General features: G+C 42.3%; 7 protein-coding genes across 12 annotated transcripts; 4 read left to right on the top strand and 3 right to left on the bottom strand.

Moving 5' to 3' along the window:
* Positions 1-32394: 32394 nt before the first annotated feature.
* prdm13 (PR domain containing 13) lies at positions 32395-39702 on the bottom strand. The gene is made up of 4 exons (XM_030392447.1): positions 39441-39702; positions 37749-37880; positions 37457-37577; positions 32395-35152 (listed from the first exon to the last, which is right to left on the bottom strand). Exons 1-4 carry the CDS (start codon positions 39606-39608, stop codon positions 33663-33665), a joined length of 1911 nt encoding a protein of 636 aa, XP_030248307.1. The 5' UTR covers positions 39609-39702; the 3' UTR covers positions 32395-33662.
* A 5727-nt stretch (positions 39703-45429) lies between these two features.
* Positions 45430-49955, bottom strand: LOC115566591 (desmin). 3 transcript variants are annotated; one of them, XM_030392446.1, is made up of 11 exons: positions 49459-49955; positions 49058-49217; positions 48737-48886; positions 48122-48241; positions 47950-48045; positions 47738-47872; positions 47545-47655; positions 47340-47450; positions 47066-47190; positions 46083-46974; positions 45430-45790 (listed from the first exon to the last, which is right to left on the bottom strand). In XM_030392446.1, exons 1-10 carry the CDS (start codon positions 49872-49874, stop codon positions 46095-46097), a joined length of 2304 nt encoding a protein of 767 aa, XP_030248306.1. In that variant the 5' UTR covers positions 49875-49955; the 3' UTR covers positions 45430-45790; positions 46083-46094. The 3 variants fall into 3 exon arrangements, with proteins under 3 accessions (XP_030248306.1, XP_030248305.1, XP_030248303.1); XM_030392445.1 differs by having other exon boundaries at positions 46093-46974; XM_030392443.1 differs by having other exon boundaries at positions 46099-46974; positions 49459-49823.
* Positions 49956-52333: 2378 nt separating this feature from the next.
* Positions 52334-54673, bottom strand: tstd3 (thiosulfate sulfurtransferase like domain containing 3). Its single transcript, XM_030392612.1, has 4 exons — positions 54414-54673; positions 54117-54284; positions 53455-53614; positions 52334-52991 (listed from the first exon to the last, which is right to left on the bottom strand). Exons 1-4 carry the CDS (start codon positions 54541-54543, stop codon positions 52934-52936), a joined length of 516 nt encoding a protein of 171 aa, XP_030248472.1. The 5' UTR covers positions 54544-54673; the 3' UTR covers positions 52334-52933.
* Positions 54674-55075: 402 nt separating this feature from the next.
* Positions 55076-95294, top strand: usp45 (ubiquitin specific peptidase 45). Its single transcript, XM_030394318.1, has 18 exons — positions 55076-55401; positions 55955-56065; positions 57233-57402; positions 58050-58150; positions 58585-58685; positions 68144-68295; positions 70064-70159; positions 70554-70684; positions 81003-81090; positions 83490-83571; positions 84464-84555; positions 86110-86166; positions 86339-86470; positions 87259-87913; positions 89432-89529; positions 89653-89739; positions 90009-90153; positions 93163-95294. Exons 2-18 carry the CDS (start codon positions 55963-55965, stop codon positions 93291-93293), a joined length of 2421 nt encoding a protein of 806 aa, XP_030250178.1. The 5' UTR covers positions 55076-55401; positions 55955-55962; the 3' UTR covers positions 93294-95294.
* Positions 95295-101833: 6539 nt separating this feature from the next.
* On the top strand, positions 101834-110215 carry pnisr (PNN-interacting serine/arginine-rich protein). Of its 3 annotated transcripts, none has more exons than XM_030394971.1 (12): positions 101834-101952; positions 102480-102588; positions 102772-102948; positions 103267-103505; positions 103889-104051; positions 105815-106005; positions 106192-106332; positions 106434-106533; positions 107138-107191; positions 107605-107799; positions 108206-109316; positions 109857-110215. In XM_030394971.1, the coding sequence occupies exons 2-12, from the start codon at positions 102501-102503 to the stop codon at positions 109888-109890; spliced, it is 2493 nt and encodes an 830-aa protein (XP_030250831.1). In that variant the 5' UTR covers positions 101834-101952; positions 102480-102500; the 3' UTR covers positions 109891-110215. The 3 variants fall into 3 exon arrangements, with proteins under 3 accessions (XP_030250831.1, XP_030250833.1, XP_030250834.1); XM_030394973.1 differs by having other exon boundaries at positions 103270-103505; positions 109857-109890; XM_030394974.1 differs by lacking the exons at positions 106192-106332; positions 106434-106533; positions 107138-107191; ... (1 more) ...; positions 108206-109316; positions 109857-110215 and having other exon boundaries at positions 103267-103441; positions 105815-105953.
* Positions 110216-110778: 563 nt separating this feature from the next.
* coq3 (coenzyme Q3 methyltransferase) lies at positions 110779-120190 on the top strand. Its single transcript, XM_030394977.1, has 6 exons — positions 110779-111070; positions 112773-112910; positions 115462-115561; positions 117723-117995; positions 118809-118968; positions 119658-120190. Exons 1-6 carry the CDS (start codon positions 110892-110894, stop codon positions 119831-119833), a joined length of 1026 nt encoding a protein of 341 aa, XP_030250837.1. The 5' UTR covers positions 110779-110891; the 3' UTR covers positions 119834-120190.
* A 725-nt stretch (positions 120191-120915) lies between these two features.
* Positions 120916-140524, top strand: faxcb (failed axon connections homolog, metaxin like GST domain containing b). 2 transcript variants are annotated; one of them, XM_030394976.1, is made up of 7 exons: positions 120916-121257; positions 123480-123601; positions 128449-128584; positions 128994-129190; positions 134102-134319; positions 136173-136289; positions 136847-140524. In XM_030394976.1, the coding sequence occupies exons 1-7, from the start codon at positions 121222-121224 to the stop codon at positions 137170-137172; spliced, it is 1152 nt and encodes a 383-aa protein (XP_030250836.1). In that variant the 5' UTR covers positions 120916-121221; the 3' UTR covers positions 137173-140524. The 2 variants fall into 2 exon arrangements, with proteins under 2 accessions (XP_030250836.1, XP_030250835.1); XM_030394975.1 differs by lacking the exon at positions 120916-121257 and having other exon boundaries at positions 123094-123601.
* Positions 140525-143088: the final 2564 nt, after the last annotated feature.

Below are 143088 nucleotides of genomic sequence, written 5' to 3'. Positions count from 1 at the left end.
ACATTTTGATGAGGGATCATTGCGGACTGCTGTTTGTGGACTAAAACTGATACAACAAAGAGAACAGAACTGACAGAATTCCACAGTTTTCAGCCCCTGTCGAGGTTGCTCACGTCCTGACTTTATGTACTATTTCAAGCTCAAGGACCGTATAACACACTGCAAACACGCATGGAAACCTTTGTGCTGCCATCTTGGATTCACGTGAAGGGCATGTGTGTGAAGTTCTGCAGTTGCATTCTACTGCCTGTTTCAAAGCTAATTGTTCATATTAAGCTTGAAAGTAATAAATCACCTAAACTAGCGATATTGTTGAGTTTAAGAGTACCAGTCTAATGAAGTCTCTGTATTGTCTGTTTGGGCTGAAGAGTCAGAGTAAAACAACCTGCCGTGACAGAGCTTAGTGGCACTCGTGCTGTGCTCTGTTCCATACGTAACGGCTTTCGTATGGCTCAGAGGTTACTGAAGGGATGAACGTTTAATGCTTCACTTCCCCACAGTAATAAGCAACGTTAACTAGTCGCAGACAAGCCGATGATCCGGAGGAAAGTCTGTGTCAAAAAAGGCAGCGTATTAATTCCTGCTGGTGATTTTGGTCTTCGGTACGTCTGAACGTTCGTTTTAGCCTGCACGCTCATGTTTCCCTCACATGTCAATTAAACAAGCAGACGGACAAACTGTTTACCTCATCACCACAGTGGAAAACGGAGTCTTCTTCTTCTTCCGCCTTGGTGAGAAGACCTGAGAGGAATGAAGTCAACCATAGCTGTACATCTTGTTAGGGCACAGCCAGCGTTATCTCTTCAGCAGCGATCTGAGGGAGCGGGGACATTCAGTACGACACCAGCAACACAGAGGAGAAGATAAATCCTTCTCTCTGTGCTGCAGTCCTTTGTTCTCCTATTTACACCAGTTTATCAGTTTCCTTTTTCCTCTGAATTGAAAGGTTTGGGGATGCTCAGTATATCAATTAAAGAGCTTGTTCTGTCCCCCGAAGGGACTTTGGGAGTTCAGGTCTAAATATTTTTGGAGAGAAGTGTGATTCGGCGTGGCAGAAAGGCTATTAGCGGAGCTAAAATGGCCAGGAAAAATCCTGGTGGCTACAATATCAACCCCCAAACCCTCCTCACAACCGCCACATAAATTGACTCGGTCCATTTCTGGCACCTCTCACCTATTTTACAAACAACATTTATTGGAAATGCTGCCCTGTTAACTGCTAAAATCTTTGCCTGTGGCCAAAAGTATCTGAATGGGCCATTGTTGTAGTTTTCTCCTCTGGAAATGTTGTTGTGGAACAAACCTTGAAGTAGCAGAGAGCTTTTATTTGCTGTTAGATAAAGGAAGAGTTGCATCCCAAGACCACGGTGTGACCTCCTTCATAGCTCATGGATTTATTTTAATCAGAAGTGGAGAATTAGCAAGGCCAGTGTCAATTGTTAGGAAAGTTCTTTGAGAGAGCAGAAAAATAATCAAAATAGCCCATCTGCTTAGCAATTCCTTAATTGCAATTTGTCCATACCGCTATACACTGTATGGCACGCTTCAATAGGGATGAATGCGTTTAAATGAATCTGACTGCTCTGGAGGTCATTTGCATTTCTTGGTGCCAATCCTTTCAGTTTCCAGTTCAGTTAGATTTGAGATTCCTTTTGACAAGTCGTTTGATATCCTGCTGTCAAATGATTTCTAATGGTGAGCCGTCAGGTTCTTCCCTCTGTGAGGTGTGAATGAGAAAGGGGGACGCGGTGACGGACACTCCACTCAGTGTCCTGCTCTTTGGTACTCCCGGCTGCACCGATGCACTCATCAGCCCCAGAGGCGACGCACAAACTTCACTAACACTGAGTGTAGACCACTTCACAGAGGGAAGGTATTCATGCAAAAGGGTCATTTAAAAAAAATGGTTCGATGTGGTGCTCATGTGCAAAAGCTGGCAAATATTTGTAAAAATGATGTGAGTATATTATGGCAGAAAAAAAAAATGTGCGATTTGTCAGCCAATTATTCCTCTTTAGGTTTTTAGAGTTTGTATATTGACTCTACGTTTAAAGGAGAATTTTCTTGCAGTGATGTAAATCAGAGTCAAAGTTTTGCTAACTTCCCTGTCTGTTTTGCAGTTAGCAGTCCCCTCCTTCCTCTCTACATCCCCACATGAAGGAAGAGCGATGCTCGTCAGACATAGCTGCAAACAGCAACATGTGCACATCAATAAGCAGAAAGGACCGCCTCTTTATGGAGTTCTCTTTCCTGATTGGATAAAGTGTACAGGGATACCAGAAAAAGTATTTTCTCTTTTACTGCATGAGCAGGAAGAGGAGAGGCATGAGTGACTGACAAAACACAATAACAGTGATAACTGTTGACACAGAGCTAATTTACACTTATTTTAATGAAGTAATGACTTACAGCAGCTTAATATAAATAGTATAATAACTTTGATATTAAAACTTCACTAAAACTAATCACTGTCTCTGCAGAAAGAAAGTGATAAAGGAATTTGGTCACAGCCAAAACCTTGGTACACACAAAGGTCTTTTTTTGAATAACAGAATAACGTATTTCTTTATTTCTTTGGTTTATAGTTTCTTAGGGACAAAATCTCTTTACCAGCAATTTTTTGAAGTTGAAAAAAATAATTGTATTTGAGGCAGGTGATCCACCTTCAACTTACCTTGAGTCACAGGTGTCTGCAATCTAATAATCACTCATTTAGCCAGTTTAAATGGAGCAAAGTATTCACTCTGCTGTTGTGCCTCACTGTACGTACCACAATGAACATGGACAAAAGAAAAAAGAGCAGAGAACAGCCTGAGGATGTCAGACAGAGGATCATAGACAAGCACGAAAAAAATCTCAAGGCTACAAGTCCATCTCCAGAGACCTTGATGTTTCCTGTGTCCACCATGCGCAATGTCATCAGGAAGTCGAAGGCCTGGTTACCGTAGCCAAACTCTCTGGAAGAGGACGCCAAAGCAAAGTTGGACAAAGATTGCAGCGAAAGATTGTTCCAATGCTGGAGAGAGGAGAGAGGACAGCTGCAAAACAGTATCAAGCCGACCTTCAGACACAACTGTTCCAGGTTGTTCTGAATGTAATGGCTGGCCAAATTACTTTCACACACAATGTTTCTTTGACTGAATAAAATCTACCGCCCTCATGATGCAAGGAGGTGGATGGGGTGGCATACAAAGTGCAGGACAGTCCAGGCTAGTCAGAGAGAGTTGAATAACGCTGTAGTCTGTAGTCTCTACGAGTGCATAGTGTCCCTCCAGACTGTCTATTCTGACTAGCAAGAAAAAAACCTCGTCAATGGACTCTCACTGATACGTTCAGTATCGCCTGAAGTCCACGGGAAACACTTCTCCAGAGGCTGTGCTGCCAAATATAAAATCTAGGGTGGATTTCAATTCATTCCAGAGACAATTGTGAGGTTTCCTTTAATTGTACAAGGGTGTCCATGTTTTGACCACAACTGTGAATATTGTCAATCGGGAAAGACTGCCTTTTATCTCCACGGCTGGAGGCAATTATTCAATTCTGTAATAAAAAGGAATTAGTTCAATCAATCTGTGTGCTCGAAGTATGGACACGGTTTATCGTCATCCAGTCAAATCAACTGAAGAGCCAATTAGAGTGACGAGACGCAGGTTGCGAAGCTGGTTAAAGTTAGTTCAAACCGTGAGGCATTGCCATTTTTTTACATTCCTGCGAGGAGAAAAAGACTCAGGCAACCAATTTAGGATAACAAGAATACCTCCTTAGGAAGGCAATGGGAATAATGAAAGAGAGGCTTTCCATAGCTTTATTCTGCTTCATTTGGTTGGTTTGCAGAGGCCAAGATATTCAGAAACAGCACTTATAGCCTTAAGCAGCATTATTAATTCACAACAAAAAAGAGAGAGAGCGCGAGAACACGGGGCGCAAAGCAATAGGAATATGTTTCCTTGAACATGCACTTGAATCCAGTCCGATGCGCTTCTGCACTGTGCTGTATGCATATCTGAGTTTACAAGCCAATCCTCCCTCCAGGTTGGAAAACTGCACTGGCTTCCCACAGACCCCAGGGCGAGGCATTCAGAAGGCGGGCGAGCCGCATATTAGACACATATGGTGCCGCAACAGATTTAAGAAATAAGCTGTCATCAAATAATCAAATCATTCATGTTTCAGAGAGCAATAATGGAGCTACGTGAGCAGATACGTCCGGGACCTTTTCTAGTGGGACGCCTTTTGTGTGTGCTTGGTGTGCCTGTGGACAAAAGGCTTGTTACTGTCTCCTCTCCTCTCTTCTTCGCTGTCACACGGCAAAACACGCAAAGCAGAGGAAAATTACAGCAAACAAGCCTGATTCTGATGAGGATTCTGAAGAAATTAGACGAAATTTTACGTCCACATTTGATCCAGTTCTGAGGGAAGTTGATTGGAGGACGATCGGATATTAAGAGGAGAATTTCAAAAAGTCCAAACTGACTGAGAGATCAGTCCTATTTTGTGTCAGAAAATGTTTAGCTCCTGTTATTTATCCTCACTTTTATTTCTTATTAATCATTTGCATATATATATATATATATATATATATATATATATATATATATATATATATATATCTTTATGTAATGTTTCCCTGTTGTCTTATATTGTCTGCTAGAAAGGTGCTTCCATAGGTAAACTTTGATTTTGCTTTCCTACAACTGACCCTTGAAAATACTCAGCAAGTGTTCAACAAGCCTCAAATTCTAGCCAATGTTTCCAGATGTTTCGCTAAAATTGAACTGCATCTAATTTCACTCAACAAAATCCACAATTCCTCATAAATACTGCTTAAATATGTGTTCAACCTAAAAAAAAAGGCTGCACCGGATGGGTGTCAAAGCTGGAATGTAACAGCTGACACCACGCTACACTGCAAGTGCTGGATGAATAAATGTTGTTCTTCCAGTCAGAAGTAGAACACTTTTCTCCCTGATAAGATGACTGCTGATCAATTCCCACTGGTCCAAATAGGCACTGAAATTAATCAATTAGAGCCTTAGCCATGCAGTGGCTGGATATGATGCACACTATGCAAGCACTAGAAAAGACAAGCCAGTGCTTCCTGTACCCTGTCTGCACTCATCGCATCAACGTCAGCAGATCGCAGTGTCCTCGCTGAGAAAACAAGCCAGCGCAGAGGGAAAGGGGGGAAAGAACATGCACCACTCCGCCCACCAAACCCCAGGCTCTGCTTTTTTAAACCCGCGCCTCCGCTTCTGCCCGTGTCCTGTCTGCTCCCCTGCTACCCCCCACACAGCTCATCCACCCTCCACTTGCAACCCTAGGCCATGAGTCCAGGCTGTGCATGACAGCTCACAACATGCCCTGCCACAAATGTTTTCCCAAAGCATCCACTTCCGTGACCCTATCAGCAGATAAAACCTCCCCACAACCGCTGATAGAGTGTGCCTCTCACTTTTCTGAATGTGTCAACAATTTCTGGCTGGCTGGCCAGACACGGCGTCCTGGCAATGTCTGCTGTGCGCGCGTGTGTGTACCACTGTGTGTATATGTGTAACCGCATATATATGCGTGCATTCGTAGTTATGTATGTTTGAATATATTTATGTCTTTCTGTTTTTTGTTTTTTTTTTGGTCTTTTTCTCCATGAAGCAGGAAAAAAAAAGGGCCATGTCATTCTTCCACAACTTAATCAGGGGCTACACACAGGAGAGGGCTGCTGCAGCATGGACCTCCCTGATCATGTTAATGAGGTCCCCTGGCTATGCAGTCATTGAAGTATAATTGACTTGTTCGTCTCTTATCTTCCTAATAGACACTCTGACCCAGAGCACGTTTATTTCGCTATGAGAAATGTCAAGAAGGATTGGAAGTTTCCTCAGCGTGCCCATTAAAACTGAAGGCATGCCACCCTGTCTCCAGCCAGCCAGGGCTGCCATTGGCTCCCTGCCTCATTATGCAGATGCCAAACGTAAATAAATGATTTGCAGATCACCGCTGCCCCCACCGTTCTCCCCCCGCCCCCTCGCCTTCTTCCCAAACTGTGGCCCTTCTCTCCTCTCCCAGGACTGGAAAGGAGGACAGGAAGGAGGGAGGAAGGGAGGGAGGAGAGGAAAACACACAACTGTCGAGGGAGCACCATGACGATTTGTCTCTCTGGAGCGCAATAAACAATACATAGGTAGTAATTATAATAAGACATGTCCCTGACTTGAAAACCTGGCGAAGCGCATTGATGTTGTTACAGCCACGTATGTCTCCTGGCCTTCAGGACCCATCAGAATCAAACAGGGCCGCGTGTAATCTGGAGGGACCAAGACGCAAGCTGCGTAAGCGTACGCCAGGCGAGGGCGAACCAGTGACTGTGGTCACACGCTTGTGGATATGAGGGGGAACATCTGTGCATATCAGCAGCCTGTACCCTCCCTGCATGTCCACCATGTCTTCTCAGGCCAGTTGCAGAGTCACAGAGAAATTGCCTCTGCTCACAGAATTTTTTTTTTTTTCTGAAAAATGTCTTCCATGGAGAAGCCTTGCTTCTGTATGTTGCAGCTCCTCTCACCTGGAAGTCCTTGTCCTGCATTCTTAAAAAATGTGCTTTATCAAGGTGCTTTGGAAATGCTTAAGAAGAACTGAGAGGGGCATCTGAAGGCCCTTTTTATATTAGAAAGTTTTCCTTAGATGTAATTAAGGACTACAAGAGGGTGCAGAGGAGGAGGAGGAAGAATACTTGCAAAACATGTATTCAAGTCCTCCGAATAATACTAAAAGATCAACAGAGCATTGCTGAATAACAACAGGAACAGAGACAAGCGCATACAGACTCAGGTAAATAGACTGATGACAACCAATTATTAGATGCAAATAAACTAACTTTGTATTAATATTAATAATAGAATAACACTTTCTCAAGTTTGCGTTTGCTGTTTTTTCACAGCTTCTCCGCATGCTGTCAGAGGTGATTAAAAGGTCAAGCGTGGTGGCAATTGTTCCGTTTCACTCGAATTCTTTACCTTATTAGGAGTTTTATAGTAGAAGGGCAGCATTCATTTATCGATGTAAGAGACAAATACACTGAAACTACAACTACAGTTTTACCTTGATCACAGTTCCGTCAGTCTCTGACTAATAGATGTACAGCCCTGTCTTTGATTACACGTCATTCATAGACTCTGCTCTTCGTTGTATATTTCTACATTCAAGTGTTAGATGAATACATCTGATTTTATTAGTAAATGTAATCATTTGAGCGATGTTACTCATGTGACAATAGAAAGATGACGGATGAACCACTGTAGCATCCAGCTCCAAGTACAGCTCATGATAGCCAGTGTTAACATTAGCCAAGCTACATTCTCGAAATAAAAACTGTTACTGTTATAAGAAATCGAGACGAGGCACACTCATGAAGCCGCTACTGCTGCTGTTGTGACGCCACCTTTCATAATCCAAATAAATGAACACTGTGGGATACTTTAAATTTTCAGCTGTTAACTAACATTAGATTGAAACTGGCTAACATCTTGGTCATGCTAGAGAAATAGAGAGGGTTAAAGCAACGTTCAAAAACAAAATAACAAAACAGTGACACAAACCTTATTTGGCACAAACTGGATTCTCTGTGTATGAGTAAAATGAAGTACACTTTTTTTTTAAAATCTATTTTGTAGTTTTGTTTTGTTGGTTTTGAAAGTATTCAAATTCAATTTATAAACTCCCGCCTGTAAAAACTCACTAATACGGAATAAATACAGAAAACATGGTCTCAATACACCATGTAGACAATAGAGGCCATGACCCATAAAACCCACCAAAATGCCACCTATTTCAGGTGTTCTTCTTTATTCATTTAACTTTTCCAATTAGATTTTCCGTTCATTCTTTTCCCAAGATGAAGGTCTCAAAAGCTGTATCTAACCCTCTCGGCTCTGCCTGGTTTGTGGTGCTGGTAGAGAGTACACACAATACTTTATTTGAATTAATTCATATTTTCTCTTTTGCCAAAAAAGTCTCTCTGGCTTTGAGTAAACAAATGTTAAAAATCTGATTCCAAGCAAAAAAAACTGGTGTCCTCGATATAACTGCTGCCGTGTGGATATACAATAATCGTGTTATCAAAGAAGTGATTCTATTTGTCGACGGCATAGAAATTTTATCTCCAGCGAGTAACCACCTACCAACCTCAGTTATCATTTATACGGATACAATAAGAACATAGCTGTCTGGCTCACTTCATATTTGTGTGAGGCCACTACGCATCCTTCTGTCATTTCCCCTTATTTAGCGTGCATTAATGAGATGACTGTGGCTGCCTTGTGTGCCCCCTGAAATATGTATTTTCTGATCAGCTTCTGTGTGATCGCGGCACTGGCTGCGCCTTGACTTGGAGACATCATTATAGTAATTACCACAAGCTCTAGTAGTTGCAGGCAAATAATTCTGCCGGGTTCATTTTTTTCTTCCCCTTTGCTGCAGCTCCACAGAGGAGGGGAAATTACATTTTTCACCAAGCCTCTCTGTTGTCTGTATTGTGACAGCGGTCATACTCCATCACATAGCCCCTCTCTCAGCTATGAGTATCCCACAATCGGAGTAATGGTGAAAAAAAAAAAAGATGAAAAAAAAAAATCAGAGCAGAGGAAACAGCCTATTTACTGCGCAGTTCCCATACCACCTTTAGCTTGTGAATAGAAGAATAGGTTCAGTTCACTGACTACCTTTCATTTGCATTCATCTCAGCACTGGTTCAAAGATCATTTTTAAATAAATGAATTGCGATTAATTCATAATTAATCTTTTGCAGTGGTGTTGCCACAAGAGTCTCTTTCTTGATTTATCCAATCAGGACACATTCTGAATCTTTTATCGGCTGGTTTGTGTGTGTGTGTGTGTGTGTGTGTGTGTGTGTGTGTGCGTGTGGTTTATTAACTCCACGAAGCCAGACGTGGGCCTTGGATGGCTGCTATCCATTTGTTTTGTGAGCTGCGAACCCCTTTTTAACCCAGAGAACACTCCAGTAATAATATGTACGATTCTTTTAATTTTTTAAAATTATGTTTGTGGAAACAAAGCAGAAAAAAACTCCCGTTCACGTGGACGCACACCCAGAAAACGACGGCAAAGCACCCCTGCAGCTGGGACCCTTTGACCTTCAGAGATGTCGTGACGGAGGGACTCATGAACGGTTTGAGGTGCTGCAGGTTGGGGGAAACATTTTCCCTTTTTTCTTCTTCTTGATCATACAACACAGTGGCTCACCCACCTCACAGCCCCAAAGATCCATCGAGTTTTGGTAAAATGGAAAAAAAAAAACCAGTCCAGCATCTACAGAGAATTTACATTTTTTTGTGGTTTGCTGCTGCCCTTACTCCGTCTTCCCTTTCAGTGACCAGCGTGTCTAAACCAATTGTTTAGTGTATAATAACAAACATAATTAGAATATCTTTTATATTTAAAATGATTTTTGATTAAGCACTAAAAACTGCACTTTGTGACAGTGCTGAAGTGTGCTCGAGCGTTAGCTTGTGTGCAACATTTCTAAAGTGCCATTGTCGTTTCCTCACTTGTTGTGCGCAACACTGACGCTCCATTTAACAGAGGAACAATTAAGAGGGATGCAATTAATGCAAAATAGATAAAGGAGAACTGGTGAAAAGAATGGCATAAAGAAAACGCAAACAATAGTGGGATAATATTGGCGGAAAAAACACATTGTATGGACCTGAGCAACCACTTCACGCGCACAGATACAGACAGAGATGCATGATCTCAGGAGGGACTGAAGTGTGGGCGTTATATCAGCAGCATAAAATATACAAATTGAGAGTGTGTCCCCTGTGATGGTCAGGGTGAGGGTCTGTTTGTTAAACCTGACTGTAATTTTAGAGAGCAAGCCGGATAATTTTTCCACTCTGTAATTAGGTATTCAAGCCAAGGCCGAGCTGGTCACTGTCTACATCTTCTGTTCTAATTATCCCAAATTGATCAATTTGTTTCTCCCTTCATACCCCGAATCATCCCATGATCTAAGAGCCATTTACATTCAGAGGGGTGACAGCAAGTGACACTGACAGACCTCCTACCACAGCTCTTCATAACACAAGCACATCAGAAGTGTGCTGCTGATAATCACCGCTGGTAATTAAGAGTATGAGGCGCTTTGTGCAGCAGTCTGTTTTTTTCCCATCAAAAACTTGTATTACATGTGACAATTGTCTCCTCTCCAACATTTTGGTTTCACCGTAGCTTTGCGGCAAGTCAACACTCCATACTAATGCTGTAAAGCATGCACCATGCACTGATCAGATTCAGAATCCTTTTCACGTTCAAGGAATTTGCTGTGGCCTGTCGGTGCAAAACAACAGACAATACTGAAAATGATTGAAATGTATAATAGAGATGAAAAATATAAATATATACAGATAGACGACAACACACTAAATAACACAATGAAAATATAGAAATAAACAGTATAACACACGAATGGACAGAAATATAAACACGGCGTGGAAAATTAATCGTCATTTTATTGCACTAACAAGAAACTAAGTGTGCGCCAACAGATGCCCAACTCTGAAATGCTACTTCCAAATTTTTCATTCGGAAATCACTGTCATAGTGTGTATATATATAACACATTTTTGAGCACGTCGGTGTGCAACCCAATGGGATAATTAACGCTGGAAATACCATTGATAACAAAAATGACAATGAAATAAGGTTTTATTTTTATTCTAAGCCAAAATACTTTTCAAGCCACATCCAGAAATTTGAGATGCCAGTTGTGCAAGGTTTAGTAGTGCTTGTAACGGTTATATTTACATTCACAACTTTGCTTGGAAAGTAATCCAGTGATAGTTGTTTCTGTACTTCCAGCAACCAGGAACCACTAACATCAAATGTGGCGTACTTTTAATGGTACCAATTTGACGAAATGTAAATAAATGTGGTCCCAGAAGAGGCTTGTTGAGGCATAGCTTATGCAACCAAATGGTAAACATAAATAGCCACTGCATTGCATGGGATTTGTCTCAGACAAAAATAGCCCACTGACATGTGTGTGAGACAGTGACCTTCAGCCTTTCATTGATAACTACAGAGGATTACATTGGTGTTGGTAATCACTGCTCCAACCCTCTGCAAGTGCCTCTGTGTAAGGAGTGTGTTTGTTTCTTTTTGTGCATCTGTGTCACTGTGTTTTCATTTGTGTATCAATGGATTATGACTGTGGGGGTGCACGTGTCCTTAAGTGTGTGTGTTTTTGTGCGTGCCCGTGTGTGAGCGGCAGCGTGTGTTGAACATGTGCTGGCGTTCTCAGAGGAACAGCAGGGCTCTAATAAGGACTAGTCCTGGATGGCAGCTGGTAAACTCTGTCCTCAGAATAGGTGTCCTTTATTCACACACAAAGGAATGCAAATTAGTCCCAGTGCCGAGTGGACACTGAGAACGGATCCACATGGCACACACACTCACTCTCGAATGCGCATTGAGAGTTGCACTGCAATGCAACTTCCCTCAATCAAAAGAAAAACAAGCAGGACTAATGACAAGGCCCACCCGCACAGCTGTTTTGTTTGTTTGTGTGTGAGTGTGTGCATCTGTGTCATGCGAGCATGTGTCCGTACGTGCGCACGCACACACACACACACACACACACACACACACACACACACACAGACATACAATCATAGCGCCCAATTCTAAAGCCCCACCAGACAGCTTAGTATGGAGTATCTACAGGTGACCCCATCATTGCTCTTGTTTTCTTTTTCAAATGCCACTCGTGCTTTTTTCCCGGCAGCAGAGCTAAGATGGCAGAAAAATATCTTTTACTGATCCAGACAATACAGCCTCAGCCCTTCAGCTCCATATTCAAGTTCATATAAATAGCAAGTGTGCGACTTTCAGAGCAGCACCGATTTTGAGATTCTTCATGCGGCATTCATAATGTTCCAATTTATCTCATTAAACTCTTGCATGGGTTTGGTTTGATAATGGTGTCTGTGGTTCGTGGTACTGTATGTTAAGAACTGGAGGCCTTGAAACAAGTTGATCCGTTCTGGTAGACAGAGTCGATGGGTGTTCAGGTGAGAGGAATTGAGAGCTCTGTGTGTGTGTGTGAGTGTGTGTGTGTGTGTGTGTGTGTGTGTGTGCGTGTGTGTGTGTGCGTGTGTGTGTGTGTGTGTGCGTGCGTGCGTGTGTGTGTGTGTAAAAATGTGTGCGCTTTGAAGCTCATTATGAAAATATGACATCTTTGCATCCTGATGTCTATTCAACGAATATTGAATTGGCAATCTCCACATCCAGTCATGACTGTGTGTAATTAAGATGTTGTTCATGTCACAATTTAATTTGTTTTTGTTAATACTGAATTAAGACTTCTGGTGGGCAATTTGAAAAGGGTCGCTTGCAGTGAGAAGCATTTTTAGGGTCATCATCAAAATGAGTTGATAAGCTGGTGAACATAGTGGAGCATTTCACAGCTAAAGAGCTAAATGTTTCCCTCAGGAGTTGTGCAGACCAAATCAGAGCTACAAGAGGACTGTAAGGCTTAAATGCATCAGGTGGTCGGTATCATGACATCAAATGAATGTTGATAAATGTCATAATAACTTTGTCAGTTGAAAATGATGAATTTACAGCCTGTTACAAGAAGCCCTCAAGAAGCAAATAAAGTTTCTGCTTTGAATTATATTTTTGATTTAGTCCAACTTGGGTTTTATTTTCATCAGTCGATAGTTAGAGAGAAGTGGAACGATAGGCCCCTTTTTACACAACCTGTTTAATGCAGAACTGTAGTACAGTTATCTCTAAAATGCGCCTTTTGACCCGGCAGCAGATGTAGTCACAGTGCCAAATTGGCGCTCCTGTAAAGGGAGTAACCCGGCAAGCTGGCAGTATGGGACGCGGGTGTTACTATCTGACGATTATGTCATGTGTACGAGATATTTATGCTGCTAGTCACAGGTTCTATTTTATGTTCTGTTCCAAGTGCACGACCTTAATCTTTCTCTGGTAAGCATACACACAACTGAACCCACTGCAGTGGAGCCTGAACAAAGCATTTAAAAGAAGCTAGCATCAGATAACCGCTACAACATTACGTTACCCATACCATAACAGTCAAAACTGCCATGCCTCTTTTGCTTGTGGAACGTTTCTAAAATTAAAATCAAACGCTTGTGTTCAGTGTGAAAAAAAACTAAGCTAGCATAAAGAAAGGTCTCTGGTGCAGCAGTGTTGCATGATCTCTCTGTAGAAAGTGTTGTATAGAGATTGCAGGAATCTCTGATCAGATGTTACCCTACTTCCATGTTACGTTTAGAAGTTATGAGAGGACTTTCTTGACCCCTGCCTCTCCAAGAAACTCTACAGCAACATGTTTTTATTTTTTTATTTTGCTGTATTGTTAGCTAAATAGTTGCAACAGTAACCATTGGGCCATGAAGTAGAAGCTCAGCAGCCGATTGGGACAGGTGCAGCTAAGATAGATGCTTAAGGGTCAAATTGATTACCACACAAACTATAATTTCAAGTCATATATTGTATTTTTTTATTTCCATCTTAAATCTTACTGCTTACTATTTGCTGTTAAGGGTTAGCCAGAATGGCTTAGTCAGTCTGACTGAAATGGTGGCTCGCCTACAACCTGCTATATTGTGGAGCAGCGCCTAACGCTTGTTGCCACAGGTGACTATTATAAAAAGTGATGTATATAATTAGAGCAGCTAGAAAATCATAACTCAAACTCAAACAATAAATAGAGAACAAACAAAGGTTTCACCTGGCGACACGGACATGGTTTCGGTGGATTTTCTTTTTTTCTCCCTTGAAATAACCTGTGGATCCTTTTAGCAGATATAGAAAAAGGCATCCAGTGGAGTCAACAGTCAAAGAATCTCTGTCATTTTGGTCTCTAGGTGAGAGCTATCAATTTTTAGGTGTCAGGAAGCAGTAAAGGAAGCCCGTGATAGGTATTTGCAGCATGGTGCCATATAGAAAACAATTTCGGCGTCCTGAGAATAGCATGAATAGATACCCTGTCAGATGCAGCAGTGAAGGTGACCCAGTGCGAGGCCAGTCAGACATCAAAGGGTGCCAGCTGTTTTCCCAAACTGAGGGGGGCTGGAGGAGAGGAAAGAGAGGGAGCTGAAAAGGAAGATTGAGACGACACGTCGGATCTCCAGGAGTGTCACTTTGTGTAATAGGTGAGTGGCGGGTATTCATCTGCCTCAAGAGAGAGAGAGAGAGAGGGAGAATACTCTACATGGACTTCAATGAGACTTCAGTAATTACTTATTACTGCACATATGGATGAGATGGCCGATGAGAGGACTTGAAGCGTGCGCGGCTCTTCCTCCATCTGAAAACCACCTCCGGGTGACTTCAAGAACATCCCTGTAATGCTCCAAGACAAAAGTCTCATTACAGGTAATTATGGACAGCCCCCCTCCCCTCCTTTTTTTTTTTTCCAAAAGCTCTCTGCCTCACCCTCAATACTTTTATCCTGGGGGAGGGTTGGGGCTATTACCTGGGAGTAGACGGTGATCATGGCCGCTGACGCTTTACTGCACTTCCATTCATGTGGAGTGGCTCACTTGTGGGCAGCAATTACCGACCAAATGATCCAAACTGGGCCTTGCGATGAAGTAGCTGGACTGACTGAGGGACTATAGCTGTGCCGTTCCTCTCTGCTTGTGTGCACAGTATTGTCCTATATACCTCTAAACAGCTCAGAGTAGAGCTGCTGGGTGGGTGGGTGGGTGTGTGTGTCCACACTGTGAGCACGTGAGAAAGCCACAGTAGAACTAAAACGAAGAGGAGCAGAACCTAAAAGGACTACACGATGTAAACAGCACACATTATGAAACGTAATCTTCCACTAATCTTTCACTTAATTGATCAAAATTAAGACGATACTGTATATTTATTAAGACAGGGGTCACATATTGAGGAGCCGCTTCTGAAAAGGAACAAATTAAGGACGAAGAGTGTCGAGGTCGATGTTAACCCTCTCACCAGACAGGAACGTCAATATTTGACAACTCTGTAAAAATACAAGTTATGTTCAAGTGTTAACATTGATAGATGTTAGACGAGAACCCTTGGAAAAGTTTGAGAAGTGTTGAACACACACACATACACACACACACACACGACCTCCTGTTCTGACACAAAATGTTGGAGCTGGAAGTAAATTGTGAGCTGCAGATTTTTTTTGAAAACTGGATGTAGTGACAGAAGCTGGGCCAACTATTCATGAGGTAGAATGAGATGAGAAATTGATGTATCTTCTAAAAATGGAGATTAAACCTCTTGTCAAATTCCCACTTCAAGGACTTTTTGACCACGTCGGTTTTAAAAGATGGGTGATGGAGGTGATGTGATGTTTACCAGTCGACGGGTGAAGAGAATAGAATTCAATCGTCGGGTTTTTAATCTTTCTATTTTTTCTGTCTGTGTAATGTTAATATTTTTCCTATAAAGCTTTTTTTTAAATTTGCTATTATTGAATGATTTATTCTGTAAAAAAAATATCACATTGTGCTGCTTATGAAAGAGACAACCTCAGATTCCACCCTGGTGACAGTTTTGTTGAATAAAGAATGGTGCGTTCGAGAGGAGTTGTGTGATGTTGTGAATTGTTTTGAGAGAAATTTCTTTGTCAAAAGGCAAAAATATGTCGAGTTCTCCTTCCACTTGACAGGTATGGTAAGTGGTAAGGGCTACGCAAACTACTGTGTCCCTGTTAGCAGAGCAGAGAGAGGCCCTGAGACGAGGCGCTTCGAGAGGAGCTGCTTAAACATCGCCGCCGCAGGTTTGTATAGGCAACCAGGAGAGATGCATCTAATTTACTACAAAGTGTTTACGGCGAAACTCTTCAAAAGCTACTCAGTCTAAAATAATTGAATTACCCTGGCTTTCAGTCGGGGGTTGTAGTGTATCTCGATGCTTGATGGTTTTATATTGGCACAAAAGCACTGATCATCAGCGGGCTCACACCAAATGTCCCGGTACCGGTATTTTGCTTCAAAAGCCCATATCGGTCACACCATGGCATGTCCTCGACACGTCCCTGCGCGCACGCCGTGCTCCCCTCTCACCATGAGCTCGCCAGTGTGGAGCTGGTGCAACAGGCAGGGCTGTCATCCACAGATCAGAGGCAACAATGGTGCCTTCCTCGGGCCGCCTTTGAATATGTCACTGTGGGAACAGCATAATCAACCCCGTGTCACCACCAGCTGCTCCATCCGGACCACATTAGAATAAGCAACGGGCTACGGCGAAGCAGAGGTATAAAGAGAGGGGACAAGTGGGCAGGAAAGAAAGCAATACACTTGTCTTCTCTGCCAAAAATGGAAAGATGATATTGTTCTTGGTTATTTGGCCCGGCGTCAGTACTTTGCCCCATCTGTGGCCGCTGGTGAATGAGGGGGCATGAAGCACAACTTGAGCCAGTAACTGAAGGGAGGAGAGGCATGAAGAACCTCCTCTGCTCATCTGTGTAGCACACCACAGACTGATCCTGCTATGTTCAGGGACAACCCTCATTTTGTATTTCAGACTCTCCTTGAGGGGCTCAATCCTATGTTACCTTCTGTTAGAGCAGGTTTTCCCCGACACAGCTGGCCTCACTTTTTGGATTTTTTTTTTTTTTTTTTCATGCCCATAAATGTGTGCAAACAGTTTGGTTAATACAGTGGCAAAGATTAACCAGCATCTCCTTGGACTGAAGATAATGGAGAAACCAAGAAAAAGAGGGATAAAAACAGTCTGAGCACCATGACCACAAGAGCCGCCATTGTTCTTTATCATGAAAGATTTCAGGCTTGGATATATTTGACGACAATGGGCTGTCCTTGGAAAACTCAGACAGAATATGAATGGAGGTTTTGTCATCATCTTTGACAAAGGACCGGTTCTACCTGTATAGAGGAGGCTATGCTTACAATTTCTCCAAGGTCAAACTCAGGTCACCCTCAAACAGGCCAAAACGTAACATTTTGAGGCTCCCAAAAGCCCCCCCGATAAGTCAAAATGTGTTCAGGTCTCCTTGAATAAACACTGAGGGATTAAAATTTCCCACCATCATCTCCCATATGCGGTAAATTACGTTAAATATAGGTTGTGTGACCCATATACCGCTCTCTATTCATCCTGTTTAAAGTGCCCTCTCACTAGCCCGGATCTCTTCTCATCTCCAGTACCTGTGAATTATACAAAATGATGCGTTCGCCATTGATTTTATCAGTCCACTGTAGTCGCTAGTAATTCCATTATAACATGTCTGTTAGTACAATAGCCAGATATGGCCTGAATAAAGGAAGCCTTTCTTTGCCTTGTCAAAGCCTTGCCTGTCTTCCAAATTACTTCTTCAGAAGTTAAAAGGCCCACTGCCTAATCAGTCTATTACACAAGACTAATAGATGACCAGTAATTGCAACTAATAACTTATTACTCATCTACACAAATATTCTAATAGCTTGTATTTAGAAGCCAATTTTTTTCAATGGACATAGTAAGGAGGAGGGGGTCCTATTCACAAGCCAGACAGACAGCAACACAAAGAAATACTCCGACAAAGGATGCTGAGAAAGCAACCTGTAGCATGTTTTTTCTTCTCTTAGCTGGATTAATATCTAACCTTATTCATGGGGATGTGAAACCTCAGCTTCGTCTTCATCTCCAGAGCTGTCTAGCAGCAGGGCTTTGTTTGGTACCCGGGCCCCTTTTGAGAGAGAGACGGCGCGGGGAATTATAGATAATGTCCTCCATCCTCTCCCCCTGCTAGCCCGCTAGGCCTCAGACACAGAGCTCAGTGGGGACCGGAGAGGTGGACACACTGTACATGATTTGAGCTACAGCAGCCATTGTAGTCCCGACAGGGCTCACAGGTGGAAATGCATTCAGTCACAGCCAGGCGGCGAGGAATTACCTACGTGACAAAATAATAAAGCCTAGTGTGCAGTACGTGGTGTTCACATTTGTTTTGTTGTGATCGGACAATCTTCAATTTTGTATTATCTATGTAATAGAATAGAATATGAGAATATTTAGATTATGATAAATTCAATTCAAGTGTGGCAGTGTGAAAGAAAGTGAACATTTTAACCGCATTGCATCACACATAATTCAGTGAATTACTAACTACATGGCAAATTGCTAACAGTCAAATGAATAGGGACATCAGGGTTCTCATTTCTTCGCTTTAATTACTTTGCCAAGCTAGAAGGTACCTTAAAACAGCTCCAGATCTTTCCCCCACACATCACATTACCCACGTCTGACACATGAAGAAATAGAAAATATGACACTGTGGTTGAACGAGCAGTCAGCCGACATTTTAGAGGTATTTACTGACCATCAACAGCTAACGCGACGTTAGCCCATTGAAGTGACTCCCACCTCCAGAAATTCGTGTCGAGCCCTCGTGGTAAAGTCCGAGGCTTCACATAACCTCAGACTCCAAACTGGTTAAGCACAACGTCTTAGTGGCTAATGTTACCAGCGCAACGAACACTATGAACTGCAAGGTGAGAGTCACGCGACCAGCGCCATACAAGCAACCAGCAGTGGGCAAATCTGCTAGCATGTTTACTGCTAGCTTACCACTATTGGCTGTGCCAGTTTCTCTATTACATTTTAGTGCTATGTGCCTTCTCCTAGCACAAAAGTAAACAGGCTAACATGTACCACACCAATCTGCCATCCGAACACAGAGAGACCAAACTGATCCTTGATAAATTCTAGATGAGACAGCAAACAGGCTGACCCCCAAACTGTAAGAGGTCATCATTGAGGTTAGTAATGTAAACTACCAAGGTTAAAAAGTAATCCTTCACATTTTCAGCCGATGAAGAGATAATGTTACTTTTTCACAATTTCACATGTGAAATTGAATTCTCTTTCATGCAAACGTTGTTTTATTTGTGAAAAAAGCCAAATGAGACATTAATTTAATTTCACATTTGAAAACAGCTTCTGTCACAGGGGGAAGTAGTAATTACATAGGATTTTGTGGCCAATGTTTTGTTTCCACATGTTGAAATTACAGGCCTAATGTGATAGAAGCATGTACATTTATTTATAAATATGTGACATTTCCACTTCAAATGTGAAATAATTTTGTTTTCACATGTTAAAATTCAATGTGAACATATCCAATTACGTGTGAAATTTTGATTTTCATATGTGAAAAAAATGCACATATCACATGTAAGTGCAACACTCAAACAAACAAGTGTATATGTTGTACAACACGCTGCTAATGAGACACTGAGAAATCAGCAGAGATTTGGATCCGTTCAAGTTTGTAACCGTGTGATATGTAACGGAGATAGCGGCATAAGTTGTTAATAAACCAGGCTGAGATGTACTCTCGGATCACCTGCTGTGACACTGGAATTTATATGGAAGTTAAGCACATTTAAGTTTTCCTGCTTCTTTGAGTTGAGAGTGCATTGGATTTTCACAATGAGTCTGAGATAGATTCAGTGGAACACAATTACACAAGTTAAAACAATTTTCAAACAGAAAATGGACCTGTTACAGTGCTTCACTGAGTCAGTCATCAGTTCCTTATCTATTCAAAGTTGCAGGTTTAAAAAAAAAAAGTATATCATGGTCCATAGTATGCAGCCATACTTTGGACTGAACCTACACTTGGGAGGAAGCATCATTAACAAATATGTTTATTGACCGCAGTGCATTGAGGATTGAATGGGCAGAGTACAAAAGCGGTAGTTAAAGGGGCAGGACACACAAAAACCCACTGGGAGTATACAGCCCCTGCTGATCAATGACCTCATCCAGAGTCAGTTTCTCTTTCAAAGGCGGCGAGACCAAAGAGCTGTGAGGCCTTTTCAGCCCTGCAGATAACAAACCAACACCAGACACCCAATAAAGAGACTTCCACTTCATTTAAAAGCAATTAATATTCTTGGCCGTCCGGCGTGATCTCTTTGGTGTGGCAGGTCGGTACACGCCCCCTGCACTGTAATGGAGTTGACTGGTTAACTTTGAGTCTGTGGCCACGGTGTTGGCTGCCTGGGTGAGAGCACTGATGCACAGTGGGACACAGTGTTTAGATCAGAGTGAATGGACCTGTCTCACACCCCACTGCACCCCAAAAGAGCCTCCTCTTCTCCGTCTCTTTCTCTAAACGTGTCTTGCTCTTTCGGTCTCTCCCTCTCTCTGTCTTTCCCGTCCTCTTTCTCTCCTCCACGTTCTCTCGGAGTCTATCTCAGCTTTTGTCTCCTTTTTTGCCCCCTTTCTTTCTTTTTTAAGTTCTCTTCTTCAGTCAGTATGAATTGGCTTTCAATAGGAGCAAGGGTTTAAATAGTTAGCCTTTGTGATGTTTGGTAATGATTGTCTCCTGGGGATGTGAAAGACAGGCTATAGGGAAAAAATATTTTATTCCTTTAGGCACACACACACACACCCACCCACCCACCGACACACACACACACACAAACACACAAACACACACAAGGTTATAGACTATAGCTGGGGAATAGAGTTCACATGAATTATATTAAATGTACTCTGGCTATACAATAACATTTGAATACAGGTCATACATGCAGGATCACAGTTCTTTACAGCCTTGTAGAAACCTTTGATTGTTTTCATCAAAATCATATACTACTCAAATGTCTTTATTTTGACTTTTTGCTCCCTGCTGCTGCTGCATGATTGTAAAAGCCTGGACATTTCCCAGTTGAGCAGCCGAGAAAAACACAATTTAGACCGACATGGCAATGACCCCTCCAGTGACAGACATAAAATAGCGAAAAACATATACTTGAAAGGAAATAAAAATAAGCTCCAGTCACTTCACTGTAATTGAAAAGATAGAATCCTTGGCAGTTTAAATGTCCTCTGTGAAAGCAGGCCACAAATCATAGTCCATCCATTTCCTGTTATGCTTAACCTTTAATAATTGTAAGTCCCTGGAGTCTATCCGAGCATGCATTTGCCTAACAAATAGAGACACACACATCCATTTACACTTGTAGGCGCATTTAGAGTTTTCAAATCAATTAACCTGCTTGTCTTTGGACTTTGAGAAAGCTCAGCGCAGTGGCGCTAGAGAAAAGTCAGAAAAGACTGTGAGATTTATCCTCTTTATGCTATGAATCCATTCAGTAGATGTTGCCATATTTCACAATGGCAACTTTGACCTGCTCGAGGCGCTAGAATAACCTGATGTGCCAGATGGTTAGTTACACGGAACCATCTGGAAAGGTGCCGTTAGAAAAAAGTACTTGGCAGATGAAAAGACAAACCATCTGTCTAGCTGGCTAAATTTGACCAATAAGATAAACAATAGGAGAGCACTACCACCAGCACAGCCAGTTGGTAATTCAAACTCTTACTGTACTGAGACTGGTGAGTGAGAGTGAAAGCATATTTTCCTTTGAGAAAAGCCATGCCAGTTTTTATGCCATAGCAGTATCTACACCAACCTCCTGATGAGCAGTCACAGTCTGCCTGGTCAACAAATCTAAACCACGGCTGTAGCTCCACGTAGTTCCTCAAAGGATGCTGATTGGTTGAACCACTGTGGTTTGGCCACAAGTATGTAGCTTGAAGCCTGGCATTGTACATTTCAGATAACATCCTGTAATCTCAGAAATCCAGCTGCTTTGCAAGGCAAAGGATTGAGGAGGAGTCAGGGGATCACTAAAATCATGGGGATTCATCGACACAATTTCATAGCAATACTTCCAATAGTTGTCTAGATCTTTGAAAAATGTCAACCTCATGGTGAAACTTTATTTTCATTCATCTGAATTGCAAGTGAAGTGGACAGTGTGTGGGAGTCTTTTTTCGTGATTTTGTCAGCCTTTGGTCTTTTCCTACGCACCCGTCGATATTAAGGTGTGCAAAAGCTGTACACTGTGAAACCTCTTTGTGATTGCAGGTAAAAAAGGCAGGTAGCCATTAAAATTGCATACTTCTAAACAAAGCAGAAATTATTTCCTTTCTTTGAATAAAAGTGAAATTTCTACTGAGATTTCCATCCTTTAGTTTAAGCCTGCGTACACATACAGAACTCAATGACACGGCACTGAATGTCCTTGAGAATTGTACCTTTTCCAGTAAGTTGAATGGTAATGACTAGTGCATTAGCAGTCGCCTGGTTGTTTAGTAGGCTGAGGGTAATGAGAAAATCAATGGCCACATTCAACACATCTTTATTCACACATTCACGCCAATAAAAGATAATGAGTCTCACCTTAAACACAATCAACACCGATAACATCTTTCTAAGAGTCGTGTACCAGTAAGTCAAGTCGGAACGCCGGCTTAGTCACACGTCAGCGATGTCAACAAGGATGATAAGTTGACCAGTTAACCGTTGCTCCCTTATAGACTGGCCTAAGCAGCCTGTCAATAGCAGCTTGTAGCAGCCTGTGGGCTTCAATTAAATCCAACTTTTAACCCGCCAGTTAGTCAATGAGGGCTCGACATGCTACTATTACCGCCTCACACTTGTTTCTCTCACTCTGCTCCACACCTATACAGTACTCCATCCTCACACTGAAGAATTTCTATCTATTTGACACATTTTAGTGCCCCGGATTGGCCCGAAAATGCCTGGACGCTTTTAATTAATATCAATACAAGGACGCAACATTATGTGTGATTATATTTCCTTTTACAACAGGTAAATAAGGTGATGGATATCTATTCGTAGACTATAGTGTTTACATTTGGCTAGTGAGTGGAGTATTACAATATGTCTCGAAGTATAAAAGTAAAGCATAATGGCGTCTGCCGTCTCATTTGTCGTTTTTTCCTTCTCTGTTTCGTTTATGCAAGCATTTCTTAGCTGAGATAAGCTGATTTTACTGTGGCTTATCTTAGTTTAGTTTAGCTTAGCTTAGTTTAGCTTGGTTTAGTGTAGCGTATAGACTGGGGGGGAAACATCTAACTGGCTCAGGCAGAAGGTAAAAAAAAACAAAATCAGCTTTGCGGTGCCTGTAAAATTCACTAGTTAGCAAACTGTGAAGACGACTGCATTCGGCCATGAAATAGACTGGTTTTATAAGCAAACTAGACATGATGTGTTAATAAATTAGCTTTGGTTTGCAGGAGCCAGGCTGGCCGTTTCCACTCTTTACAATAAGCTAAGCGTTCCTTGCTTCATCGTGATATTTAACGTATGCTCTTTGCAACAAAGTGAAGTGTATTTTCTAAAATGTGAAAACATTAGGTAAAACCTTTGTCATATACATGCACTCTTCTTAAAACTCAGTTACAATATATAGAGAGAATCTTGTTGGGGAAATGATGTTTGTTCAATACTCGTTCATCAAAACCAGGTTTGTTGTTTAGATGGAGAACCACAGCCACATCAATCTAATCACTTACAGTAAGTGCATTTAGAAGTGCCATACTGCATAACCAGAAACTATTTGCTCCCCTTGCACCTGAAATGATGGGATTTGTGCTGGTTGTCCTGTGGGTGTGTGCTTGTTGTCTGCTCATACATGATTCATGTTTGGATTTTTTTTTGCCTTTATGTCATATGGTCAGGGTTGGGTGGACTGACTAATTTGAGGCATACTCAGGCCATTATATTTGTCATCCATCATTCAGTTCCACTTCTTCTGAATCACCAGGAACCTGGATGTGGTTTATTCTTTGTGTGCCTGTGTGTGTGTGTGTGTGTGTGTGTGTGTGTGTGTGTGTGTGTGTGTGTGTATGACTGCCGGCAGGCGAGGCACCACTTCACGTCCACTTTGTCATATGTCAGTCATCGCCAGGAGGTCCACCTCAAATATGTGCTTCACATGCTAAGACACTGAATGCACCAATCCACCGAAAGGCATTGTTTATTGGACTCAGTGGCAGTGTGCTATCTAACGTTGCTGAATCAATTTGATAAAAATGTGTCTGTTAACATGTGGATTTCAATTGTGCCGGTCGGTATGTAACTTGAACGCGCAGAGCTCGCAGGCCTGACTGCTTCATGTGAGGGGCCTTAACAAAAGGCGTTACAGTTTTCAGAAACCTGCGCAAATGAAAATTCATCCCCATTATTCACAACATCAAACGGGGCTGGGGCCCAAAGCGGGCTCATTTGCAGCTGAATGTGGGAGGCAGTGGAGACAGTGGCCTGTTTAGCATGTGTTTGTGTTGCAGAGGTGGTGGAGGGACGGAGGAGGAGAGGGTACCAGTGGGCCACAGCTGGTGTGCCACAGTCTCAACCTTCTACCTGCTGCTATCACAACCGACAGGCTGGGCCATGACCAGGGACTAATAGTCTGTCTGTGACTGAAGTTCAGGCGGTGGACTTTACCCACACACAGACCTTGTTAGCTTCATGTCCGCTTCTTTATCCATCTGAACCAAAATTGTCAGCTTGTTTCCCACCGCTGCTGTCTTTTATGTCAGCCGGTCTGCTCACATGTCGGCCTCGATTAGTGACAGAGACCGAAAATTCCACTACATCATGCAACCAGGCACAATGAAGGGCAGTTTCCTCCTTAATTTTCTCCATAAATAAAACCAGTTCTACTTACCTTTATGCTACAGGCAGTAATGGATGAATGTCCAGATCGTGTCCTTCCCTGCAGCTGCCTACATTTGTATGTACGCATGTCAACACGTATTACAGTGTCTTTTCACGTCCCTCCATGCCCTCATTTTCCGTGTATGTGTATGTCTCGTCCTTCTGTGAAACCAGCTGTGTGTGTTTACTCTACCTGGTTAACCTGCTCCAGGAGAGCAGGCAGCCAGCAGCAGCCCCGTCATTTCACATCCACTCTGTCAGACCCCCATCATTGCCAGGAGGACTGCAAGTCTGCCTCAGAATTTCCAGACGCTGGGTGTACAGCCAGGTCACTTTCAGTTGAAGTTGGTGTGTATGGCTTTGTGCGCATGTGGAGCAATTTGTTCCATCTCTCTCAAGCTCTATCTGACCAGTTGCGCGTGTTGACTCTACCTGCGTTCGTCTCCTGATCTACCTGCTCCAGGAGAGCAGGCTGCCAGCAGCAGAGCAGTCACACCACATCAGCTCTGTCAAACCTAGAGCAGGCAGAGAAACTAAGACAAGCAGTCGCTGCCTTTCTGTCAGACAAGTTTTTTGTTTTGTTTAGCCGATCACACTCCATCGGGGGAAAAAAGACACAGTTTTTGTTTTTTTTCCTGTACGGGTTTGTTAGCACAAAACTTGGACTGTGGCCTTGAAATAGCAGCGGTGTAACATCACATTGTGTTTGGTAGTTCTTCCTTCTGTTTCTGTGAGCTGCAGGAGACTGGAGACGCATTAATGGCAGCGAACTAGGACTATTCAGACTATTTCTCAATAACCAGGAGCGGCAGATATTGTATACTCTAACCAGAGACGCCGAACATCGAGTTACTACGATTCACCGGGTGTCGCAGCTCAGATAACTGATCAAGGCTAGAGGCAGCTCTCTTGGTGCAGCTCTTGAATTCATAATAGTGCTAATGAACAGCTGTTTTGCTTCAACTTGCGAAGTAAGTAAAATTGATAGCAGAATGTAATGCCTTCTCAAATCATTACACCATCAGCGCTTTGATTGATTTCCCAACAGCCTCGATTTCACTTTGCTATTTTGTCTGCAACAGACAAAAATCTCCTGGGAAAACAAAAGCTGACAGCCTGGCACCATTTCTATCTGCTCTGAAGTCCCCATGATGGACTGATGGATGTTTTCTCTTACGTTGTTGCTAGTAGCTACTCTCAGGGAAACGGAAATGATCTTGGTTGTCGGTGTGACAGCAGCGCCAACAGTGATACGACTCTACCATTTCAGCTCGAAGGTTTCCATCATGTCAGGCCTATTGTTTTATACTATTTATGGTCAGCATGTAGACTCATTATGTAGGAAAGCCTGAATAGTTGGGAAGGGGGTGCATGCACTTGAACAGCTGGTCCTGGGCATTTTGAAAAATATACAGATTTTCACGTCAGTTCTAGTATAGTTACAGGTGTGCGGATCACCCAGAGTCAGTCTGTAAAGTCATGCTGCTGCCAAATTAATTTAAGAGAAATGTGCCAATTCTGTAAGGGCCGACGACAAATTTCATGTTACTCGCAGACAACTCAGGATACAATATCAAACTCTGGACCATCTGCATGGCTGGATGCTGCTACATGTAAGCGAGAAACTATGTATGATGGGCGTTGGTGGCGGGTAGGAGGTGTACTAATATGGAGAGGAGCTGCTGTACTGAATAGATTGTAACTTTTGAACAAACCCATTTGATTTATGAAACAGAGACTTGGTGAAACCTTGTGGAATGGTGAGTTGAAGTTTGGAATGTATTTTTGCACAGACCCAGGTCTGCGTACCCCATTACTCGGACTGAAAATTGCTTTTATATTTGTAATATGTAACCTTCCTGCATTAACATGTCTTCCAGGAGGGAGTCAGAGAGTGGAAGAGGAACTTGGAGAGCGACACATTGTTAACATCGAAAACATGACATCGTCCGTGAAGATTTCTGCCCTCCTGAGAGTAAAAACACACACATGGAAGAGTTACATGTAACCTTGTCCATCATGCCTGTACTGTGTAACTTTTGTATCTCTATTCTGGTAACCTGTCATGCCGCAGTTTGAAAGTGTGGGCAATTGACACCAAAGTAGGGGGCAATTTCTTTTTGCGGGCATTGCAGAGAATCACTTTCATGACTGCATCTTACATCCATCCCTACAGAGACATAACAACACTGAACTGCCTCTGTGGTAGTTCTCACCACAGTGGGTGTTTTCAGAAACACGTATGTGCGGCAGTGTGCGTGTGGCAAAGGGGGAACACACCACCCACGTCCGCCTCTTTTGCTCGGACTATGCCTTTCGTTGGATAGGTGCTCAGATTCCCAATTCTCAAGTTTGCTGGTAGGGGAGGGGACAACTGCGGCTTTGGAAACACGTCCACACAAAGCTTGGTCACCGTTGCTGATATGTGTATCATACAAGAGTGGGCTATTGGCCTTGAGGCCTGCACTCTCCAAGTGCCCTTCTAGTTTTTTATTTTCTTTGGCGTCAACTTCAGTTCCATCGCATCTGCTGAATAAAGAATACATTTATTTCACACCACAACACGCTCAGTGAGAGGGAAAGAGAAAAGATGGAGGTGCGAGACTCTCTTCTGATCTCCTCAGCTCATTTCATTTGTCATCACTTTGTTTCCAATGTCATTCAACCATTCAAATGTGGTATTAATTTTAAGAATACTAACACTATGTGAGATACAGGCTGACAGTCATCACTTTTAAAGATCAGTAACAACAATTCATCTGTTTCAGAATAAATCTTCAATATATACAGTCATACTGATTTTGAAAAGGAATCCTCCAATATCAGAACAAAATATCTTGCATAGTTCCCCTGTTTTGAATGGTACTTGTTGAATAATTGGGAATGAGACTTTATTCAGAACATCACCTCCACAAGACTCCTCCAAAACTCTTTCAGTGAAACAAACTCTTTTGAAACCTTCCCCTTTACTTTTTCCTTTCAGGCGTGTCAACACTTTACGATGAATGCTAAAGAAGGTATATTTGTTAGTTCAAAACCCCAACACGGGTCTGACACGTGCGCTTTCTTTATCACGTTTGCTTGGCCCGTAGAGACAAGCAACTGAAAAATGCTCCTGCGATCAAGGATGCCTACATCAGGCTTTAGCAGAGACCAAAATCGTAGCCTGGAAACAGGTCGGTGTGGTGGCTGGCCTGCCGGTGGAGTCTGGTTTTGGATCAAATTCTAGGCTGGGAGTCAAACTCTCTCAATCAAACTCCTTTTTTCCAGTGTGCCCACTAATGAACGGCACTAATTGATTGAAAACGCTGGTGGGAGGGGATGAGCGAGCAGGGTGTTATAGTGTGAGAGAGTGAACACAAACAGCGACTGGATCGGGTCCAGACTGATGCGGGGGCCCACAGCGGAGAGCCCTGGCTATTGTACACAGAGGAGAGGATATAATACGGGGTACAGTGAACACAGTGGAGCAGACACATAAAGGGACAGACAGCACAGGCCCTCTGAAGCCGCTCGCCTGCTGAGACTGAAAACATTTTGTAGTTAATTGCAATCATTCCTGTAGGTTAAGTCGTGGCGTGAATTTGTGGTTAATTATAATGACAATACGTGTTTGGTATACATTGTGGGGGAAACACTGACGTAAATCACACTGGCATTTTTTTTTTTTCTTTTTGTCCTAGGCTGACTTAATGCAACAGAGTAAACCTCAGCCACTAAGAAAGTAAATGCATGACATTACATTCCACAAAGGTGTCTGTTTTTTCTCACGGATCGCGAACCAAACTAGCTTGTGGATGCATTTACTGAGCTCCTCTGATGGGAAGAGAGGGCTCAGCATCCCTGTGAGGAAAAAAAAAACCTGATTTGATCACTTGTATCTGCGATTTCCCCTCTCCATCCGAAACGATCCGAAGCTTGTGATGAGGATCAAATGGTGAATCAAAAGCTCTGCTTTGTTGTTCAGTTTTACCTTTCCTCGCTCGCACTCAACCCCACCATCCATTTCACCCTTGCTAATGGAAAAACCTCTAGGTATCTGCGCGGCTCCACTTTGGGCAGTTGTTATCTAGAAGGAAAAGGCCACATTTTTCAGAGGCAGAGTCAAAGCTTTCACTCAAATCCATTGAGAGCAGACAGACGGTGATTGAATTGGCGTAGTAGTTGTTCATAGGGAGTATGGGCACATTATATTTCTGTCATTCTTGTTTTTCAGTAGTGCCACTTTCTAATGAATGAAGGTATTATTTCTATTGTAAGCGTCAGGCAAAATACTTAAAATTAAATTAGATACATTTTAAACTTCAAATTAAAAAACGGAAGCAAAAAGGTGCAGCATTGTGAGGCACAAAATGTAGCTCGCCTCGAAACCAGCGCTGACCATTTTTGGTTACTTGTACATGTGGTGTCCCGGCAGTGCTGAGCAGTAAGAGATCACTGCTACTTAATAACAGTAATAAAAAGTAGGGCTATATTTAAAGAGTTAGTAATAACAGCACATTACAGTTAGTAATCTCAGTATTGCTCCGTTACCTTGACATCTTGCGGGGTCGGTTCGTCAACCGTCTTATCGAGACTTTCAAGATTCAAGGTTTTTGTTTTTTAACACCTGGGTTACCAAACTGATTTTGAGTCCCTTTATGCTACATCACAGAAACACAGAAACAAAAAACCATTTCATAGAGTGGAGTGATGAGGATGAATTGAGGAGTCTCGCGGCCTGCTCCGTAGTGTGGCGGTGCAGCAGCGGACACTTCTGTATCTTTTGTCAGAAGGCAGCAGGGTGAACAGGCTGTGGCTGGGGTGGGTGTTGTCCCCACAAGAACTGACGGGGGGGTGCAGTTCACCTCTACCAAAAAACACAAAGGAGAACTGTGACTCCTGCAGCCTGAAACGTTGTTGTCTTTACGTTTCGTGGGTCTTTTTAGCGGGCCTGCTTACGTTAGCGGCGGCTTACATTCAGAAAACTTTTTTTATTTCAGCGCTGGAGGGAGCGTTAACCCACGGGCTTCACCGTAACGACGGAACTTTAGGAGTGCTGCGTGCTAACGTTGGCCTAGCTGTTGGTGCTCAGTAAATCTGCAGACTGCTGCTCGTTCAACCACAATGTCTCGTTTTGTCATCCGTAAATATTATACACAATTTTTGACATGTGAGTGCTGAGGTTCTGTAGTGGCTGAAAGGCATGTTTGACAGAGCTGTTCCCAGTTATATTAGTAATGTAAAGAGAAATATGACGGGTATCTTCGGCTGCTTAGTAATTTTAGATGTCATGAAAGTCCTTTTTCAAAAAAGTGATAGGTAATGAGTATTGAGCGATGTTATATTCCCAGAAAAGGAAAATTAACACTCATTTTTTGCAAGGTTTCCTCAAATGTGTTGATCAAATACTTGACAAGGGTATGCAATTAATGGAGACGGGATATATTTTACAGTTAAACGATAAACTGCATTGGGAATTGTAAATTACCATTCCCTACGCATGTTAGTCTGCATTATGTTGTGTAAAAAAAATACAAATAAAACATGCTGATACCGATATATATATTTCACCAGGAGCACTCAAATTTGAGTAAATGAGTATTCAAGACTTCAAGACTGAAGAACTTGTACACTGGAATTCCTAAGTGATGTAGCTGACTGCGAGTTTTTCTTCCATTTATCCCTGATTTTCTGAAAGATTAGAGTATAATTTGGACATGGCTCCTCATTTATTATTTGCCATTTTTAGGGCATCTAGCAGACGCTTTTGTCCAGTGCGACTTACAGTAATTCAGCCATACATTCATACACTGATGGCGTCGGCTGCTGTGCAAGGTGCCGACCAGCACATCAGGAGCAGTTTGGGTTTCGGTATCTTCGACATGCGGACCAGGGGAATCGAACCAGCGACCTTCCGGTAAAAAGACGCTGGCTCCGCCCCTGAGCCACATCCGCCCAATTTTAGTATACCAGTAGGGCTAATTCATTAGGGGAATATATTATACCTTAACCAAAGATTCACCAGCAGTGTCAGTTGACAGAATGCATAGATTGTATTCCATGGAGAGGAATGGGAGACGTAACTCAAACAACCTGAAGACCATGAAAGGAAGAAGATGAAGAGATATGCATGTGTGTGTGTGTGTGTGTGTGTGTATGGCCCCCTGCTAAATGCATCCACGAGTTGAAGTATGTTTTTTAGTGTCACCACCATGATGCTATGATAAACAGAAGTGGCAGAGACTGATGAGATTGAATGTAGTGGCACTCTATAGGCGGATTTCACTCACACACTCCACAGATAGGTGCAGCCCGCCATGTCAAGGTCACACCTATGTGTTCTGCCTTTGCATCTTATGAAAAATGTGGGATGTCGGCACTCTATTTGCCCGTTGCATTTATCCTCCATTGTCACACCAATGCATATCAAGGAGGGTGAAATGCAAGCGGTTAAAACGACACAAAGTCTCTGGAGCGCCGTAGGAATTTCAATCTTGACTTTTCTGATTGACTTTGAATACCTTCTCAAGAATGTTCCGATACAACTGACTTCTTGTATGATTATTCGCATGCTAAATCTTCTTTTCTGACCTCTTTGGTTTCTATTTGGGCACGTTCACAATCTGCACTTACTTTGTTAACAAAAGATTTTGGCTGTCTTGTTCTCAAGACCGACAACAGTAAGATGCCTCTGCAGGTTTAGATAGACTAATAAAGTACATTTACACGAGTGCTGGATTTATGTAAAAAAAAAAAAAACTTAAAGGGGCATTATGTAATTTTTAAAGAAGAAATTTAAACTCAGAATGTTTCTATTTACTATATTAATTAGATAATAATACAAACTTAGAAATATTTATTTTTTCGTTGACTGAATAAACAAGCTGGTCTCAAAGGAATACTGTTTGAGCCTGGAAAGGTGGCGGGTCCGCCAAGTATAAACGAAGTGAACCTTTAAGGTCAGCTTGTTTATTCACTTTGTTCAGCACTTTATTTACTCAAAAATTTAGTCGATGAAGATCCTTCTTTTCTGATTAAGAAATCTTTCTTCAAAACTACACCGTGCACCTTAGTTACCGTATTCGTGGTTGATTCCACTTTATACTTCCTATCCACTACATCAATTTGACTTTACAAATCAAATATTTAAACGCAAAACAGAGGATGGGCTTATAAAATATGACAAACTTTGATAAAAAACGGTTTCAAAACGGCTTCAAAAATAAAATCAGCTCCATCAGGACATCAGAAATGTCTCTGGCACATTGTGCATGATCTTGTTAAAGCAACACTCACAGGGGCCAACATCTTCTATGTTGTGAGTGGAATTTGCATTTCTTCTATTGCTATTTTTTTCAGTCAGTTGAAGGGTCTTAATACTTACTACCTGTCCAACTTAGCATGATGGCTTGAGGGTGAATGGTATAGGAAACTGGAGATAGTCAATTTAAAGAAAAGCAAAATCAACCGCTTTGGCTTGTTATTATCATCATTATTATTATTATTATTATTATTATTATTATTATTATTATTATTATTATTATTATTATTATTATTGTTATTATTACTCTTATTATTAAAAGAAGAAGAATATGATGATGATGATGATGACGCCTTCAGGCCCGACTGACTGAGGGCCGATGCGGGTTTATTACTGCGCCACAACCGCAATTTAACACCTGTGAAGGCGACAGAATGTCCTCCCCCTGCCTGCACAGCGTCTGTCTGTTTCACCGCGCTCTCAAAGCTCAGCGTCTCACTACATTTAAAACATCAGGCAGAGGAGGCTCTCCAGCTGGAATCGGATTTGACATGACACACATACAGAACGTTGTTGTAAAGCCGAGAAACGTGAAGATTTAAAAAAAACAAAAAAAACCAAACGACATTTCTGATATTTTAAATTAAATTTATTCCAAAAAACAAAACAAAACAAAAAAACAACGACTTAATGGACAGAAGAAAAATATTGTGCTCATAGACAGTATCATTTATAAACAAACGTATACAACACTTCTCCACTGAAATGTGAAATATCATACTTTACACGTCTTTACATAGGCTAGAACTGCAGTCAATACAATTTTCTTTCTCTAGAAATAGTTCCTTAAATAAAGTGGATGCTGCCCGTGTGTGTGTGAGCAGCGCGCCTCGGCAAGAAAGTGCAAATTTTAAGTACAGCGTGTTGTTGGGTGAGGCGCAGGGAACCCGAGGTCCTTTTTTTTTTCTTTTTTTTTTTTTAATGGAGTCATGGGAACAAGTTGGATTCTAATCATCGTGACGCGGCCGTGTTGTGGTGAAGTGAGATGCCCATTGCTGTCTTTAAAGTGCAACTGACAGTTTAGGAGGGAGTGTGGGGTTGTTGCGAATCGGTTGCCCCTTTTATACATAATAAAATAAAATAAAATAAAGAATCGTATTCTCTTTGCAGCTCATAATCACACACAATGCGCCCCCATCCAGTCTGAAGGAATGTAGTGCTCCTTTTTTTGTTTTTTGTTTGTTTGATTTTTTGGGGGGATTGGGCCTTTAGTTTGTTAGCTTTTGCAGACCCATAGATGCTTTTTTTTCAGGGGGAGACGTTTACAAAACAAAGTTCTGTTACCTTTTTACACCGCAAAAAAAAAAAAAAAATGGACGAAAAAAAAAAAGAAACGTATTCGTAACTTCACCTTCGTAAACCATTTAGTCTCATATTCAGCTTTGAAGGCTTTTTCCTCTTAAAGCAGGAGTGTCAGTGATGTTGGATGAATGTTCCTGTTTGCTGTGCAGTTGCTTCGATTGCTTTGTTGAAGTGTAATTACTCTGAAATGCAGCACGTAAAGACACGTCTCCACTTGTGTCGGAAACAAAGATTTCAAATAGTGAATTTGTAATTCATAAAAAAAAATGAACATGTCGGCGACAGCCCTGACAGACTCCGTCTTAACCATATACCCATAGAATCTTCCTTTGACCTGCCGGGGCAGCTGGATTCATGGATGATCCTCTTTTCAATTGAATGTGCTACAACGGAACAGCAGAGGGGGGAGAAAAAAGTCCCACATTTCGTCTGCGAATTATCTGTCTGGAAACATCTGTAAATGTAAAAAGTAAGGACTGTGTACGGATCAAGAGTCAACGAGCAGTGTGTGTCTCTCTGTGTGTACGTGAGAACGCGTCAGTCATTGTTTTTGCTCGACTCTTGGTCGCTCTGGTCGTCGGTGAAGCACACGTCCACGTCGCTGTCGTTGTCGCTCTTGTGCTCCGCGTCGTCGAACAGGCCGCCCGGCTTGTCGTCCAGCTTCTTGACGCTCTGCCCGGGGTGCCTGGACTTGACGTGCCGCTCCAGGTCCCGCCTCCGCACCAGCACCTTGCCGCAGAAGTCGCACCTGTAGGGCGTGTTCCCCTCCGCGTGCAGCCGGATGTGTTTGTTCAGGTTGCTGGGGTCTCCGAACGGCCTGAAGCACACTTTGCACTTGAGCGGCTTGTAGCCTGTGTGAGTCCTCATGTGGATTTTCAGGCCGTATTTCCTCGAGTACAGCTTGCCGCAGTACAGACACAGGTGCCCCTTTTTGGGTTTGCCGGAGCCGGGCGTGCTGGCGCTCCCGGCGGGCATCGAGTCCAGCCTCGTCCGGTTCTTCTCCGCGGCGATTTCGGACAGCTGTTGAGTGTGCATGGCGATCTCCCGGTCGATGTTGGTGATGGAGCCCAGGTCTTGGCTTATAGGGGGCGCGCCAAAGTAGGACATGGACTCTGGGTACTTGAGGAGGTTGCTGAAGTGGAATTTCAGAGGATAGTAAGGTGAGCTGTACAGGAGCTCCCCGTTATAGACGGTGAAGGGCATGAGTGGGATGTTACAGTCTCCACCATAAGTCTTGACACCGTCGAAGTGAGGGAGAGAGAACCTCTCAAAATGGAGTCCAGGGGGCATCTGGGGGTACCGGGACGGAGACAGGCCGGAGTGCATCCGACTCTCCACGTGCTTAAAAGCTGACGTCTCCTCCACGTGAGGCAGCAGCGGGAAGCCTCTGATAGCGTTTGTGCACGGCACCATTTGAGATGAGGAGTCCACGATTGCAGGTGCGCACTTAGGAGGGTGGCTCCCTCCCCCGTTTAGATTCTCACCCACATTGCGGATTGGCTTCATGTTTCCGATCAGTTTGCCGAACCCCAGGCCGCTCAGCTTCGCGCTGGCGTCCTCTCTGGAGGCGTCCGCGCCCGGCACTTTGGAGATGCCGGTCGGTTTGAAGGCGGAGCGCACGCCAGGGTGGAAGCCCATGCTGCTCAGCACTGAGGTTGTGGCGCCCAGGCTGAGGATGTGTCCTTGGTTTCTGGCCGAGGTTACGCTCATGTCGAGGGCCCTGTCCTGCTCCTCTGAGCTGCTTTTCTTCGACAGTCCCGCTTTGTTTAGAAACGGCGAGGAGGACACGGCCCGCCTGCCAGAGTCTGAGATGGAGGAGGTACTGTGGCCGCTCCTCGGAGAGGTGGAGGTGTTGGGGATGTCTCCAGACTTTGGTGACCTGTTAAAGGTCTCCGTGCCTCTGGCCTGCTCGCTGCTCACAAACCCCCGCCCGTTGCTCAGGGCGCAGTGGAAGTGAACGTGGGCCTTGAGTGTGTTCGGGTATTTGAATATTCTCCAGCAGTACCAGCAGATGTACCTCTCCTCACCTGTAGAGACAGCAACAGGCATGACATTAATGATCAGATGGATGTGGGTCATTAAGTCGCACAGCACAGCGTGAAGCCAAATCATTCTAATGACAATAAACATTTGATTCCTCGTGCGTAAAAGGCCAGGTCCGCGCGTAAAATGTAAATAACAGGTTTGGCAACCTGTAGATAAAAGACGTGCGAGTGCCAACACAGACAGGTGACCCCCTCTTCACCTTTTAGCAGCATAACCACATACATAAATTCATAAATTGAAAAGAGAGTGCGATGTAATAGGAAATCCGTACATTTTTCCACTGCATTAAAAACGAGGGATTTTTACATTGAACCAGAGCGATCTCACGTTGAAAATGTCCCTTTAAAGAGCATCATGTTCGCCAGTCACTGCTGCGGCTCACCTGGGAGTTACATTTAGACATAATGGATATGATCCGCTTTCTAAGATCTGGTGCCAAACGGTAATAGACACAGAAAGCCATTTCAATGACCCCCCAGACGAGCACTCAGAGGTTAATATAGATGTAATGATTTTGTAATCCTCATACGGGCCATTGTTTATGATCGCCATCAAAAGAGCAAACGCCCTGCCCAATCTGGCGCCCACAAACCGATGCATTGAATGCGGGACTTTCGCTTTCCCGTGGAAGTGACAGCAGCTGTGGCTTGAAATCGCAAGTCCCCAGAAACAATGGCCGCGGCCCATCTGTTGACGCCTCATAATGGGAGCGAGCGTATGTCCAGGAGCGCACACGGTGTGTAGGGCCGGAGAATCAGGGCAATATACACCCCACATAAAAGTTAGCATTCATTAGGCCACAATACCTTGACGCACCCACCCAATTTACCGTGAAGCACTTGTTTTTGAATTTATTTGCTTTTGAATACATGAATATTAATGACGCGGTGACATTTGTTAACCTCCGTCTCGCGACTGAATCGGCAGCCTCCTCTTCTTCCATGGCCGCCGAGACACGTCAGTTACTGCTCTTAATTGCTTTTTTTTCTTTCTTTTTTTTTTTTTTTTTTTTTTGTTTTTTGTTGTTTTGGGGTTTTTTCTTTTTCCTTTTTTTGCTTTTGTTTAACCGTGCTTCAAGCACACTAATTAAATTATCACAATTATTTCCAATCTCTCTCTCGACGCAAGTTTGATATCATTTCAAGCGTCCACATTTTACACTTATTATGGTTAAGAGGCTCCTCCAGCCCCAGGTAAAAATGTACAACCCCCCCCCCCCACACACACACACACACACACACACACACACACACACACACACACACACACACACACATAAAAAGCGTCGTCATTTGCTGGAATTCCCCGCGAAGTATCTGTTGATATTAATCTTTTTTTTTCTCCCTTTATTTAAACGGATTAGTTCACGAGGAGCTGGTGTTCTGCTAAGATTAGCGGATAATCCCCGAGCGCTGACGCCAAATTATTATCACGAGCCCAAACAAACAGATTAGAGGGTCCCGAACACAGACTCTGTAGGCATGAGTCGTCTCTAATATTCCCGCAATCGAAATTAAAATGTGATTACGAGCAGCATCAAAGAGTAATGAATACTAAGCCTTTATCTTAATTTAAAACAGACCCAATCGTCGCGGGCCTGCAGCAGGATTTCCTTTATTGAACGAAACGAACGAAAGTTATTATTCTTTTCTTGTCTCTCCATTTTTATGCAGTGACAAAATGCCAACGTTTCTCTCGAACCTTCGTTGAATGAACCAACGAATGACCAAACGTGAATAAATAGCTATAGGCTGCCCGAGGAAAAAGCGACTTCTAATCAATTTCCATCTCCGAGCGCTAAAGGAGACGCATCACGGCTATTGGTAGTCATTTAACTGCGCGCTGATGGAGCCCTCAACACGTCGATGTCTCGTCAGTGTCAGTCCTCACTGTTTGTTGACGGACTCCAGGATTGATAATGATGATATTGAACATTGTTTCACGCAAAGGAAATATTGAAAAACGGCTTAAATCCCATTTATCTCTCAACGTTTCTATTATTATTATTATTATTTTTATTATTATTATTATTATAATTATTAATAATAATAATAATAATAATAATAATAATAATAATAATGATAATAATAATAATGATAATGATAATATTCATGTTGCAACTAAAATCCGTATCGCTACACATCTGCTGACATCATAATTTCACTTTAATTTTCTTCATTTCATTTTCCAGACAAAAGGCCCCTTTCTTTATACCACCATCCTCCTCCTCCTCCTCCTCCTCCACCTCCTCTCCTTGATCATTATTAGCAGTCTCGTTTGGTTACCTTTCTCGTCGTGCGTGGGAGTGGCCGTGGTCGGGATGTCGTACCACTGGGCCAGAGCGTTGGAGTACCAAACACTGAGCTCCTCTCCTGCAGGGATTTCTCTCAACACGCGGTAGAAAATCTTCAAATAGAAAAAAGGAAAAAAAAAAAAAAAAAAAAAAAGGTGGGGGAGAGAGAGAGAGAGGCTGGAGTTAATTCAAGTGTCCAAGGAGGTGGTGCGAAAATAGATCCGACACCGGCCTGAAAGGTTGATATGTTCGGGGGGGAAAAAGAGAAGGGAAAGAAAATTCACCTGTCCGCCAGGTAAGTCCGACACAGCCTCCAGGTTCTGCTCCTGGCTGTTCCTGGCAGCGCGGATGAATCCGATCCAGTCTGGCACGGGACAGCCCGACTCGTCCACGAACTCCCCTCTCACCAAGCGGATCTGAGCCGACAAGTACACGATTAGGATGAGCAAGAGTGTGACGATTGACAGCGTGATGAGAGACATCAGCACCAAGGCCACAATAAAGCGGTCTTAACCAAAAGGCTATTTAAAGAAACAGAAACACGCCGGTCTTGTTTTTTCTTCTTTCTTTCTTTCTTTCTTTTTTTTTTTTTTTCAAAACTCTATTTATCAGTATCAAGAATTGTACGCATGCCTCCTTTTATTCATATTTTATCGAACGAATGTCCCCACAAACATCCTCACCCCGCGGACTCGTCCCGCTTTATTACCTGGAGGTGCAGCAGCCACGCATGACCGCGGCGCGCTTAATGCGTCTTTATCCGCTCTGCTGATAATTTACTAAAGAGAACGACACACGGGCCTAATTGAGTTGATATGGGAAACGAATTTGAAGGAGTGTCAGAGCGTTTCTAAACTGTTCAAGGACATTAAAGATCGAAGCGCGACAATTGACACAGAGATTGCACCTGATGATCGCCGGCGGCTCCGGGGGCCACGCATTTAGACGCATCAATCACAACCCGCTGACAGCTCCAACAATAACAGGGTGCGGTTAGAAGATGCGTTTATGGCCGCAAAATTGTTTACTCCTCCGTGTGTGGAAAATAACGACCTGCTGCAAGTTTGATTTCATTTCTTTTTTTTTAAGTTCTTATATTTTAATATTTAATGCGTGAAGACTTTTAATTCCTCTCTTTCCTCTGATTCTTTCAGCGCGCTTCCACCACGCTGCTGTTAATCTAAATAATCACAGTCTAATGACATGAATACAGTTTTGTTTCATTTTATTTATTATTATCAATATCATTATTTTCATTTCCCCTGGCCTGAGGCTGCGGGCCCGGCCTCAGTGGCATCTTTCTGTGGCCGGATTACATTAACATTAAACGGCTCATCGGGATAACAGGCCCGCCAGGCAGTGAAATGTGAGGCGGCTGAGGGCATGAAATCCCACACAGCAGACCCGGGTCGCCCATTAGGCCGGTTAAGTAGAAGCACAGACTGACAAGTCGGCCACTAATGGAGCTCAATTATTTCCAACTTGACAGGCCAAACCAATTAATAACCGAAGGCCCGATGGAGTTTGACAGTGCAGCTTTAAAAATCCAAATCCGGTGCGCTCGTCTTTAATACTGGACACGCTTTAGTTTACGGGGAAATACAAAAATGTGTTTTTGGATGTGCAATATTAAAAAATGTTTGTTTTTTCTTTTTGTTTTTTTCTTTTTTGCAAACTGTGGTTCAATTTGAACGCAAATCTAAAGGCAGAATAGTTTATTTCTTTAAAAAGAACTTTTTTTTGATGTAATCCTGGAATGAATTATTTGCTGATGAATAAATACAAACGTTTTAAAAAATATATATAAAGCAACGGAACTTTGGATTAAAGCGTCTGATTAACCCGCAAATGTTTCAAAATAAGATGCATTTTTGTGCTGCACACCAAAAGCATTTTTCTTTTCTTTTTTTTTTTTTAATTAAAAAATTCAAACATTTTACTTAGAGATAAAGTTTTTTAAAGTGCTCTAAACTCACCTTCTTTTTGGGTCCAACTTCCTTACGGTCCGACACGTACTTCCCGAGCTTGAAGATGCCCGGTACCGGTCCTATCCGGAGCCCGGCCGGCACGCTGCAGTCTGCGAACACACTGACTGTGGTGGACGCCCGAGTGGCTTGCATGGCGTGGGGTGAGATCAGAACCATGAAGACTGATGGAGACCGAGTGGGAGATTGCAGGGAAGAAGAAGAAGAAGAAGGAGGAGGAGGTGGAGGAGGAGGAGGAGGAAGAAGAAGAAGAGAGGATGAGGACCGGCCGATATCCGCCCTCAAAGTGACGCGGTGGCGTTATGCACTCCGGCTTTTCTAGTGATGGTGCAGAGGCAAGGTAAACCCCCCACCTCACCACCACTACCACCACCCAGCCCGCCCCTCCAGCCCTCCACATCCACCCTCCACCCATCCCGGCCTCTCCAGCTCAGGATGCAAGTGTGTGTATGTGTGTATGTGTGTGTGCGTGCGCAGAGAGGTGATGCTGTGCTGTAAGGTAGTGTTGTGTGTGTGTGGGGGGGGGGGGGGGGGGTCCCTGAGTTTGCTGCAGCAGAGCAAGTGTGTGTGTGTGTGTGTGTGTGTGTGTGAGTGAGTGTGAGAGAGTTGGGCTCTCCCAGCAGCTGTGAGGAGAGGGAAAACGGGCCGGCCTGGTCACATGGAGACTTTCCCTCACCCCGCCGCATAATGAATTGCTCCAAAACGGTCAAGAGACACAAAGGGCCAGGCGACCTTCCCATCCCCAAAATCCAATTTGTCAAGGGCAGAGAAAAGAGGGTGCAGAATCAAAGGTCCAGAGCGACCATTAATCCTCAGCATGTGGCTTTGTCCTCCAGACAGTTCCGATATTTTAACTGACAAATCCACTGTATAATTTCTCCATAAATCCTCACCCTTTCCCATTCTCCCCTTTCAAGCCGGGTTTTGGAAATCAGTGGCTACTTTAAATCTACTTGGCTGGCATTCTTCGGGGTTTTATCCACTTCAAAGCGCTTTATTCTGCCTGCTCCTTTGTGTCCTTAGTGTAACAAAGGGAGCAGGAAAGTTTAGAGGACTTGTTAACTTCTATTGACTCTCGGCGTGTGCCGGGTTGAGATCAGGCAGGTACTCAAAAGGCAGAACCACCAGCAGGAAGAGAGGGAGGGAGACAGAAAGAGAGAGAGAGAGAGAAGTAGAAAGTAACCGTGTGGACACTTGTGGTTTTCTTGTCTTCAGTTCAGGTGTGTTCTGCCGCATTCACGCGCAAGGACAAGAAAAATGAATACAGCTATGCAAATTGTTTTGGGTTTTTTTTTTTTTTTAAATGTATAGTGACATCTTTTTATCTTTTTCACCTTTTTCTTTTCATTTCTTTTTTTTTTAATATAATTGCTGCCCTACGAGACATGACAATACACAACATTACATGTACAAAGGGTCTTTTACAGGAGAAAATAAATTGCAACGGATTCTAAAGGAGATCGGATATAGTAGTCCAGTGAAATGTTTCAAAAAAATGTATCAAAGTCTAAATTAAAATCTTTCTGTTCTGAGAAAAACTGTGTATTTTCCAGATGATCCAGTCGGCATTTGTATGATTTATATAATTTAACTGCACTGATTCTGTACAGAAATTGGGGCAGCAACATTATGATATACACATGTATTAAAATGCAAAAATCCAAAAGATTCGACTAAAAACCTCAGAACTTCTTCGTGGATTGATCAACACCTCACGTCACATAATATGATAACTCCAGAAGAAGATCCAAATCAATGATTGGAAGACAGATGACTTCTCTCACTGGCGGCCTTCGGTCGTGATGAATACTGAGCTCGGAGGAGAGGCAGCCTCCAACATGTGGCTCTGCGCTGCAGCCCTTTGACACTGCGCTCATGAGCGGGGGAGCAGAACAAGAACCTGCAGGCGATCAATTGAGACCGTGAACATGCTGACCTCTGACCTGTCCGCGGTGGACTCTCTCAGCATCTCTCTGGATGAGGAGCAGCAGCCCGGATACACGTGATGTCATAACTATAGAACAAATGATATGAAATGTCCATGTGGTAAAATACAAATAAACTAATGGACATTAATCTCTCTCTCTCTCTCTCTCTCTCTCTCTCTCTCTCTCTCTCTCTCTCTCTCTCTCTCCCTGCGCTCCTCCACAGCCGCTCAAAGAGCCTGGACGACACGCGAACAATCTCATCAATAGGCGCAATGTTTGCGCCTGGCTGTGCGGGGAGGTTATTTATTAACGCCTCGCCATTTGCGGCTGGTTCCCATCCACCCCTGCGCCGCTTTAAAGCCCCGCACTTCTCCACAGTGAAATTAATTATTCTCCGAGGAGGGAGCGGGGGGGAGGAGGAGGAGGAGGAGGGGGGGAAGAAGGGGGCGAAGACGTTTCCTTCGCTGCGGTGAATCCCCCGCTCCGCTGTGCGCTCTGGAGCAGTCAAAAGGCTCGGTGTCAGAGTGGAAACAGTGTTGGGAGCAAATGGGATGGAAAATTAAATGAAATTAAATGGCTTGACCGGCAGTATTGTTCCTCCTCCCTTTTGAAAAGAAAAAAAGACACATTAATTACACGCTCGGATCTTTCTCCCGGGACAGTGCTGCGGAGTCCATCAACAGCATTCCGCAAGTGTTTAATAATCTTAAATAACGACCTGAGAAGAATCGGAGCTGGGAGAGGAGGGAGACATTTTTATGGGCGGCCCTGCCTGGCTCTTGCCAGCCTTTTTCGGATTTTAACTGTCTAAACGGTGGGGCTCTGATTTAACTGGTTGGCCATTAATGAGCCATGAATATAGAGGAACAACCTGCCTGCAAAGCAACGCGGTAAATACAGAGAGCAATGCCCCACCAGGGATCTCCATTCATGCGCCCTGGCTATACTTCAGGGGTGCCAAGGGTTCACCACCACCTCTCCTGGACTGGTTTCAATGGCCTACCATTTAAGACCCCTCCGAGCTCAGAAGAAAAACACATTTTTTATGTCGACCCATAAACTTTGTTTGGGTCTATTCAGCAGAGCCCAATCATTGTCCCACTTAGCAATGTGGCCTATTTCTCACAGGTTCCCACGTCTTAGAAATGACGCCGTGTTTGTCTAAATCCATTTATTTCTCCACATGTAAGGCCGCACCTTCGGCACCTGTCACATTTATTTGGTCACGCGTCTTTTAATTAAAAAACAAAGACAAAGGGAAAAAGTTAAGTCCTCATGCTTTTGCTCTTGCGGACAGACTGAACTCTGTGCAGCCAAAGACCCACAAACTTCTTTTTATTCCTTTCAGACGTGGGCCCGCTCTCAGACAAAGAGGGACGCTTTGGACAGGCCTGTTTATCTTATTCCTCGCCCTTCTTTGCTTTTATTTAAAGGCACTCCGCTCATATTTAAGGTGTTTACTCTCTGAGAAACCTGGGGAAAGACGCAGGCTGCGGCGAGGGGCAGACCAGCTGCCTTGATGCGGGTGGGACATTACCGACGCGTTTGAATAGTAATTATGCTTGTATGGGACTCCCACCAGATGACATGATTGGGTTTTAACCCAGACTAATATTCAAGATCGCATTAGAGAGGAGCCGAATAAACGGCACCTGATTGAACGCAGTTCATGCGTGATTCCATTCAGGATGCCTTCTCTCTTTTTCCTCCCTGAAGTGGGCTGCACCGTTTCGGTATTCAAAGTCTCTACAAAGTTTCTGCGCCGGCCCTTTTTTTTTTTTTCTTCAAGCCACATTTCCCTGACTTAAACTCACTTTGTCTCGCATGAGGGGACACGGATAAAGGCGTGTGAAGTCGCGGGAATTGATATGTTTCGGTGTACCTTATAAATTCATACCTTTTCTCACTCGAGCGCCTCAGAAAGAGCGTGTCACTCAGGCCGATTCTCTCTGCTGTCCAACGCATTTAGCAGGAGATCTATTTGAGGAGTTCATTCCTAGGCAAATGTATGCAGGCCGGGCTGTGCATGAATAGAGCAGCGTGTCAGCCGACCCTAATTGGGATTTAGCCACCAAAAGCATACGCACAAAGTGACAGAAAATCGCAGGTTTCAAAGAAAGTCACAACTTTTGCCCTTCTTGGTGAATATAAGGAGCTCTTTCCCTCGGCTCGGAGTTAAACTGCATTTTTCTTATAGGATGGAGGTTAGTGACCCATTTGGCTGCGCGGTGTATATCGGCAAAACAACTAAAATGGCAAAGAGCATGTTTAAGGACATGTAACCTTGACTGGCCTATATGTTTGAGGCTAGATAATCCAAGTCACGGTTATTAAATGAACACATTTCCCCCACTTCATTTCTGAGACAGCAAAAGTGTTTTATTTCTACAGAGATTTGTAGATTTGTAGAGATTTTGCTGTGATCTATAATAATGATAATAATAACAATATTAACAATAATAATAATAATAATAATAATAATAATAATAATAATAATAACAATGATAATAATAGTACTGATAATAGTAGTAGTAAAAATAGTTTTAAAAAAAACCAAACTATATGATAATAACAATAATGTTTTTTTTTTCTAAATTCTGCATCACAATTGCTCATCGAAAAAGGAATTTTTAGAGATTGATTTTGGACGAATTATAGCAAATTAACGTTTCATTTATTTATTTGTTTGTGAATTTACTGTAAGGTCAAAACCAGACTGTCGTTGGTTGTCTTTTCTGAAGACGAAGCACCATGGAGAGCTCCGCACACACTCTCTCACATGTCTGTTATTGATTTAAAAAATCCGTCCCTATATATATATATATATATATATATATATATATATATATATATATATATATATATATATATATATATATATATATATATATATATATATATATATATATATATATATATATTTATTCGTTGTGAGAAAATGTAATGTAATGATGTGAGCGTCTCGCGGCTCCTCATTATGTCCCCGATTGACAGTTCTGTGTTCAAACTAATTGCCCCCCCGTTTGTTCGGGTGGGATGAGCTTGTGGAAATGATGTCCGAGAGAAATATTGATTATTAGGCCGCAACATGAAGTCTGTGCATAATCGTCATAAATGAGTTGCAAAGAGATGATAGGATTTTAAAGGGGTCCATTATTTTACATTATGTTTTTAGTTTAGGTCGGTTAATATTGATTACTGATCCCATTTTTTTATTGCAAATTTAAATAACTCACTTATTCAAATATTTAGCATTTTTCTTTTGTTGTGAATATCTTTTCTTTTTTTGTACTGTTGCAGGAAACGTGTTTATTCCACACATCCTAAAATGTTGTCTGACCACATTTGAGGCAAAAACATTTACATTTGTGCTTTTTTGAAATGTCTTTGTCATGACAATTTTCACCTTCAAATGAAGAAACCTATATTACCTTTACACTGTTTTAATGTAACTCAACAGTGAAATTATGAAGAAAAAATAAATAGATGTAATTTTTATCTTTGTTGACGTGAGTCAGATTTGTCCCATTATGATAATAACAGTAAGGTAATGTTATTGCTGCTGTGCCTGTCTTTTGTTGCACTTTCTGTCAGAGGATTGGTCTGTTGCATGTCTCTGCTCTCAGCCCCTGAGCAGGATACTGAGCGTGTTTGGCATCTGCTGGCCGGATCCAATCGCTCCCAATCAGCTGCAGGAGGGAAAGGTGTGGATGTGGATGGAATGAGGACAGGAAACGGCTGCGTGCCATCACTCTGCTGCAAGAAAAATCGTGACTGACGGATTCCTCAGCCCTCCAGAAAGTGTCAGGGCGACTGCCTTGACCCTCAGGTGACTCTATCTTCCTCTCTGCTTTGCTTTTCCCTCACTACTTTCTCTCCCCTTTTCACTCTTTATCCCTCAAGACAGTGCTATGAAAATCAGCAACATCTCTCTCACTTGAACAAAAATGTACTTTCACCAGCATTTCATGAAAATGGTATTGGAAAGCCTCCTGTGTCCTTATAAGGCACCCCAAACACTGAAAAAGACATCAAATAAAAAAGGACAAGGCAATTGAATGCTGATAGCTTTATTTGTAGCAAGTAGAAAAAAGGGGAGGGGGTGTTGTAAGGCACACAAACGTTTAGAGACCATGTTGAGGCATATTTAAACCCTATGAAAGTGAGGGTTTCATTCAGTAGCAAAGGGTCAGTCATGGTCTTCTTGTCCAGGGCAAAGGGCAAAGGTCAGTGTCCAGACATGGGGTTTGGTAAGTGCAAAGCTTAAAGGGGCGTGGAGGTTTAAGGGCGAGAGGAGGTCACTTGGGAATTCATGCTGGTCACTCGTCTTCAGAGTCATCGGCCGCACCGGTGATGGTGTAGGTTTGTTCCTGGTGATCCATCTCCAGCACATCATCCTCATTCTTGACCGTTCTGTAGAGTAGGGATGAAAATGACGAGGGATGAGGTGACTAAATAAGTTCGTAACAACCGTTAAATATGATGGAGATATGGAGTGAGCGATTCTTGAGAAAAGAAAAGACTCATTCCCAAGTCCTCATTTATCAACATTATAGGGTTGTTACTGATGTGGCTCAGACTGAACTACCAACCCAAAATGTCAGTATTTGTGAACGTGGGAATGAGACTCATCAATCACCTATTTTCTCCAGTATCACTCAGCCCGCTTTTCATCAACTATTCTTAAAAGAAACGGAAAAGATACCTGATGGTACCTTTACCTGATGAGCACCGTCCTTCTTTCCGTCAGCTCAACAGCCTGCTCTGTGTAGGGATCGGTGTTGGTGCCCTGTCCTGACCCTGACAGTGCACCTACATCACCTCCACCCACATCCTCAGTACCTCCACTGCCTCCGATTCCGCTACCCATTCCGGTAGGACCCATTCCACGATCTTTACCTCCAACCCTATCCAAGCCTCCACCAATTCCATTACCTGTGCCTCCACCAACCCCACCATTTCCTCCACTGACACCCATGCCAACTGAACCTGCATCCATTCCAGCACCACCCACACTGCTGTCACCCTTGCCTCCGGCGCCAAGTCCCAAATTTCCACCAACACTGGCACCCACACCTCCAGGACCAGTGCCAGAACCTTCAGCACCAGCGCCCACGACACCAGCCCCTTTTCCCAACCCCCCAACACCAGCCCCAGCACCAAAGCTTCCAGCACCGGGTCCACCAGCACCTCCACCTGTACCTACACCCCCTGCACCAGCTCCAAGACCTCTACCTGCACCCCCAGCTCCCAATCCATGACCATCAACCATATCTGCCCCACCTGCCTTACCAGCAGGACCTTTCTTGTCATCTGGACCTCCAGCACCCATTCTTCCACCCATTCCTCCAGAACCACTACTTAGACCAGTGCCCATGCCTCCTGTACCCATTCCCCCACCCATTCCGACTCCAGTACCCATGCCTGCAACGCCTCCACCACTACCGCCAATCATTCCGCCACCCATTCCACCAACACCTCCCATGCCGCCCCCACCGAAGCTCATTCCAGCACCAATGGCGGTGGTGCTACAGCCGGTCAGAGAAAGGGTTTGCATCATGCCAGATAGTCGCAGATCCTCTCCTTCGATAAGTTTTCTATAAGAAAAAAAAAGATCAAAAGCAATGTAAAATCAAAACCTTTGTTTACATTTCATGGCACTAAATCCATTTTTAAATTCTCCTTCACCTGTAGGTTGTAATCTCAATCTCCAGAGACATCTTGATATTCAGGAGATCCTGGTACTCCCGCAGGTGCAGTGCAATTTTCTCCTTGGTGGTTTTCAGCTCAAGCTGCAGGGCCTCAATCCGAGCCTGTTACGTTAAAAGAGCCATGAAATCAGTGTATGAATGTATTATTGTGGTGGCTTTAGGTCTGCATGCACAAAAACAAGTGTATGTGTTAACAATTGACTCTGGTGCAACCAGGTGTGCCCCCTGGGGCTTCATGAAGGTAGCTTCACCTGCAGGGCTTCCAGTTCCTTCCTGTACTTTTCTTGCATCTCTCGGATCTGGGCCTCAAGAGCTTCATTCTTGGTCCTCATGCTATCCAAGTCACGTTCTTTGCTTTGGATCTGGAAACATTTTTATATGATTAAAGTCATTACAGTCATTTTTATATTACTGTCGATTAATTCTCACGTAGTCATTTTCACTTTCGATACTCACATCCTTTTTGGCACCCGCTATTTCTTCTCTAATGCTTCGAACCTTATCCAAATGCCTTGAAGTTTTACTGGTGAGATCTTCAAACTTGTTTTTATACCATGAATCCATCTCCTGAAAATACAGGACAGACATTTTTACACAAATTTAGTTTGAGAAATTAACTGCAGACAGTGCTGACGTGTGATTAGTCTACCTGGAGATTTTTGGCCGCAATGTCGTCATACTGGTTTTGGATTTGTTTCATTGCAGCTGCCAGGTCAGGGAGGGTGAATGCACTCTCAGCTGAGACGTGAGCTGCATAGATCTGTTTCATGAGCTCATCAATTTCCTGGCAAAAAGAAATGTTTAGTACTCATTTTATTGATAGGGAACCTATGTAATTCTTACAAGAAGATGTTATCCAACCTGTTGATGGACGCGCTTAAGGAACTCAATTTCAACTTCCAGCTGCTCCAGCTTCTTCTCCAAGATGATACGAGAGGAGGTGGCCTTGTCCACATCCTGAAGAAAATGTACTGTTATTATCATGTCAGTTTGGGATAATTAATTTGATGGTGGCTTATTAAATGTAACCTACTGGACGGAAGGCTTCAATGTCCAACTCGGCTTTCCTCCTCAGCTCCACTGCCTCCTCATATTTGATTTTGATTGCCTCTAGATGAGCAGCTGAGGACTCCTTAGCAGCCAAGGAGATGTCCTGAAAATCAAGAAGCCAGAAGTAATATGGTCCTCTATCAGATTTGGAGGTGTGTGCACGGGTGTGTGCAAAATGTAGATCAGCCTTTTTTACATTTTATATTCTAACTTCATTCTTGTGTGTGTGTGTGTGTGTGTGTGTGTGTGTGTGTGTGTGTGTGTGTGTGTGTGTGTGTGTGTGTGTGTGTGCATCTGCCAAAGCATAATCAAGTCCTCTCATCTGTGCATAAAACATAGCTGAAGACAGCTGTACTCCATGACACCTTAATGCGGTAAGGCACCTCTCCATTTGCCTGCCAGAAATAAGCCTGTTACCAGGTAAGGAACCTTGAAAACACCAAGTTGACGTCTTGTATCATTGCTTGGCTGGATCCTCTACAGCTCAGTGAGGTGTAAACCTCGCCTGAAACAAAGAATTCAGTCTTCACGCTCTATTGAGCGCCTGCAATGTAAGAAAAGAAACAGGCGATGTGTTGCTTAGTAGATTCTGCCTCACCCGCTGAACTCTCATCTGGTCAGCAATCTTTTGCAGCTCCCTCAGCTGCTCCTCATATAGGAGGCGTAGACCTGTTGGCTTTTCAAAGCGGTTCTGGTAGGCCTCAATCTCTGCTTCAAGTAGCTTGTTCTGCTGCTCAAGTGACCGAACCTGTAAGGACAAGAAAACATCCTCTGTGATTTCAAGTGTGCTTGATTCACCACGATATGTTTCCTGTCTGAGTGCTAATAGAGGAGAGAATAACATGCTGCCATTTTTCAACAAAAAGCATTCTTCAAATCTGGATGAAGTACAATGTGGTGAGTTTGAGGGCTGTTTTACCTTGTTGATATAGACAGCCAGCCTGTCATTGAGGACAACCATCTCCTGTCTTTCACTTGTGCGGGTGCTGAGGAATTCTTTGTTCTCAGCTGCAGCCACATTCAGATCCATGGCAGGTTCTCCACTGGGCCCAACACATACCATGGCTCCTGCACTCACACTGACAATTCACCCATGAGCCAAAAATATCAAATTTGAATTTGATCATCATATCGTGAGAAAAAAGGGATGTTTCATGTGTTGGAAAGTAGTTTTAAATTGCTTGAAAGAGACCTTGAGGAAGAGGCACTTACTTTGATGACATAAGGTCAAATATGTTACATAAGGACAAATCTATCTGCATGGCCTTTCTCGATAACACTACATTTCCATATGGAAGTACAGTAGCTGACAGTGCTTACCCTGCTCCAATCATGCGAGTCCTTCGTGCAGCTGACACGGTCCTTCGTCCCACTGACTCCACACGCATGCTGCTGGCCCCGGCTCTGCAGGGGTAGCTGGCGGAGGCATGACGGACGTCTCTCCTGGTGGGGGATGGGCTGGACACCCTGACCTGGTAGGACGAGCTGCTGCTGTCCTCAAAGTGACGGCGGTAGGAAGAGATCCTCTCCGGGCTGCGGCTCATGGTGGCGGCAGCGACTGTTTCTTCTGGTTCTCTGAGGAAAACAAGAGAAATACTCAAGCAGGATCCGTCTGTAGTTAACTGCACTTCACGGCTGTTCCACCTTGTCTGCACTCCCTGATTATCAACCCGGCCCCAGGTTTTATACTTCCCATTGCAAGCCACGTCCCAGCTGCCAAAGACAGCCCAGTTCATGAAGCAACACTTGTGGAATCTTGAACCTCTGCATTAACTGAGGCTTGACCTGCTGCTCAGATATCTGTCAGCAGTGTGTGAAGGCAGAGCTGAGCTGGAATAGTGTCTGACGACATTCCTGGAGGGTTCACCCATTAGTCTCTGTTCAAAACAGTGTGTGATCATGTATCAGTCTCTCTTTTATCCAAAGCATAATGGGTTTTGCCAGGCTTATTGTACATCCACCACCTCGGTGTCCACTACAGCACTGGGCAGCAGACAGACATGCAGGCGAGCATGCAGGGTCCGGTCAGTCAGAGCAGCCAGTAGGTGCAGCACTGATGTGATGAGCTCTGATGGGACGAGGGACTTTAATTGAATGCTGAGCAGAAGCTAGAGGGTGAGCCTATGAGGCTCAAGAGGAACAAAGAGCCCTGGCAAGATTTGACACAAATTAGTACTTATTAGTCTGGTCGGTTTTCAACATATTAAAAGCACAATGTGCAGAAAAAAAAGAAATTAACTGCTTCTGAGGGGAAAATAAGGAGGCAGAAGACAAGGAGGAGGGGGGTTGTAGTCTGGAGTTTACGGTTGACATGGCACAGTGATATGAGGGGAGAAAACAGTGGTCAGGTCTTTTCAGAGCAGTTCACCATCGACACCTACAAGGTCACATGGTCAGGGGTCAGTAAACGCTACACTGCCCTTAACATGTACTGTGAACACGAACTGCCAGCAAGATTAACCCTCATAGAAAACCTAAGACTTGTACACGCAGAGAAAAATGCATAGATCATAACCTGTCCAAAAGCCAGGTAATTTTTGGAGCACATTAGTGCTAATATAACTTGTAGAGCGCTTCTTTATTTTTTTGCTCCTGTGACAGCCTGTCACGATGTATTAAGTGAGCTTCTATTCTCTCCCATTGACCTCAGTTCTTGCAGCTGTGTGGGACTTTTGGGAAGAGGTGGAATCAGTTATGTGAACAATCCATCTCCACTAACAAGCTCTCTTCAGGTTGCAACCAAATAACTCATCACTGTGGTATTTTCTATTACCATATTCATGACGCCTAATTTCAAATGCCAACGCAACCCCACCACGCACCCTCATTTAACCCCAAGCGGGGACACTAATGGTGCTTAGGGTCAGATATTTAACCAAGAGATTTCACCATGAAACATCGTAAGTTGATTATTTAGAAGGGCAATTTGTCAGAATTTGGAGTTGAAAACATTAAAAAATGAACTCAAATTATCAACAGAATGTGAATAAATAGCAGTTCTGACGTTATGATGTCTATATTGTCCATATTGTGTTAGAGAAATCTACCTAAGTTAGCATGCTAACCAGCTAGCTCTGACCCATCCAGGTTCAAGCACAAGCACTCCCCTAGACCCCTCGGTCCCAGTCTACACTAGCTGCCCTAGCTCAGGGCAGCTAAAGTTAGCAGCAGTTAGAGGTTGTGATATGGTGCCCCATGTTTGTTTTGAGTATGAACTTGACCAGTGACCAATTCTTAGATATTGCACCTTCATATTGAGACAATTGCAATTTTATATCGTAAATTTTATGATACTCTCCGTCATAATAATGCAGCATCCTCTCACACCCACAACACTATCTGTACTTCGTGTCCATTACATTTATTTGATACATTTGGTTAGACATTATTTTGCAGATTCTGATTGTTTAGTGTTTATAGGCTATAAAATGTGACCTGTTACCAGTCAAAGTGGCAGAAAATCAAAGTACTCAATGTAGTACCTGATCATTTTACATAAGGACAGTATTTGAGTAAATTGTACTTAGGTTTATTTCATCACTGGTTGTTTGAGATTTTCACATCAACAACAGCAAACGAACATCAGTCCCAAATACGGGTTTTTGGTCTCTTTGATTTCTATTTATCAGTATCTGTATTGGCCTTGAAAGTGCCATATCTGTCGACCCTAGTAGTAACACTTCTGAATGAGATTATTTACAGATGCATCTGGTAAGTCACTCAGAGGTCAGTGTCCTGTACAGTGATAATGATTCAGTGTCACCTGAATTAAGGCCCTTGGATTACTTATAAATCCTGACTAAACTGATCTTGAGAATACATGTGGTCACTTTGGACTCTTTGGACAACCTCAGTCGTAAAAGGGGGAGTTAACAGAGAACAAAGGTCCATGGCTGTGGTCGGCATACTGTAGTAGATACATTCTTCTCAGTTGAAAACAAACACATTCATTATCATGGATGATGAAGGGACATGTTAATGTTTCCTGGAGGGTTGGTGGCAAATTCATACTGAGACACTTTGGATATTAGACAGTGCCCTTCAATATCATAGATCATCTTTGCCTCAGTGGCTGTCACCTCAGCACTCAGTGCCTATTTTTATAACAAATTAACCATTATCTCATGCTCTTTTGATAGACCTGTTTGACACTGTCCACAAGTTATAAAACAAATACAATAAAACACAAACTCACTTTTACTATTGATCAAAACTATACTTTTATTTATTGAACGATATTGGCAACAACTGCACTGACGGTTCCATCTAGGAGTTACTTAATATTCACAATACGTCAACTTGAAAGGCTGAACGCTTCATATTATGCAATCAGAGACTTACAATCTAACAAAACTCACAATCATACACAGTTTAGTAGTCATTTGCATAGATAATTTAAAAACAAAAACTTTAGCACTTCAATTGTTGTTAATATTTGCAGAAATATTTAGAATAAACACTGATATTTATTATTCTGGTTTATTGTTAAAAAGCTGAAAGGGTAGATAAATTGTTCTAAAGTAATTTCAAGCAATATTGCATAAGGTTTGAGAACTTTTAGCAGCAGACATGTGATTGCTGATGTGCGCTGAGCCCTCTGATTTCAGTCTTTGGATTCGAAATTGAGGTTAACAACTTCAATCACTGGTTCTTAAAACAAGAGAAAAGAGAATAAACTTAAAAAAAAAAAAAAAAAAAAAACTTTACAAGACAAGTGTTATACACTTCCCCTTTCCAGTCTGATCTCAGATCAATCTTTTTTTTTAGAGAGCTTTCAATAGTGTTTATCCCTGTGTCAGTTATGTTGTTCATTTTTCACCCAGTCTTGCCATCCACCTGGATAATGCTGAACACTGAAAGACAGAGAAAAAGGAAGCAAATGAAGGAACTGTTGCATCAACAGAGTTGTGTCAAAACCGAAACTGCATTTATGTTTTAAAGGTATTAACACATAGTAATATGCTGCATTTGCTAGTTTCACTGCTAGCCTCTTAGGCTAACTGTGTTTTTCTTATCATTTAGATAGTGGAGATGTGGGATATCAGTCCACTCAGGAGAGCAATGCAAGAGAAATTTAGTACTATCTCGTGGTGAAATATAACAGATATAAAACTCTGTCAACCAAATTCAGCCATAAAATGAACTTGTACTTTGACCTCTGTCCAGACTAGAAAATTGGTAAACGTTTAACAACCTCAAGAAATCTTATTCAACATTTGGTTTATGGCTACAAGAGTTCAACAATTTGCGGACCTGATGAGGTGAAAACATTTTTTAAACAGATGCTGTGTAAGCCATGACAAAAAAATGTCTCACTCTTTGAATCCCAGCGAGACAGCTGTGTCAAGTGCTTTCTTGCTCCTGACCCCTGCCAGACAGCTGAACACAATGTTATCTGTCTGCTGGGGCATATCACCACCGTACTTTTCTTTGTACTCTTCAGGATCTAGCTGGAGGGCAGTGTTCACCTGTCCCACTGCAAAGGCAAAGAAGCACAGACATTATATAAAACATCACTCAACCTACATAAAACTGCCAAATGTGAGACGCATAGTTTAAGTTCGTCCTACTAACTGTTTGTGGGAACTGATGTAAGTGGTGTCAAAGCATTATGCATGGATACACTTACCAGATCATGAAGAAAATTAGGAGACATGTCCTCCCTCAAACAAACTAATCCATGTTGAATTCAGTATATTCAGTATTTGCAATTGAATAAACTTTGCACAATAAAGGCCTGTAATTATAAGCGCAAAGAAACAGAGCAAGGTAACTGCAGTTTCAACGGAGCTCCTGATTTGATGTATGTATGCTTGGTGTAATTTAGTGATTTCAGTCATTCTCAAATTAACTCGTGACCTGCTGCAAACAGAAACGACTGAGTACTACATTAATTGGTATAACATCAGTGGAAGTGACCTTATATTCCTGAAACCCATCTGTAATGTTAAGTGTACTTTAGGCAGAGCAACACTCACGGGGAACGTTAATCGCCCCGGGGATGAAGCCGTACTCCCTGAGCTCCCAGGGCTCTCTGACATCTATAACTACGGATTTCCGGGCAGCCAGGAGCAGCTTCAGCTGGTCATAACTCACATCTGTGCTCGCTGGCCCTGAGCTGAACCTGCGGAGCAGCAGCTCTGTACCTGAAGCAAAACAAACATGTCATATACATAAACGACTTGAAAACATTATAGTGAGTCACGAGCTGACGAGTTGACACACACACATGGACAGGAGATAAGCTAGCACATCAATACAACGGTAAAACTCACTTTTACAGCAGAGGTGAGTGTTGGACACAAGGCTTTGTCCTCCAGGGACGGAAGCCCCAGGAAGGACGGTACTGTTCCATAACACCCGCTGGACAACCCGTGTAAACCTCCAACACCTTCTGAGAGCCATGTGTGATTATTGTTGCACTCCGTATTAACACTTTGTCAACATAAACTCGTAATTGCTCATACAGCGTGAAGAGGCGACCATAAAACACACACCACTTCCGATGCCAACAAGGACTTGCGCGTGCGCAGAAGTACGGAACAGTTGATGGACAAAAAGCAATCTCTGCTTTTGACCTGTTGTCAAACTCAAACGCAAGTCATGAGCCTTAAATTTCAATAGTAAGACAATAATGAACACAAATCAGCGGCATGTAGGGACATCTAGTGCACTTAAGAATTATCGAGGTCATACACAAGAGAAACATTGACTTATCAGGAGTTCTCAAAACACAGCCGTACCATGTCGCTTTCAGTTGCACTTTTATCAACATTATAGATTTCTCTTAGTCGACTCTGTAACTAAAATATGATAACAAACATATCAACCTGTGCGTGTTCTTGTATTATAAAACGTAGAAAACGCTCTTGAATGCCTCGGAACCGGTGAAAATATGCCCCTGAGGTGGAATTTCCCATTGTACCTGAATGCAGCATCCGACCAAACTGAGCTGCCGTAGTGCGTCACATGTTGACGAAGGCTTTGCTAGTTGATGCTACCGAAAGCTTGACAAATTTTACAGTGTCAAAGGCAAACAACGAAGAATTATTAAGATAACTGTTCTGTTGTTGTCGGAACGCTGTACTTTGCCTCGAAATGCCGTAATATCGCTCTGTATCGTCGGATAAAGCACACGTGTTAATGTTTTATTTATTCTGACAAGCTAATGTAGCTAGCTTGTTTGCTAGCCAGGAAGACTTGACATCTCCCCGTTGGCTCCAGGTTAGGTAACATTGTCAACATAGGAGCCAAAATAAAGAGGTGAGTTTATGTCACTTTTTCGCCAAATGTCACTTTGAAAAAGTTCCTCATTCATTGTTTACATTCCTTGATTGACACGAAGGCCTTTGATGCCCTTCCAAAAAGGAGGGACGGAGCTAATTGAGGCTTCTTAACAGTGTCATAAACTTATCCGTTTTTACTCATTCATGATATAATGTCACCTTTTAACTGACTGGCATTTTTTCTTTCTAAGTGACATAATGTGCAATCCCATAGTACAGTTTGACAGTTGCACATTTTCTGATGTTTTGGCTCAGTCCTGTGTAATTGTTTAGAAATTGTAATCTGATAAGGGTTAAGGGACTTTTCTGTCTAATTCCTTAACAGTTTATCTGCTGCAAATACAAATACTCTCAAAATAAAGCACTGCAAACTCACAATCATTGATTCATTGACACCTGAAATCCACTGTTCTCCAGTGCAAAGGCAATACATTCAGGTGTCTGCTTCGCTCAGGTATCTTTGTTAAAGGTTGAGGTAGCTTTATTTTGTTTTTTTAACATCTATTTTGGTCCTCAATTCTCCCATCCAGAGCTCCAGATGCGGCTAAAGGACCCCTTCTCTTTGAAAGCCGCCGATATGACTAAGCGGACTAATAAACCGCGGAAACCTCGAGATGAGGAGTCATCAGATGAAGTTAGTGGTAAGTGTCTGAAGCGGTACAGGGCACCAAACAACCTGAAGTTCTAGATAGTGAATGGGATTAGCTCTAAAGTTTTGCCTAAACAACAGGGTATGTATTTAGGACAAGAGGAGACAACACCAGGTGCTCTGAGGTCTGAATTAGTCATTTCTAGGTGAAAGCAAGATGCTCTTGAAGTTGAAATAATCTGCTTAGAAAAAGATAACACATAGGCTTACTTCAGGCACACTTGCACAGAGCCAAGTATGGTGTTTAAAAGTGGTTTTCCATCCAAAAATCCTTTAGGATAGACTTACTCAAAGTCATCCTCTAGATAGCAAGGGAGCCCACTGGCACACGAGAACTGTTGGGACATTTTAGTGCATGCAAACTACTTATAGTCATTGTTAACAGTTTAAAAGACAAGGAAGGTATATCAAAATCAATGGACAATAAGCATTTGAACTCCACAAATGGTGTATACCTCCTCACTTTGTTTGTTTGATATACTGGTGAGTTTGGTTTTATATAAAGGACATAACTAACCTCTTCGCACATTTCACCTGTGCTCTAGTGCCTTTATAATATGAGTGTGCAGTTCTGCTCCCTGATCACTATGTAAGGAAAATACATGGCAGTTCACTCTGTTTGACTACCTTCCCAGTCAGGTCCTGAGGAAGACCCAGTATAGGTCGGAAGCAGTCAGCACCTTTCTCCTTTATGATTTTCACACCCATATACCCTAAAACAACATCGGCTTGGTGCGAGTGTGCCTGAAGGAAACCTGTGCGCTACCTTATTCTACATTAATTTACAACCCTTGAATATTTCCAGCATTACTAACACAACATTAGCTTCAACAGAAATATTATTAACTTGTACTCTCTGTCAATTTAGTAAAATTACATGATTTTATAAATGTGTCCTATCAGACCATTGCAAAAAAACTGTATGTTATTGAATCTCCATGACAGTAGTGGAATATGTATTGTTGGGAATTCATCTTAAAATGGATATATATCCTGCTTCTGTCTTTCATGAGAAGAGGGTCCCATCTTGTATAGTCTTCAACAGCTGTTGCATATTGTCTCACCATAGCTCAGAATTTCAAATTGGTGCCTGAAATTGATTGAAAGGTTAATGAATATTTATATATATATGTTTCTTTTCTTTTTTTTCCTTAACTAGGGTTGACTTGCCAGCATGTGAGTAAGGCTGTGGACCTGAACTCAGTGAAGAAATCGGTGCTCTCCAGTGTGTGGTTGATGTGCTCTGAGTGCCTAAAGGAGAGGACAATGATCGATGGAGAGCCGGCAGCATCCCATGACATTGTGGTGTGTTTAAAGTGTGGTTTCCAGGTAATGACTGTTTTTTCAAAATTCAAAACTGAAAACACAATTCATCACAACACACTGTACTTCAGCAGTACACCGCATTAACCAAATATATGGTTTATTTTTAATGATCCAAAATGCCAGTAGACAAGAGGGCATTATGTAATTGAATCATGTGTATTTACTTGGCAATTAAATTGCAGGAAGCATTTATGGTTTGATAGTGTGTCCGCCACCAAAACATTTAGCGGGAATAAAACAGACACCCACATCACAATAAACAAACTAGTGATTTATTACCCTAGAAATTACAAAGACAAAAAGTTTTGTCTTCCCTTGTCTTTACTTTAAAGAAATAAAGAGACATTTTGTAGAATGAAATGATATATATGGTGTATACATAAATTGAAGAAAGGGCTTGAAAATATGAATATATTAATATGTTCTGCTGCACAATTAATCAGAATATGAAACAAAATGTAATATGACCAAGTGCAATATAAAAATCACGAGGAGTGCACATCTTTAATAAAGGAATTCAATATCATGGAGTCTTTGCATACATTATTTTTTTTTAATCCATATAGCTTTAGCACTACCACATGCAAATGTGGCTTTATTTACGTGGGAGTTTGACCTGTTTTTTAAAATGTAATTTAACTTTCTTGCAGGGTTGTAACCAGTCAGGGATCCAGCACGCTGTCAAGCACCACCAAGCTTTTCATCCAGAGTCTCACTGCATCACCATCAGCTTAAGCACTTGGAAGGCCTGGTGAGAAACCCCAGAACAACATTCCTTATGCACTAATGAAGAAGCCACCACACGCTACCAATGTGCATCAACTTGATATGACACGTATCAAGATGGCGCCAGTGTTTGTGTTTTATATAGGAAACAACATAGATCTGATGTTGGTGTTTTTGATGTGCATTATATACCATAGATGTATGCTGTCTGAAAGTCAGGTATACATCGTTTTACATGATTTTAGATGTTTGAATGTCTTCATTAATTACCAATTCTACTAATACAAAAAAAAAATAGTATTTCATACAAATACTTTGATTGTGTTTAAGAGTGGTTTCCATTTCAGCCAAGTATTTCTGTTCTCAAATATCAAATCATTTCAACATTTATGAGCGTTTTTAAATTCCACAGTAACTTGAAGCCTGTCTGTGTTTGTCTATGACTCGTTATTGTAACAGGTGTTTTGAATGCAATGAGGAGCTTTCCACTCACTGCAACAAGAAGGCTTTGGCTCAGACCTTGGACTTTTTACAAAAGCACTCTGTCAAGGCAACGTCAGGTAAGGTGTTTTCCCTCTTGGAGGTCTGGCCTGCTGCTGTTGTTGAAAAAAAGCTTTTATTGGGCACATGCCGTACGTACATCCTCATTACTATTTCAGCAAGGCTAAATTCAGTTCAGTTAGAGTTTTTCACAAATATTTCTTCAATTTAGTAGCCATGTCTTCAGTTAAAGTAGGCCATGATTGGCCTTGAACACATACATCTTATAATAACAACCAGATATTAATGGCACATCAGTCTGTGGAATAATCTGCACTGGTGTACCTCAAACAAGGTTTCCTGTGCTCTAGTGTCCTTATGAACCACAGTACAATAACACAATGACTGTAACCCAGACTATTATTGGCTGTCTTGTTACTAATTCCATGACCGTTGAACAAAGTACATTTAGACAGATGAACTGGATTACCTGATCACAAAAGTTAAAATTGTTATTGTCAGTGGTCCAGCTACTTACCAGGAACTGTCTGTAGTACACCTGCTCCCCCTGGTGGCTGTGATCGTCGGAATCCCTTGACTTAATCCTCAGGGTGGAGAGAGCCTATGTGTCTATGATGAGCAAGACCACTCTGTGTCATAGGCATTACTCCATATGGGTGCAACCAAGTCTCCCTTGATTTTCTATAGCTGCATTGGGCTTACAGAGCCATTTATCATGTATTCTAAGGGTTATTAAAAGTAGACTTCTATGTCTTTGACACTGACAAGCAGTGTAACTATCACTGAAAAGAAAAAAAAACACATCATACACACGTGTTGCATATCACTAACTAGAATTTGAAGTTGAGTTTGAAGACAATTTGAGTTGTATTGTAGCAGGCTGTGTTCATACTGATACAGCCAGACTTAGCCCTACTTTCAGTCTTATGTCCTCTCACCTCACCAAGGCCACCTGAGCTCTCCTCGCCCAGTCAGTCAACCATATAGATATTAACCACCCCAACCCCTTTCTGTGCTTACCCATTTATACACCTTCTGTTCTGTAACTCTCCTACTGTGTTCTGGCATATTGCGAGGACTCTTACCAAGCTGAAGCTGATCAGGGTGGTGGGCATCACCACTTTCGGTCTTACTGGCTGCCTCCACTAAGCCCAGTTGCCAGAGGCCAGAGGCCAGCCGCCGTGGCCCGGTCCGGCTGGTTCATCATCGGTCTCTCAGCCACAGTTTTAGAGTTGCGGGATGATGATGCTGCAGCAATTCCCCCAACCCTCACCCCCACCCTGCACATCGCATGACTGCACACATTAGAGGAATTAGGCGCTTGAGTGATGCTTCCCGGCTGGGTTCCCTAAAGAACAAGAGCAGCTGCGTGGGGTTCAGCCACTGCTCTGTCGTTCTTTGTCTTTCCATCGCTATCTGTTTCTGTCCCTTGCTTCCTCTGTCAAGCCGCTGTATGTCTCACCACCTCTGGGCCTGTGTGCTGCACTAGTGGGAGCCAGGGTCCTCAACAAGTCAGAGTGACTGGATCCTCACAGCTGGAGTGCACTTACTCTCAGCGGACTCACAAATACCCTATTTTCTTTTTATTTGTCTGTTGCATTTTTTGGCCATTACAAAGGAGGTTATATTTAAGTAATACACTTTATTGAGTTCTCATGGTACAGTGTATTCTTTTGTAATAGAAGCACAAGCTCTCCCTGGGTTTTGGGCTCAAACTGGACAAGTCAACAAGTACAAGAAATATCTTATGTAAGAATTTACAAAGTAGACATTAGGGCTGAGCGAGATTGGAAAAAACTGACATTGCGATTTTTTTAACCATGCAATATATATTGCGATATGAAAAAATACAGGAATTTTCATCAGATGACCTGGATAGCACTTTATGTTATGCTGCACTGCTGCTATCTTGGGGACAGTTAACCTGCACTGATCTTACCGTTTTTTTGTCGTACTGAGCTGTGTGGTACCGACGTAAATGGTCAAACAAATGAGTTGTGTTACCTCTCGTTGTGGCAACAGATGCAAGGCACTGTCGACAAAGAACATGTTTGGTCAATAATTCCAGATAACTGATGTCGCTTTTCTTTTTGGCACCAAGTCTTCGTTTTCGGTGATTTTCTCTTAATTTCTCAAAGTTGTTACCAGCAACTCACTCCATGTGCATGGGTGTGGTCTGCTTCAGCACACTGATTAAGAACTAACTTGACTGGTTGCACAGTGTGTGTCAGGTACCCTTGAAATTAGATGAGTTCATTTTCCTCCTTCCTCGCAGGTCCTGCGTTGGGACTATTGCTCACACGTACATCACGATGACGATGCTCAAACGATATATCGTGCAGCTCTAGTAGACATGCTGTACAGTTGTTTGACAAATGCAGACATGCGGTTTCCATTTTCTTATGACGAACAAATTCACTTTCCCGGTTACAATTCAATGTTCATGTTTCTTCACACACTATGGGGCTTTCGAAGATAAACTCATGCATACAGTACCATTTTTTTATGTGTTAGAAATTGATTTTAATACCGCTTTTCAACCAATCTTAGTGGGTCTACACAGGTTTTTTAAATGCAGGTAGAACTGCTAAAATGTGCATATTGATCCCATTCCCACTTCCCACGCAAGGCAGCCGGTCTGTGATTTTTATCCCAAGTGTAACACACATCAGTGATGCCATGTTTTACTTCACTAATGCCCCAGAAACAGTTGTAACAGAAAAGAAAACAACTGTAGAGCCATTGTTAAAGAAGCGGTGGATGAATTATGTGTCACAGCCCTCGCAAAGTGAAGAATTTTCACTATAATAATTCTGTCCTATTTTTAATTTTTTGTATTTTATCAGGAAAACAGGAAGCTAGCCAGGATGTTGAGCTTTTTTGGCTTCAAAACACCACTGAGCAGCTTTGTAAGAATGAACGGGGCTCCACCTCCACTGCTGTGTTCAGTAATAAAACGTCCTTGAATAGACCGCATCACAAATTCCTTTCTTACTGATGTGCCACCACCAAATGTTGATAATGCGCCATCACTTCTCATGTTGAAAACTAGTGTTTACCCGAATCTTACATTTAGACCAAAGCCAAGCTGAGCCAAGGTGATCAAAACCCCACGTCTACTGCAGAGTCAATTAACCCGGGTATAAATACAGTTTACACATTCCCATTGCACACAAAAGCTCGATTTTAGTGGGTTAAGTGGCATTTTTGACAAGTGGAAAAGGGGTATGAAATGCATTGTGATTCTCTCTTGAAAGATCGTGTCTCGATGAAGAAAAAAGAAAGAATTCAGAATTTAAACCAAATTCTCAACTATGTGATTACCTGTAAGAAACTTATAAGACCAGGCTGTATGTTTTGTTTTGTTTTGTTTTTTAACCAAGTGAAGGTTAAAATGTAAGGAACATAAATATGCACATCATGGTCTAAGCGAGACTACTTCTGGAAATTTGGTAAGGAAATGAATGTGTTAATTTTATTTATGGATCATTGAAAAATAATGTACAGAAGTAAATAAATCTCAATGCATAAATCATAATTTAATATTGCATTGTAGCCCTCTGAATCATGATCATATCAAATAGTGAGCTGAACAGAGATCCCTGTTGCTGTGAGTGTGTATTTTATATGTCTGTATACCTGTGGAATTGCCCTTTAGTGGACACGGTGCCTACCAGGGGTCAACGTTGGTGGGAAACGATTTGCTAAGCTGGGCAGTCGATATCTGCAGCTTTTCCCTTTGCCTCTTTAAATTACCTGTCACCTTCCCTGCCACCCAATTGTTCCACACCGGTCGGCCAAATTGGTATAGAGGCGGGCAGCCATTGTTGCAGCAAAATAAGTGGTTGTTGTCTGCTGAGGAGCTTGTGAAATTGCATTTCAGTACGAAGGCCATGTTTTCAGAAGAAGCTGCTGTTGTACTGTTTTTCCTATAGACCCTACCACAAAAGATCCCAAGCAAGGATTTTTTTTCAGAATCTATAATAATTTTGTACAACAACAGCTCAGGGTAGAAAGAAAGTCGATTAACTGTGCTCTCTCACCATCAAGGCCTTCAGCTCAAGTACCAGAGTCCCAGTAAAAAGGGAATTGACCTCAGGGAGCTACACTCACTAGTCTTTGTGTAGCAAATTGAAATGTTGGTTCTGAATAGGCATCAGAGCTTGTTTCTCATTGGAATCTGACAATTCTGTCTTGTTTAATGGTAATGATTATTATCAACCGCTTTATTACCACATCATTGTGTTCTTTCATTGTTAATTTTGCAACTTATAAATTCAGTAATAAACTATTCAGTTTGATGCCATAAGTATATTTTAAAATTGGTTTCTGTGTCTTCAGTCCATTTAGACATCGTAGATAGAAACATTATATTGCTAACATTGTCTTGGTTTGGCAAAACATTTTGATACAAGGTTATATATTTTAAACAAATAGTTCGTCCTACCTTTTAAATAACTTTGACGAATATAGATGCACCAGTAATGAAGCAATGAAACTCGTTTTATGTGTGGTAATGATAATAACGCTCTATCACCTTTGAAAACGCTATTTTTTGTCTACATGAGCGCAAGGCAGAATAATATCAAATTAAGCTGGGTTAAATGGGTTGTATGGCACTGCAAAGTGCTGCTGTAGTTGTAGTTTTTTTTTTTTTTTTATTGAAATGGCTGTCAAAGTTTCAGATTTTAAACCAATCATGTGCCCAGTGTGTTGGATTGAGTGCTGCCATGGTGTGCTTACATGCTGTTTGTCTGCATTGACTGTTTGATTTTGAGGACACACACTACTTCTGCATGTCAGTACTTGCATCTAACAGTAATTGTCATGTGTTTCTTTTCTTCATTGATATCTTTGACTTTCTCTCCTCTTAAGACCTTGACTGTCTGCACTATATTCACCTGGTTTTCTGCCTCTAGTTGTTGATTTTGGAAACCATAGTCTTTAGTTTCCTGTCAGTTTAGCTCAGCCAAGTGAGTCAGTAGCCAGTAAGATGCTTGTCCCCTGGTGGTGCTTTCATGGAGGTAATCAAGGGTGATTCTGTCTTTATTCCCACCACCGCACATGAAAGTAGGCCAGATAGTGTGGGTAGCAAAAAGCTGTGTGTATAAATATATGTGTGTGTGTGTGTGTGTGTGCATGTTTGTGTGTCTGTAAGTAACATGGCACTGGGTTCTCTTGGCCTCAGATGGCAAGGAAACAGGCTTTTCATGCCCTGCAGTCACAACAAATTAGCGAATTAATAAGACATTTGGTGTTGCCTGGCCTTCCTCTTGACTGCCTGCTCTGCATGAAGGGAGCTGGCCTTGGCCCTCCCCACTGCTGCACTGCAAGTGAACATGGAGGCACAAAGCCCACTGGCCAAACAATTTTATGGCCTCTCAGCCCATATAAGGCAGGATATGAAAAGGTCATTAAAAAAACATAACTATGGGAAATGTACTTTTTGGCTATATTAAATCATCATCAATCAATCCATAATCATTACACTTTTTGAAAGGTTTCAGTAAAGCTTATCTGTAAAAGTAAACAAGTCTCATGTTACTTTGTGTATCTCTTATATGAAAAAGAGCAGGGAGTGCAGGAGGTGTTGGTGTACATGCGTGCATGTGGGCGATCCTGAGCACCGTGATGCTTTCCTCTACCCTGGGGAAAGGCTCCACAGTGTCACTGCTGCCTATACTCGGTGGCTGAGCAAGGAGGGCCAGGTGGTGGTGCCGAGTGCGGCACAGTCAAGCGTGGACACAGCGCATGCTGACATTTGCCTTTGCTAACTGCTGCAGGGAGAGGAAAAATCTGCTTTTCCATATGCTTGTGCTCGTTGCAACCCTTCCCTCCACCCACTGCCCCTCCTGCCCTCCTCTGCCCCCCTCTCCCCAGTCTCAACCAGATGGCTCTCTGAACATTGTTTACCTTGGGTGGCGGTCCCAGATGCAGTGTGTGTCCATCGGCATCCCCATTCCGCCCAGTTAGTTTCCTCATTCCTCTGCTCCCCCTCAGCTGAAGTGCCAGTCACAGCTCTTACACTCAAGATGCATTAAGTCTGTTGATTTTATGTCCTGATCACAAACACCATAGCAAGTAGACGCACTCATGGTCACACTCTTTCTCAAGTACTCTCTCTTTTGCTCAGTTGTTCACACTCACATAAACACATCTCTTCACACCTTCTCAGTCTCACACCAAATCCAGAAATACACAGTTTGTTTTCCTGATTTGGGCTGCAGTCATCCCTTAACTCCACTTGTTTTTATGTGCATTGTGCATTGACATATGGGAGCTCCCTTATGGCTGCATATTGAAGATGAAAATAGGCTTCCAGATGTTGCCAGCACAGAGGGCCAGATGTATTTAGCACCACTGGGTGGAGCACCATAAAACCAGGTCGTCCCAGCAAGCTGAACCTCACCCCTTCTTAGTCCCAAATCTACAAGACGAGCCTAAAAATGCTCCTGTCATTTATCATCAGTGTTGTTTTTCACTTAAAGCAGTGTACATTTTAAAGCTAAGGCCAAGAAAAATACAATAATGCAGCAGACCTGAATCAGACTATGGGCTATATTTTTGTGTGTTCAAGTGATTTTTGATTTTATTTTTTCTCATCAAATGTGTTTCACAGAAAAGTTGCCCTTTTACCCCCATTACTTTGAGTGGAGTCCAGTTGAGAGTATAACACTCAAATTGCTTATCCAAGAATAAAAAGCCCACAGCTCACATTCCAGCAAGTGTGACCAGGGCCTGCCTGCTAATGACCTTGGCCTTGAAAAGGAAAAGCTTGCTGGGCAGTGGCCAGCAGTGGGTTTACAGTCGCTGTAGGTTGAATAGCTTTTACAATTAATGTGTTGTGCACAAGGAGTGGTTCTGTAAATTTAATATGTGGTAAGGCAAGGCCATTTGTGCGTTAAGGAGAACGGTGAGAGTAAAGGGGCAGGTTTTTATGATGACGGGTTACAGTTCAATTGAATTTCCTTTGTTTGGATATCAGTGGGTTCAGGCCAGTGACCTTGCTGCTAGCCTGCTCTCTTGACTGGCTTACATGGGTGAAGTGCTCGTGTTTACCAGTGTTTAGTAGATTTCTCCACAGCCTATAGGCCTTAAGGTACTGCCATCTGTCCCTGTACAAATGTGACATTTCGCACAGGTATGTCTTGTAATCTAACAAAGGGATCTTGTAGTTTGATTTAGTAGTAAACTCTTTCCGTTCTTTTAGAAAAGGATTGCACTTTTATCAATCATTGTCAGTACTGTACAGTATAGTACAGCAATAATAGCCCAACCAACTTGAAAATACTTTTTCTTCTTATGACAATTTTAATATTTCTTTCACATATGGCTATGCGATGGAGCAAGACATTTTTAAATCCTGGCGAGTGATGTCCATTTTTCCAGAAAAGTTGAGGAAATCTTTCTAAAAAATGTGAATGGACTTGATGGTAAATAGACATGCATTTCTATAGCGCTTTTCCAGTCTACTTGTCAGATTCACCTATTCACAAACACATTCATACACTGATGGTGGAGGCTGCCATGCAAGGTGCCAACTGCTCATCAGGATTAATTTGGAGTTCATTTTCTTGCTCAAGGACACTTCGACATGCAGCTAGGGGGGACCGGGATTCGAACCAGTGACTTTCCTATTACTAGATGACCCGCTGTTCCTCCTGAGCTACAGCCAGCCGATTTCTATTTCTCCGGAAAAGTTGAGGAAATCCTAAAAAGTGAAGTGACTCACTTTGGATAATGGTCAGCACTATTGGATAAAGGAGGGAATAAGCATTGACATTGATAAAAGGGTGAAATGACATTGTTGTGCGAAAAAGAGACCATGTGTCTCTATACCAAACTTGTTATTCATCATGGAGCTACATTATCTGGCATGAAGCTAAATGCCTGGGATTTTTTCCATCGGACAGTGTAACTAATCTTCCATTCACTGTTTCGATAATTGCCCTCCGTCAACTTTAAACTTGCACATCATCTCCTTTTTTTTCTATTCTGTCTGAATGCAGTGTTATAGCCTAATCACACAGATATTTTTCTGAGTTTTACATAGAAAGCAGTGAAAAGTTTAGTTATTATTTGTTGATAATGGGGCGGCTGTAGCTCAGTGGGTAGACCTGGAGGACCAGTGATTGGAAGGTCGCTGGTTCGAGTCCCGGCTCCCCAGGGTGGAACTGAGCTACATGTCGAAGTATCCTTGAGCAAGATACTGAAAATTGCTCCTGATGTGCAGTTGGCACCCTCTGCCATCAGTGAGCTGGTGACTCATCCAGGGTGTACCCTGGCCTTCGCCCATCCAGTAACTGGATTTGGCCCCAGTAACCCCGCAACCCCCTTGAAAAAGGGGCGATAAAGCGGTAACATCCCTGCGACCCTGACGGAAAAGCAGAAAGAAAACGGAACGGAATGGAATGGGAGACACAGTAGTTCATAGTAGTAAAGTCTAAATCTACTTCAAGGAATTTTTTTGTTACTGCCGTAAAATACCACCAGACCAAAGAGAACCTCACCCCCACCCCCACCTTAATAAAAAGTCATGCCATAAAAGTTCTCATTTCCTTATATGTTATCGGTAATATCAGTATTGAAACACAACCAATTATAAATTCCCTGGATTGAAATCACATACCTCTGTGAATTCTTTAAACCATATTTTCTCAAGCTCATGTGAGGTTCTACTCTGTCACTTTGGTGTCTGAAGGAGTTGCTTGTTGCTTGTTTGACCCAAAGCTTAAACATGCAATAGATTATGATTTTGAGTGAATACACTTTATTCTTTTTAGAGAACTGCTCATTAAGGCTTGACCATCCTCTACTGTAATGTCCTTTTTCTGGATTCCTTACTAGTTGGCAAGTCAGGAGCTTCTTAGTCGAATCACTAACATGGATTTGATATTGAGTCGTCATGGGTGTTGGCTTTGTTAGCTGTCATCAGCTCACTGCTACTCTACCTACTGTAGTCTGTCCCCAGCAGACTATCTGTATGTCACTGTTAGATTCTGACCATCTGTGTTGGAGTTTCTGTTTAAGGTTAGTTTTCATTGATGATCAGGAGGAACAGCTGGCCCCGGAGAGCCATCTCTCCAACCCCAGCCCCCTCCCCTCCCTCACTAACCAGCGGAAACTTCTACAGCTGTCATCTGCTTTCCCAAATGACCCAGCTTTCCTTCCAGCTGCCATCCCAGCACCCTGCTCCCAGCCCCAGTCTTGCTTCAAGGCTAAGCCCATTTTTTTCTGGAGCCTACCACAATCCAAATTTTAATGGAGGCCAAAATTTCCGAGCTGCAAGGACAACATCCACCCTCACTCACAACCCAGTCGCAACACAGCCACCATGTCAGCTGTGTCTTTAAGCTTGACTGCCAAGTCTTGGTGCCGAACATAACCACAATGTAAAAAATCAGGGTTTGGTTATGGAATCTTCATCATGTGTCTGTAATTTCCAATTGCTGAAATACATTGTTCCTGAGTTTTTACCACTTTGCATCACTGACCTGTTTTGCTTGCTGTGTTTCAGGAGCAGCACCCAAAATCATCAAGTTGCAAGAGGAACCATCAGATTACACTGACCTGCCCAAAGGCAAGAGTCCAGCCATCAACAGCACCCTGGTCCCTGTCAAAGGCATTAATAACCTCGGTAACACCTGCTTCTTCAATGCTGTTATGCAGGTTGGTATAATTGTTGCTCAGTTTAAACCTAAATCTTAACTGTGCCTTATCTGTGTGCCTCTTTACTGTTCGTGAAGAAACCAAGCACTTTATAATGGTGACTGGAAAAAAGAGCCCAGCATGTTGCTAATCTCTCATTTTTACCATGCAATTTGAATTTGGTACAGTTATAGCACACTATATACACGGAATAGATAGACCAAATAAACAATAGACTTGGCACAAACAAAAAACGTCACATTTGGGTTGAAAATTGGTTTGATTTCCATGGCTGGGAAATATGAAATCTGCAAACTTTTTTTCTGTTGTCATTTTCAGCTGTAGATGTCATGTTTAACAATATATAGTGAAACTTGGTGATCTGACCTATCTGCCGCTTCTGCTGACTTGTTTTGCTTTGCATCTCACATCTGACAACTGGTTGGACTAACTGCTTTCGCTAGTATTAGGTAAACCCAAGCTGTCTTTTTCTTTAGTCCTTGACCCAAGATCCAATTATGTCTTGGGTGAAATTTGATGGAAGTGTTGGTATTACATTATTTTAGTTAGATGTTTTTGTACCACTAAGTTATTGGTAACAGAAAACATGTGATTGGTTCCAATCCTCAGAAAATAATGGAAGTAGGTCTGATGAAAGGTGTTGTCATTATAAATCTGAAGCACAATAAAGTGCATTTCTTACTACAGATGACCTTCTTGCAACTCATTGCTTCTTCTCAGGAGACCCTGTGATAGAATGGAAATCAATGGGCATGACAGTATGAATATTTATGCTTTTACAATTTTTTAATACTTCACAAGTGCCTCTTCTGACCTATAGGAAATCAGATTGCAGTCTTACAATGACTAAGTATAAACCCGATAGTCCTTGAGGTCATTTTTGAAGTATATTCAATGCAGCAGGAAATGCAGTGCCGGGTTGGACACATTCACCTACCCACACACGAGTGGCACTCAGTTGGTGCAGAGCATGCTCACTATACAAAAAAGCTATAGAGCCTTCCCAGTCTTTCTCTGGTCGTGTCATGGTGACTGCAAACTGACATGCCTCTCCAACAATGAAGCTGTTTTTTCCACCATTTTGTTAATCACCCTCAGGGCCTTCCTCATTGATTGAAATTTGAGTGAGCACGCTTTACATGCTTTTCCTTCCCTCTCTCTGTCTGTTTGTATTGTCTCCTTGAAAATTGCAATCTTTCTGGTGAAAACACATAATTGTCAGAGGATGAGCTGTGTCTGCGTTCACAATGCCAGTTCCATTGTGTGTTTTCCATAGCAACTGTCTTCATTGCCAGGATGTGACAAAACAAATATCTCTTGAGATGGAAGAAAAAGATGTTTTTCTAACATAAAGGGACAATGACTGCTTCAGGCTACCTCCTCACCAAGGATTTTCTCCATATTTCAACCTCACAGATCATAGATAGATTTGAAAGGCCCTGTCAGAATAATCAACTTGCCACAAGTTTCTTAAATTCTAGTAAAATGGAGATAACTTTTCACAAGGGTATTTTAATTGACCACATTGAATTGTCACAAGCTTAGTGTGGATACCGTTTCATATCTGTGAATGATTCATCTAGTGAATAAAAAAATCAGTGTACACGACCAGTTTAATGATCTATTACTTTTCTGCATAGTATTTAGCTGCTTAACATTTGTTGATGTTGTGTCTTTTCTAAACAATACCTTTACACAATGTTATTCAGTGAATGGATTTATTAATTAGTTATTGAAGCAGTCTTCAATCATTGTGTTTCCCCCCCAGAACCTGTCTCAGACACACATGCTCATCGACCTCATCCAGGAAGTGAAGGAGAAAGGGTACAAACTGCGGATCTGCCCCCCTGTCGAGACCAATCTGGTACAGTTTTCTATCCATCTCTTCCACTTTCCTAAAGTTGTATTCATCTCTCAGTTCAAAAATAGTAGGAACAAATACAAACTACATCGCTTTGGAAATAATCATCATATTGCTGTCTGACTCACTGTTCCCTGTTGTATCTGTAGCATTAATTAGATGAATGTCAGACCACTTAGAAAATATACAAAAAATCAGTAGTTGTAATGAGTGACCACAGTAAAAAACTGAAAATGGCAACATCATTTTTTGATATATTTTGGCAATTTTCAAGAAGCAAATAAACAAAACATTTGCTTTGGTGAAAGTTAGGTGGACAGGTGTAGCCTGTTTGGTTTATGTGTTTTAAAAAATTGGGGAATTGTCTAATTTTTATTTTGGTCTCTTCCCATTCCAGAGTCCACTGACTGTAATGCTGCCCAGTCCAGAGCCCCTGACTGCAGCCATGTTTCTCTTCCTTCAGAGCATGAAAGAGCCAGGCAAAGGCCCGATCAATCCCAAAGTCCTGTTCAACCAGCTCTGCCAGAAGTAAGGCACTTCTTTATATCGACTGTCATACATTCACCCATGATGATAAACCAGCATCTGACTCTGTATAGACAGATATTTCATCCTGGGAGCATTGAAGTTTTCAGATAGTGCCTTAATTGTAGGTATTGTTGATCTTCCTCATCACAGCTGCATTTCATAACACAGGAGCCCCAGATTTCACCTGCTTTTATTCCCTCAATACTGTAGTGACCACTTTAACCAGCCAGACCCAGGTAGCACCTGGTCCCAGCTGAATGCCTTTCTAAGCTCAACATACACAAAACACACCAAAGGCACTGTACCTTTTTAGATGTGCAGCAGTAGCTAGCTATTTTTCTTTCTGATACTTGCCACAGTGCTGTGCCACCTGCGTCATATTTGCTCCAGAGCCAAGGTCTAACAGGCTGTGTGACAGGCAGAAACAGCCTCGCATTTATGAAATGAGCAGTTATTTTGTTCTCTTTTATGAATAGTGTGAATGTTTGGTCGGCTGGGTTCTTGTTTGGCATGGTGCACTGCTGGTTGGCTCCACCCCGTGTGTGTGTGTGTGTGTGTGAGTGTGAGAGAGAGAGTGTGTGAGTGGGGGGGTCCTGCACTGTTTAGTAGTGCAGGTGGGTGACCAGGGAATTTGACGTTGGATGACTGAGTACTTCTCTGGTGCGGCTTTGACAGTTATTCTGGTACCTACCTTCATATCAGAAAGTGTGTGTGTGTGTGTGTGTGTGTATACGTGTTTGTGTGTGTGTGTTGCCACCTCACCTGGTACCACCTCAGCCTGCAACATGCATGCAGACAATTGTGCATTCAGACAGCAATCATTGCATACACCTTTATGCATTCATACGTGTCTAATATCAAGTATGGCTAATCTATTCCACTGACATGCATTTGAAATGCGATTTGCGAGCCTTGGCACCCATTACCCATACGGAATTTTTATTAAGGTCTGTTTGCATTGGTTTTTCGCAAAAAGTTGGGCTGCAACCAACGATTATATTCATTATGAAATATTTTGCAAGTTATTTTCGCAATTAATTGATCGTTTCGTCTATACAATGTAAAGTGAAATATTTTGAACACAGTTTCTCAAGGGCTAAAATTATGTCATCAAATATTCATCTGTCCAACCAAAAGTCTAAAGCCAAAACACTCTTCATTTACTATTAGAGATGACAAATACAGCAGCAAATCCTGACATTTAAGAAGCGGGAACCAACTGATGTTTAACAAATCAATGGATCACATGATTATTGCGCCTCAATCAAACAATGTTCATCCAACAAAGAGTTGAAAACAATGTCACAGCCCTCTTAAAAGCGCAGAGCCTTTTCTTATTAAAAACATAGTTAGCTATAAAGCTGAGTCAGTTTGTCAAGTAAAAAAAATATAAATCAGAAAATATTTTGATAAGAAAACATTACAGTTAAAAAACCATAAAAAAACACATGTTGATCAATTATATCAGTTTTATTTACTTGAATTTTCACAGAAGCAGGACCGTTTGGAGGTATAAATGTGGGTTATAAAGTTCTTTTAGCATTTTTTTTACAATAATTCATAACTGGTGGCTTTGTTCTGTGTGACCTTGTTAAATCATTGAAAAGAGCACCTGATTCCAAAAGTAAGTATTAATACCGAAAAGATACCAGCAAATTAAAAAAATTCCACAAACTTGTTGCACTAAAAAGGCTTCATCAGATCAAAATCTTTGACTGTGAAAGTACCAAGGAATCAATATTAAATATTGAGTTAGAAGCCCATAAATCATTCATGCAGTTATAAGGTGTGAAGAGACTCAGGAGAAGTCATACTGGAGCGAAGCCAATCAGTTGAATTTGTGCCAAAACCTTTTACAGTGCTTACATTTTGTTTGTGTCTTTTACTGCATATGATAATTAATACTAAAAAAGTAGAACTGAAGTGACACTGATACAAGATGATTAGTAGTTAAAACATTTCAAAAGGGACCTGTATTATTTTGCAATTTGTGACTTTCGTTCGAATGGAATTTTTAAGATGTTTTATTTACACTAGTCAACAGGTCTGCGCTGCCATTTAAAAGTCAGGAGAAATACTCTTTAGGAACATCCAAGGGTGTAAGTTTGCATAGGGACAGTAGGGACAAGTTACAACCAAAGTTTGGGAAAGACAGAGTTGTCCCTACCAATATTTTGATATATTTTAATATGTATATATATATATATATATATATATATATATATATATATATATATATATATATACATACATATATATATACATATATATATATATATTTTTTTTTTTTTACATAATGCATTGAATATAATATTTTTCACAAACTCATTCATAGTATTAAGCATATGAAGAGAACTGTTTTTCTGATGTGCTCTCTCATGGCAATCTTAAGTGTACCCTGCAAGGCAACACGTTTATATATGCTGCCATTTGATTGGCTGAAGGGTAATCCCGTTCTCAGCACATGAAGATATCAAAGCCAGTGTTGCCAACTTGGTGACTTTCTCGCTAGATTTTGCACATAGTTCATTTGATCTTCTCCCTCTCTTTACTGTTTTACTTCAAATATATTTGTCCCTGTAGTGAGTTTGTGATTATTTGGTAAAGATTTCTCCATCAACCTTTTGTATATATGGCTTAAAATAATCCCCCCTCACTGCAACAGACACAACAAGGAAGCTCATAGCCTAACATTAGTTAGGAAAAGAACAGTGTTATTAAGGTGTTCGTGTAATGAACGTAGGCTAGTAGCTAACTGACTGTGGGTTCTGTAATGCTAACTGTGTCCCCTCTAGTCTTTCGACCAGTGTTAGCAATTACAAGGGTTAAACTAGTGAGTAACTAGCTAGTAACTATGAATCACTGCACACAGGAAAAATGGCAGCATGAAGCTACACATGTAGAGCAAGCTGATGGTGAATCAGGACAATCAGGTTTCAGGTGAGGTGTTGTAGATGTCAATTAGCAATTTTGTTTGGAGTAAAAATGGCATGAGCATTACAGTTCTTTGTTTTAGGATGCCTTGCAGTTGTAACCTATGAATCTCATCATCATGCTGGTTATTTTGAAAATAAAGGTATCAAGATGTTATTCTTCAAATGTTACCCAAATGTTCTTTCTTATAAGTTTGATATGTGTAATGGATATAAAGACGACATTTTATTCATTGACGCATTATTTTGAAATGCATTCAGGAAACTCAGAATTCCAGTACATATGTAGTGCAGGTCGCTAGTTTCACTACCAAAGCTGAGACCAAACTTACGCCCTTAGGAACATCCCTATAGAGAACTGAAGATTTATTGCATTTTCAAGGTCTTTTTTACTTATATCTTCCCTCTAACATTCAATACATACGCGTTATTGTAGTAGCACTTCTCTACACAGTGATTCATCTACAGTCAGGTCTAAGGCTTTGAGCTGAAAGGGCACAAGGGTCAAGAACTGCTCCCGTTTACTGGGACATTTTTCTCCAGGTTAGTGGCCTTTATGAGGGATACACTCTGTGTATCTGGCCTATCATCCTCACCTGTCACTGCAAGCTCTTGCCATTCAAAGAGGTTTGGGTCTGCCCTTGGCCTGTGGGGACTGAAAGTGTTTTCAATTTCTCTGTCACTGTCTTCACTTGTATGTTTGTGTTGGCAGGCAGGTTAATAAGGCTTTTTGACTCAGATTGGGGCCAGTTAGAGTGTTTTTATGCCACACTGTAGGCCTACTTAGCCCTGTTTTGTGTGAGCGTTTGTGTGTTTTCATGTGTGTGTACAAACATGCATTTGACCTCAACCAGCTGAGTACCCCACTGCCTGACTCTTACTCTTGCCACTGCAAAGGGCCTGGTCTGGTTTTGGACTAGTGCCAAGCTATGTGGGTTGGATGGTCAGCACACCACACTCTGTATCTGGTGCCAGAGAGGGTCCCAGCTTGTACCTAGACCTTGTTTTACTACACAGTTAATCAGTGGTGGCGAGACAAGGAAATTGTCTTTTAATTAATGACTTAATGAACTAGAAAAATTTGCATTTCCTACGAAAATACAGTGTGAATGCTGAAGACTGAAGCGAAATCTGCTGAACGTACTGCCTGAAATGCATAAAACTATAGGCTGAATGGTTGGGATTTTGTAGAAAAAGCAGAATTTTCCAATAGCTGGTAAGGCAGAAAGGCTTAAAAGCAATAGGTTCAATGGGCTAACAAAGTTGAACATTTTGATAGCTGAACATTTACTCTAACTGAACATGAAGTTGTATGTTTGAAGGAGTTGAAAAGGCAGAAACATAAATATCTAAAAAGGTTAAAAAGCTATAGAGTAACAGGGCTGAAAGAGCTTAAAAGGTGAAAGAAGGCAAAAAAGGTGAAAAGTTAAAGGCTGACGAGGACCAAAAAAGTTTAAAAAGGTGAAAAAGGATGAAAAGTTGTAGAGTAAGAGGGCTGGAAGAGGTTAAAAAGGTGAATAAAGGATGAAAAGCTGTAGAGTAAGAGGGCTGGAAGACGTTAAAAAGGTGAAAAAATATGAATAGTTGTAGAGTAAGAGGGCTGGCAGAGGTTAAAAAGGTGAAAAAAGGATGAAAAGGTAAAAAAGTTTAAGGGTAAAAGAGCTCAAATAGGTGAGAACAGGATGAAAAGGTAAAAAGATGTAGAGTAAGATGGTTGAAAGAGGTTAGAAAGGTGAAAACATATGAAAAGCTGTAGAATAAGAGGGCTGGAAGAGGTTAAAAAGGTGAATTAAGGATGATAAGCAGTAGAGTAAGAGGCATGGAAGAGGTTAAAAGGTGAAAACATATGAACAGCTGTAGAGTAAGAGGGCGGAATGAGCTTAAAAAGGTGAAAAAAAGACAGAAAAGGCCAAAAAGTTGTAGAGTAAGAGGGCAGAAAGAGGTTAAAAAGGTGAAAAAAGGCTGACAGGTGAGAAGTTAAAGGCAGAAAGAGGTTAAAATGGCTGCAGACATGCTGCAGCAGGAGCAGAAACACAGACGAAAATGTCCCCATAAGGAATGAATGGGAGAATGCCTCCCAAACTCCTGCGATTTTTGGGAAACTGTTAAAGTTATCGCCAAAACATGTTACACGGTGAGTAACAGGAGACATTGCTGAACGCACCCATGTTATTTTTATTTCTGTAGAGTGCATAATGAGGGCACAGGAGCGAGAGACAAAACATGTACCGTCTGCGATCCTCCAGAAATTTGGGCTCAAAATTAACATTGCCGCTTATGGGGAACATTCAGGTGTGCTTGTCGCTCTCGGGCTTCTAAATCCAGAACCGTAAGTCCTACAGCTGAAATGAGAACATCAGCTGAAACCCAACAAGATTTCCTACATTTATATGCCTATATTGTCTATGTCAAGTACAAGATGTGGGATCCAAATCAAGCTGAAGCAAAAAAAAATCCCGTTTTCGGAGCTGCTCCTCACTCTGGGGTGCGGCAGTTGATGATGTCACGCACTCTAGCTCACGCAATACACACCCATTATAAACTCAGAAGACGGGCTTAAAATCCTTAAAACTAAAACTGCGACCATTTCAAAACCGTACAAGATTTTTAAAAACTGAATACAAGGTCAATAGTTCAAGGCTTTTTGATTAATTTAAAGTTTGAATGGTGTCTCTCGCTCAACGTATGAGGAACAAGAAGAGGCTGAAAGTCGATGAGTTTTGAAGAGGATTTGAAGCTTTTCCCATCTGCTGCAATGTTAAATTTTTTTTGGAAAAAGCTGAATAGCTGAAAAAGTTGAAAATTAATGCCAATATTTATTCACTTCCCCCTGGGCACCTTGAGTCTTTAGGGACATTGTTTTTATACAGCTTTTCATCTTCCTTTGTCAATACAAAGTATTATAAAGAAATATTTATTGAGAGTTTTAAGACTTATTATCACTATCGGTCTACTAGGATACTCTCTCTGCATGTCTGATAAATAAGCTGGACAAAAATGTCACACAGAGACATTCGTATGCACCTGCTTCTTTCAAGAACTGAATCAATTTTTACACAGCCACTGGACACTTTCTTGTACTGCAAAAAAGGGAATGATACAGGCTGCCTTCTCCATCCATGTGCTGTGGATAAATACCACAGCTTTCAAATGTTGTTCAGAAGCCTTTATGAGAAGCCTATATCCCTGATAGAAATAGCAGAGGACAACAATGAATTCCATCTAGTGCTCTGGCATGCAGGACCCAAACACACATCTACAGTGACACACACTGCACACACAGAGAGGCTGGGCTGACATACAGGTCTGCTCAGGAGGGAGACCTCTCAGGTTAAGGAAAAGAAGCAGATGTTCATTGTTTGATTAAAAAAATAATACAAATTTTGCCCTGTGCACATATGAGGAGCCAGGAACTTCAGTCCGAGGATTCAAACTTTATAGACTTATGATTTGATAATAATAATGATAATAATAACAATCCTGAAAATAAGGATGTTGATGGTGGCTTTATGTCCAACACAGGAAAATAAAACCTGTGCAAATGAGCGCAAGTTGTTAACCAATACACCGTGGCAAAGGTTTTATTATTGTTTTATTTTTATTTCCATGTATTCTCTCCTCAAAATGTGTAAAATGCTGCATGAGACACAAATTTCCACAGGAAAATATGTCAGGAGAACCAAAACAATTATTACATCATCTCCTGAAAAATTAGAATTCAATAACACCGGATAATCATATTTTTGTACAGTGTGGTCAAATATCATCTGCAGTATGATAGATAATATTTTATGGTGATGTGATGTGGTTTACCTACTATCCTTTACTGAAGCCCGACCAGTACTTGGATGTTAGGAGTGAATGCCAATACGGATATTAGGGAGACATTTTCTGATCCCTCAAAATTGGTTATCATAATCAAATTGGTTATGAGACAAAAAAGATACATTAAAACATTCTTAAAATATTATAAATTTGCATTTGTTTTGTCTAATGTTATTTAAAAAGTTTCATATTTGCGCATATTTGACAAACATACACATCAATATATCTGAGATTGGCCAATACAACCAAATGATGTTGGCTGACTGATGTGTCGGTTGGTGCTGTTGTCTATATCTTTGTGCTTCACTTCTCTAAATAGTGAGGCAACATGCAACAAACCAAATGTAACTCAGGTTTCAATAGCAAAATACTGTCCTACATGTTATGTCTGTGCATTTATTAAGAAAGTAAATGAACATGTAGAAAATAAAAATCTCCATAAGGTGTTTTCACAGACCAGAGGGTCTGAATGACATCATTCTGATTAAAAATATCTTCATTTGTCGTTCACTTAAGGGGGGTACACACTACGATTTCCCCCTTACGATCAAAGCCAGCAAAGGCCCGATTATCTGATGTGTGCAAAGGACATTGTGTCTGATTTTCCTGTAGTGTGGGGTGTGTTAAGAGTGATTTTGTCCGGTCAGATCTGCTCGGAAGGCGTCGGAAGGTCAGATCGTAAATAATGAACATGTTTAATATTTGCGACTAGAAATCCTGTAGTGTGTGGGGTCTTACGAGCGGAGCCGAGCACCCACAGTGTGTGATGTCACGTATACCGGACCAACAGCCAATCAAGACGCGAGCTGAGTCAGCTGTGTTTTTCCGTCAGCCTTTTATTTACCGGTAACCATGGTTACCTGCAGTACCGGGGTCCAGAACCACAGCGCTGCTCTCGAAGCTATCTGTAATACTTTTGACAATTTTTTACTCGCCTCCAACTCGCGCTGTAACGCATACAGCCCACACTCTCGCCGTCTCCATGACTTTTTCAGCCAGTAATAGGCCTAAAACAACCACCACTGCATCTTCCGGTTCGTCCGCCATGTTTGTTTCCACTAAAGTCACGTTTGACCACGCGAGATTTAGAATATTGTGCGTGAAGAACCTGATACTCTGCTGAAGAAACTGTTAGTGTGTGGTGTGCACTACGGAGAACACTACACACTATAAGATCAGCAGAGAGAGATCTTGTGCGATCTGTCTTTTGTTATCATCAAGTGTGTGGTCTCCTAATCTGTGAAGATTTGAAAAATCCTGTAGTGTGTACCCACCATTACAGGCATTGGAATATACCAACACCTCATGTTACAACATGCATACATATGATTTCACCAGTATTTTCTTAAAGGTGAAATTTGACTATGATGTTATTATCATTGTTAGTTACTGATTGGAGGTTCATGCAGAATCCCCCAAACAGTGGTAATGTAATGTAACCTTTATAGTCACTCTCCTGTATTCCAAAAACACTTGGTAGCCAGAGTGAAAGATAGTTTATATTATTTTTGTTACTATCAGCCAAGCAATGCAAGAAACAAAATCAGATATGAATAATTTTTATATTTTTTAAAACAATTGGTGAATGAATGCTGGATTAATGTCATTATGTTAACTGTGTGCGGGGGCATTGTGTTGCTCATACATGTGTGTGTTTGTGGGGGAAGCTTGTGTGGCCTTGCGTCTGGTACTAACTCATCCGGCTATTAATTGTGTTAGCACCGCAGCTGTTTGCAATGGCCAGATTGAGAGCAGCGCTACAGGGCCCTTCTGCTTCTCTCCACTGGGATGAGCTTCCAGACCTTGTCATTCCCACTGATCCCAACCAAGCTTTTAATTTTTTATTCTCTACCCTGCCCAGCGTCTGTCTCTCACTCTTTTACTGTTTCACTCATTTCCTTCTCTGTTTCGCTTTATATTTCTCTCTCTCTGCCTCTCTCAGGGGATCACAGACTAGTTAGTGGAACAACAGGCGGACATTCCTTCACATGCTGTTCACTTTTAGGGCTGGCGAGTAAATGACATATGTGCTATCTGCCATCTTCAGCCCTCCACCCACCCTTCCCCATGTGTCTGCACGAAAAGGGCATAAGAGACAGGGATCAAGCATGTAAGGGTGGGGGTGGGGGTGGGGGGACTTTAGGCTCCTCCAAACCTCCTGGTTATGACCTGTGTTGAAGGCAGGTGGTTGGCCATCTCTTCCCTAACCACGGACATCAATCATGGGCCACATGGCAGCTTGTCTCAGAGGGAGGGTCATTTTAAGCGTATTCTTCCAATAAGTGGAAATATGAATGGCCTTAAAGATTAGCTGCAAAGCCTTGTAGCCAGATTCTTCCTCCACTCCAAAAACCCCACAAATGGCTGTGTGTTTATTATAATTATAATAAGTAATTATAAGTCATTATCAGGTTGATACCAGCTATAAGCTGTTTCAAAGAATTTGAATTTAAAACAACTCAACAAACAAGTGAAGATTCCACTGGTATAAACCTTGGAAGTACCAGTGAAGGATTCCAACAGTACTACTAAAGGAGTTAATCACCTTAATTACTAGAATCAATCACCTTAGTTAATCCTCATCAGTCATCACCTCAAACACCTTCAGTGTTTGACTTTTGTAAAACCAGTGGCCTCACTGTGTGTGGAGCCTGTCGGACCAACCTGTCCTGTGGTTATGTGGCAGGCTCGGCCCAACAGGTTGCAGTGGCTATAGCCTTGGCTGCCCATCTGCCCATGGCATCTGTCCTCACATCTGCTTCACCATGGACAGCCAAGGGACGGACCCAAGGAGAGCCTCCCCTCCAACCACTCTGGCATGAGTGTCCAAGATATATATCCTCCAACAAAATGCCAAAACAAAGTTTCACAAAATCTCAAGCCAATGAATTGACTGCCACAATGGGAGAGCTGTTGTTTGACCGCTGTTATAAGGGGGTTTTCTGGAACAAGGATTGTGCAAATTTGCTATTCAATTTTTTGGAATGTCCTACCAGTTCCTACCAGCATAAATTCTCATTAAAAATCCTTGCAGTCATTTCAAATAATTTAAGTTAAGGGGGAAAAAAGCGCGGGGATTGGATCTTATATTTCCATCAATCAAATAATTAATTAGAATACATTTTTACACTTTACAATCTAAAAGCTAAGTTTTAATGTTTTGCTTTGACCTCATATATTGGCAGGTAGGATTTGAAAACTACAATAATGAAAAGGCCTTGAAAAGAGCCAAATTTAATGTTCCTCAATAGATTTCTATTACTTCTTGTGGTGGTTTTCTTCCCTTTGACTTGGTAATGTGTCGATTTGTTTTTTGTGTATGCACAGTTGAGCTGCTTTTGTTTTTTTCTTGAACTTAAATATTCAGTCCTACCCTAATGCAGCAGGTCTGTTATCACATATATGGTTCAAATGTAACCTTGTTAGACGATTGTAGGCAATGACTTCTGTGTATACTGAGATGGTCATCCTTTCTCAACTGTATTGTGCTTCCTTTCACCTTTGCATAAGACATTGTCCTTCTACTCTTCTTGACTTTTATCAGTGTTTCTTTATCCTAGGGCCCCGCGCTTTAAGGGCTATCAACAACAAGACAGCCAGGAGCTTCTGCACTATCTAATGGACTCCATACGAGTAGAGGAGACTAAGGTGAGCTTATTCCTTAGAAATACAAAAAAAACATCTGTATTTGACAATCTGTAATAGCTTTAAACCCACATACTTTGTCCAAATTATTTGTTGAGGATCTTTTGTTATATTCTTGCAATTTTGCAAAAGTTTAACTTTTTTGTTGCAGAAAGGTCCTTCAAATCTGCACAAAGTAGCCTCTTTACTTCAGTTTTTTGGCATTTCTTTACAAATGCATTTTAATATTTGCAAAAAGAAAATGTGCAAAAAATAAGGACACAATATGCATGTGTTTAAAAACTCACTACCTGGCCTTCATTCTTAACCACACTAATGCTAACAAGCCCCTCATACTCTACTGGAAGTGCATGCTTACTTAGCATTTATCTCAAAGCACATGGCTTCAGATTCTTAATTTGATTTCTTCGGTTTGATTTAGCAAATTGTATTTTGTTTTGATTAAAAAAAAAAATCTGGGTTCTTTAATTTGATGTAAACAACAGAATTATCTAACACCCATGTAATTTTTTGGTCAGTGTAATTTTATATTGTAGCCAAGTACATCTTACTAAATTAAAATCCATCCTCGACAAGTGTAGTCACAATGTAAGACATGCAGCTCTTGGTTTGTGGTTGCCTGTGTGCTCTCAAATAACCTGATATCTTCTTTTTGTTTGGCTAGCCAGTTTTTGTGTTTTAACCTTATGGTGCCATGTTTTTGGCAAGTACAGAGACCCCCCCTCCCTCCCCCCCCCCAAAAAAACCTTTGCAGGGCAATTAGAAGACCCCACAGCAGCCCTTTGCAGGGCTGGGCTGCCCCCCATGGCCCCACCAGTGGCTGCGTGGTCCAAGGAGGAGAAGTTAGCGGGTGTGTTTAGTGGTCAGCCCCAGACCAAAGAGGGGGCCACGGGCTGGGCTCCCCTGCTCTCATTCAAACTTGTGAACGCTGACAGTTGTGCCACTTAGGGGACTTGCAAGTGGCACGACCGGCATCATTGTGTGATCTTGGGAAACCCACAGCTGCTGAATGAGCTCCAGGGCCGTCCCATTGTGCTTGAGGGTCACCCACAGCCCCCTCCTATACACACAAACACATACACATACACATACACACACACACACACACACACACACTCATCAGCCCGTCTCCCAATCCAATCAAGGAGGTAAAGAGGGAGGGGGTACACCCTCTTCTATTCATTCACTCAGAAACTCATTTATCCTGCCAAGCACATTCAGAGATACAGTGTTGTATTAGCCTACATTATTGAATGCATTTTTAAATGAATGCAAATATTAATTCTGTTTCTAACTTTCCCATCAAGATGTAATTGGATTTGGAAGTTTGATTAGTATAGCTTCTTCAAGCACCGAACACATTTTATTCCTGAATATTTAAACCAAGTAAGCCTGAAAAAACCCTTCCACCTAGAATAGGTACATTTAAGTTACTCATAAATATTGTAGAAATAATATAAACACATACATATATAAATAATATAAACACACACACACACATACACATACATATACATATATATATATGTATGTGTATGTGTGTGTGTGTTTCTGAAAAGGACACTGGTACAACCAACCTTTTAGAGGCCCTAAGTGTTTGTGTTGATTGGCCATTAGTATCAGAGATCTGAATATGCTAATTTGGCCCCAGTCAATTATCACCAATTAGCTGAGACGGTAGGTATTACTCTCTCAGGGCATGGACTGTCCTTCTTCGCCCTGTCTTCATTTTAGTTTCCACCCTGTACCCTTGTACCAGCAACCCTCTCCACCCCCCTTGCCCCCCACGTCCCCAAGCCCACCCCCTCTCTCAGCCCATCCTGTGTGGGACAGGGCACGCTGTTACATTTGGAAGGGGGAGAGGGATTGGGGTTACTGGTGATTAATTAGTAGCCTCAGCCTGGTTTGACTGTGCTGACTGAGTGGGATAGAGGCTGGCCAGACTGGGATTAACAGGACTTTTTGACCTAAATAGCCAGTCCAGTGCGTGGGTCCTGGGACAATGGGGTGACTGGTCTCGACCACAGACATAGACCATGGCCAATTATCTATTGATTGGTGCTTTACTGTGGTTGTGCCTCTTCACAGCTCTCACCAACACACTCACTGACCATGTCACCTTCAATAAGAGCTCCCTGTCAAGAACTTCTACACACGCACCCCAACATGCACAGTTAATTAAGAGATTTTAATGTTTTTAGACAAGCACAATAATTATTTTACACTAATGATGCTTATAATAGGTTTACCTGTCAAACTGGGCTATAGGCTAGAATTCAATATTTTACTAATGGATGTAATGGAGAGAATTCAAGAAAACACATCTGAATTTATTTTGCATTTTATTTTGCATCTACGAATATCAATGTAGATTTGAATTGTTGTATGTTTTATGTTTCCAGAGGGTGAAAGCAGGAATTCTGAAGGCTTTCAACAATCCTACAGAGAAGACAGCAGATGAGGACACAAAACGCCAAGTCAAAGGTTTGTATGCTGGCTGCAGTAGATAGATGGCCAAGATCAATAGTCCCATCTTGTGGCAGTTAATGGCAGTACAGCTCATTTACTAATCAGGGAAAGGGTAGTGTGATGGAAGACAGAGAACAATGTATAGTCCGTTCGATAAACCGTCAGTGTCACCTGCATATATTGATTCATATTGTTATCACTGATGGCTCTCTCTCTTGATTTAATAGACTGCGTTTCACTGTTAACATTTAGACAGTGGAGTGGAAAGAAGGGGTTGCTGGGTAAAAGTTAAAACAGAATCAACTTTTGGACAAACACAACCCGACACAATGCTGCACTGTGACCTTGCAGTTGTGGCTTAGCATACCACTTCAGTTCTTTTATAAGAAGAGCTGCTTCAACAAAACAGAAGAAATTTACACATTCAAACGAAAATGGCTCTGAGTTTTTTAATATGTTGCTTGGTGCCCAAACCAACATCATGCTGCCGTAAGACTGCAACAGCAAGGGAGAAGAAATGCTCTGCAAACTTGTTACAGATGAAGAAAGCCTCGCTGGAAAGCATGCAGAAGCAGAGGCAGACCAAACAATGATCCTATTCTAGTTGTGTCCTCCCACACCGCTGCACAACCCTGCTCATGGCAACGTCTGATTTGGTCTGAATACAGTTTAGACTGGCTTGACAAAAAATGTCATCTTAATGTCAGAAAAGTCATTCTGCATCTACATTTTTCTATCTAATACTCTTGGTTAATGCATTAGAACACAATACAATATGATACAATAAGATAAGATTTGTGCATTTTTAGGCATAATAGCGACCAGAATTGTTTAATGGAATGAGTTCTTTTGATGACATAATTCACCTATGCAATCACTTGAAATTGATGTCTTTCTTTCCAAATAGCATACGGGAAGGAAGGTGTGAGGATGAACTTTGTTGACCGCATCTTTGTGGGCGAGCTGACCAACACAATCATGTGTGAGGAGTGTGAGCATGTAAGTGGCATATCTCAATGAGTTGTCCTTAGTGGAGTACATATGAAGCACAATGGAGTGGACGTGTGCAAAATGTCTTTACCCAAACTTATTATGAGACAGCAGTTACTTCTGAATACTTGTGTAGCCCAAGTAAACTTGTGAAACCTTCACCACCTTTCTCAATCCTTTATTTCTTTTTCCTGCTGAAGGAAATACAATAAATTGTCAGAAGCTTTCCAGCTACACTATTATTCTCCATCAGGTATACTTGTCACAGGCCTGAAGTGAAGCTAGCAAATATTTAGTTACAATTTCTCTTCTAGCTGTCACATCTAAGGAACATTTTTTTTACCTAAAAACCCACAACCAAAGGATGACGATTTACTGTAGTTAGATAAAACAGAAGTCAGCTAAAAAAAATAAATAAAAAAAAACACTTCAAGGACCAGCTCAAACACCAACAGCTTGCAGCAGGCATTTACAATAAAAAGTGGGAGCTCAGAGTTGTTAACAAAGCAGCTGGCACTGTGAAAACTAAAGAATATCCTTGAAAGAAGAGAGCACCAGGTGTGGAGCTGGAGAGGAAAAATCAAAGAATCAACCATTTCCCACATCTTTTCTTAGACTTGTTGAAAGTAGACATTCATTCTCAACAAATGGCTTTGATTATGACTATTAAAGCTAAACTCTCGCCAAAAAGCAACCGAGGCTTTATTTGGGATTGAATATGAGTCAAACCTTCTTGTAAAAGCATAATTATGACGAAACAGGCACTTTTAAGATTTACCGTAGTTTCAGTTTTGGGCTCGTTAATTTTGAACGGGAGTGCTAGGGGCAGGATACGCTAGCATCAAAAACGCTATTTTTAGAACACTAAGAAGGCTCGACACAACATGAAACTTTGCTCGTAGCATCACCAGGGTCTCTACACATGAACAAGAGCATTGAGAACATTGTTTGTGTACACAGAGTTTATGAAAAGAAGGTTTTTGAACTACTCACGTTAGCTGCTGCACCTCCTGCACGTCGCCGTCATGGCAGGCAAAAAGTGTCGATTCCCGGGTGCGACCTGACAGGCAGGAGAGTAATGGTGAACCGCTCCTCAAGGGTGCTTGTCAGGTCGCACTCAGGGATCGACACTTTTTGCCTGCCATGACAGGGACGCGCAGGAGATGCAGCAGCTAACGTGAGTAGTTCAAAAACCTTCTTTTTCATAAACTCTGTCTACACAAACAATGTTTTCAATGCGCTTGGTCATGAGTAGAGACCCTGGTGATGCTACGAGCAAAGTTTCATGTTGTGTCGAGCCTTCTTAGTGTTCTAAAAATAGCGATTTTGATGCTAGCATATCCTGCCCCATGCACTCCCGTTCAAAATTAACGTGCCCAAAACCGAAACTACGGTAAATCTTAAAAGCGCCTCTTTCGTCATTATTATGCTTTTACACGAAGGTTTGACTCATATTCAATCCCAAATAAAGCCTCGGTTGCTTTTTGGCGAGAGTTTCGCTTTAGGAAGCTGATGAATATACTGTACATGCTGAAACAGACTTTCATGTGATTTCTCTTTCAGATCTCCACAGTGAAGGAGGCTTTCATAGACATTTCTTTACCAATCATAGAGGAGAGGGTGAGATACTACAGATGTTGATTAAAGAATCGGTACAAATAATATTAGAATATGATGATTTATCACTTTCCTGCAGTGCATGTACATGATTTTTCTTTTTTTAGAAGAAAGTTAATAATTACCACACCATAGTATTTATGGAATTTATGGATGATTTATTTGTTGTGCTCAGATATCAAAACCATCCAACCCCAGTAGGCTAGGGAAGGGCAGCCGGGAGCAGGACACCCACGTGACTCATAGTGACCAGGTCCTCTCTGCTGTTCACTCCGTCAACAGAAACACCAGGAAGCTGAGTGGACAGGTGGGGATATACTGTATATGAAATATGTGATGGTGAATCCATATTTTAGACATTTTAGACATTTCATAAATTTCATGCCCGTTTAAATATTTTCTTCTCCTGTGTGTGATTTTGATAAAATGCTAAGCCTAGCCCTTTAGATCCCACAAAATTAGATTATCTTTGTAACCCTGCCACTAAGGGTAAGTAAGTCAAATATGGTGTATTGGTAGGTAACCTAACAGTAGATCTATTTTCAGATGTGCAAATATCATAACATATTTGTCAGATTTGATTCATAAAGGTTTTTAACATAGATAGATGTGTCCCCCAATGAATAGCAAGGACTCTCAATTAATACAATGAAAACGAAGGACATAGTTTGATGATGCTGTGAAGCAGTGTGGGATCATGGGAGTTGCTGTCTTCATTGTTCAACGAGCGACACATAATACCATCTAGTGTGAATCAAGCAGGGATGTTTATGGACGAGGTCATATATTTCAATCAAGTTATGTTCAGTGTTTCTCGGTCTCACTCTCGCCATGACTACAAATGTATTGTTGGTTTTGTGGCTTAGAAAAGTCTCTCCTGAGAACCACATGTGCTGATTTAAATTGATGAATGCACAGAAATTATAGAATCCTTTTCTAGTCTCTAGAAAATGTCATACAAAAAGGTTGGAATCTTTTGCAAACTATTAATTGCAGTGTGAATGCTTTTATTCATATTTGAGTTCCAGCCCTTATGTAGGCAGTTTGGAAAATCTCCCTGTAAAGTTCCAATGTATTTGTTCTTTATTCCCTCAGAAGCAGCAGAGCAGGAGGTCTTCAAGTTCTGTAGAGGAGAAGGGGGCAGGCTGCAGTGTGGAGCGGGCAGAGGATGAGGGGGTAGCTGGTGGATCAGCCCGTGGTGTCTCAGTTTGCAAGATGGCCGCTGCAGGCAGCCTGTCAGATGGCAGTGAAAGAGACTCGGGCGCTCAAGACAGCAGTAATGACGCTGACAGTGAGGCCTCAGAGAGCGAGTGGGCTCCACGCACACACTCCAGCCATAGCCACGGGCACACATCCACGCCATCATCCTCCTCCACCCTCACTCCATCTCCTACGCCCATTTCTGCCCCCTCCCCTTTGTCATCATCCTCAGCGAGGCAAGGTGGCGCTGTAGAGCAGCTAGTTACTGCAGTGTCTAAAGTTAACCTTGGCTTCACATCTGGGGACTTCTCGCATTGTTCTCAAGAGGAGCAGGGAGAAACGCAGTCACGAGATAACCTCCACCATCAACACCACCAGGGAGCCTTCCAGGCACTGTCGCACAGCTACACACCCAGCTCCAAGGAGTGCTCCATCCAGTCCTGCCTCCACCAGTTCACCTCTGTGGAACTGCTCATGGGCAACAACAAGCTGCTGTGTGAGTGCTGCACAGAGCGCAGACAGAAGCAGCTGCGCAAGAGCAGCTCATCCGGTAAGAACCTTAAAGATGGGCAAGCAGTATGCAGTTTACCTATATGCAAATAACTGATGTGAAGCAGTTTCACATACACCTGATCATTACAACAGAGGATGTATGTAGGAAACCCTTAAAGTTAGGGATGCAACGATTAAAAACCAAGACCTAAACCATGATACAAACATCCACGGTCTCAATCCCAGCTTCTGGAACTACCCCCACCAACCTGACGCCGCTATGTCACAACTTCATCTCTTAACTTTTGCTTTTAACCTGAGTCACATTGGCATGTCATAAAACTCTTAGCACTGTAAAAAAATATATTTTTTTGTCTTTTAAACTTTGTTGGACTGTTGAACCATGTCCTGCAGTAAACAGCTGTCTGCTCTGTGCTCTACATGGTGCATTCAGGGGTTACTTGTAAAGTGTTGTGTCGCATATCATTTATATTATCTTTGTTAACTAGCTAATATTCGGACTGCTTACTGAAATTGTTTTTTAATTTCCTTCCCTCCTAGCTTTTCCCTGTTGTATTACTGTTGCCGCCGTTGTCGCAAACACAGTGTTAGCAACATGCACTAGCAGTCTGGCTAATGTCCAAAGCCAAAAGTAAAACATCTAGCTGTATCAATATGTAGGCAGGTTTCCCATCATCTTATCAGTACATATCAACAGGGGAACAGATTTTGACACACCGGAGAGCTCTGCATCAAGTGAATGCCTGTCCGTTCACTCTAAATTAGTTAGTATCACTTTCCCTCTTGACATTCTCTGCCTCCCCTACTAAAAATTATTCACACTTATCTTTTTAATTTATCACTCTCATTCCCTGTATGGTTGATTGATTGATTGTTGTTTATAAAAACTTTTGTAATTTCCTCCTTAACAGAGACTGGTGCCAGCTCAAATGTTTTTCAGCTCTTTCCAATTCTTTTCATCAATGACCAGTTTTTGATCCAGAAAAAAGTATGAAAATATTCACTGAAATGTTTCAATCACCAGCATAATTCACCTCTTTGTGTGTCTTTGTGCTATGTGCTGAAAGTGTTTTAAACCGTTATATTTATGCATCGCAATCATTGAATGAGAACCCTGCCCTGTTGAGATCCTTGATAGTATCGTGTGTTACTTCACAAAATGAAGGTTAACAATCTGCATCTATGTCTTATGCTTCCATGCCAGCAATAGGCCTGGCTGGAGGCCTTGTGTTTTTGGTTGTCCTTAATGAACGTATACTTGATGTCAATGTACAACTTCATGTCCATGGACGCGAACACATACAGGAATTTGGCAGCTTTTTGGTTTCCTCAATGAACATTATACACCCTATTAGACATGCAGCAGTAGACACGAGTAAATTAGTTTTGCTGATATTGAGCTTCAAGTGATTGATGTTGCACCGTGTTCTATGTTTGCTTTAATCGCTGATGCCAGTTTTTTCAGGTCATGACTTTGCTCCTTTGAAAAGAACAGAGTTAATGTTTTAACAGTTAAATCTGATGCTGATATTGGTGTTTTTTGTTGTTGGCATAGATAAGAAGTTGGAGAAGATTTACACCAGTGCTAGGAAGCAAATGCTGATATCCTCGCTGCCTCCTGTCATCACGTTGCATCTTAAACGCTTCCATCAGGTGAGCACACGTGGCCTGTTCTTGCCCTTCATATTATCATGCAGATAGTCAAAGCAGTGTTTGTTTTTTACATATCCTCAACAGTTACATAAATGTATAACAGTTTTGTTTTTGTATTTTAAGGCAGGGATGAACTTACGAAAAGTGAACAGACATGTTGACTTCCCCCTGATCTTGGATCTGGCTCCATTTTGTTCGGCATCCTGCAAGGTATTAAACTACTAATGCAAGGTCGAAAAATATTCATTGTACTTAATCTACTTAAACTTATCTCATCTATGTCAAACTTCTGATCAAGGAGTTTTTAAAACACTTTATTTCTGTGACAACACTTGAGGTTTCTGTTATTCCTTCATCAGTAGTTGAGTTTGTATTGAATGTCCTTGGTTGGTACTGTTCTAGGAGACCTTTACCCCTGTAACCATCCCCTTATGCATGCGTTTCCCTTTTTGTTAATCCACTTTTTCATTATTTGCTAGAACTTGGCAGCCGGTGAGCGTGTCCTCTACAGCCTGTACGGGATTGTTGAGCATAGTGGCTCAATGCGGGGCGGCCACTACACTGCGTATGTAAAAGTGCGCGCTCCACAGAAGAAGGCAGAACAGCACCACAAGAACCTGTCAGGTCAGGGTTTGGCTCTTTTGAGCTTCTTCAAGACCTTCTATCTTTTCTTTCTCTGTGTGTTTACTCATGAAAGCAGCCAGTGTTTTGCAGTAAAGGCCTCACTTGTGTTACATTGAATATGTCCTCTACAGAGCACAGCATGAACACAGGTCTTCTGTGTTTAATAGACCCGTGTTGTTTTTGCCTTTTCTTTTTCTGTTCTGCTCAAGAAGATTGTCCAGATTTCACAGTACACAGTAAAGCTGAAAGGAAGTTGAAACTCGTCCTTGCTGCTAACAAGCTTATGTACGACTTGACACATTGTCACTGGATTGATTTTGTTGGTAATGACATAAGGATCAAACATGTTGTTATAACGTCTACTGGCAGAGTTTGGTATACAGCATCTATCTGTTTGAACACATCATCACAGCACTGAACTTTACACCGATGTTTCCCACTAGTGTAGCATTATTTTATCCTCGCCATTGTGCTCGTTCACAAAATGGTTGATTTGACAGCGTTATTTAAAATTCCTCCAAAACTGCCTGAAATGGTGAAATTGGTATCAGTCTGTACTAGAGGTGCAAATCTCCCCTGGCCTCACGATTCGATTATGATTCAGCTGTCAGCAATTCAAATGCAAGTCAATTCTCGATGCATTTCCAGTGTATGGCATCCTCAGTGATCTGCATTACTACGCATGGCTGATTTTTCATCATTTTAATTCCCCTTTCATTCAGAAAGTCCTTCCAATAATCAGACTACAGCAGTCTACAAACTTAAAGCTGCATCCCTGTAATACATAATCATTACAAAAACAAAACATTTATCCATCTGCAGTACTTTTCACATTAGACTAAGGCAGAGTGCCGGTTTGAAATGTTCTTCTCATCTCGTGTGCCTTTATCCACAATAACGTAAGTTAGATTATGACACAAAGTACAAAAACATTTCCGATATACCTGGAATTTTATTCCATCCATAGAGCACATCTCAAAACACATAAACATTTCATAAACATAGTGCTCTGGGAAGAGAGGCCAAACCAAAACTGAGACTATAGTGCCTTGTCTTAAGGCAGGAACACACCGGCCCAACTGTTGGACATCTGAAGCATTTGGGGAGACTCGGACGAGGTCGGGAACAAATCTGTTCGGTGTGTTTAGCTGTGTTGGAAGCTTTCGAAGACGCGCGGACGTTGTCTGCTCCGATTCAACATGCGAAGTCTGAGGAGGTTGGCTGTCGGCCATCTGAGCCATTGGATTCTCTGATTGGTCGTGTGTTAGCTGTATGACCATTCTGATTGGCGGTGTGCTAGCAAATCAGCGCGGTATGTGTTCGCTATGCACTCCGTTCCGTCATTTCCTGTTTTCATGTAGCGCCACCCACTTATTGCATCTCGTGCAAGCGCAGAATGACACGCTACTGAGGAGTAGGCAGCACGTCGAAGCACCGTGTTCAATGCAACTTTTTTGCCGAACGGGTCAGACGAGATGCAACAGAGTGGTCGGATAAAGGCAGTTGGCTGTTGGTTTGAGTCTGGGCGGTGTGTGGGGGACTTTAAAGCCTGCATCTGCTCAAGCTTAATAATAATAATAATAATAATAATAATAATAATAATAATAATAATAATGATTATTAAAAAAACAGCCTCTTTAATAAATTCGCCATCCGTAAACAGCTTTCCATGCTTTGCAATGCTGCAATGTGCATTGCAATAGCTTGTTTCTGTCGCTTGATTTTTAGCAGTAGTAAAAACTTTGAGGGAACTAGCTTGTTTATCATACCTGGACATACCTCAGAGTTGGACAGCAAAGTTGACAGTGCCTCCTCAGATCTTGGCTGATTAGCTGGGCTTGCTGGAACAGTTATTAATTATGGCTGCCGACTTTAGCTTGGGCTGAAAATGGCTGAAAAAAGGAATTAGTAATTGTTGTGAGGCAGAAGTCAGCCCACCGGGGTCTTGTCCAGTTTATGCTTCCCAGTAAGTTAATAAATTGTGCCCTGAGATGTCCATTTAAAAAGATACTCAGCAAGGTTTTTTTGTAACCACTCACAGACGATCTCTGCCTCCCTCCGACATGCCTCCTACATTAGTAACGTTAGTCTAATCTCCATCCATATTACAAAGCATGGGAGCAACATCTGCATATGCGGCAGTCCCTCAATTATGCTCTGTCTCTGCATTGATGCACAGTCTTCCACTTCCATCGCAATCCATCACCAAGTACATGACTCTATGTGATGAATCTGAAAACATGTCATTTATTTATTAGAAACAAGACCGTGCTGCTTTCTTAGCATCGTCCCGGACACCTGTATGCAACATAACAGATTTTGGTAACACTTTATAATAACCAAGTGAACAAGTGATACATTTGTAGTTAATAGCTTACTCACTTTTAACAAAAAATGAAATGCTTTATAAACCATTTATTAAGCAGTTGTTTATTATCAAGTTGTAATTGATGTTTATGATACATTGTAAAAGGTTAAATACTGTGTAGTTCATCTGTAAACAGTAGTTGAATGGCCTTTATAAACCTTAACACATTGCTTGATAAATGGTTTATTATATTTAAGGCATTTCATTTTCTGTTGATAGGAAAATTACTATTAACCAAAATTTGATTAACTCCTAATGTGCCATTTATTACTGATGATTATTATAAAGTGTTACCCAGAGGTTTTACTGAAGAAGTAGCCAAACAAGTGACTTGTTTACCCTCAAACACATACATAACATAGCATCTGTACTGGGTTGGATGGTGCTGGTATCAGATGAGAATGTGGGATCAGCAAATACACAGAGTTGAGGTGTCAGAAAAGGTATCAGGGAGGAAAATGGTGTTGGTGTGTCTCTCGTTTATGTACTACATCTGTACAATGAACACAACTGTTAACCTACACCGCCAAGGGATGAATGCTTTCCTTTTCTTTTAAATGACAAATGCAATATCAGGTAGTAACTTATTTCACAAATGAATCTCTATGCCCCATGATATTAACACCTTGTGCACGTTTCAGGTGCGAGAGATGCAAGCAGCAGCTCCCAGGGCCAGTGGGTGTACATCAGTGATACCACCGTTCAGACGGTTCCAGAGTCAAGGGTACTCAACTCTCAGGCATACCTGCTCTTCTACGAGGAAATGCTGTAAAGTGACTAGCATACTAGAAGTATTTTCTCCTTAGATATCTGTTTTGCTTTGTATTGTTTTTGGTACATGCCTGTAAGACTCCTCTTACTGCATCTGTGAGTAGGCAGAGGGAAGAAAAGGTAAATACTTTACTATACATTCACCTGTTTCACATGAGAGGAAAGATTGATGTGTCTTTTGCATACAAATTCTCAGTTAAAATAGGGACTTCTGAATATCTTAGATATATAAAAAAAACATTAGATATTTAAGTTATTTTCTGCTTTGACATAGCCCAGTTTTTCATTCACGTCTCCTGTTTTAAAATCCCTACCCTTTAAAAAGAGGTCAGGAGAAACAAGGTATTGGACCTGAGCTCAGTTTATCATATATCTCTGTCACGATCACGTGCCTCAGATAACTGCATGAAAGAGTTTCGCTACAGCAACTAACAGGAAATAAGCAGAATTATCGCATGCTAAACTGTGCTCAGCACTGAAAAGCTGATGTCAACTGTGTGTGCGCACACATGTATGAGTGAATGAGTGAGTGACAGACGGGAGAATGTAGATTTAAGGTGCTATGTGTATCATTGGCACATCAGTAAACCATTGCCACATTAAATTTGTAAAAGTATTAAAGTTAATTATATTAAAGTGTAATTAACGTAAACAAGCATGGACATTATGAAGAAGACTTGCTGCTATCTGCATCGTACACCAAGTTTTTTATGTGTGGCACTGGCTCATGTTTGATAAGAGATGTGCTTGATTGTTTCTGGCAAAGGCAGACGATAGATGGTAAAAAATGCAGAGAGAAAAATGACTTCAGACACGTTTGTCCTTTTCAGCAAAGAGAATAACGCATGGTGACACGAAGCAATATCACTGGTGACAGAGTTTATGGGAAATACGGTTGTATATCAGAAAATCAAGCACTAATAATACAGCACCAATGGTGGTAAACCATGGCTAGTAATGTTCAAAGTCCTTGAGCTATTTATGATGATGCTATCAACTTATAGCAGTTTTACATGACAAACTGGTTTAAATTGCTACACATAGCACCTTCAAGGAGTAGCACAACAGTTCTTTTACAGCCTACTTTATATGGATTGTTCTTTTTGTACATCAGAATGTATAAATGTAAGACTATCAGTGAATTACATTTGCCAAAGACGAGTTTTGCAGCCGCAAGTCAAACACACAAGGAGTTTTCTTCATACAGACTTTCTTTAACATTGGCTCTCTAAAGGTCATCAGTGCGATACTCGAGTGTTGTTGCACAAACGTACTCGGGTGTTTATCAGACCAACAAAGCACCTTGTCTGCCTTCATTGTATTTCCGCTCTACTGTAACTGCAGGCACACACGCAAACTCATTATGATGTTCAACAAAGAGTCAGCGCTGTGACTGTGTTGATTCCCTCATACTGTCAGTAAGGTTGAGCAAGAACTAAATAAAAAAAGGAACCCAGAAGGCTTTAAGCTCAACTAGAAAAAAAAAAAGTCTTTGCTATAACGTGCATGGGTTAATGTTCTAATGAATGTATTGCCTATTCTTGAAATGTTTATGTCAAATGAGCTGTTCATCTTTTTGTATGAAAGTATTTTAGATGAGAACATTTTTCTTGCTTGTTGGACATTTGCCAAAACAGTAGAAGGGAAAGGGTCAGACACATGCATCAGATGTTTATTATTTTCTTTTGAAACACGGACAAATTCAGTGCCTATGCTTCAGGTTTAGGAAACCTGTGCATGGGGAGAAGAGCAACATATGCAGAGTCAAATGCAAAGAGGGGGATGTGTGGCATATTTATGTACAGTATAACGTACTGTAAGCAAAAATAACAAGGAGTATATGTTATTGTAAATACGAGAAACAATACAAAATCATGGTGCTTATGGCGTGCAGGGACAGAATGGTTTCCAGTAAATCATTTAATTTCAGTTATGAAATGATAAAATTTGGAATGAGTATAACTCCATACTGTATCAAAATAAATCTAATTTATGAACTGAATATTCTACAAGACTCCTGTTTCTTTTCAGCCTCTCTTGTACGACCGCACTAGCAGAAGAGGGATCACAAGAGAGAAGGTTTTTGTTGTTTCTGCTTGGGACTCAATGTCATACCGTTTTTTACTCTAAGCGAGATGTTGTCCACCATTGCTCTCGGCTGTCGCTGCGGATCCAGCAGTGCCACACTCAGCCCATCTTCACCGGTGATCGGCCCTGACGGGTGCAAAGCAGCACTGCTTCAGAACATGTCGCGAGCTGGTGAAGAGGAGGTGGGTGTGGAATCTGGAAAAGGGCAACGTCCAAAACCATCGCCTTACACGTCTTCTCTCTCCCACACACTGTGACATCCCAGTCATACTGCTGGAACGCTAAAACAGGTTGTCAAGCCGCCACCAACAAAAAGAGCAAATCTTCTCTGAAATGTATTTGTCTATTTTTATAGCAGGAGGAGGGGAGAGGGTGGCTTTTGGCTCGGGGACATGCTGCTGAAGCATTAGATGTGATTTAATCTCACTTAATGAAAGGCACCCCTCCCCCTGTGTGAGACAGTTGGAAGAAACTAATGCTGGAATGCTCATTACTGTCCCCGTCCCCCTTAAGTTACCAGCAGCAGAGGTTAAATTTCTCTGCTCTCACCATGCACGCTATTGTCACTGTCACTCTCACCTTGGTTGACACCACACTGCACACACCCTGCGTTAATGCACAACACGCTACACACATTTTCTCATGCAAACGTCCACATTAACAGACTTGCACATGCCTTAGGCTGAGCCCCTCACACTGCATGTACATCACCACTACCAAATAACACCAATACAACACATGACCGGGCACTGAACAACACCTGCAAGTAACCCCTTTCCTAAAACGGAGCATGTGTTAAACCTATTTCAGATATGGTAACACCCAGTAGGAGTTACAGAGAAAATGGACATGAGGCACTGTAGATGTAGGTAGATTGTTTCTGTTTTTACCATACTCAGTCAACAGCAAATTTGGTATACAGCCTGGTGGGAGAACGATACACATATCTGCAACAAATGAGCAAGACTGGTTGAAATACATGACAGCTATTAATAACGTCCTAAATGTGAGTAGACATCTTCAGGCTGAGGTTTGGAATAGGTGTAATAAAGCATTTTGAGCCCTGAGCATGGAGGGGCACAAATACCAACAATTTCTACTTCAAAACCTGAGATGAGCTGCAAAAGTGATGAACACACCAGTTTGTCAAAAATAAACAAGATACTGATGGAAAGTAAATCAATAGTTTTATAGAATTGTCTGTGGTGGTCCCTTGCAGACGAAACGCCTTGTTCTCTCTTACAATCTAGGCAGATGTAGCCAGTCAAACTGTGTCACACTAGCCAGTGTGAACATTGTTGACAGCTGTGATGTTTTGTTTTTTTTTATTTCTTTTTTCATTGAGGCTCACCTTCTGTTGATGTGTGTCCTCCACTCAGCAACGTCTATATGCACACATCTCTCTCCCTGTAGAAAAGAAAACACTAGCCCCATTCACACTGGCTTTTGGGTGCGGCCTTAGTACGCCAATTCCCCGCCTCCGTCTTCTCTCGGAGGCGGCGAGGGGTGAAATTTCGCTCCGGCCCTGATACGCCTCTGGAGGTAGTATCAGGGCCGTATTATTGTGATCACACAGGATTGAGATGAAGAGCAAGAAATAAACCAAGTTGGAAAAAAACAAAACATTAAAAGAGTATTTTCAGGTGATTGTTTCCAGTAACTCTTCTCACTTCCTGTCCTGTGAAAGATGCCAGTGGACATGCTGGGATACCTGATAGCAACAGGGAGATTTCATGTTCTAATACCCTCCTCCTCCTATGGGATCAGAGGACAGGCTCAAAGAGAACTGCACACTGGGGTCTGTATTAACATAAGGGGATTATCAAGGGAGTACCCTGCTCCTCAGAGGAAATGCTGCCTTCGAGCATTTTGTTCTGTTCTGTCTATCTTCTGGAGGACTATGATTATAACTCCATCTGGTACAAAGCACCTCATATTAACTTTTAGAGATCGCGTTCGATTTTTTATTTATTTTGTCCTGACCAAAGATTTATTCAATTGTTAATAAAGCGCAAGAGCAACACTGCAAGATGAACGTATGTGAGTGTTTTGGATCATTCATTGATTCAAGGCGACACCTGCAATGTGCTTCCCACCTGTCTGATGCTGCGTAGCTAATGCTTGTAAAATAATATTTTCAGAACGGAGCATCAGTGGTGTTTCCAGCAACGATTTGGTGTTGTTTTACGTAACAAACTGTCTGGTTTGGAAATTTTTGAGCAGAGGACGAGAGACGACTGGGTATGACCTACCAGCTCGAGCAGAAATCTACAATGCCAGATTACCAAGAAAGGTTCAAGTTAAGGTTTCACAGGACTCCTCTCAACCACCTACAGCCTTTTTAATTTTCTCCCTCTTGCACAAGGCTGGAAAGCATTTAGAGATGGATGACCAGATTTCAGAAAAGCACATATCGTGAAGCTGTCCACTTCCTGTACCACCTTAACCTTCCCCTGGACGCTACACAGTATCTTTTAATCATTGGGCAGGTAGCAAATGTTTTTGCTTTACTATGCACTTAATGCACTTAATGCACTTGATGCACCTCAAAGACTTTTATTGTCCAAGTTGATCGACTCAAACAACGAGTCCAGACCCTAACGTCTAGTCCACAAAACCCAACTTCAACGGTGAGTTTACCTTCATGTACATATATTCAAACTCTTACCTCAAGTCTCTGAAGGTTGGGGTGGGGGGGGGTTCAGTCTAGTGCTCCAACAGCACTGGACAGGTAAAGACGATGCTCAGGAAATAAATTTTTTTTTGGCAGCCACACACATCGAAAATGAGTCCCGAGGTCAAGGAATCAACTGCTTCTTCAGAGGTACCGCTAACTAATAAATAATGTCTTTTCCTCTCAAGTAATTACAAATGTGACGCTGCATACCGACAGCAGGAGTCAGGGGCTGACATAATAGATTGTTGGCTCACGTACAATGATAACATAGTCAAAGAGTCAACCACAAGAGCGATTTGGCAACTGTGGCAGAAAACAACATACTTAATTTGACCAAAAACAACAGTAGCTGCACAGGAACTGGCTGCAAGAAGAAGTAACCAGAGAACCAGAGGACCAGTGAAGGCAGAGGGCCGCCGGCCATGAGTCTGCTCCGAGGTTTCTGCTCATTAAATGGCAGTTTTTCCTCGCCACTGTCGCCAAGTGCTCGATCATGAGGGAATGTTGGGTCTCTGTATAGTTTTACTTCTGTTGTGCCTATGTAAATAAAATTGATACATTGTTTTGGTTTTTTTTGGTTTTTTTGGTTTGGTATTGAATGAACAGAACTCTGAACAAAGTGGTCCATTTCATTTCATGTACAGTACGATGTGGTTCTGTTCTAAGAAGCAGGATCTGTGGCTACGAGGTAATGCTGAAGATAGCAGATCGACACATATAAAAACACAGCCCTCTGACCTTTTTTCAATTGCTCCCCAGTCCGTTTGAAAGAATAAGGCTAAAACTGTTACACACATCATAAGAATGCGTCAAAGCAATGCTTTAGTTTAATGGAATACACAAATCTTGATGGGATAATGACATTTTAAGCTTATTTACGCATTCTTTTGCAGTTTCAGCTGTGATTGAACTGGAGATCATGTCCTTCAGGTCAGCGTTTCCCTCCTATTGCCTCAGTCACATGCAATACTGCCCTCTATCTGACACATCGTGCTCCTTTTAAAAGGATCTGTATTGCTCATACTAGGACTACTTGTCACCTGCAGATTTTGGTATGCAGAGAGTTAAGCAATGCAAATTGTGCAGTCTTCTCTCTATTCCATGTCATCTTCACTTCTAAACATTCCCATACATTTACACTAGGTTACTTGTAAGCATGACAGCAATGTGTCCAAATGTGTACCTGAACTTAAGAACCCTGCCTAATATTTTACTTTAAGTAGTAAAGTTAAAAGTGTAAACAACACAGTGCAGTCAATCTGTCTGACACAAGAAGTTGACACAAGCAGCTGCATGTGGCAGGAGCCAAACACTCACACCAGACTACTGGCCAAGTGGCTGTGTGCAGCTCGATCACTGACATGCTGTAAGTTCACTTTAATAACCGACCGGTCATTTTCAAAGCAGCTACAGTTAATCAGCATCATCAGATGTTCTGCTGTTATTTATTTGTTTCACACTGCATGTTCATATATATATATAAAACATGAATTATCAAAAGTTTCATATTGTATATTACATTAATTTTATATTAATTGGACAAAATACTGCAACTCTGTATAGCTGCACAAAAAACAAGGGGCTGAGTCTCAAGGCTCCACCGCTGTTTCCACAAAACAAGCTCAGATGAGCCAAATGCAAACAGCACCGGCCTATTGCAGTGAAAGCCCAAGTGAACCTCTGACTGGTGAAGAAAATGGGACACCAACAGAAGTGTGCAGAACATTTTGAAGTGTTAGCACTGTGAAGGACCAGGTACTGATAGAGTGTATAACCTAGTTGAACTCAGTTTCATTCTACTGCGAATTAGTTTAGTGCACACAGCAAATGTAGTAAATCTGTTGTTGTAATTATGACAGTGATATTTTGTAGGAAATGTATTTTATTTTATGTTAAATGTATTCTGACATAATAAATCTAAATCAGCTTTGAGTTGGCTATAACCAGCTATAGACATATATATAGAGCCACACCCTCTGAAGAATGAACACCTGGAGTGAATAAACGCCAAATAGGCAAGATTGGTCGTTGTGTGGTTTAGAATACACTGGCCAGAACTCAATAACCATTGCTCCAGTCACCAAAAAACTTAGATATCTTCAGGCCAAGGTTGGGAATAGGTTTAACAAAGCATTTTGAGCACGACTATTGGGGGCGCCACAAATCCCACAATCGCGTATATGAAAACAAAAACTGAAGTGCGCGGCCGCACTGGAGACCCCCAGACCTGAATCCTAAGCATACACACAGAGTTTTTGTGGGGGGCATGGTGGTGCTACAACTAAAACCCAGTCTTCAACTGTTTTTGTGACTTAAACAGCCGTTTTACTGAGCTGTTGGGAGGGCATGTTAAAGTAGTATTTTGAGGAGACAGCCAGAGGCATCACAGGACTTTGGGAACCATCTCCATCACCACCTCCCTTGGATGGAGCTGTCCGGAGCTGATGGTGCTGGTCCTGGTGCTGCTGGGTCAGACTCCTGCTGTACTTCCGAGTCCGGCTGATGATCTTGGGAAGTCTGTAGATAACCGTTGTTCAGAGCTAATTTTAAAAACACTTAAGAACACCGCAGAGATATCACAACTACTGTACCTGAACTGATAATAAATGTGTAAATGTAGTTCACAGAAACTTTTTCTACAGGGGATCAATAAAGGTAGATCTTATTTTAAACTGAGGAGAGCAGGCCTCTGGTGAGCTCAGCAGCCTTGTGGCTTCAAAGTCAACCGCTGGTGTTCACCTCCAACACCTGAAACAAGGAGTGAGATCTGATGAGCACGTTTCACATATTTACAGAATAAATCAAATGTAATATAACAGCGCACTCCATCCTGACTGTTCTTTCAGGATTGTGGTCTCCCCAGCTTGAGAAAATGCCAGATTCTCATCAACCTTTTCAGAGAAGCAACAGAAAGCATTCTGATTGGGAATACCACAAACTGGCATTGTTTGCGCACGGCCCAGGACAGGAAGGCTCTGCAGAGGGTGATTCAAGCCGCCCCATTGGTGCCAATCGACTAAGCATCAGTGAATTTTGTGAAGTGAGGCTTCTGCAAGGATTCCAAAAAAGAACCAAAAGACAACATGTACCTCAGCCACAGTCTGTTAACCCTGCTGCTGTGTGGCAAAAGATACAGAAGTATCTGCTGCCATACCACCAAACTACTCAGGCTGTGTGACACTGGAACACATCATTCCTCTATGAATAGTTTATATTTGTGATTTGATGATTATTTATCAGTCTTTTTATATGTTTTGTGTATATGTATCTTAGGGAATTACAACAGAAATGTAATCATACAGTCTTTTATTACATAATGGAGGTTAAATGAATCTTGAAATGTAGCCTCCTCAGCAGTCTCGTCTCAGTGCTACCTTTACGTACTACTCGTTATCTTCTACTTTAAGTTGTAGCGAAAAAGGGGAAACTCTTTGTAAAGTGAGGAACTGGCGCACACGTGTGTTACTGATAGTTTAACTAAGTAATTCACGCAAGAATTCACCAAGACAATCCTGACAATTTTTTTGGTGACGCTGTTTCAATTGGTCTATAGCTAGACAAGTCGATTTTTGTTAAAAAAATAAAAATAATAATAATAATAATAATGATTATTGTGCTCATTATATTTTGATCTAACAAGGATCTGAATATAATTAACGTACACATTTATTACCTTGGAAATGGAACCTACGATGGTGTGTTTTATAGGACAGGCAGTGTCACAAAATTATAGGCTTACTTAAACTAAATTACAACTGAAACACAATATTCCGGGTAGCCTGTGAAGGCATCAGCACAGCCTCGGTTCACACTTCCCCCGAGCCGGAGCTCGCTGCTGGTGATGCAGCCATTTTGATTTGGAAGCGCAACGTTGGAGAGAAACTGTCTGGAAAAGGTGGGGGGTTGTGTTACTTAAAACACATCGCTGATATTAGTTTCTATCCCACTTTCACACTCGTATGGAATTTATTTCAAATGCGAAGATACTTTTGTTGTTCACCTGGTAAATTAATGGTGCTACTATCAGTTAGCTTTCAAATTTAGCGCAGCTAACGTTAGCTCCCGCTAGCTTGGGTGAGCTTCCTTAGCTTTCCAGAGGCAGCTTTAGAGGTAGAGTTTCACCGACCCCCGAATGTATTTCAGATTCATGCGTCAGTAATGACTCACGACCCCATATTAGCTAGCATTTGCTACCGCCATTAACACAGGGAAGGGTTCCTAGGTAGCTGCAGTCGCTAACCTACAGACAACCGGTTAACGTTAGCACTCATGTCGAAGCTAACGCTCGCTCTTTCTGGTCAAGTAGATGAGACACCGGTGTAATGTTATAGCACATAAACGGCCGCCGCTCTTCTCATGTTTGCAAAATATATGCTAAGGTTCCAAATTAAAGTCTAATTCTAGCTGGCCTGGGTGTTTCAGGTGTGAATCCAGAGGAGAGTGATGTGGGACCAGGGAGGACAGCCCTGGCCGCAGTGGCCTCTGAGCCAGCAGCAGTGGATGCAGTCTTTCCAGCACCAGCAAGATCCAGGTTAGTGACTGATGCACATGCACTAAGAAATGTTTTGTTTTTCTCAAAAAGAAAATGTGCATCTGCAGGCAGCCTCTGCACACCCACCCATTGCGCAAACGGCCGCTATAAATAGACTTTCAGTACCTTCTGTATCGGTGTATTTTTTTTAAATATGTGCATATATTTTCTTGCATTATAAAGGTCAAGTGGACTGGGCTGCCCTGGCACAGGCATGGATCGCTCAAAAGGAGTCTACAGGATCAGAGCCGCAGAACATTCAGCCCAATGGCCAGGACATTCCAGGCCTTGAACCTGTTGGACAGAGCAACCATGGCACCTTCCAGGGTGACCCAGCGTTTGGCAGAATGTGGCAGCCAGGTATGAGTTTAACCACTGGAATTGTAACAGGTTTCTATATTTTGCCATTGATCCTCTCTTCTTTACCATTCTCTTTCCTTTTTTTATACTGGAAATGGAACGGGAATTGGTCTACATGTTCAGTGCTGACTTACGGTCGTTTATTAAGAGAAATTGTGTGACACAATTTGTGGTGCCTGGTGTGATTTATGCTTTGATAAACTAGGAAGTCCCACTTGAGCAGATGTTGATAAGCATGAACAGTATAAGTTCCTCTTGCAGTTACACCTAGACATTGATATTGCTTTGGCTTTTGTCCATTGATTATATTTTCATCAGCAGAATGGGGAATGCATGGCCAACCCCCGCCTCCTCCACCCCCTGAACAGGCCTGGATCCCTCCAGGGTCAGGACCGATGGATGTGGTGAACCCCAGTGAGGACAGCAACAGCCAGGACAGCGGAGAGTTCAACTCTGAAGCCCACCACGGGGTTTACCCCCAGAACAGCCATGGGTATGGGGCACAGCCCGACAGCTACGCCATGGCCCCCATGGCCATGAACCAGTTTGATTATCAGGTATGCAGATGCTACAGTAGAAAATGTTGAAGCGTTTGGGTTTTAGTGTGACAACCAAGTAACAGGAAGGAGCAATCCATAGAAAACTGTGCCGGGTCCAAGCATCTAGGTGTATCAGTCATTGCTTTGATGCGGTGCAGAGGAAAGTGTTGGCTTGTTGAGGATCCAGCATGGTTTGATATTACTTTAGTAGCTGATTTTCTTTTCTTTCTCTTTTTCTTAACCAAACAGGCTTTCTAGCCGAGTCAGAAGTGATGATGAATGTCAGCTAACTAAATCTGGGAAAAGACATCAACAACCCCATTTTCGCTCAGTGCATGCCAGAGAGGACCTTCTGTGCTTTGAACTACCTTTAATTTTCAGTTTGTGCTGTCTCTCCACAGCATGGAGCAGCATCATCCTTCGCCCCCACACCCACAGGCTTCCATCCCCCATACTGGCAGGGTCCGCCTCAGAACAGACGAGATACCAGGCCACCTGGCTTCAGAGAACGGCCCAGGTCCCCTATCCAGCTCCCTGTCAAGCAGGAGACCCCAGCACCGCTAGGTGAGTGTGTTTGCACTCAACTAATAACCAGCTTTCTGTTTGCCTTAGGTGCATGAATTTACTGCACAGTTTTTCAAACCTCAAAGAAAGTGACTTCAATGTATTATTTATGCAATATAAAATATGCTTTAATTTTTTTGACACAGTGGGAGATTGACTTGCTGCTACTTGTGCCAGACTAGATGAGAAGCACCATTATAAGTAGTATTTTTTATCATTGTTAGGTGCAGTTTACTGATAAGTGCTGGATTTTCTCCTGTTATGTATTCATTTGCCCTAATGTGACTTAAATCAAAAGTAAAATGTGAAGAAACCACCCATTATCAGTCAAATCATGGTACTGTTATCACATCACAGCAGAGCAGAAATTAGTTGTTAGTCAGTTGACAGAAAAGTGATTGGCATCTATTTTCATAGTTGTTAGTTGTTTTAGTCAGTTTTTAAGCTAAAATGCAAAACGCCAGATTCCAGATTTCCCGTTTTGAAACTCTGCTCAATGCTCCAGACTAACTTTTTTAACTAGGAGCACAGTGGCCCCTAACTGAACATTTTAGGAGCGCAAGCACAAAATTTAGGTGTGCACACTGTAAATCGATTATATTAACTATATAATAGATATTACATATATTTAATCTTGTATATCTTGGCTTGGCTTCTTGCCTTCTAAATGCAACTGACAGTGAAGTTGCATTTTCATTGGAGTACAGGTCACAGCGTATTTTATGTCTTAGACTAACACTGTGTTGGACCAGTGTGTTATGTTTTAACAGTGTAGTGCAAGCATTACCTGCAAATGATGTGGTCCCCACATGTTGCAGGTATCGACTGCAAAATTTCAGGTTCATGGAATTTTTCTCTCTGAGAAACCTTAACCAGTCATATTTGCGCAGCCATTCTTCACGAAAACAGTATTTTTTGCCCTTTTTTGCCACACTTGTGTCTTCAGACTCGGACACATCCTCTGAGTTAGGCTTTGACTCTGGCACACTACTGGGCTTATCAAGGAGAAAATAACCCAGAGATTGCACCAGATATGTGTCCGGTACGTTACTGCTCCGATCCGGTTTTGCAGTACCGCAGTTATAGGTATATGTGTTATAAAAACAACAACACGAAGTGTTCCTGACTGAAGGATTAGTAGAAGTATTTATCTCTTTTTTTAGATTTGTGTGCTGGCGTCAACACGGAGTGTTTTATTTTGAAAAATAACCAGATGTTATATTGTTGTTTCGGTGCGTGACTTTCTGGCTGCTCGGTGCTAAATTCAGCTGAATTGCTGCGTCATGCTCTGGCATCCACTGAAATAGAAGTCCCAGCTCCGGACGGAGCAGATACGCAGCGCAGCAGACCTGGTGGTAGTTAACACATAGACTAAAGTGAAACCATCTGCTCCGCCACGCAGTGGACACGTATCTGGTGGAATCATAGAGTTCGTTTCGCAAATTCACTGGTCGCACATGTGCGACTAAATGTAAAATTTGGTCGCACTGTCTTAAATTTTGGTCACAAAATGCGACCATTTGGTCGCAGTGTGGAGCCCTGTTTGCTGCTCTTGTAGATTTGCTCCAAAACAAGATATTCCATGAGCTCATCTTGTGCTTTGGAATACTGAGTGGCATTTTCACAGTTAACTGGTGTTAACACAGTTGACACATTTTACAAGTTGGTGTAAACAAGAACGTTAATGCTCAAAAGGGGTTTATTTATCTTAACAATATGAAAGCATGTAGCTTATTCATTTTGACCTCGGACTTCACCTTCAGATGCTGTGAAAAGGCGCACACTACCTGCATGGATCCGAGAGGGCCTTGAAAAGATGGACAGAGAGAAGCAGAAGAAGCTGGAGAGAGAGCGAATGGAGAAGGAGCGTGCGAAAATGGCAAAAGACGACAGCAAAGACCATGAGGCAGACGAGGAGGGGGATGGGCCACGTGTGCCCCGCAAGAGTAAATTTGTAAGCAACCCAGTTCTGACCCCAAATTGTTTTATTTAGAAAGCATTTGTGAGTTTAGTTTGAAATAAAAGGACATCCATGAACTTGTTTCTGTGGCACATGTATCCAGACTGAAGCAATGATGACCCTCACAAAAGATGTACGCTTTGTTGATTTAATATGTGTGTTTATTTCTGTCTGCATCAGGACAGTGACGATGAGGGGAATGATGACAATGACGATGACGAGAAGACCACCGTGAAGAAAGAATTTTCTGGCCGGAGCCCATCACCTCCTGCAGAGGACAGTGAACCTGAAATGACTGAAGAGGAAAAGGAATTCCAGCTGGTCAGTGTGACCTCTCAGATTGTTTCTTCTGCATGTATTTGATCTTATTTTTGAAGAGGGACTTAATGAAAATATTTAATTTTTTTCCCACATGTCTTTAGATGATCATCACAAAAACACTTCTAACAGAGATCCTTCTTGAGGTCACTAATGAAGAGATCCAGCATGTGGCCAAAGAGGCTCACAGGAAAGCCACTCGAGGTCTGCTCTTGTCTTTTCCAGTCTATGCATCATCTATACTTATCACCAAGACATTAATTTTATATCTGAAGAGAATCTATTTTGTGCATAATTATCTCTTCAAAGTCAACTTAATTAAGCCCTGTAAATTAGGGTGATTGAGCAGCAAACATGGGAGTATGTCCGATGTGCAGTTTCAACCATTCTCTGCTAATGCATCAGAAGGAGAGAGCAGAGCCATGTTTATCACAAACATTATTTAAAAACCTTCTGGTACATCGTACTGAAGGTCCCTGCTGAAAGACTATGATATGACTGAATAAAGTCTCAGCACTGACTGTGACCAGCATCCACCTGTAGATCAAGTGACTTCCTCCATTGAAGAGACTGTGCATTAGTACAGATTGGTCCAATTGTTTGACTACGATTGTGTGATGGAACTTTGTTTGTTAACCTTCTCTCTTTTCTCCATTCATTTTTTCATTTTTTTTTCTCTTGTTACCAATGGCAGCTCTTGTGAATAGCGCTTGATCTGTGACCCCCCTTCTCTAGCGACTCTCTTGCCTTTGAGAAAATGGCAGTATGTGTTTTAACATGTTGTTCCTGTTGTTGATGTGAATCAAAGCTCCTGCAAAACAGCTGGCACAGTCAAGTGCACTGGCTTCTCTGACTGGTCTCAGTGAGTATCCCTTTTTCTGTCACTGGGGGGGAGGGAAGGCAAATATATATTTTATTTAATGGCGGGTTGTATGTAGAAACGTGGGAAAATCAGAACACCCGAATACATGATACAATTTTAAAGATTGATTCAAATGGAAGTGGAATCTCAGTGACTGAGTTGGGTTTAGTTTTGAACCTTGATGATAGAGGCATGCTTTTGAATACAACATATTTCTATTAGTTTTCCACTAAGAGATAAATGCATTAGTTTGTTAAAGGGGTTTATCAGTTTGAAATATAACGTCATACAGGATTAATTGCCTTTCAATGGGACCTTGGGTTGGGACTGAGGGCTTTTAAAAGTGAAACCTGGTTGTAAGAATGGATTTTTGTCCTTCCAACACTCAACAATTGGGGGCTCTGTTGTGGCAGGTGGGCTTGGTGACTATGGTTCAGATGAGAGCGAGGATGAGGATGATCGCAGCGTACGTGGGTCTGAATCCTCCGACACCGACGAGGAGGAGTTGCGCCACCGCATCCGGGAGAAGCAGGACGCCTTCCGCCGCAAAGAGCGGGAGATGCTGCAGATGCAAGAAAAACAAGCACAAGAGGCTCTGCTCGCACGCGGTAAAACACAATAACTTCTCTGCGCATTTAAACTAGAAGCGCACTACGATCCCTCAAACTGATTGAATGTTGAGCTTCAACACTGAACCAAAATAAACTTGATAGTTTTTTTTTGCTGCTTAATTTTTACTAGTAGTGTTCTTAACTTACTTTTCTGTTTGCATTCAAGTTGGAGTAGTGATCTAAGAGTTATGTTGAGACTTTTTTGAAATAAGATGTGAAGACATAGATCCATGTAAATGCTCACAGTGTGCCCAGGAGTTGAAATATCCAAACTAATGCTAACTTGATCTTGTCTTTATCATCACTTGTTCACACATCATTGTTCATGTGACAGCCATGTGGATGGTTCCTGATATTTCCTTGTTTATTTTTGAGACCAGTCTTTGTTTTTCTTTTTCTACAGAAGAGATGTTGAAGGAGAGATTGAGCAGAGAAAAGGGGGAATATGATGAGGGCCAGCCAGAGAACCCACACAAACAGGAAGTAAAAGAGAGGGAGGCGGAGCCCTTGTTAGAAAGGCGTAGGTCCCGTAGTGAGAAGGAGGATAGTGAGAGTAAGCACCTGGGCAGAGGGAAGGAGCGATCAGGGCGAGGCAGCAGCGACTCCCCAGCCAACGGTCACAGCAGCAGCTCCCGCTCCACCTCCAGCCACAGCAGCCACCGCTCTTCTTCCTCATCCTCTTCCTCTTCGGCATCTTCCCGCAGTTCTTCGCGATCCTCCTCCCCCCGTAGGAAAAGGAGGCGTAGCCGTTCATCCTCACACAAGGCTCGCCGGCGAAGCCGCAGCCACAGCTCCCACAGACATCGCAGTGATCGTAGTGACAAGGGCAGGGACAGGAGGAGGAGCAGTGCTGAGAGATCAGGCCGTCACAAGAAAGACCGCAGTGATTCCAGAGAGCACAGGAGCCGCAGGAGTAGGTCCAGATCCAGAGAGAGAGACAGGGGCAGAGCCAGGGCCAGAGACAGCCGCAGTCGTAGCAGAGAAAGAGAAAAAGATAAAGTTAAGGAGAGGAAAAGGAGCAGGGATGGCAGAGACAGCAGTCACAGTCGTAGCAGCAAACACAAACAGAAGGCCTCCAGCAAAGACAGAGAGAGGAGGAGGGACAGGAGTCATAGCCATGAGAAAGAGAAGAAAAAGAAGGATAAGGATAGAGAGAAAGAGTCAGATAGAAAGAAGGACAAGCCAAAAGCCAAAGAGAAGGATAGGGAAAAAGAAAAGGGAAGCTCTGCGGTTACTGAGGAAAATGGCAAATCAAAGAAAAGGAAAGAGAGTGACTCATGCACGGACTCTCAGAGTGACAAGCACTCACGGCACGATAGCAAATCCAGCAAGAAGGGCTCCGCCAAAGCTAGCAGGAGGCGCTCAGACTCTGACTCAAGTAGGTCCCCTACACCTGAAGTTAGTAAGGAAAAGAAATCTAAAAAGTCCAAACGTAGTCGCTCAAGATCGACGGAAAAATCTCACAAGTCTGGTAAGAAGGCAAGCCGCAAACACAAGTCTAAGTCGCGATCAAGGTAGTATTCGTTTTTTTCTCTTTTATTCCTACTGTATGTTTTCATTGTATGTCTCATTGTGATTTCTCTGGGGTCCTTTTTAATCAATACCCTTTAAGGAGCAAAATTCTGTCATATGCAGTCACATCTGCTTAACTGTGTAAATTTAAGTCTGATGCAATAAATGGTTAAAATGTGTTATGATGGTTTTATTGATCACTTGCAAATTTCCCATTTCTTAATTTCTAAAAAGAGTGAAATGAAGTCTCAGTATTCTGCCTGGTTGCCTCTGTAGACTCCAGGGCTTGTTTTTAGCACCTTGTTAAAATGTGGAAACTTGAATAAGGCTTTAGTAAAACAAAAATGTCTTGCCCTACACTGCAGGGTAGATTTGCTTTTTTCGAGTCTTCGGAACATTAGATTTTATGAAAAACATGTACAGTTTTTTGTACTCAGAACAGTGTCTGGTGGGGGGGTATTTGTGCATGAATGTATTGTGAAGTCTGCCTGGGCACGTTTGATTTGTGCAGTATTAATGTGATGTCCACGCCTCTCTTTCAGGTCGACATCCCCCTCCCGTCGTAGCAGACGCTGAGGAGCACAGTTAACCTCCTGATCTGTGCACTTTACCATTTTGAATTCCATGAGTTGAACAGGCTTGTCTCATTATAGAGGCAGTTGTGTAGGTGAACCCCTCCTCATACATTTCTCCTCATCTTTGTACATATGTTGTTATTTTTAAAGTGTGACTGAAGAACATGACTTTTTTGAATGGTAGGAGTTTTCACTATCATTATGCAAAGCTTAATAAGACTCTGTGGACACTATAGACTCAAGTTGTAACATTTTAAAGCGTAACAGGACTCACTTTTTCTCCCAAACATTATTGTAAGATGTCCAATAAAACTGTTTGTTCCTTGGTTTGTGTCAATGTCTCTTTACTGCAATGTGAAATAGCAAAACATTAACCTAACGCATGATTAGGATTCATAATGTTAATACACTATAAGTCAACACACAATCACACTGAGGGCTACATGGTTAAGAAAAACCCATAAGGTCAGAAGGGCTTCATGCCTGAATGTCGTACCATTCATAGCGGTACTGCTGAAGGTTTTTCTGTTGAATTGATTCACTGCAGTGCAGATGAGGTTTTGAAGCAGTTGAATGGGGTTCTCATTATAAAAGAGTACATGGACACAGCAAACCAATAGAGGTGATATGAGTTCTCTTAGGACAGTTGGAAACCTTTGAGAGGGCTGAGTTTACTGTACAGTACGAAAAGCTTTTGATCGTTAGGTGAAACCTATAGCCTGTGGTGGTGACAATAACCCAAACTTTTTATTTTTTAATGCCAGCAACCGTAATTTAAATGTTCGTTTGTAATTTATAGAACAGTTTCATCGCTATATCGTTTTTTTCTCCTGTATTCAGCCACTTGTTTTTGTCGGATCGGAGCGAGCTGGTGTCTGACTCGTAGGAACCAAAGTGTATCATGTTTCTACCCGGGTGGAGAATGCGGGAGCACTCTCGGTCAAACTGAGTATGCGGTGAACAAATTTAGCGTAGCTTGTCGCCTGACTGTGTCCAGACAGTATGTTGTCGAATAAGTTCGGCCGCCTCATGTTCGGACTGTACAGCCGCAAACGGGGCGCTGTGTGCGGTGTGACGCGGAGCGGCTTCAGCTGGACTGCGGTGTGTAAACAGCGGACACTGTGGCTGCAGAGGAGCGCCTGTCTGAAGACCCAGCAACACGCCCTGCCCTGTCCCGTCAGGTACAGCAGTGAGGGGGGTGTACCCGGGGGTTAAAAGGTCACATTTGAATCTGTAGTAATTGCTGGAAACGGGACAGTTTGTAACCTAACATTTACTGAAATTGCCAAGTCACAAATATCTTTTGTGGGCGGGGGCTTTAAAATGTAGGCTACTGGCCTTAAGAAGGGCTGACGACAGGACAACAGTTTCTGTCCTCAGTCAACATGTCAAATACCTTTTCAATTGATTGATGTCTGTGTCGAAGGTGGGGGATGCGGTGCGGTGCAAATGTGTAGGGAAATCAGCAGGAAACATTAATACCACTGGCATCATCAGCAGAATGTGAACAACAGTTTTGACATGGTGTTGTGTTGCGGAGATATCCAGTATCACTGTGTAAACATGCTAACAATCTAGCCTCAGCCCATCTTGGTCCAAAGCTCCCGTACTAGCAGTGTGAACAGCAACACTAACAAACAACAACACCGCTAGTTGCACAGCTAACTGAGCTAACTAGGGAATGAGACCTATAGTTAGCTGCAGCTGGTGGTTATTGTGGTGATATGCTGCCCCCTATTTGTTTTGAGTGTAATTATGTCAGTACTTACATATCGCACCTTAAATTAGACGAAGTCCATTATTGTCCAGTTGACAGAGCTACAGTTCACCTACAGTGACCTTGGTTGGTTTGATTTATCCAAACAACAAACCAAGACCCCCAAAAATGTGATATTTAGTAGTGTGAAATTAAGAAGATCATTAAATTTAAGAGTCAAAAACCAGCAAATGTCCAAAGAAAGTTTTAAATGACTGAAATGGTTAATTGCTCATCGGAGGTTCTAAATTTTCTTTCTTAACCCATTTGACAAATGAACTTATCATTTCAGCACAGACTGGAAGATTTGGGGTGCATCATATTAGATACTAGGGGTGTGCCAAAATATCGATACTACGATATAGCGCGATATTTCGTCTTGAGGTACGTTATCGATACACTGGTGCCAAATATCGATATTTAAAAATGTAAAAAAAAAAAAATATAATATTATTTTTATTATTTTTTATTTTTTGGCCCACCACCACCACCCCTCTTCGGAGGACAGCTTTATCTTTATTCAAACATAGGTATACAACCAAATAAAATAAATTAAAAAAATGGTTTAAGTAGCTCTGAAACCCATACATATAGATATTTAATGATAGTTGTAGTCAGTGTGTGTGTTAAGAAGAGACACTGTGCAATATACTCTTTGTTTTTGTTTGTTTTATTTTTTTTTTTAAAGATTTTTTTGGCATAGACACCTTTATTAAGCAGTAGACAGATAGGAAATATGGGAGAGAGAGAGGGATGTGACATGCAGCAAAGGACCTCCGGCCGGAATCGAACCTGTCATTCATGTGAAATTGATTGACAGTGTTTTGTAATTCCTGTGAAATGGATTCAGTGCAGTCAATAAATTCTGAATTTCTTCAGTGACACAGATATCGTGATGTATCGTGGATGAAATTCCTTGCAATATATCGATTATCGCAGAATCGCTGTATCGTGATATTATCGTTATCGTGGGCAAAATATCGTGATAGTATCGTATCGCGAGGTACCTGGTGATACCCAACCCTATTAGATACAGCAACTTTTCCAGTGTTGTGTGCCTCCCTGTATCAAATGTCATGTTAGGTCTTGATATGTTTCTGTTTTGTTTGTTTTTTTGTCATACACAGTTTGCGGTCAGTCTCCCAAACCACAGTGGACCCAGATGAGGTGAGAAGGTTCCAGTCACTGGCCGGCAAGTGGTGGGATGAACAGGGAGAATTTGCAGCTCTTCATGCCATGAATGACCTGAGGGTGCCTTTTATACGGTGTGTGCCTGAACACAATATGTGCACTTCAATATTCATTCTGTTTATTTTTGAAATGCCAAGATGCCACGACCAAGTCACTGTCAACACAGGGGACTGACTGGCAGAGGCGTCAAGCAACCGTGTCAAAACATAACCCAGGGGGAGAAGCAGCCTCGTGCTGTTTGAACGCAGAGATAACACGAGGGATGCGCCGAAGTAACGCACATTGAAAGTGACAGGATTCCTCCACACATCAGCACAGTTTCAGCCAATAGCGTTTCAGCCGCCCTGACGCTACATACGTGCATGATTTGGGGGCCGTGGCTGTTTTGATTGATAAGATCTGCTGGAGGGGCCCCACAGCATCGTTACATTACCCATCCAGCCAAGAGCCCGATGCTGCTCTCCCCTTCCCCCTCTGTGGTCCTGTCGGTTGTGGTGGTGACGATGATGTGTGTTTATGGTGACAGTGTGACAGATCCAGTGCCAGTGTATGTCTGAGTGGGGCTGATTTGCCTGATATGGGTCTGCCCTCAGGCTGTGTCTAAATGAGACGCAGCAGCACGGCTGCTACTGTTGCTGCTATACCTTGTAGACTCCAACAGAATCTTACTGTGATACAGCCAATCCTGACTGTCGAAATGTTTAATTTGATTTATTTAACATTCTGCGTTTCTGATAAGGAATACAGCCAATTAAGTCTAGAGTCCGACTTTACATTCATAAAGGGGACATTTTATTATTGTTGTACAACTTCAATGTTTACTTTTCCTGATCTGTTTCGACCACAAAGTTAGTGTTTTTATTGACCAAATCAATGTTAAGTTATTGAATTGCTTCTGAGTTTAAGTGTGATGCTGTAAAGTATATCATGTTAAACCACAACTGAATACTAAAACAAACACTTAATGGGCCAATTTGTAAGAACTGACCACATGTCAGATTCATACTTTGAATAAACAGTGGGCAGCATATCACTAGAGTACCCGCTAACCGCTGCTAACCTTAGCTGCAGTTTAGTTAGTTTGCTCAGTTAGCCATGCAGCCAGAGGTTTGGACCAGAAGCTCACAGCACTGGACAAGCGTTGATGTTTGTACTGCTAGCACAGGAGCTTTGGATCAGGACAGGCTGGGGCTAGTTTGATAGCATGCTAACTTCAATAAATGTCTCTGCAACATGCTACATAGATGTCATAATTTAAAGTGTTATTTCTTCACATTTTGGTGATAACTGTAGCTAATTTATAATTGTTTTAACAGAATCTTACATATTGCATCATTTTAATCCAATGCAACCCCTTGACAGCAGTCATAAAAATAAAAAATGAGCTTCCTCCTTGTGTTTCTTTCCCCCCAACTGCCACACATTTGAAATAATGGCAATTGCAATGAAGAAACTGGCAATTAATGTTGGAGTGCTCTGTAATACCAAAATTAGCTCAAAAGGATGCAAACACATGTTGAATAGATTCAGAGGCCTGCAGGCCCTGGTAATAAGCCTTTAGCGTTTTACACTTTACATTAAAGATATAATATTTAATATTTCAACAATTAAACGTATAAAAACTTTGACCTTGGTAATATTTTTTGTTGTGTTTTGCACAGACACTGTCCTAAATTTTTAAAGCGTTGTTCAAACCCAGAGAAGTTACGTTTTTATGTGGTCGCTTGTTGCTATTATTTCCTGGGAAACATCAGATGATATGTCAGAAAATAAAGCAGAAAGTCTGCGAATGATTCATTGTTATGACTGAGAAACAGAAGCAGCAGAAATTACATACTGCGTTTAAAGTTGAGTCGGTTTGGCTTGCTGGCCAATATATTGGCAACATGGGAACTCTGCCATCAATACTTGAAGCAATTGTAAAATACTGTACTTCAGTAAGTTTACCTTGAGAAATATAGCCAGGTGTTGTAGCCAAATATGATTTCAAGTGAAATATGATGACATGCAATGAGAGTAATATGAATATTTTGGTATCACTAGAATTATAGATCTTATTTTAAATAATAATAGTTAATCTTGTGCAGATGGGACTGTGGGACTGTGGCTAAGAAGCTTTTGTCTGTGTCTCTGTGTTGTGGTGGGGCTGGGAGCCAGTTAGGTGGATGTCTGCCAACACCTTATTTTCTTTCTCTCACTGTTTGCACAAATGGCTCTTGCACCCCAGCAGAGCTTTAATGAGGATGATGCATTCCCAGATCTCTGCCTGTTCTGCATGTTTACTGCCCGAGGCAGACAGTCATCAGACTGTGTGTTAGAGAGGCAAGGAGGGAAGGAAGGTAGGGAGGAAAGAGAACACGGGTGATTTTTGTAGCCAGAAGACATTTGAGGTTGTTAGCTGACCGATGCCGGAGCTCATGGTGAAATGAGGGTAGATGTGACAGAATGTGGATGCATTAAGCAGCATTATGTAGGCTGTGGTTGTTTAAGAATACACACATCTTCCCTCAGTCATTTTCCTTTCAACTGAGTGTTTGTAATACGATGGATGTGTGTATTGGAGAAGGATAGGTGTGCTTGTGGGAGGGACTTTGAAATTTAACCTAACGCTCATTTACTGTTCAGGGATAATCTGCTGAATGTGCACAACACGCGTCATCCTGGGAAACCACTCGCAGGACTCAGAATACTGGATGTCGGCTGTGGAGGAGGCCTGCTCACAGAGGTAAATGTGTGTGTGTACGCGTGTGTGTGTGTGTGTGTGTGTGTGTGTGTGTGTGTGTGTGTGTGTGTGTGTGTGAGAAATATTCCTGACACGGTGCAAACAAGGACATGCAGTCAAAAATATCTTTCCCTCATGTATACATTCTCTGTCCACTCCCAATATTTTCAATTGCTACCTGTCACATCATGTTGTGTCGTTTCCTAGTCTTGTGCGCTGTAAGATTCTGCTTTCAGCGCATTGTAGCGGCCGTCCTTTCACATACCTACCAGTGGCCAGAGAAAAAAAACATTTAAACGTCAACCTAATTCTCGTTCTCTTCTGATTTGACTGGTCTCGGTTTGGTGGATGGGACAGCCGGTCGTTTACAGTTGTTTATCTGTTTGTTAGTGTTGATAGCTGGGCAGCCAAGGACAGCGCCTCCGTCTTTGCCTTCATTTGAGCTGAGGACGTACCAGCTGTGTAGTGTGATTTGAGAAGACAAAATCAGGTCCTGTATTTATAAGGCTCTGTCACACAGGCTGTCATTTTGGGACACACACACACACACAAAATAAATTCAAAAAGCGTCTGTTAAGATTGAGGCTGTGCTTGTGTCTCTGGGCGTCTCGTCGCCACAGCCCTTCCCATCAGGAGGGATCAGCTGTGGGAGGATGGAGATCAGCCCCTGGGCAAGCAAGTGCAGCTCCCCACAGAGGCCTGTGTGTTGAGCTTTTGTCCACAAGGGGGCATCGTAGTTCACATGTTCACATCCAACATCTTTTAACACCATTACCACCTTTTAAAGTGCCATTTCTTTTCTTTCAGTGTGTTACAGGCATTTGTCTGCACTCACTTGATGATTTTTAGAACTATTCATACGGTCAACAGTCAGTGTGGACTATACTGTGGGTCACGGCTCATTGCCTTGACACAAAATACGTCTCTTATGTGGAGACTCTGCGGTGAAAACACCATATGTTCATGCACCGGATAACTTTTAGATTCTGTGCTACTTTGCTGCCATAACAAATCTTCTTTCAGACTACATGAAAAGGAAATATCCAGAATATACTTAATAATAATACAAGATGATATATAAGTGTTAGGCTTAGATTTCTGTTCTTGACATGTATGCAAATTGATACATATTTAATTAGATAATCTTGTTTGCATATTTAAACAGAAAATATCAAAAACGTTCAGTAATGGTGATATTTATTAGTTAGGTTTTTACTCTATTCACCTTTTTTGTCTGAAGATGTTATTTTTCAGTGCACATCTTTAAAGACTGTTTTCTCAGAACATTTTTCTCATATTTCTTTGCCAGAAATGTCCCTGTCCTCGTCATTCTCTCTGTATTATGAATGTTATGTTAACTATCTTATGTTATGTATGCCAGTCACAGCCTGATTTATCTCGCATTTTTTCTAAAAACATGGTGATTTATTTCATCGCTGTTAACAATACATTCTGAGTAATGGAGTGATACAAATAGATTCCCCAAAATTACATTCACCCTGAACATGTTTACATACTATTTTTAAAAAAATAAAGAAAATTTTAACATACAAAATACTAGTAAGCTGCGTTTACGCCCAAACAAAAGAAAATGCTCACAGATATGAAATTCATGACCAAAATCAGAATTGGGTTTATTTTAGGTTTGCACATACAAGAAAATTGTACAATAAACACAGTAAGAGACAACAAAAAGATAAAAAGCAAGTACTGTCAGTCAAGAAGCGAAAAGGGAAGATGGAAAATTGACTGAATTGAATCTACTAGATGAAAAAACTATAAAGTATAGCAGCACATTCTTACACTTAAGAAGCTGGAATCATGACAATGCCTGAGTTAAAAAATGTATTTACTAATCAACTAATCATCAAAGCTCAACTGAAGTGTAAGAGTATTATTAATGATTTCTCAAACAACCTTTCCCGACTCTTTTTAATTTAACAATACTTGTGTTTTTTGAAAATACGGTTGTTTGTTTCCGTTTGTCCTCATCAGCTTGTATTGTTTTTTAACACTGTGTGGTGAAGCTGAAGACAGTTTCCTACAGTGTGGAATAAAATTGAAAGTGAAGTTTTACCCTATGAAGCTTTATTTTTTTTAAAGACTTGACACACAGTAGATCCACGTGTGACTCATCTCCTCCCTCCTCATTGTCCTTTACAAGCCCCTGGGTCGCCTGGGAGCCAGTGTGTTGGGTATAGATCCAGTGGAGGACAGCATCGGCACAGCCCAGCTGCATTCATCTTATGACCCGGACCTTCGCGACCGGGTCTGCTACCAAGCCTGCACTCTGGAGGAGCTCTCTGCGGAGGACGAGGAGGAGGGAGGAGAGGAGGAGCAGGGGGCGGGCCAGTTCGACGCCGTCGTGGCGTCCGAGGTGGTGGAGCATCTGGCCGACCTGGAGACATTCGCCTTCTGCTGCAGCCACGTGCTGAAGGTGTGTCCTGGGATACTGTGTGTGTTTCTGTGTGTGTCTGTGTGTTTCTGTTTGTGTGTGTGTTTGCCTCCAGCTGTTATCACATGTACAGTACGTGTCTGTGTGTTCATGTGAGCGTATGCTAATGTGCTTATGGTGATTTTGTTCTGTTTGTTGTGTTTGCATCTGTTGTGTGTCTCCGGGGAGAGGCTGGCATGTGTGTTTATAAGTCACATTGAACGTTGACGAGCTTTAGAGAGAAGGCGGTAAATCAATAGTGAGAGCAGCTGATCTCCTGGGTCAGTGGACCAGAGGATCTGACAGGAACAAATCCTCCTCTCTTAATACCTCTGCATTTGGTTTAGGTATGACAGGACCGTATCTCTCTCTCTCTCTCTCTCTCTCTCTCTGGCCCAAATCTCTCTCTTCAGTTTTTTTTTTTACTCAGACAACCATTCAAATGTATCTTGCCTCAGGGCGTCTATGTAGGGAGGCTTAAACATGAATTCTTGATTTGTTTGGATTCAATTTGAAGCAGCGCGGCACTCTTGCTCTTTTATTTTCTATCGTTTCCAGTCTCCTTCCGAGTTATTAAATGTTGACCGAGGTTGAACCTTGAGATTTGGCACCGTTTCTTTCCTGTCTTGTGCACTGAAAGCTCTAAATCCATGCTATAAATACCCGAATGACCCAGGTCGAACTCTGCTTGTGTATGTAGTACCTTCAGGGATATGTTGTCATCATCAAACACATATCGTGAAGCAACATTTCCTTGAAATACTGTAATAGTTTAATAACTAATGAACTGAAACTGTTCCTTTTCTCTGTCTGCAGCCAGGAGGCTCACTCTTCATCACGACTATTAATAAAACCAACCTGTCGTACGCGCTGGGCATCGTCGTAGCCGAGCAGCTGCTGCGCATCGTTCCCAGCGGGACGCACGATTGGGAGAAGTTCATCAGCCCAGTAGAGCTGGAGCGCCTCCTGGAGTCCAGTAAGCCCCCAATTCAGTCTGTTCAGCAGATACAAATTTAACATGTAAATTAATAAACATAGCAAACAAAACTCAAAATTCTTTTTATTTTTCATGTTCATGGTCATTATACATGTTTGCATGATATTTAAGGGATAAATTCACCCCAAAATCAAAATTTATTCACGATCTACTCAGTTTCATAGTCCATAAAACATTTCTGGAGCTTCACAGTAAGACAGTGTTGCAGTGTTCTCTTGAACAACTGAAGTAGATGAGGACTTGTTTTAAAATGTAAAAAACAAAACAAATGAAGAAATACAAATATGAATTTGCTCCATTCTTGCGAATCCAAGGTTGTGCACTAACCCTTTTATTTTAGCAGCTCCAGTAAAGATTTTGGCTTAAAAAGGGTTTCTATTCATTTCTAAATCAAGTTTGGATCTCAGGGCTTCCAAAGACCAGGATTAATTAATCTAAATTCTCAATTTTGGGTGAACTCAACCTTTAACAGTTTTGGGGAGATTTCTTTTATTTTAAAAAAAGACACTGGCCAGTCACTAATGAACCCATTCTGACTGGCAAGAATTGATTTAAAATTATAATATTACTGGTAATTAAGAAAGAAAAGTGTGTGGAGAGTTTGTGATGCTGTCATGCTGCTTCTTCTTCAGCCTCTAACCCTCTGTATCCTTTTCATCCACTCTCAGACGGTTTCTCAGTGCAGTCTGTCCAGGGAATGCTGTACAACCCAGTGTCAGGAGCCTGGAGCTGGACTAACAGCACCGCCATCAACTACGCCCTGCACGCTGTCAAAGTGAGAGACGAGCAGGCGGGGGAGAGCGGCTCCCGCCCAGAGGAGGACACTGCAGCCACACACAGCTGAGCCGAACAACCGGAGAACAAGTCAGAGCATAGAAAACCATCAATATAGATGTGTGGAGTCCCAACTTCCCTGTGGAAGACTGAGGTCATTGAAGGAAAGGGACAAGGGAATTAGAGATGTACTGTAGCTGCTGTTCGCCCTCAGAGTGAGACTGCATTGTGTTGATGTTTGGCGAGCCGTACGAGGCGTCTGTACGTCCTGTAATCACTTCATAACAGAGTTACATAACCTCAGAGTTTATAATGTTCACATTCATCTTTTTCAGTGTACGCTCCACTGAATCGGCTTTATATTTCACCCGGAGTATTTCATGATTTGCCATTTCCTCGATTAAAAACGGTCCTCTCATCAGCTGCATTTCTGAAGAGTGGAATGTCTGATTTATTTGACCGCTGACGACAACAAACACGATTTCTTTTCAGTCCATGCTGCACACTGGAGGGTGTTTTGTAGAAGCACATGTGTCCGCACACGCGGGCGAGACAGTCACATCCTCTGGGATGATACTATGTCTCATGTGAGGGTATTATATAATACAAATCAGGCCCGTGGCAGAGGAGAAGTCACGCTTGCATGGTGTTCTTAAAGAGACTAATAACCAGGCTGTAAGTGCTGGCCACGATGATGACGTCTCTGATGCGGAGTCTTGGGACTAAAGGGGTTCTGGGGAGCAAACCAAAGATTTTCATTTCACTGTGTAGAAATGAGCAAATTCAACGCACTGTATACAATCGATGATGATAATCAGGCTGCAGCTAACGATTATTTTAATTATTGATGATTTTCTTGATTGATGGAGAAGTTGTTGGGTGTAGAGAGCGTGAGAAAATGGTGACAAATGCCCAAGATGACGTCCTCAAATGTCTTGTTTTCTCCACAACCCCAAACATTTACCCAAATGAATTATTTTATCATCAGAATAATCTCTGCAGCTCTAAAATGATAACCACTGCGTTGTCTATGTATGTAAACGACGCGGGACAGCCCTGACACTTCACATGTGGCTGCACAGTGCCTGCAGTGCACTCTGTTTTTCAGCTGGGTACAACAACAAACGCTCCTGCTCTAATGCGCGCTCCCACGGTCGGCGGGGGCGCGCGCCTAACTTGCAGTAGCCCTGGCCGCAGAGAGGACCTGGACACTCATCACCGCGCCATGGATTCACCACACTCCATTTAATTAAGCCTGCTCTGCTTTAGACAACACCAGCTCCCATCGATCAGAGTCAGAGTCACCTGTCGGCCGGCAGCGGACCGGAGGATTTCACCGGTGATGTAAGCTGCAGGATCTGTACCCAGATCTGCCTCTTCCTCCAGGTTGTCTCCGTCCTCCTCTCGGCATGCTCCACAAGCAGACCCAAAGTACAGCCGGTGGACTCAGCCGTCAAGATGAACGTCTTCATACACTTCCGAAGTTTTTCCAGAGTGAGTAGCCTACACTGCACATCCTGCCTGTGTTTACATGGGCACTCAGTGTGAGCGCAGTCTGGACCCGCAGCTGATCTGTGACCTGCTCTGACCGGCAGCAGCAGCAGCACAGCGAGAGTCATACATCAATATGTATGTAACATGATAACAGTTATTCTGAAAAGAATACTTCAGATGTGTTGTCATATTTTAAAGCTGAACACATGTTAGTTTTTGAGCTGTTTTTGAATCTATTAATGGAAACAAATACCCGCTCCGGGCTGCAGGCAGGTGGAGCAGCCTGTAGGTGGAGCAGCCTGAAGCCTCCACATACAGTTAAACTATATATATATAACACGCAGACCTGTCGTCATGTAGCGCTGCTGGCCAATAGACTCTGTGCTCCTCACGGCGACCACTGCTTTCTCCGGGATGCGGGAGGCTCGTCAGGGCGGGGTGACTCCTCCACCGGAGCAGACAATAGGCCCTCTGCGTCAAGCCGCCGCAGCTTAGCGTCCTCACGCCGGATGTTGACCCGAGCTCGCCTTGAAAATAAAAGTCTGTAGCTTTTGAACGGTATTACTTTTGCTCAGACTCGCTGATCAATTGGCCGTTTATTTTAATGATGCAGCCATGTACACGTTTAACTGTTAAAGTGGTGTGATGACATTTTTGTTCAAAGAAATTCCAAGATCCAGGTTTTTCCAACTTTATTTTATCGCTCATTAATTACACCATGAGAAATTAAAGGTGCAAATGGCCACCCAAGAGTTTAAGTTCAAAATATTAAAAAATGTACTGAAATTATCAACAGGATCTGAAGATACAGTATAATAGTTATGGTGTTATGTCTAATGCTACTGAAGTTAACATACTAACCAGCTGGCCTTTCACATAATACCACTCTGAGCTCAAAGTCCACACCAACTTGTGTTTTCTTCCACAATCCTAATGTGTAATCTCCTCTTTCCTCTATGTCTGTCAAATGTCCATGGTCCAGAAATGAGCTTTCATGCCCTAATATACCAAGATGTCTGCAGGGTTTTAAGTACAGAGCTGTATGAAAGACCTACAGAAATTCACAACAAGGAAGGACGTCAATACAAAATGTATAATGTGCCCGAACAAAAAACATAAATGAAATTTGAAGAAGGTACTATAATAGTATAAATGAACAGTATGTCAGAGGCATCGTGGACACTTGTGCTGTTGCTTGCAACAAATGACATTATTGACATTCGAAGCAGAAATAATGAGTCACTAAGCTTATCAACAGAGAATTAATCATCAACAGTGTCTGGTCATTAAGTCGTTTTCCAAGCAGAGCTGTCAGCCGCATTCTGGCTCCAGCTACTCAGATGTGATCGTCTGCTTTTCTTTTGCCTACTACAAAACAAACAATATGAATGTGCCACCTGTGGCTATGGGTAGTAGAAGAAGAATTAAAGTGACTGTAGAAGGAACCTGTTTAGCTGGAAATATGAGTGTGCAGTTCAGCAGATGTGACATGTTTTGTTACTACTGCTACTTAGATAAAATGTCTCTGAAACATACATTCATTTTTTAATTATTATCAATAATAATTGCCCAATATGTATATATATATATATATATATATATATATATATATATATATATATATATATATATATATATATGTATAAAATATAATAATTATTAATTATGTATATAATTTAATAATCAAAATAACAATACATAATTAATTATAATAGTATATCTTATTTGATAGTAATTATAATAATTAATCAATGTTATTAGTGGCGTGTTTACAGAACATGACAGTCATCAGATTAAAATTAAAATACGACTTTTATTTTTTAAATCTGTGACCGGAAGTCGACGTGCTGTACTCTTGATTAGCTTGAAGATGCTCTCTGAAACCTGCAAAGGAAGGCGAGCTGGGTGCCGCTGAGCATCGTCCTGTGGAGGGGGAGCCGAGATGTTTACTCCTTCAGACTTTCTGGAGAAATTTGAGCCCCGCCGCCGACATGCCGTAGACAACCCGCCGGGCGTTTAGATGAAGCCTAACGGGGACTGCAGCAGGGAGGACGCCGGGTGGCTGTAACCGGAGGGAGGGGAGGATGTACTGGGCTGCTGGCTTCGCCTCTTCCCGGCCGTGTGTGGTTGAGCTCGGGCGGAATCACAGCCTGCCCCTCGGGCTGTGCGGCTCTGAGCAGCAGCAGTCTTTTTATGGCTATATCATCACATTCCCTTTACAGGACTACGGAGGCATCATGTCGGCCCTGGGCTCGGACTCCTGGTGGAAGAAGACCCTGTACATCACCGGGGGGGCGCTGCTGGCTGCTGCAGCCTACCTACTGCATGAACTGCTCGCCATCAGGTAGGGATGGGCGGCTCTGCTCTCTTCCCCATCACCCCTTTATTTCTCTTTATTCAGCCCTCAGAGCTGCGGGTCTACTTGCTAATCACACCGTCTGCCAGTGACTGACGGTGTCATCGGAACGGGCTGTGCTCAAACCATGACTGGATGTATATGGGAGTCCTTGCATATGATGGGATTTCTGTGCAGATCTCGCGGTGCTTGCTGAGGTTTCAGTCTGTGTTTTCCTCCTCCCAAGGACACGACTCTAGATGGGAGGGGGGGAAAATATATAAATTAATTAATAATAAAAAAAAAAGAAGTCACGCGTCCGCTCATGTGCCAGCTCTCGTGCCCGCCCCGGCGGCACCTGAGCGTGTCTAAAGGAAGCACTCCTCGGGCGCTGCGGCGTCGCTGCGACCTTTACTGAACCCGCTGCTGTCAGGTCCACATCTGCCGCACGGAGGGACCCGGAGAGCACACCTACATCTGCACACAGCTGTGGGTGGAGGCGGGTGAATGAGACGCGATCAGCCCCCGCCATGTCGGCCTAATCGTGATTAACTCAGGGCTGTGCAGTGCAGGAAACGCGTGTCTGTCAATAGAGGGATTATTTGGGGCCGGGCCGGTGCCGGGATCTAAGTACATCCTGTAACAGTGGCCTGGTAGTTTCCACTTTCACCCCCCCCCCCCCCCCCCCCCCCCTCTGGTAATCTGTAACGTTGCATTCCGTGCGGGAGCGCTGCTGCCGGATCACGTGCGGGCTGCTGAGGCAGAGGCTGGCCCCGCAGCCTGCCGGCATCATCTGTTCCTGCCATGTGACACCGGCAGCAGCTCCGCCACAGCTACTATTCTCCTCCGCGTCCCCTCTGTGAGAGTGATTGTAGGGCTTTTGAAGTGGCTCTGCAGGGAGGCCTCAGCTGAGTTTCAATGGGCACGGACATAATGGGAGGACACAGGACAGATCAGACTTAATGCTGCAGGAGACTTAGAGCGGACCGCACTGGGATTTGGAACGGGTTCAGCACCATGTGACTGGGAACAGTGACTTACAAGACTTGGAACGGTTTCAGCACCACGAGACAGAGGACAGAGACACAGTGTAGAGTTCACAGTATACTCCACACACCGGACACACACACCTGACTGAAACTAATGCAGTCTAAAACAACATTTCTACAGTAAAGACCAGAGCAGGAATAAATGTTGGGAAACCACTTCCATGTTCACATTTGTACGTGTCACAGGTTACATGCCACACTGACATTGATACGAAATGTGTCATATCGCATTCACATGACGTGTTTATGACCTAACTGCCGTATCGGGAGGTGGAGGGGATGGTGGTGGAGTCACTGGTGCTTCAACAATTAATTCAATGGTTGTATTGTCGTATTCACTCACAAGATGTCACCAAAATCACACTGTCCCTTTTAAAATCTTTCAGAAAATGATGTAAGTGTATCGAATCGTATCGAATCGTATCGTTGGCTGAATATCGTGATATATATCATATTGTGAATATCGTGTATCGTATCGTGAGATTAGTGTTTTGCTACAGCCCTAAACATTTATAGCAGCCTCATCACAAGATATGTCTGAGGAGACCTCTGGACATTTCCAGCCGTGTTTGTGGATCAAAAGGGACATTTTAAGATTAAACCGCGATCTCCTCAAAACCCTGACCAAGTGGTTTTTGTGCCTAAATCAGTCCAGAGCAAAAGAACAGCTTTGTCACGGCATAAAATTGAAAATTGAACATAAAGAGATGTGAAGTTCAACAATCCGTGGTTTGCGCAAACGTACAATTCCCACATTTATTCTGCCGGTGGTTGACTTTGTGATGTAGGATGTAGTTTATGGTGCGGTTAAACCGCACTGTATAATACAGGTTCTGCACTTATTGATGATAATTAAATATCACCCGAGTTTCATGTGAAAAACAGCGTAAACAAACAAACAGACCCAATCTACGTCAGCATGTGTGTCGCTGATGTTGGCTTGGGTGCTCATTTTCTTCCAGGTCTCACTGCTCCATCTAAAACACGACAAACATACTTCTGATCTGGCTGAATTAAAGCCCAGTATGTATGTGAAGGTGCTGAAGAAGAAACCCTTCCCTTCATGTCAAACTGGGCTGTCACATTCATGGAACCAATCATAAAGAAGTGTGATTACACCTAAAAACAGGCATTGTTATATGGTGAGTACAGTGTCCTTGTTTATGTTTGGTTAAATAACACCTGACCCCAGACAGGTCAAACCCTCCACTAGACAAGCTCTTATAAAACAACAACAACAGGAGTTTGAATAGACTCGTTTTGGACTCGGGAGCGTCGTGCTGCTTGTAAAGTACAGCCAACACACCTCACATATATGAATACAGGAGATGGACGTCTGGAACAGTGATGTGTCGTTTACTGAAGCCAAATTCTGAAATGTGTCATCAGTTCAAAATCAGATTGAGAAGCAGATGAAACATTCCGAGTTTAAAGGAGCAGAGATAACATTGAAGGGGCGGTCCAGCCGTGTGTTGTGCACAGCTCAACAGGGAATTCAATTCGATCCGACCCAGTCATGTTAAAGCCCAGAGAGGTGTTGCATCAACTTTATGGTCATTCTGGGGGCAGTCGTTTGGATTGTTGTTAAATTATATCCTGTAACATCTTCATGAAAGTGGGTTTATTGCAGGTCTGTTGTATTAGACTGCACCATCCTTATCTACCTGAAGCTTATGCATTTGCAGTCGACTGTATTATAAATAAATAGGAAATAAGATTGAATTATATAAAAAGTAGAGTACATACTGCCAGCGCCTGTACAGATATAATGAATTATTCAGACTGGAAGAGGCAGTGATAAAAGAGATGCTAATCAGACCAGACAGGCTCTGTCTGCTCGCAAAATCAAGCTGATGTCGGTGTGTAAAGACTGCTTTTACCACTTCCTGTGCGCTGCATTAACAACACCTGGTTAGAAACAGAGACCATAGACTCTAAATCCACTTCAGCTTGATGTTGGTGACGTCGTTTGGAGTCTGACCGACTCAGTTGTTGTTGTGCCCCTGCCTTCATATCCAGCAAGTCATATTCCCAAGATGTAAGAGGACGGTGTCGAGCAAAAGGCAAGTCAGTTCTTCAAAACACATTTCCTTCTGTGAAAATAGTGCCGCCTACATTACCCATAATGCAATTTAGCCACTGATTGACATCACTGGAGGCAATTTATCCAATTACATGCAGCTTCCTCTGGAGCAACAAAAGGCTTCATACTACTTTTTCCTCATATGCAGTGGTCCTCCCCAACACCTGTGAACACACTAATGTGCAACATTGGTGCTGTTACCCTTCTGGTACTGGATGATATAGTATATAGTAATATGATAGTATACCGAAAACGGTAATAAATAAAGTTTCCATGTAATTATCGGTAAAATAGAGCAGTCTATTTGAATTTTGGATTCCTTTTTGCTTGTTTGTTTCGTATTTCTAATGTAATTCTAACAAACTGAGGGTAAATGAAAATAGACAGGACATGAAAACAAACAGTTGATATCAGTGTTGGTTTATAATCTGATTTCATGCAAAAAAAAAATTTAAAAATGAGATCTCAAATTCAAAAGTCAAACATTATGTAGACATGTTGCCCCCATACATATTGGCAACAGTAACAGGAGCTCACATTCACAGCAAGTGCAGGAACACAGACAGAGAAAAACAACATCATCGGAACAGTTTATAACTGTTTGTGTTTGGACAGCGGGCACTCAGTGTGACTGCAGGCTGGGGCTGGGAAATGTCCAGCAGTGTGTTTGATTTGACTTGGAGCAGCGTGATGACTCATTTATAGAGTCAATCGTTTCAGTTCTAACAGAAGCTCCTGATGCTGCTCGGCTTAGCAGCGAGAGACACAGAAGATCAGCGTCAGCAGTATTTGCCACATGGACTCAGTTCACTAGCTGTTAATATAATGCCATTGGTTGCCTAAACTTAGCTTAGCATGAACAAGTACACATATGAATTCATTCACATATGATAAAGTGAACAACCTGTGATCCACCGAGCTGCAGATTAAGAGGATTTTTATTTTTTTCTTCTTCATAGAGTTCAACCAGGACAACAGAATGTAGGTCTGCTGCACAAAGCTGTTGTTTGAAAGTTAATGAAGTGAGGCCCCCGCGGTCACTGAAAATACAAGTGCGGTGCTGCCGGTGGGTGGTGGAGATTGTTTAAAAAAGGCAGAGCTCGGGGACACAGGGACTCACGGCCGTGTCGCCGCGCTATAATAAACTACCGGTGCGACCTTCTCCTCCCAGGAAGGTTTGTTAGAGCATGACTGTGAACAGCAAGTCCTGCTTCCTGTTTATCCCGCGTCTCTGACCGACCCAGAAAGCAGGTATTAATACAGGTCGCTCTCAGTCACATTTGTGACTATTTGATGTTCGAATCAATTGAGACCATTTCTGTCTTCCTGTTTGCGTTAGGGCCGCATTTGCTATTGTTCCTGCTGGCGTCTCGACATAATAAAACAAACACAAACAAACAAAGCTCACATTCTCCCCTGAAGAATCGGCCTTTTGATGCTGTTTGTTCCTAAAAAGCATGGAACACAACGCCGACAGAATGAGAAAATCCGTCAAAGGAAACAAAAAGCTTTTGCATTTTATTTCAATCAAATAATTCCTCAAAAGCAAATATTATTATTGTCACATTCGTTTTTTTTTTATCTAAAGTGGCAGATAAAGTTTGGTTTGTCGGTTTTTCTCATACAATAGGAAATGCAAACAATTGATACGCATAAGCTTGAGGAGACTGGTCCCAGAGACCACTGTTTGGTTACTGAAGATGTTGTTGTCTCCATCTGCGCAGGAAGGAGCAGGAGTTGGATTCTAAAGACGCCATCATCCTCCATCAGTTCTCCAGGCCAAAGAACGGCGTGCCCAGCCTCTCACCCTTCTGCCTCAAAATAGAGACGTACCTGCGCATGGTGGACCTGCCCTACCAGGTGACGCTCAGCATCAGTGTTCATACAATTATCATTTTTGCATCCCAAAATTATGTTTTTTTCATTTTCCTTTACTGTTATAGCGGCTCTTCAGTGAGTATGTATTGCACTTCCATAAATAGTTGTGTGACTTGTGACTATAGACCTCAAACTCACTCACTCACCTCCGGGCTCAGATGACATCGTGAGGGTTATTTTTTTTCAGATTTTAAAAAGCTTCTCCAGAGCAAGAGAAGATGTTCTGCATATGTTGTTAAACTGACTTTACCATGTAAAAAATCTCTGAGGGAGACCTTTGAGGGATTTCAACGCACATGTCAGTCACTCTTGGAAACCTTTTTCTATTATTTCCTTCAATAACGTGCGGAAGATGCTGCATAATCTCACACAGGGCACTCTGTCTCTGCAGAACTACTTCGATGGGAAGCTGTCGCCGCAGGGTAAGATGCCCTGGATGGAGTACAACCACGAGCAGGCGTCGGGGTCCGAGTTCATCGTGGACTTCCTGGAGGAGAAGCTGGGCGTCAACCTCAACAAGAACCTCACCCCGCAGGAGAGAGCCGTGTCCCGAGCTGTCACCAAAATGGTCGAGGAACACCTCTACTGGTGAGTCACAGCTGTGTCTTTGGGAACCTGTTAGAACCTTTCTCCAGTGATTTCAATGGATAAAACAACTTGGAGCTGATTTTAAAGTCAGAATGCAGCGACCTCTACGTCACTGTTGTGCACGAGGGCTAAAATGATGCATTTACTGACTTGAATATGTACGATTTGATTCACATATACATATTTCGATACATGCTTTAACACACAAGCCCAGTGTTAAGCTGTATCAGAAAACACCCACACAGATCTCACTGAAAACCGACGTCGATTTAAGCAGCCAAAACGAGACACGTCGAGTCTTAAGCTCTTTATGTTTTAATTTTCTTACTCAAAGATCATCATATGTAAGCCTTCCGCTCCGGTGTGAAACAACTCTTATCATCAGTGTTGGGTTATCAGCCATCCTTCGCTGTGGTGAGTCACTCCAGTACCTCTGGGTGAGAAACACGCTGCTGCTAGGAAATCGTTTACCACTCCTCCCACGCCCAGAGAGGCTCCGAGTGTTTTCCATTACCTAAAAGCTCCATCCATCTTCCGCATATCCACCCCCCCCTACACACACACACACACACACACACACACACACACACACACACACACACACACTCTAACGCTGTTTGAGCCAGCGTGACGGGGCCCATTCTCCTCTATTTAATAATGTCAGGAGCCATTTTGAGCTCAACTTTGAACATTTAAGGCTTTTTATCCAGCAAGAAAGAGCATTAAACATGTGTCACCTCACGGTTTAGAAATGCTGTACTAGGGGTCACATATAGATGCGACATTTCCCCAAAGCTTTAAGGGTCATTCATGTAACCTACGTCCTCCCTCCATCCCTCCATTCTCGCCTTTCTCCGCTCCGCTCCACCCACCCTGCTCCGTGTTCAGACCCACATATAGACCTATTGATTGAATTATTTATGTCAGGGAAGGGCGGTGTGGCGGCTTGTTGCTCTTTTAAGGAGCTCCAGAGCTACAGCCCAGCAGCGGCAACCGATGGTGAGGTCATACATACACAGTTTCCCACCCGCCCCTCTGACTGATGCTGCTATGAAAATAAGATAACAGGAATCCGATGAGCAAGCGACTCTGGCAGCGGCGCCTTGTGCCGTCCACCGTCGCCATCTGAGCCATCACATGAAGTTTGTGAGAGATAACAGACGAATAACCTTTAACAAATTTATTTTGAATAATTATCTTACACCCCATCTCTAATTTTGGGGGTGCGTAGTAATCCCAGCACTCAAAAAATGGATTACCATGTAGCAAGTTACCCCCAGCACCTGTTATCAGCAGCACAAAGCAGCGGTTTCCACTGAAACATCTCCGATAGATCGACTGTGCGCTTCCTGTCCGACACCAAACAGAAAGCAGTCAGCATGGGCAGCTAACTGGTGAACATAACGGAGCATCGAGCAGCTAAAGAGACAGATATTTAAGGAGTCAGTGGGGACGTGAGGTTGCTCTGTGTCTGCTGGATGTGTGAAGCCTGTTCCACCGCCCCAAATGCCTCGAACTCTTTTCATTCTATGAAACCTCTGTAGTATTTTAGCACCGTAACGCCAAGCTGCCGTCCTGTTCACGATTTTATGAGCGTCACTCCCCTGTTTACCTCACAATGATTGGCTTTATCTTTGATTGATATTTTATTCTGCTAATCAGGGTAGTTTCCCAAATCAGGATTCAAAGGAAATCCACTGGAGAAGCCTCTTGAATAAGTCATGACACATCTTAGAATCTTTTGAGATTCATCAGATCTCGTCTCGCCGCGTGTTTCATTTTGTTGCAGCAGCGATCTGTAAGATTTGTGTCCGACTAAATTATTTCCAGGACTCTAATGTAATTCTCAGTGTAACAGGAAGCAGCGTGTGGCCACTGTGCAAGTCACCACTCCCAGATGTAGTATTAGGCCACATGCTCTAATTCAATTCATATCGAGCGACCGGTCATCTGGAGTGATCCACAGGACTGCAGGCTGGAGGCGCCCGGCTCCTTTACAGTCGTATCACAGCTCGTGGGATAGCCGGTACCAGCAGAAACTTGACATGAGGCTCCAAGGCTTTCAGACGAGCTGAGGCAGAAGCTCGGTCTGTATTGACGAGGCGGTGTGAGAAAGTGCAAGTGTGTAAGGATAAAGCTTAATCTTGTTAGCGTCTACACGCACAGGCGGCTGGCCTGGAAAAACGTCAACAGAGCAGAGCGGACGATGAATGCGTCCAGCATCAGAGACAAGAGCTTTTGTGTATTTTAATTAGATAAATGCAGGTAGAACAATTGGCTCTTATCGGTTTCCTATATTAAATCTATTGTGGTCACAAAGGAGGGAAAGACGGTCAATAGAAGCAGAGCGAGCGAGGGATTTGAGGCTTTGAGTCGGGCTTGTTTGCACACACACACATCGGATGTGTCTGTCTGCCGCTGTGAGACAAATCTCTGCTTGACGTCAGGACGGCTCACGTAGCTGCCGGGGCTCCCTTACACAAGCAAGAGGGAGTCTGAATCCATGCGCTGCGGCAGTAAGTGTGTGCTTTTGGTAAACAGTTCTTAATCAAGGAATGGATTTCTTTTTTCAGACGCACAGTCACCTTTTCTCCCCTCACCTGTTTCTGTACGAGAGGCGGCGACAGACTTTCCACGCAGGCTGACAGTTTGAAGGGCTGTATATCTGATGTTGTCCTCTGGCAGCCAGTCGAGAGCTGACAGATGATAAACGGGCAGTGGGACGGATGCAGCGGTGCACTTTTATTGATTGGGGATAAGGTTAATTGTCAGTGGACACAAAGCTTTGTTTGTAACACAACACAGGCTGGATCCCTGATGAAAAAGTCATATTGTTGACACTACAGGACTGGAATTACCGATAAGGAGTAGTGTGCTGTCACAGAGAATTGATTTTAGTATCCATATCTTCCTTTTTCACGTTGAGTTTATTTCTCTGAGGCGGCGCGTAATAAGAAACAGTACAGTAAATGTGCCAGATTTAGCCAAGAGGCTGGTTTTCAGTCAGTCACTAAATTAAAGAAATAAGTATAAAACAGCAGTCACGATGTATAGCATGTCAATTACGTGCAAAGCAGGAAAAAAAAAGATATGGGCAGCAGCAGAAGCATCGCAAATAACAGAACAGTGAAGCAGAAACATGCAAACACAAAAAAAATCACACATAAATTGCAGAACAGATTCACAAAAACAGACTGAGGCAGAGACAGATATGAGAAACAGGACAACAGTAACACTTATTCAGGCCAAGCAACGGGGTTCAGCAGAATATGAGTTTTATATTGACAGATGTTTTACAAATGATAAAGGTATCCAATTTGATGGTTTTATAATCCAGGTTCTTCACTGCTCAGAAAAGTACCTGTAAGCCATGAGTTCTGTTATGTGAACTGGTTGAGCCGTCCATTCACGTGCGGCTTTAATCGCAAAGGCAGATTGGCTGAAAACAGATTTTCCCAGTGGGATGATGCGTATCATCATATGCTGCTAAAAATAGCCTTGGATTAGAGATTTCTGTCGCCTTTTTCGCCAATTTGCAGTGAACAGAGAACATGCACGGTATCTGACATCCAAGTTTTCATTCACTTCTTTGCTGAAGTCAACACATGAAAAAAGGAAAAAAGTTCTGCCAGAACGAGAACTGAACTGGCTGCAGACTGCAGGCATCGCACCAAGTAACATTCAGTGGTGGCAGTGGTGACTGGAGTGAAGGTGGCTTGGTAGACCTGGTACGACGAGGTGACCTACTGGCCAAACAGTGGCTTCTAACGTTAATGTTCAGTAGAATCAGTCACAACTCAGTGTTTTTGTGTGGTTACCTGAGGGTTTGGAGCAGATGCTCATAATGCTTTATAATGCAGAGGATTGGTGCCGCTGTCAGAAGGCGTTGTATGTTTGGTAGCAGGCTTTTGGATGTGGTGAGTCTCCGGGCCAAAATTCAAATCAACTAAATAGTAGTTTATTTCTGTGGTTTCGACAGATGCTTTCCCCACAGTTTCTTTCATATGATTGTAATGCTGATGCTGCAGATGTCCTTTTAGACAAAGAAGTCTATAGGTGAGTAGGGCTGGGTATCACCAGGTACCTCGCCATATGATACTATCACGATATTTTGCCCACGATAACGATAATATCACGATACAGCGATTCTGCGATAATCGATATATTGCAAGAAATTTCATCCACGATACATCACGATATTGGGTCACTGAAGAAATTCAGAATTTATTGACAGCACTGAATCCATTTCACAGGAATTACAAAACATTGTCAATCAATTTCACATGAATGACGGCCAAGTAAACAAAGAGTATATTGCACAATGTCTCTTCTTAACACACACACTGACTACAACAACTCATTAAATATCTATATGTGTGGGTTTCAGAGCTACTTAAACCATTTTTTAAATTTTATTTGGTTGTATGCCTATGTTTGAATAAAGATAAAGCTGTCCTCCAAAGAGGGGTGGTGGTGGTGCATTTTTTAATATCGATATTTGGCACCAGTGTATCGATAACATACCTCAAGACGAAATATCGCGATGTATCGTAGTATCAATATTTTGGCACACCCCTATAGGTGAGCCACATTTGAGTGCTCATTGGATGATGTGTATTGGTGTTTTTTAGTCCCTAAAATCTGGTCTGATCATTGGATCTTAACCTAGAGGAAGAGCCACAAGAAGAGAAAGACCTTCTTATTTCTAAACAAGTCTCCACTCCAGACAGGTGGTAGAGTGATGTCACTGTGATGGGCTGCACATGATACAGAACTGAAAACATTTTGCATGGATCATAGATGTAAGCACTGGGCAAATAAAGGTATTACTACCCAACCCATTCCCTCGCTGACACAAGCAGGAATCCAGTCATAACATGCCGTCGTCTCCTGTATGTGTGTTCTCTTCAGGACGATAGCCTACTGTCAGTGGGTGGACAACCTGGAGGAAACTCAGAAGCTCCTGGCGATGAGCGGCCCTCTGAGCGACACTCTGAAGTGGCTGCTGAGCCACCTGAATGGCAGCATTGTACGCAGGGAGATGTACGGCCACGGCATCGGACGCTTTTCCAAGGAGGAGGTCTACGCCCTGATGGAGAAGGACATGAGGACGCTGGCCACACTGCTGGGTACGCAGACGACTGTGTGTGTATGCGGGGGTTGTGTGTGTGTGTGTGTGTGCGTGGATAAGCATTCTTAATGCCTCTTCTCCCAACCTTTGCCATTAGAATGTATTTCCATTAGGGCGAACACTTTCCTCATCAAATTTATGAGCGGCAACCTGCAAGGGATTACTCTGTTATATAATGTGATAATAGAGCTACCAGATTTCTTATTTAGGATAATAGAATTACATGCATTTGTTGCTACAAATCCCCAAACCATTAGCGGAAAGTGTTTTGTTGTGTTTCGAACCAGTTCCAAATATAATTCAGAAACTCGCTGTGAAGAAATGTACCGACATTCCCAGAAGAGTTGCTTTTGTGTTTCCTTTAAGTCGGCAGTTAAAAGCAGTGGCCGCCTGAAGAGAAGTTAATCTGTCCGGTCAGACACAGGAAGTGTTAATATGAGAGATGTTGAAGCGACATCTGCGTCAAGATAATTTGTTACAGCATTGCCAGGCCATAATGACCAACATGAAAATCATTTGACGGCGCTGGCAGGCTAATGTTGTCCAATTAGGAATAACAGTTAATGACTAATAGACCCTGACAAATTATTTCGGATTGCATATGCAAACTAATATACCTTATCCTGGGATGAAAAGGCATGATCTCAAATATTAAGAGATGGTTAACATACTGAAATTAAGCAGCATGTAAATGTGTTTAATTTCCTTTCAGTTGATATACTAAAAATTGATTCACGCGGTTTATTTGGTTTATTTATAACCGTATGTGTCCATACAGAACACATTACCTCTGCGTTTGTAGTGAGGTATATGAGAAATGAATGAAAAGTTGTGGATGTCAGCCACAGGGATACATTATCAGTTCGATTGTTGTCGGATGGAAGCAAAGAGTCGGATGCTGGAGAGAAAAGTAATCCTCATCGATCTGTTTGTGCCGTTTCAACTGACGACCAGTTGTTGTAAAACGGAAAGTTCCTCCCGGAGTGAAAGCATCAGCTCACTCTCCAATCATGAAGCCAGTCTTTTAATGTTGTGTGCCGGAAAAAGTGAATGCAAAAGCGCTTGCTGCAGCCAAAAGTGCAGCTGTTCCAGCCTCAGTACGAAGCGAACTTATGTTGAAGTGTATTCTCTGAAGGGACCAGGAAGGAGAAGATAATTGATTTAGCATAAATTGTATTAAAGGCCACACACGTTTAATTTCTTTTCTCTTTAATTAACATTGGTACCAAGTATTTTTTTTTTAAATGATAATAGATGACATTGCAATGTGTGTGTGTGTGTGTGTGTGTGTGTGTTGGGGGGTGGCGGGGGTGTAACGTGTTCTTTTTTAAAGCAGAAAAGAGACTCCCAACCAGGGGTACTAGCATCCCAGGGGTACTTCTGCAGTAGCCAGGGGCTACATCAGAAGATTGTGAGGCAGATTTGATTTTTAAATAGTAAGCTAAAAGTAATGGCTAAACTCAAATAGTTCTCTGAAAGTAAAGGAACATCAGTTAAGATAATGAGTAGTGCAGAAACAGTTGAGACAGTTAGCCGAAAGTCACGGATAAATGATTCATGGATCCAGCTTCTGCCACCTCAAGTGGTAGTGGCAGGAAATTAAACTCTATAAAACTTGACTTCATCTGAGCGGGCTGTGAGGCTGCATCTGGCAGCAAAGACATGGGGAACCACTGCATTAGAGTACTGATAGAACTCATTTTGGTTACCAAAACAGGCTTTTTATTTCCAGTTAACCATCATCAGCATTGATTATTTCCGTATCTGTTCATTTAGGAGCATGTTTTTAAAGTAAACTCAACTTTTCTCTGGATCAAAACTTCAAATTGCTTTTTATTCTCTGTCCTGTAGGAGATAAGAAGTACTTTATGGGCTCTAAGATTTCAACTCTAGACGCCACAGTGTTTGGGCATCTAGCCCAGGCCATGTGGACTCTGCCTGGGACACGGCCAGAGCAACTCATCAAAGGTCAGTGCGTCTGTAAAGGACTCAGATATGAGTGAAACAGAATATTCTAAAAATAAATGAATTAAACACGAATTAAATGACTATTTACCGTAGATGCTCTTGCTTTAGTTTGAGCCTTGTTGTTACCCTGTATTCACAGTATCTGAGCATAACATACATTGTCATTTACAGTTTTCCTTGCTGGTTTGTCCTAGATGTATTTGTCTATTACAGCCACTAGATGGCAGCGATATTCCACTGCAGTGCAGTGCAGCTGACACAGGCTTTGAATGTTGCTTTCATATCTTGCACGGAGTAGGAGACACTTGAGTCTCTTATCTCTTCAGAGAGCAAAATCAGAGCTTGTAATGTCACAAATGAAGGCTCTCTGTTGTCGTTTTGATAAGTAATTTGTTATGAAAGGGCTCATAATGAAGTGATAACACAAAATGCGTCTTGCAAAAGTGTCCCAGATGTATCGTCTGCCACTGTATCAGACTCAGAATGTCTCCTGCTGGTTTCCTCTGTGCCTGGTAAAGCTGGCTCATGTGAACCTGCTCCGTCTGATGTCTTTACAGGAGAGCTGATCAACTTGGCCATGTTCTGCGAGCGGATGCGGAGGAGATTCTGGCCCGAGTGGTTTGTGGAGGTGGAGGATCTCTACTATGACGGAGACACTGAGAGCAGCAGCGGCGGCGGCTCCCCTACAGGTCTGCTGGACTTTGGCCTCTTCTCCAGGACTGACACTCTGGAGGAAAGCGAAGGCAGCAGCCACTCGGCCGATGGACACGCAAACACACACTCTCCCGACTCTGACCACTCGCTCTTTGACTCGGACGTCGGCACGGGATCCGACAATGACATTCAGCTAAAGGAGGACTTAATGCCCGACCTGGAGGTTTGACCCGAGAATGGCCGTGACTGGCTGAAAGATTGAGACTGACACGTGGCGGGAAAGATTGTGTCGGTTAGCTCGGTGGCTCGGCAGTCTGGACAGGTGAGCCAGACAAAAGCTCTCGCAGCTGATGAAACTATTCCAGCCCCTCCACCCTCAATACTCCAAATGATACACCCTCCCGATGAGACTGGGTATTAATATGCAGAGCATTCAAACTGAACCTCATAACACACGTGCTACTGTATAGATTGTCCCCTCCTGTAACGTCAGAACTGTCCCCGCGGCAGTTCCTCTTTGCCTTATTTGTCTCGTCCCAAGACACAGAAGCTGCTGTTGTGAAAGGTTAACACAAAGGAAAGATCTCATCTGGTGAAAAGTGCGGAGATTACAGGAGAGCGTCGTCGACGAGACAGGTGGCACTTCACTTGCTATGAAACGATGCAACTAATCACCACTCTGCCATGTGTCTTAACGCACAAAAAGCCGTTCGAACAGGTGGAGATTGATCATGTGGCTAAAAGGAACAGCTGCCGTGTCTCGGCTGTTAACCATCCACGCGCTGGAGAGGAAACACAGATGACATCGAGCGCCGGTCCATGCTCTAGACTGATCCTCACGTCATCTCCTTTACGCTACTGTATGTGGGAAGAATCCGTATCAGAACGTGATGTGTGTCTCCATCAGACCGCAGCCCTTAGGTGTACGTGTAGTCCTATGGAATGGAAGTGGGATGAAGAGACGAGCAGATTTGTGCCTGTTCCGTTTACTTAATTCTCTCCATGTAGTAATTATTTGTTTTGCACTTTGTTAGTGGTGAAGTTGGAGGTTCCAATCATTCATTTTAGCGACTCTTTGGTATGAGCTGTAGTTTGTATTTTTGACCACTAGATGGAGTCAGCAGCCTCCTTTATTCTGTCACATCAAGGTCATCCCACCCCGATGACCTGCAGTCCGTGGTTTCTCCTGCAGCCCTAAACTTTAATATTGTGGTTCCCATTCATAGGTAACCTGTCAGTGTGTGTGTGTGTATGTGTAGGTGTGACGTGTGTGTGCTGCAACAAATCAGCCTTAGTTCTTTCAGACTAGAGTGGGTGGAAACAGTCTGAAGCAGTTTTTTGTTGTGTTATAATTTGTTATCGGTGCCACTTCTTGATTATTATTTCTAAAATGATCTTGTGTGTCAAATTTATATTTTTTTTCTTAACCTTTGTTTTTCGTATTGCTCTCAAAGAGAGAAGTTATTTTTGCACTAGTGGAAATTTATTTTCACCTTATTTAAGTCGGAGCAGTCTGCTTTGGAGGTTGAAGACGGTATAGGCCATATGAATGGGAAACATTAACGTGTATATCAGTAATACAGGACGCTGAGTGTTCTGGTGATGATTGTGCTGCGAGGGGACCGCGCTGCTTATGTTGGCCGTGTGTGTGAATATTACTGGGCGTGAATGTCGTAAATGAAGCATTTGATGAAGAGAGACTTTGCGGAGATAGACAGGATACCAAATCAACAGAACTTAACGTCGTTAGTATAAAAACCTTGGGTTTAAAATGGACCAAAATGTCTCTGGGAGTGTTTTGTCTGTCTTGTTAAGCATAGTTAAGCACGTAAGCAAGTGCTCATAATGGCAATATGATTGCTGTAAAAAGATTGTGGTGCGTATAGAGTAGCATTGACTCAAATTAAAGGGTCACTTCATCCAAAATACAACAACAACAACAACAACAAAACATTTTCTCACTTGCATATAGTGGTCTTGGGCCATGCTGATTCGTACATGTGTCTGCCTCCATACAATAAAGAGTGGTGGAATTTTCTTTATGGTGCTCGTACTGTAGTGTTGACAATAGACGCCAACATCTCACTCCAGTTCCTGTTACTTTGGATAATCCACAGAAACTGTCCTCAGTTGTCATAAGGACTATTTCTTTGGTAGAAATTAGTTCCAATAAAAGAATAAATATATCAAGTTCAAGCAAACGATAATTAACACTGAAACCATTCAAATACATTTGGAACAAAATACATGTAACATAATCCTAAACTGCCCTTGTTAATGACAAGCTAACATGGGGCTTCAGATTTACCGTTGTGGTAATGGTACTTTTAAAGTAGTTTTACAAAGGTAACAAACAACCTCACTTTTTTCTCAATTTTCCATCATGCTGTCAAATCTAAAAAGCTTTCCTCATGATCAAACACTTTAAAAAAAAAAAGTGACAGCCAGGTGTTTGGAGATTTCTTCCAGACTCTGTGAAATGACTTAAAGCTGCTATAATCAGTATTTTTATATGAAATCAAATGACAGTGTGTAGTGGTGGTGAGTGGTTTCTTAGTGAAGTGGGAACGTACAGAGAATTATGACTCAACACTGCAGATTCTCTCAGCTCTAAGGAGCATTTTAGAGTCTTCGCAGCTCAACTGGTTTGGTGCGCTCTCAACACTTGTCATCAGTTTCATTTTTGGACCCCGAAAAAACTCCAGTGTACACTTCATGGCATCAGACAAAGTTACCTACTAACCAGTGAACATAGCTTCACATCTGCCGTTTAACTGCCTGGGAGAAAGATATTTCACTCAGGAGCTGGGGAACGGCAAAAGTCAGAGCAGGTATTGGATTCACATTCATCAGATGGCCAGTAACACGACCCTTAATGAATACTAGTGTCGCTCCGTGTCTGCTGGATGTGTAAACAAGCTGCTCTTTGCTAACAAGTTTGCCATATCACTTCGAAAGTGATCATCAGTGTTAACATCTCGTTCCTGCAGCCCTCAAGTGTGCAAAAAAGGTAAAAATCTGTTAAAGCAGCTTTAGATGTTAGTGAGCACCATAAAGTCATATTCACCTTCACTGCATTGGGATGGATACACAAACCTAAAACTATCTGACTATTACTCATGGTAATTGAGAAGATATGTGAAGATATGTCCGTTGTTAAGTTTTTTTTTGCATTTTTGATGAGGTGACCCTTCAAATGAAGACAGATAGATGAGTTAGAAACAGAAGGCCAGAGTTGATCCAGCGATGGGACTCTTGAGACAAACCTTCTTCCATCATGTCGTCCTGTGGTTCACATCCCGACCCGCCCCGGCCCGGGTTGGGTGCTTTTCGGTCGCCTCATCCGGGCTGCGCCTCATATACAGTTGGACTACTTTAACCAAGCCATATTAAAAACAAAATGTCTTGTTATTGGAACCATGTCATAGCATTACTGGGTAATGTAAATATTGTATGTGTGACAAAGTGTACCATACTGTATGTAGAGCTGACTGACTGACCAAACTACCTACATGGCTGTGCAGTCATAAAACGGGAGCGACTGGATGATTTCAATAAAGAATAGCTGTGACAATTTTAAACGGGCCGTCGTCGTCAGTTTTATCTGGATCCTGATCACGTGGGTGTCTCGGGTTGATAAAAGGATGTTTATTCTATGACTCTGCTTTATTGAGTTCTGCGCTGTAGTTCAGCAGTCTGTGGTTATATTGTCATATGCCTAACTGTATTTTATGTATGTGGTTGTCTGTTTTCAATCATGCTAACAAGTCACAATCACTCAAGTGCAGAGGGGGGCTGATTAATACTCTGCCAGCTGCTGGAGGCAAGACAGGAGGAGAGAGGAGCAGGAACTGGAAGAGGTAAAGTAACAAGGGGGGTGAAACAAAAACAAAAAAAATCGGGGGGTACAGGAGGAAGTTGAGCCAGGGCAAAGAGGCAAAACAAGAGGTGGACGTAACCAGGAGCAAGAGGAGAAGGAGGGATAAAGAGGAGGAGAGGAGCAGGTGGTGGAGAGGAGAGATGAGGTGAAGAGGCCAGGACTGAGGAGTGAAGGGATAGAAGGAAGTCACCGGGGAGGAGGCAAGGAGCATTAGGAGTTTTTAGGAGGGGAGGGATGGAGAGTTAACGTTTGCGAGGAGGAGGATAGAGGCTGCAGAAGGGAAGGAAAAAGAGGGAAGGGGAGAAAACAGAGAGGAGCAGAGAGGAGAGGAGAGGAGGCGGCTGGGCTAGGGGCCCGGGGAAAAGAAACGAGGGCCACGGATCAGGAACCAGGCTCCCGGGGGACGGAGCAGGTGCAGGCTGTGAGCGAGGCCTTTGGGCCTGAAGGGGCTGCCAGAGCTTAAAACAATCTGCACTGCTCCTTTTTTAATTTGGCTCTGCGAACAGCCCACCCTCCTCACTGACTGTCTCTGCCTCTCTCTCTGCTTAACAGATCAGCGATCCACAAAGAGGGGTAAACACACACAGAGCAAAATTAAAATCGGAACTCCCCTGGCACGGCAAAACAAATTAGAGCAAACAAATTACAGAGAGTCAACACACAAACAGTGGAGCATCTGTGGCTCTCTGGACTACTGGAGCCGGTGGCTACCTCCCACACCACCACCACCACCACCACCTATAGTACATGTTCACAATAAACTCAGTGTCAATGCTACACACGTTTTACATGTTCCCTTAAAATCACTGTATTGAAAACAGTCCTTCATATGGTCTTTTTTAAGAATACAGAACCTTTTTGTATTAAAATCAGCTTCAGCAGGTTCTAAAAGAGACTTGATGACTGGCGGATGTGTGTTTATGAGCATCCGCATGTCATACAGTGTACTGTACTGTAGTACAGTCTTCTCCGTTCTAATTTTTAACATAACACGTCGGCTCGCTCTTGTGTAGTGGTGTCACTCACCCATGCTAAAGCTAATGTTCAGCTGTGATTTGAGCTAACACCATTGTGCTAACATGGTCGCAGTGGCGAGGCTAACAAGCTGATGTCCGGCAGGTATATTGTTTAACACGTTCATCTTAGTTTAGTGGTTAGCATGCTTATTTGTAATAGTGATTTGGTCATAAATTACTGGTTAATCAAAATTTTTGCCTTACGATGGCACTAGATGAAATGTGAAGGTGATCACCAAAGTTATTACAGTTCATCCTGCAGAGGACATGAATGGTTTTACCAAATGCTATCGCGCTCTGTGCAATTGGTGTGAAGATATTTCATTCTTAACCCAAAATCTCAACCTCATGGCAGCATACAAGGAAGGGCAGAGCTTCAATAAAGTCAACAGGATTCATCATCTGGGAACCATGAAGATGAATCCTGGCAATCCATCCAAAAGCAGTCAAGTTATTTCAGTCTGAACCAGTGTAGCCCAGTGGACCCACTGACACTCCTAGAGCCACGGTGCTTATGTGGCTACAATTACAAGATACAATCTTGAGGAACAATAGGATTTAGTACCGGTGTCACAAATATCAAAAGGAAAGGAAATAATTGGGTTTGAGGAATGTGCAGATATGTTTTGTTTTCTCTTTTGGTATCCAGCATCTTCTTGTCTTGGAGCAGTATGTAGTAGTTTTGGAAAGTTTTCCTCATGAAGGAAAAATTAGTTGCTGAAGAGGCACTGAACAGTTGTTTCAGAAACTTTTGCTGTAGCGGTTGACAAATAACTTGCAGCTATATCTTTCTAGCCATTCTTAGGTCACTTTCAACAGGCATTGATATTGGGACTCACCTGCTAAAGGAGGTAGGTTAAAACATAATTCCACTTTGTCACAACTTTGATCTTATTTCTGTAGGTTTGGCCATCATTTGTGTTGTTTATGTTAACTTTGTACAGGTCAAAATTGCTAACATCTGGAATAACATCAATTTATGTAAAGGAAGCTGAACTGAGCACAAATACAAACACATGAAGATCGAACAGTTTTTTCTAAATGATCCAAGTTACTTTATTTGGAGGTGAAACCAAAAGTGAACCCACCAAAATTGTCTCCAACGCTACCTCATTGCACAGGAACAGTGTGCACACAAAACTACAGCAAGCACGGTAGGTCAAAGTTGAACCCAGAAGGTGTTATTTCGTAAATAGATTGTGACAGTTCAGGTCACAATTTTACTATTAGCTTTCTCTGTCAAATAAGC

The sequence above is a fragment of the Sparus aurata genome, chromosome 17, assembly GCF_900880675.1.
Source record: "Sparus aurata chromosome 17, fSpaAur1.1, whole genome shotgun sequence".
NCBI classification, from domain to species: Eukaryota; Metazoa; Chordata; class Actinopteri; order Spariformes; family Sparidae; genus Sparus; species Sparus aurata.
This window is presented reverse-complemented; position numbering and strand designations above follow the sequence as displayed.

Excerpts from the sequence above, each read along its gene's own strand:
- prdm13 (XM_030392447.1), bottom strand. The coding sequence starts at position 39,608 with ATGGTTCTGATCTCACCCCACGCCATGCAAGCCACTCGGGCGTCCACC. Across the intron at positions 37,578-37,748 it reads CGGACTTACCTGGCGGACAG|ATTTTCTACCGCGTGTTGAG; the intron begins GTGAATTTTCTT and ends TTCTATTTGAAG. Across the intron at positions 35,153-37,456 it reads TCCCACGCACGACGAGAAAG|GTGAGGAGAGGTACATCTGC; the intron begins GTAACCAAACGA and ends CTGTCTCTACAG.
- LOC115566591 (XM_030392446.1), bottom strand. The coding sequence starts at position 49,874 with ATGAACTGGGCTGTCTTTGGCAGCTGGGACGTGGCTTGCAATGGGAAG. Across the intron at positions 49,218-49,458 it reads ACTCGCATGATTGGAGCAGG|TGTGAGTGCAGGAGCCATGG; the intron begins GTAAGCACTGTC and ends GTGAATTGTCAG. Across the intron at positions 47,656-47,737 it reads TTGCGGCCAAAAATCTCCAG|GAGATGGATTCATGGTATAA; the intron begins GTAGACTAATCA and ends CTGTATTTTCAG.
- tstd3 (XM_030392612.1), bottom strand. The coding sequence starts at position 54,543 with ATGGCTCTCAGAAGGTGTTGGAGGTTTACACGGGTTGTCCAGCGGGTG. Across the intron at positions 54,285-54,413 it reads CACTCACCTCTGCTGTAAAA|GTACAGAGCTGCTGCTCCGC; the intron begins GTGAGTTTTACC and ends GTTTTGCTTCAG. Across the intron at positions 53,615-54,116 it reads CGGGGCGATTAACGTTCCCC|TGGGACAGGTGAACACTGCC; the intron begins GTGAGTGTTGCT and ends TTGCCTTTGCAG.
- usp45 (XM_030394318.1), top strand. The coding sequence starts at position 55,963 with ATGCGGCTAAAGGACCCCTTCTCTTTGAAAGCCGCCGATATGACTAAG. Across the intron at positions 56,066-57,232 it reads GTCATCAGATGAAGTTAGTG|GGTTGACTTGCCAGCATGTG; the intron begins GTAAGTGTCTGA and ends TTCCTTAACTAG. Across the intron at positions 57,403-58,049 it reads GTTTAAAGTGTGGTTTCCAG|GGTTGTAACCAGTCAGGGAT; the intron begins GTAATGACTGTT and ends ACTTTCTTGCAG.
- pnisr (XM_030394971.1), top strand. The coding sequence starts at position 102,501 with ATGTGGGACCAGGGAGGACAGCCCTGGCCGCAGTGGCCTCTGAGCCAG. Across the intron at positions 106,333-106,433 it reads AGGAAAAGGAATTCCAGCTG|ATGATCATCACAAAAACACT; the intron begins GTCAGTGTGACC and ends ACATGTCTTTAG. Across the intron at positions 106,534-107,137 it reads TCACAGGAAAGCCACTCGAG|CTCCTGCAAAACAGCTGGCA; the intron begins GTCTGCTCTTGT and ends TGTGAATCAAAG.
- coq3 (XM_030394977.1), top strand. The coding sequence starts at position 110,892 with ATGTTGTCGAATAAGTTCGGCCGCCTCATGTTCGGACTGTACAGCCGC. Across the intron at positions 111,071-112,772 it reads GCCCTGCCCTGTCCCGTCAG|TTTGCGGTCAGTCTCCCAAA; the intron begins GTACAGCAGTGA and ends TGTCATACACAG. Across the intron at positions 117,996-118,808 it reads GCTGCAGCCACGTGCTGAAG|CCAGGAGGCTCACTCTTCAT; the intron begins GTGTGTCCTGGG and ends CTCTGTCTGCAG.
- faxcb (XM_030394975.1), top strand. The coding sequence starts at position 123,342 with ATGTACTGGGCTGCTGGCTTCGCCTCTTCCCGGCCGTGTGTGGTTGAG. Across the intron at positions 128,585-128,993 it reads TGGTGGACCTGCCCTACCAG|AACTACTTCGATGGGAAGCT; the intron begins GTGACGCTCAGC and ends CTGTCTCTGCAG. Across the intron at positions 136,290-136,846 it reads GCCAGAGCAACTCATCAAAG|GAGAGCTGATCAACTTGGCC; the intron begins GTCAGTGCGTCT and ends ATGTCTTTACAG.